The 144,179-nt window shown below is 36.1% G+C and overlaps 3 long non-coding RNA genes across 7 annotated transcripts; 1 reads left to right on the forward strand and 2 right to left on the reverse strand.

Moving 5' to 3' along the window:
- Window positions 1–2,337: 2,337 nt before the first annotated feature.
- Window positions 2,338–41,567, reverse strand: LOC129524038 (uncharacterized). Its single transcript, XR_008667681.1, has 4 exons — window positions 41,440–41,567; window positions 37,246–37,395; window positions 7,436–7,556; window positions 2,338–2,515 (listed from the first exon to the last, which is right to left on the reverse strand). It is a non-coding gene; the product is annotated as an uncharacterized lncRNA (long non-coding RNA).
- A 10,219-nt stretch (window positions 41,568–51,786) lies between these two features.
- LOC109027982 (uncharacterized) lies at window positions 51,787–57,671 on the forward strand. 4 transcript variants are annotated; one of them, XR_008667683.2, is made up of 5 exons: window positions 51,787–52,072; window positions 52,200–52,267; window positions 52,877–52,979; window positions 55,025–55,137; window positions 57,480–57,671. It is a non-coding gene; the product is annotated as an uncharacterized lncRNA (long non-coding RNA). The 4 variants fall into 4 exon arrangements; XR_010134872.1 differs by lacking the exon at window positions 55,025–55,137; XR_008667684.2 differs by lacking the exon at window positions 51,787–52,072 and having other exon boundaries at window positions 52,139–52,267; window positions 52,808–52,979.
- LOC129524039 (uncharacterized) lies at window positions 52,886–95,121 on the reverse strand. 2 transcript variants are annotated; one of them, XR_008667685.2, is made up of 4 exons: window positions 94,864–95,121; window positions 92,762–92,854; window positions 66,081–66,145; window positions 52,886–52,997 (listed from the first exon to the last, which is right to left on the reverse strand). It is a non-coding gene; the product is annotated as an uncharacterized lncRNA (long non-coding RNA). The 2 variants fall into 2 exon arrangements; XR_008667686.2 differs by lacking the exon at window positions 94,864–95,121 and having other exon boundaries at window positions 92,762–92,962.
- Window positions 95,122–144,179: the final 49,058 nt, after the last annotated feature.

Raw genomic sequence — 144,179 nt, forward strand, 5'->3', positions numbered from 1 at the left:
TCTGGAGGATTCACTGAGCTGGGAGGTCTAAGATGCTTAACTCATATATCTGATATCTGGCTTCTCTTTCAATAATCTTGGGCTTCTTCACGATATGGTGCTTTTAAAGCAAAAGCAGAATCTGCCAGGTCATTCACATAACATCATTTACTGTGCGTTTTGTTTGTCAAAACAAGTCACAGGGTTAACCCAGATTCAAAGAGATTACCCCCTTGGTCAAGAGGATTAGCAAAGTCACATTACACAGATGAGTATATAGTGGCACGGCAGACTTTGTGCTCATTAGACAATCAACCACAAATAAGTATTATTGTTATTTGTATTTTACAGATGAGAAACCTAACACATAGAGAGATATGGTAGCTTGCCCAAGGTCACAGCAAGTAAGTAGTGGTGCTGATATTTGAACCCAGGCTCTCTAGCTGTAAAACCAGCTAGAGATACCTTCAAAACAGCATTGGATGAGGTCATGAGACCTGACTCCTGGGACTCCCAAGGATAAGCCACTCTCCTACCCTACCTCTGTGTTTCATATTAACACAGTAAAGAGGTTAGAGTTGAAGACCCTTAGGTATTGTCCAACTTGAAGATGACATAGTCTTTCATTTTCATGAAGAAATTTTACACACACACACACACACACACACATGAGCTCACGTTTTTGTTTTCGGATTGAATCAATTCCTGTGTCTATGCAAGTTTAAATCAATAAACTTGTTCACATACGCTTGCTTCTGCAGAACGAGGTCCGTGACACCTAACCCAGAGTTTCAGTGTGAGGATACATAATTGGAAATGAAAGTAATCACTTGATTTAAGGCATTTTTACTTTTTATATTTATTTCTCATTTCCCACAATGGTGAAATTCATTATTAAGAATTATAATCCACATAGATTTTTGGTATTATACAAATAAACCGTAAGATACTACCACAATGTATATGCTGAGATAACATTTTTGGGTGTGTCTGTTGTTCATAGAACAAACACTAAACTTAAACGTTGTTGTCTTTACATGTGTTCCCTCAGTGGCTTCTCTTTCTCTCCTTCAGGTCACCCTATCCCTCATTTATCTCCTGAACAATACCATGGATCTCCTTCAGCCTGCCAGATCCCTCTGCAGAGCCCCTTTCCCACAGAACACATCAGCCTAACAGTGTTGATTTATAACCCCATTGTGCACCCTTCCTTAAGCAATGGTCCCGTGTCTCGAACTCTTTTTCTTTCTTTTTTTAAAAAACATTTTTAAAGTAATATATGGAAGTGTTTTTTTCATTTTACTTTACATACAGAATGTGCAGGTTTGTTACCTAGGTGTATGTGTGGATGGTGGTTTTCTGCACCTATTGACCTGTCCTCTAAGTTCCCTCCCCTCGCCCCCTACCCTGCAACAGGTCCCAGTGTATGTTGTTCCCCTCGCTGTGTCCATGTGTTCTCATTTCAAACCCTTTTCCAATATGAACTTGGCTCAGTTAACCATCATTTTGAGGATATATCTGATGAAGAAACTTATGTCATATTAATTTTCCCAATTTAGGAAAGCCAAAGATTAGGTAGTTGAGGGAGAAGATGATGTTAGTAAAAAGCAAACAAACAAAAACTTCAGAATCAAGAGTAGAATCTGAGTGTAGTGATATGTGGAATATTATTCAAGTATCTTTTACCCTATGATAAAAAGAGAAAATTAGACCAGATCAGTAGCTGGTTTTCAGAAACTGGGAATTTGTAGAACAAACAGAAGGAACAGATTTTGAGAAAGGAGAACGTGCAAGGCAGAAAAGTCCTTGCAACATCCGAGGTATTTACTTGGTCTACAAGGCCCCATGCAGGCTGGCCTGTATCTTGCCTCAGACTCCTTTCTACCGTTCTTATGGTGAATGCCAGCTATCTTGGCTTTCTGCTGTGCCTCCAACCCTCAGGTTCCACCTCAGAGCCTTTATACTTTTCCTGTCTCTACCTGTCGTGCTCTCCCCCAGATGACCTCATAACCAGCTCCCTCCTCTCTTCTGAGTACACAGTTGGTACCTTCTCAATGATGCCTCCCTGCTCTTCCTGTCTGGTACCGAAACCTGTAACCCTCTGTCCCCAGCACTGCTGATCTCCTAGTTCAATATAACCTTCGAGTTTCTTCCACAGCATTTATTACCTTCTCATATATTGTATAATTTGCTCTCTTCATTACATGTAGTATTTATTTCCCTACTCTGAAACTTAGGGTGTAACAGGGCATGAATTTTCATCTGTTGTAATAGGCTCCAAAAAAAAATGTTCTTCATTTTTCATCCTTCTCTGTATTAGTCTGCTAGTTTTGCCATAACAAAATACCACAGACTGGGTGGCTTAAACAACAAACATTTATTTTCTCACAGCTCTGGGGGCTAAAAGTCCAAGATCAAGGTGCCGGCAGGTTTATTTTCTCCCGAGGCTTCTCTCCTTGAATTGCAGATGGCCACCTTCCTGCTGTGTCCTCAGATGGTCTATTCCTGCAGAGCAGACTGAGACTGCAGCAATGATCTAGCAAAACATGACAGAGCTCGTGAGAGAGAGCCTGGCCTCAGCTATCTGCTATTCCTTTTTTCACAGGCACACGTAGGAAGGTGTTTTGAAATTTGCAAAAGCTTATCTTAAAGGGAATAATAGATTAGACTTGTGAAGGCTTTTGCTTAAGGCTACAAATCCCTAGCAATAAATCCTTACCAATGAACTATAATCTCCATTAAAAGAGGTCGTGGATATAAGCAAAACTCTACTGCCTACCATGACATCTGGCAAAAGCAGACTATTAGTAAATATTTGCTGAATGAATGATTAAATGAATCAAGGGTTACAAAGAAAGGTTACAAACACTGAGAGACTCTCAAAAATATGCTGGAAATATCAGAGAAAGGCAGATTCCTTTCTAAATCTCCAGTCTCTTTACTTGAAAGCAACCAATAATTTCTTTCATTTTTAAAGCACCCGTACAGATGCCCAACCAATATGCTGAACCATCAATTAAAATAAACTGTACAAAATGCCCACTCTGCAAAGTGTGCCTGCCTCTGGCACATGTTCCATTTCAACACTGGCATCACCAAAATAACTAATGTGGCTGTTCAGTTCTAGGGTCAGCAACTTGTTCTCTCAATTTCTAAATCCCAAGGCAAACAGCTTTGAGATGCTAGAATGAAGAAAGCTGAAAAGAAATTGCCAGTTCTTTTGTTGCCTTATTAAGTCTGGGGCATTCTATTTAATCACATCTTCCTCTAGGAGAAATCAACTATTTGAAGAAAAATACATTCCTGGTATCTGAATGCTGTCTTTCAATAAGTAGCAAAGATCAAAGAGGATGTATTTTCTAATCTTTGAATATTAACAATGTCCCTTGTACTGCAAAATGGAATTACTTAGGGCTGTTACTGCAAAATGGAATTACTTAGGGCTGTTACAGAGACCCCTGTAGTTTTGAGCATATAAATGAAATGTCTTAATACAGAATATGAAATTAATTGTAACATATTTAATATCCCTCAAATAAATTGGAAAGAACAAGATATTTGGCACTTGGATATTTATTTTAAACATTTTACCAAGTGCACAGGACCTTGTAATGTGTCTGTAATATTTAACAGAGATAAGATATCCTACCCAAGCTCAGCATTTTCTTCTCATGTTTGTAGTTTTTGTTATAAGAAAATTGGACAGTTTTATCACTAGGTGATATTTATTAACCAGTGTCTGGGAAAGGGGAAAAGACAGTTTACTGCTGGATCAGCATGTGGCCTGCCAAGAAAATAAAAGGACACTCATAGTCAGTGATTTTAATCTGTTGGTCAGTTCCCTGATCAGGATGTCAGCTTTCTTTTAGGAAAATGCAGAGAAAAGGTTCAGAGTACACAGTACTAAAGTGTATAACTTCTGTTTTATGATTTGCAAAGAGTTGGACACTCGTTGACTGGTGAATTTATTCTCTATGTTTGAAATATAGCACTTTGATTTATTACCCAATGAAGATCTTCTGATTTTTGTAATCACCTTATCATTCCAAGAGGATTCCAGTGCATAGCTCATTTTTCCCTTCTTTCTGATGTCCCTTATACTTGTGCCTTTTAATCATAGGACACTTTGCCCAAGAATGCATTTTCGGAAAATTGAGATACACGTTCTGTATGGGTGAAGGCAACTGTGTCATCTACATTTTCCACGATTCATCCGTGCCCTTTGTTCTTGGACATGATAGAAAATCTGTTTTCACTCTCAATTGGAAAGCCAGCATGGGTTAGACCAGATGGCTGTTGACCTTCAGGCAATAGAGAATGGGAGAGATTCCCAACTGTTCTCATTACTCTGGGCAATGACCTCCTTTGGAGCAACAGCTTCAAGAAGCCGAAACCTAGAAAACTTTCTCCTTGAACACTAGACTCTCTGCTAGTTGTTTGTTGAGAAGCTCTAGGTTGCCTAATTGTCCTAGTGTCAATGCCTTGTGCCATTGTTATATGCATTACCCTTTATACATTGAAAGCAAGCTGCTGGCATTATAAAAGTCTTGATAAGTAAGTGAAGACATTTAAGTTTAGATGTCTGAGAATGTGAGAATTTTTTTTCCAGTTTTTATTTTCCTGTGCATGGGTCATAGCAGACACTCAATATGTGTGTGGGGGGGCGGGGAAGGGTGTTGAGGCTGTGATTGGTTGATTGAATGCTTAAAAGATAAATGTTCTAACTGTATTATTTGTAAGATAGTTGCAGAAAATGTATTCATACAGAAACATAACACATTGCAAGTATTGTCTCACTTTCTTTTCCAATAGTGCTAGTGACTTTTGCTAGACCAAGAATTTAGAACTACATAACTAGTGAGTAGAGGAGATAGGACTTGATTAAGTCTCTCTGTCCAATTCTGATGCTCAAACGTTTAACTTACAATGTTCCTACTACTTCCTTTTTTGTTACCATGGGGAAATGACTAACTAGGATTAAATTTACATCCCCAAATCATGGAATAATGTCTCTGTAAAATTTTGTCAAAAGCCCAACCCTACTCATTCTTTCTTTATTTATATACTTTAAAGAAATAAATGGCTACATGTGACTTTTATCAGTGTACTGGCTACAAAGAATTGAAAGAGCTGATGAATGCTTGACAGAGACTGGAATAAGAATATTTTTCTCTTCTGTTTCTATCAGGTTGCCTTTTCGATCTGATCTGATCTGACATCTCCCCCCAGGACGTCTGAGTGTGCAGGGTTATCAGTCCTCTGTCTTGCTCCTATCATCTAGTCCAAGAAAAACTGGCATCTTGCTGGGCTGGGTCTATAGCTCTCTGGACTGCATATATTAAATGAACAAAACTGAAAGAATTAGGTCACTGGAGCAAGTGTATCCACTTATTGGGCCACAGATGAAGAGACATCTCAAATGTGCCCTTCATTATAGAATGTATCTGAATCCAGTGTTCTATCATATATTGGTTGAAATTGCAGACAGAACAGCCCTTTTCACCCACACAGTCACACAAATATAGCTTCTTGGCAAACTTACATTCACACACAAGGTGGCAGTAAGTAGAATTTTTTTATGTTGATCTTAAAACAATCCACTTCCTTACACCTTAGTGCCATAATTCTGTCACCTGGATCAGCAAAAGTAACGATTCTTCAGGAGGCAGAGCAGAATGAGATGAACCTTCCTGATGAAGAGAGAAAAAAAATCCCACAATCCCAGGTCTCAGTGGACAGAGGGACTGACGGAGTATCTTGTGGCTCGCTGGCACATTTGTGCTGGTCCACTGGAGGGTAAGCCCCAAGTTAGAACGAGTAAAAATATCCATTTAAGTCTTATCCTTATTGTTAGTTCCTCCATAGCAAAACTTTTGCAGGAAGCAAAGACCTTTCTTCCTTGTGCTGTGTCTTATTTCCCTGGCACCACTCATCCTTCTGAGTATATCAGTTAACAAGTACTTACCAGTTTAAAGAAGGATTTTTGTTTATATAGCTACACACTCAAAACACAACCACTATATGTCTTAAAGGCCTCAGGTTTTATCTTAAAAAAGTGAAATTGGGCACAATGTTATTTACTGGGTACTTTTGAAAAGACCAAATAATAGCTTTTCAATATATCCTGCATTAAGCAGCATCAAAATGATGCATGAAAATAGTATCTGACAATGACTCGGTAAGTGTGTGTGTGTGTATGTGTGTTTGTGTGTGTGTGTGTACATGGTTATAGCATGTTAATGTATCTGCCTATAGTTTAGACGTCATTCACAAAATTGTTCTGATCTGCTTAGGGATATTTTTACTAGAATTTATATTTATTATTTGACACAAACCTATTCATTTCATAGTCATCACTTTAAAACTAACGCAATTGTTATGAAACCATGTTGGATTTTGAAGGAAATTAACCAATCAATAATCAGATTTTTAAAAAACCCATTTTTGAAAAAGTGTATATCTTGTTGCATTGCTAAGAAAACACCTCACAATACTCTTTTTCCTTTACTGAATAAAAGAGTTGTTTACAATGATGGCTTGCAGGGAAGACAAATACCCTCTTCCCTCTTCTGGCTATAATCCCATCAAAATTTCATTTGGCTAAGGGAAATAATAATAGATTTCAAGAGCCAACTCTTCCCTATTGGTTTTGGCTGCTTAGGATTTTGAGAAGAATTTTGAGCCTCCGTCCAGACAAGGAGGAAAAGTGTTGTTATCAATTAGTGATGTTGTCTTTGAGAGCACAAGTAGGGAATTAAGTCACATATGCCATATAGTTGGCATCTTTGCTTTAAGGCTTTTCTTAAAGATAATCACTTCTATTGAGTTGAATCATATGAAAAACAGTTGTATATAGTGAGTGATATAAATTCTTTACATTTATTGAATATCATGTTTTAAAGATTTAAATTTTTATATGGCACAAAATATAAGAAATGGCAGAAATTTCATCAGTTTAATAAGTAACTTTTGTATTGCCTTTTCCAGGTTACAGAGCACACTTTATAGATGTAATCTCATATGTGCGCCAACAAGCCTATGAATAAAGTATCGTATTTTCCCTATTTATATATATTTGGTCTAAGACAGAAAAAAAAACAATATTTTATCCAAAAGTACACCAAGGATGAAAATGCATGCCTCACAAAAGTGGCAGAGTAAGGTTGTTGAAAACTCAAGGAATCTTAAGAGAGGTATATTCTCTAATCATAAAGGCTCTAAAACAAGTCCGAGAAGATGCCTTTTGGACAACCCAGTGAACAGTTGATACATAATTGTTCTACTATATGATCCAACCAAATCAAACAACTTATAGTTCCACAGTAAAATAAAACAACACAAAACTATAATCTTTGACAATCTGTCCCTTTGCTCTGAAATGTGCCCTCCCCACTTTTACTATCTGGCTAGCTGCTACATATCATTCAAGACAATTCAGGATTTTTGACAGCCTTACTTCTTCCTTCCCACAACTGGAATCCATTTCCATCTTCTATACATTGATCAACCAGGAATCTTCTACCACAACCTCACACCAGGAAGCTTTGATTTCTGCCCATCTTCTTCTCAGTGTTCCCCTGGGAGGAAAATATGGAGTTTTATATTTTATTAGATTACCAGAACATCAATGGGCCATATGGAATCACCATGCTTTAAAATACCCAAAGATATGCTTGATGCATTTTTCTTTATCTCTCTTGAAAATTCCCATTTTCTTATCTCCATGTGGTAAGTGGTACTTAGAAGGACCTTGCTGCTGGAGGCCAACGAGGGAAGCTTTCTCATCTACTCCATGGAGGTGGATGGGTTATTAGTTACAAAGATTTTGCTTTTCTCTTTCTTTTTTCCCCTCACTCTTTCTCTGCTTCCAGAGATTGGCTCTAAAATTCAGAATATGGAGTCAAGAGAATGTCTTTGCTTGGAGTCCCCACTTAAATCTTTAGGCACAAGAAACACTCTCTAATCCAAGTTCAATGGAAACTCTTTATTAAAATATTAGAGAGCTGAAAAAGTCACCATGACACTTATTCCACTAGTGTGGCTTGTGGTAGTAATTCATCTAGGAAAGATTATTGACATGGAAGGCGGTGGTCGTTCTGGATTCCCTGGCTATAATAGCATCCAATAACTACAAATCCCCAAGATCGTAATACTCCTTAGATAGATTTCTATAAATATATTTACCAATTAATCAGAATAAAGTAAAACTTGCAACTAAAAACTCACTAACTTACCATAACCTTTTTCTTCAATTTTTCTTAACTTTTCAAGATGTTATTCAATTTGATTCATTTGGTTATTTGATGTAGTAATCTCCTTCATGATACCCTATTAACACAATTTAAAGTCGTATCGAAGTTTTTGAGCCAATTCACCAAAATGTATAAATATATTTCCCCTGTAGTTTTGAGACAATGAGGGGATCGTCACATGTTTAGTGGGAAGGTCACTATACACAACTGTTAGTTCCTCTCATACGTTCTGTTTCACTGCTGTTATTATCCTGATGTGTAGTAAAACAGTGGTGCTGTGGAAAAGCCAAAGAGCTAAGATATCGATTCAGCCCCATCATTATTTTTTTTCCTTCTATTATATTTCTTCAGAATTCATCTTTCTTTGCAAAACATATAAACTAGACCAGATAGGATTCACCTCACCTTTACCCTGCTTGTTTGTAGATAATTTTTAAATGACTACAAAAGCAAAGAAAAATATTGTAAGCGAAATATCAAGATTGAGAACATTTAAGTGTCTGTGCTAATACGTGGCAAATATAGTTCATTATAGGTAAATGCAAAATAATGAGCTTTCCAGTAAAGAATATAACATTGGAAACATCTGCCTAATGGAAAGGTGCTGCAGCATTCTGATAGAAACACATTTGAGAAGTTGCTACAAAATTGTATCCATTTAGCCTTTAGACGATGCAGAATTGCAGAGAAAGAGGGAGTTAAATTACTAAAACAAAGTATTGTAAATCAAAGGTAGAATTATGCAAACAAAGTATGCATTTGTTCTTAGAAAATACAGAGTGCGGGTCACTTTGTTTTTAAGTCAAGGTATCAAAATTATTCGAAATGGGCCACTTGCTGGGTCCAAAATGCCTAGAAATTTCAAAGCAAGTTATATGAAATTGGAAGATACACTAATTTATAGAAATAGTAAAGTAATTCCATTGGAAATAAATGAAAAGTAAAGAGACTCAATGTTACAGTATTGGAAAAGGGGAAAAAAGTGTAAAACTTCACAAAGTCACATAAATTTAAATGTGTTTTAAAAATCCCTTGAAGCAAGATAATCAGTAAAATAAGAATACAGTTAAATACTTTCCAAGCCAGGATTACAGAATCCTGAATGGAACAAATCAGACTGTAGTAGGAAATTCAATGGATCCAAATTAACTATTAGTTTTTCAGCTTTTGAAATGACACTGATATATTTTCAGTTAATCCATAGATAAGGTGAGCTGCTTTGCTAACCCCAAGACTACCAGTTGTATGAATAAGGATTTATTGAGAAAATCCTTAGCCATAGTACAAATGTACTACCCCAAGTATAGGACTGAAATATTGCAAAATTTACTTAATTTGCATCTAAATAATTAAAATATGAGTTTTGTAAGACTTGTGTCTCAAAGGGAAAATGTTAGATATCCTAATATATGATCAGAAATATTGAACAAAATGGTTTTTTTGTTCACAAAAAAGTGAAAACTTCCCTAGCTAAAAAGTAGGTCATAAGAGTCCCATTGTTGTGTCAGGCCTATCTTTTCTATTTTCAGAAAAAGTATGAGTAAATTAACAAATTTATTTAAAGGAAAAAACACAAATCTTCATCAAAAATTAAACTTTCTTATTTCATGAATTATGTTTATAATTTCCTGAGATCTCATCTGAATTCTTGTTCTATCCATTAGTTTTCACATACAGATAAAAGTATTTCATATTTATCATAGCTACAGAACATTTCTAACTACTTAGCAGATGTTAAACTTCAGCTTTCCCAAAACGCTTTTTACAATTTCAATACATATTTTCTATGCCGTCATTGCTGATTTTTAGATAAATGTCCATTCTGTTTGCTGTCATTGATTACCACAATACAATAGTATGGACATTAACAAGCAGCCCCCAAACATATACCTACCCACATTGTTTGAAAAAAAAAAAGAGCCACAAAGTCTGGATATTTGAAGGAAAAGACAGGACTTCTATTCAATTTTATTTAAATTGATTTAGTGGTTATTTTTCCAGTGTCTATTTTGTACAAGGCAGTTTGATTTCTAAAACATGCCCCTAAAAGTCCACAAAATGGATAATCCCAACTCAGATCATCAAATGTGGGGCAGCTTTCACGTCCTTTGCTATGGGGGTTATCATGGCTTCCCCAGTCTAATCAACATTTCTTCAGAGGTGCATCGGGGGCTTTTTATCTGACTCACATGTCTGTGGGGTTAGTGCTGTTGGTGCTGAGAAAAGGCCAGCGACATGGGTAACCTACAAAAATTGATCTTGATATCGTAGTGTAGGCCTGAAAAAAGCTCCCAGTACTTGCATCCCACTTTTTCCATTTGCCGTTTAGAATCTGCGTGTCCAGAGTGTGGGCTGGAGATGAAGGCTGGGCGAATGAGAGGAGCATTTACAGAGCATCTCCCTCTGCTTTTCAGACTGAATCCTGAAACAGCTGCTCAATGCTCTTTTATGTTTATTATCTCTCTGAGCTCCTTAATCCTCCCAACATCTCTATGAGGCAGGCTGTACTATTATCCTCAACGTACAAATGGGTGAAGTTTGAGAAAATGAATCATCTGTCCCTGCAAAGCTGTGCTTATCTCCTCATGGGTTTCATCAGGGCCACCTGGTATGTGGTTCAGTTTCAGGGGTGGGCCAGCCAGCGCCCTGGGGAAGAAGAAGAAATAGGAAAACTTGATCTATGTCTTTTGCTGAAAGGAAATACTGGCAGACAACTTCACTACAGAGTTATCTTTTTCTCCTACAAAAATGTAACCTTGACTAACTCATAGCCCCTCTCTAACCTTGGACATAGAGGCAGTGTGAGAACTCTCGCTGATTTTTCTCCTGATATTTTTCCATGTCCTCTCTACAAATATGGTGTTCACTATCTAAATCTCCAAACAACTAGCTAGGGGTTGGTAAATTTAATCTGGTCAAGTATTTGTCTTTTCTAAGAAATTATCCCAATTTCTGTGTTTGGTGCTGCCTGTTTTTTTTTGTTTTTGTTTTTGTTTTTGTTTTTCCATTTGTTTGGCAAATGTTTACCCAGCACCTACTGTGCTTCCTATATTGTTTCTCACATCAAGGATCTAAAAAAAGAAAAGCTTCCTGCAGTTATGACATTGATTTTCTATGAAATGGAATAACTAGTAAATATGGTGCAATAAGGTAAACTACATGATCAAGATAAGTACAAGATATCATGAGAATGTGAAGAAATGAAACTAAAACAGAAGAAGATCAGAGAAATACTTTCAGGAATTTTGAAGGGTGAGAAGGAGAATTGGTAAAAGAAAAACGCTGTGGGTAAGTTCCTGGGATATTATTATGACTAGTGAACATTTATAGAATCCCGAGAGAAGATGAAAGTAGAGAGGAAGACAGAAACCCTGATATGAAATATGAATTTTATCCTGAGGGCAATGGAGAGCCATTGAAGGATTTAAAAAGGGAGATACATTTGATACAGATTATTCTGACAGCAACTGAAGAATGGGTTGGAAGAAGGAGACCTCATGTATTAAGGAGTAACTGACACAACTATGATAGACTTAGAAACGTAAAGTCACTACCATTGAACATGAAAATTATTTGTAAGCTAGAAAAAGTGATTCTTCTGCCCTTTCAATAACTATGCAAACCAGTGTTCATAAATGAGTTATCTATTTCAGTCATAACTGATCATACTTAATGTCATATGTTTTCTGCAGGTCAAATGTTGCTTCAAAGTTTGAATACACTCTGGCTTCTCAACCTCCTTGTATCTAACTCTTCATGGTATTTATATGTTTTCCAAGAAGTATATGTTGCCTTTGAAAAAACACCTGACTTGTAAGTAGAGGCAAAACCCAGCAACTCATATAAAGGGGGAAATCTGATAGGAATGTCATTATATACCTTGTACATATTCAGCCAGATATTGGACATTATTTGCATATTGTTGTACATATTTTTAAAAAATCTAAGCCAAGCATGATGGCTCACATCTGTAGTCCCAGCTACGTAGGAGACTGAAGCAGAAGGATCACTTGAGCCCAGTAGTTCAAGGCTGAAGTGAGCTATGATCCTGCCACTGCACTCCAGCCTGAGTGACAAAGCGAGACTCCTCTCAAAAAAGAAAATCTAGCGGTCATAGAATTCGGGCAAAATTTTATATGAAGGAAAATGTGTTCCAGACTGTAACGAAGTCCAGACACTGTGTAAAGTATTTTGTTCTCTAGGTTAAAATTTGTCATTTATAAATGGAAATACAGATTCTATACACGGCCTGATTTTTGAACTCAAGTTAATTAGGGCAATGTCTGACATAATATGTTATCTACATTTTGCAGAAGAAGAGCAATTAAGATTCAGAGAGAGTAATTTTCCAAGGGTAACACAGCAAGGAAATGATAAAACTGACTCTAAGTCCATATACTTGCTTCCACGTCAAACATATTATTTGTAAAGTGCTTTGTGTTCTACAAAATGCTTCCATATACATTTTCTTATTTGGTCCATTATGTAGGTGAGAAAGTTGAATACAGTAGCTATAAAAATATTACATCACTTGGATATAACTACAGGTACAAGGGCAAGAAGAACTGAGCACAGCAGTGAAATTCCATTTTCAGAATAGAGATTTTGCCTCCTTCACCCTATATTCTATTCCTCTGGAATATATTTATAGAAAATAAAGGTAAGAAATTACATGAAAGTATACTGAGAGAAAGGGAAAGACAGTGGTCTCAGGTATTGTGACTTTTCTGCCATTGTGTTTATTCTTGAGATGTGCAACTCTACATAAAAGCTTCCTTCTACGAACAGTCAATGAAGAGCCCTCTTGTATTAAACTACAGAAAAACAAAGGTAGAACCATTTAATACAGGCAAATGATTTTAAAAGTGGCTCTCAGTATTTGCATTTTGTATAAAAATTAGAGCTCCATACACCTATGTGAATTCACACACACACACACACACACACACACACCCCATGTGTACCTTCTGTTATTTCTTCTAAAAATCCAAAAAGATGTGAAGAATGAAGATTTCTATAAATTTTGTTAAATAATCATACCCCGTAATCATAAGCTATGCAATACTAAGAAATAAAAGTCTTAGGTTTTCTGGGTTTTTTTCCTCTGATGACTAAACAAATTTAGTCAATTATTTGATGACTTTGAATGACTTTATTTTCTAGCAAGCATTAACAGGAAAATGGATTTTAAGTTGAAATAACAATTGGAAAACAACAACAACAAAAATCCCTGTAACAATATTAAAGGTATCAACTAGTGCTTCCACAATAACTTCATCAGTTTATAAGATATCTACAATATTAAAATAAAATGGACATGCGTGAGTTCTAGTTCTGTTTCTGTCACTTCTTAATTTGTTACCTTAGGCTAGTCTTCTCGATATTACTTGTCTATTAAAAAGAAATGATAATTTCTTCCAAGTGTATCCCATGAGTTTTTTTTTTAACAAACAATATGATGTATCTAAAAAAGCCTTGAAATCTATGAAATGCCACCATATAATATGTTGTTATTATTGCTGTTGTTTACTTATTTAGATTGAACTATTTTTTGCTCAGTATGGTCTTCTCAAGGGTTAAACATTTGACAATGCAGAGTATTTTCATTACATTGATAAAGACCTCATGGGTATAAGTGCATTAATTCAAAAGCAGAGATAAGCAATTAAAAAAATTAGGACCAAAAACTTCTTGTTTCTGACAATTATATATGAAAATATGTTCATTTCCCATACTTTTTTTTTTTTTTTTTTTTTGAGAGAGTCTCACTCTGTCACCCAGGCTGTGGTGCAGTGGCGCGATCTCGGCTCACTGCAAGCTCCGCCTCCCGGGTTCATGCCATTCTCCTGCCTCAGCCTCCCGAGTAGCTGGGACTACAGGTGCCCACCACCATGCCCGGATAATTATTTTGTATTTTTAGTAGAGACGGGTTTTCACCATGTTACCCAGGATGGTCTCGATCTCCTGAGCTCATGATCCACACACCTCGACCTCCCAAAGTGCTGGGATTACAGGCATGAGCCACTGCGCCCAGCCATGTTCTTTGCTTTTATAGTTTCTTAGTCGTCTTGATTCTAACTACTTTCAACTCTACACAAGTTCAACAACATATGCTCATGGACAGATTTGAAATACTTTTGGACTGGCCTTTGAGGTCTCAATCTTCCAAAGCTGCCTGTTTTACCATAACCTCCCTTCTTCTAGTCCTCAGTTTCTCTCATCTCTACCAACCTATTCTTCAAGGCCAGCAGTTCCTTGACCTTTTCGTTGCTACTTGATCAGAGTCTTCTTGCTCCACTATTGAGCGATTAAACCATGGTCTATCTTTAGAATCACTCATCATTACTCTTACTTTTCTTACTCCCTTTTCTTTTCACTCTACTGATCCAGACCATTCCTAGAGTTGAATCCCAATAGGTTTGCAGGGCTAGGCCTCAGGCAAACGTCACTATACCCATACATCACTATACCTATACAGCTGCTGGACAACATTGTCACACAGATTGATGACACAAACAAATTACAGTTTTCAACCTAAGTGGTACACTGAATTAAGTAAGACTGTGTTCGGACTCTGAAGCTAATTGAACCTCATTTTATGTTCATCATGTATCACTCTATTATAACATGTGTCATATTATGATCCACACAGAGATAGCACTTTTACTTACTCCCTCTTTGCTAATGCCAAAAGCTTCATTTCAAAGGCAGCTACCTCCGTGTACCTCAAAGAGCTACCACACATCCCTGTCCTCATACTTCTCTTCCAAAACTTCCCACTGTCCTTGGTTTCTTCAGTCTCTGTCCCTTTGGCTTGGTACCACTCTCTCTGTCTATTGAACATCTTTTTCTGTCAACAAGACAGTTCCTTGACCCTACATCCAAAAGGCTGATATCCCTCCCCAGTTGAGACTTTCACAGAGATCAGAACACCAGGCCTCAGCCTGCCTGGGAGTGGTGATTGGACATATTTATTACAATTACCTGTTTATGTATCTGTATCTCCTACAAGACATTGAGACACTTGAGATCAACAATTGCAGTTGAAGTTTAAAACATAGGCGTTAAACTCCATAAAATAAGGTTGTATTATTCAGGGTTCCCTAGAAGAACAGAACTAATAGGAGATATATATATATATATATATATATATATATATATATATATACACACACACATATATATACATATATATACACATATATATACACACATATATATATCTATCTAATAGGAGATATATATATATCTAATAGGAGATATATATATATATCTAACAGGAGATATATATATATAATAGGAGATATATATATATCTAATAGGAGATATATATATATATCTAGTAGGAGATACATATATATATAGGAGTTTAATAAGCATTAATTTACATGATCACAGGGTCCCACAATAGGCTGTCTGCAAGTTTGAGGAGCAAGGAGAGCCATCCCAAGTCTCAAAACTGAAGAACTTGGAGTCCGATGTTGGAGGGCCGGAAGTATCCAGCACAGGAGAGAGATGTAGGCTGGGAGGCTAGGCCAATCTTGCCTTTTCAAGTTTTTCTGCCGGTTTTGTATTCACTTACAGCTGATTACATTGTGTCCACCAGATTAAGGGTGAGTTGGCCGTCCCCAGCCCACTGACTCAAATGTTAATCTCCCTTGGCAACACCCTCGAAGACACACCCAGGATCAATGCTTTGCATCCTTCAATCCAATCAAGTTGACACTCAGTATTAACTATCACAAATGTCTTCTGTGGACAACCTGCTTCAAATTCACCTTGGATTTTTTTAAATGCCCTTTCCTGGACCCTACCCAATTTCCATCATATTGCTGTCATGGGGCTGAGACAGAAACATGTGGACAAGTTCCCTAGGTGGTTCTTATGCACTGTTTGGGAAGCTCTGCTCTCAAGACACATGTATAACAGTGGTGAGAAAGTAAGTGCTTTAGGAGATCCAAGCAGGCTATAAAAATGTAGAAGTAAGGGTGGCTTCTGGGTTGATGAAAAAGCTCCTAGTATTTGGGTCTGGAAGATTGTTGGGTCCTCAATAAGATGGATTCAGAATTGCTAAACCTTTTAATTTCCTGATGCCAGAAACCTGAATTTCTGTGTGAAATCTGATTATTTCCATTCAATGGCATATTATTCACAATTTGCTTAAAAAACTCTTTGAAGTAAACATGTCTCCAGCCAGATTGTAATTCTGATTTTAGAGCAGTATAATCGAGTGTAACCAGAAAACAAAAGTATTTGAGGACCAAGCAAGGAAGGAGGGGACACTTAATTGAAAGAGTCCAAAAGGAAGGAGAAGTATGAGGAAGAGGTCAAGAGAAGAGAAGATTACAAATGAGGGATGGTCAGCAGTGGCAGGTGGCAGGAAGAGGTCAAGTAGGATGAAGACTGAAAATAGACAATTGGCAATTAGGAGGTCATTGGTGACTTTGGGGACAGCACTTTCAGAGTTATAGGGCAGAAGCCAGAGTGTAATGGGCTGACCATGAGTGGGATTAAAACAGAGAGAGAAACATCAAGTCTAGATTATTCTTTCCAAACATATTGCAGTGACATTAAGGAGGGAGATAATGTAGTGCATTGGGAGAGTGGAGCAGTACAAACAAAGCTGCTTTTGTAACTATTGAAATATAACATAGAAATCTGAGCAAATCCCCAGTGTATACCTCAGTGAATTCTCCCAAAGCAGACAACTCTTTAACAAAGGTTAAGACACAGAACATCAGAATGTCACCAGCATCACAGAATCCCTCCTCACACATCTCTGTCATGATTCTGTTCTTCATCACCATCAGAAATTGCTCTCCTGATCTTTAATGTCACAGATAATATTGCCTTTTGTAAACTTTGTGCAAGTGAAATCATAGAGTGTGTAATCTTTTGTGTCCATTTATGTAACTCACAATAATGTTCATAAGATTCATCCACATTATTGCATATATCTAGTGTTCATTTATTTCCATTGCTATATAATATGGATAAATTACAATGTATTTGGCATTTGGGATTGATTTCTCCTTTTCCCAATTGTGAGTAGTGCTGCTATATATACTTAGTATGGCTTTATGCACATATGCATGCCCTTCTCCTGATTATATGCCTACAAGTGGAATTGCTGGGTCATAAGTTAAGCATATGTTCAAATGCATAAATAATTTTCCATTTTTCAAGTAATTATACAATTTATATTTACATCCGCATTCTCATCATCAGCATATAGGAGATCCTATTGCTCCTTACTTTGTAGTATTTAGTATTATCTTTCTTAATATTAGTTATGTGGTGTTTTATAACGTTATTTCATTGTGAATTTTTGCATTTTCTTGATGATCTGTCAAGTCAGGCCACTTTGCATATGTTTGCTGGCCATTTGGTTATCTTCTCTTCATTAAAGTGCCTACTCATCTCAAGTCTTTGCCCAATTTTTTTCTATTGAGTGATCTGAATTGTTTATTATTGAATTAAAGAGGATTTCTTTATATATTCTTCAAATGTATTAAAAGGTACAAGGTTTCCTTTTTCGTTACATATACTACAAATATTTTCTCCCACTCTGAACATTTATTTTCACTCTTATTGGTGCCTTGTGATGAACAAAAGATCTTAATTTAACACAGTCAAATTTGTCAATCTTTTCTTTACAGTTAGTGCCATAAATCCTGTAGCTCTTATAGTGAGTCTTGACGTCTAGTAGAGTATCATTTTTTTACCCTGCTTTTCTTTTCTAAATGTGTCTTTACTATTCTTGGCCATTGCATTCCAATATAAACTTTAGAACTAAATTATCAACTTACACACTGACATACATGAGCATGCGTGAGCACACACACACACACACACACACACACAAATAAAACCAGCTGTCAATTTTATCAGAATTTTATAGAATTTATGGACCTATTTGAGAATTTACCTATTTTTAACATTAAGTCTTCTAGTCTATAAACATACATCTTCATCTATTTAGGTCTCTTTTACTTTCTCCGAATATATTTTATAGCTATCTATGCAGAGCTCTTTCAAAATTTTTGTTAAATTTATTCTAAAAATTTTTGGTGTACTTTGATGCTCCTGTAAATTGTATAAGTTTTTAAATGTTACTTTCTAGTTGTTAATTGAAACCTTGGTAACGTCACCTATTAATCTCAATAATCTATTTGTAAATTTTAATATTTTTTGCATAAACATTCAGGTCATTTAAAAATGATGAGAGTTTTCTTTCTTTGCTTCTAATCTTTACCCTATAGTGTTGTTCCTCACTTTTCAAACTCTCTGAAACTTACCCACAATGTTGAAAAGATGGATGGTAACTGTCATACTTCCCTTGGTCCTGACCTCGGGTGGAAAAACCTTAAATGTTTCCCCATTAGTTCTGCTTAGATTATGGATTTTTAACCTTTCCTCTTTCTAATTAATAAATTTAAGGTTTTAGCTACTTCTCACTGGTTTTTATATGAAATAATTCAAAATCTGTTTAAAATTTTCAATTTTCTCTTTTAACCAATTATCAATATAGAAGTGTTTAAATTTTCAAAACATAGGGATTTTCTAGTTATCTTATTTATTTTTAAATTTCACCATGATCAGAGATCATATTAAGTATAATTTAAACAGTTAGATATATGTAAAGATTTACTGTTTAGCGCAGGATATGGTTAATATTTGTAAAAGCTTTATGTACATTTAGAAAAAATATGGGTTCTTCAGTTTTTTAATGCAATATTCTATTTATGTCATTTAGGTCAACTTTGTTAATTATGTTATTTAAATCTATAGTCATATTAACATTTTTCAGATTATTCTATCTATTCGAGAGAGAAAGGTATTAAAACCTCTTTCTATAATTGCCAATATGCCTATTTCATCTGTAGTTCTGTTCATTTTTTGTACATATGAGTCCACATTATTAGTTGAATGCTATTTTAATATTATTGTATATTTCCAGTGAATCAAATTTTTTGTTATTAGAAAAGTTGACAAGACATTATGATTATTTTATGCCATTATATTTATTTTTATTGCTCGAATACTTCTTATTTTTGGCTTTTATTTCTTTCTGTATCTTAGATTATTTGCCTTGTGCCTGAAGAGTTCTCTTCTGATTGCGTCTTTGTGGCAATTTTGCCCAGGTTTTCTTCATCTGAAAAGGTTTTAATATCACCTTTATTTTTTAGGGACATATGCATTGCATATAGAATTTAATGCTGGCAATTATTATCTTCTAGCACATTAAAGACAGCATTTCTTTGTATTTTAGTTTCCTTTTTATATGTTGGCAAATGGACTGTTTCCTGATTGTGGCTCCTTTCAAACTAATGTGTCTTTTCATCTCTGCATGTTTTTATCACATTTGTCTTCACATTTTTTTCAATAGTTTTTCTATGTGTGCCTACTTGTGATTTTCCTTGCGTTGATCCAGCTTAGATCAGTAGGGTTCACAGTGCTTCTTGAATTTGTGTTTCATTTCTTTCCTCAGCTTTAGAAAATCCCCAGTTATTATTTCGAAAACATTCCTCTATTTTTAGACTTCAATTGCATGTATTTTTACTGTATATCCTGTCTTTTATGCTTTCTTGTCTTTTTTTTATCTTTCCATCCTTTTGTATGTCTCTGTTTCCTTGTGACTGTTTTCTTCTGCTCTGTCTTCTAGCTCTCCAGTCCCCTTTTCAACTATCTCTTCTGCTCTTATTCCCAACTACTGAATTAATTTTGATTAAGGAAATTTTCAGTTTGAGAGTTTTAATTTGTTTCTTACTCATCATTTTCAGTTCTATGTAAAATTCTCAAACTTTTTTCATTTCCATGATCATACTAGGCATAATTAGTTTAAAATCTTTGTCAGATAATCTCATTATCAGGATCTCCTGTGAATCATTTTCTATTATGTTCCTTTTTCTTATAATTTTTATCAAGTTGTTTTGTTTCTTCATTTGCCTGAACATTTTTGATTAGGTGCTGATCATCATCTATGAAAAACAGTAGAAACAATTTAAAACCTGAAATTATTTTCCTGTGCACCAGAGCAGACTTATCTTTATTTCTAGCAGGTGGCTAAGGACCTTCGCAATCTTAGATCATCTTAATATAAACCGAGTCTGAGATAACTTAAAGCTGACTTTAGGTCCCTGTAAAGGAAGGTTTATTTCTGCCTTAATCTTACTCTTGAATACTGACCTTTGGTTTTCAATGTAAAGGCTGAACAGTATATCAAGAAATCAAGTTAAAAAAAAAAAAGATCTTGGACAAGGATGTTGGTAGCAGTAGAACCAGTAGGTAGTGGTTATGTTGAAAATATATTTCACAGATTGAAACAAGAAAATTTGCTGGCGAATTCGATCTTGAAAGAAGTAAAAACAATTTTTCCTAAGTTTCTCACATGAGTAATTGAATACCATGTACTCAGATAAATAGGAATAACGGAAGAATGCACTTGGTGAATGAGTATCAAGAATGTTATTGTAAACCTGTTAAGTGTTGAGAGGTTTATGATACATCTGTTATTTACCATACAAATACACAGTAGCAATAACATGACTTTACCATCCTATCTACTAGAAAATATATCTACTTACAGTGCAATCATGGGTAAACCATCTTTATCTGAAACTTGTAAGAGTTCTTATTCTAACAATTACCACAACTGAGATTATGGCACCATTGACATGATCTATCTAATAAATATATTCCTGCCTGAGAGGACATCTCTCATGTCTTCTCAAAGTAACTTCTGTTGTATTAGTTGCTACTCCATGTATGATATAGAAGGGAGAGAAATACACTCTAAGACTGGGAATAAAGAGGGGAAGAATTGTGAGTCAGACTTTAGCTGACAGGTACTCAAAACATGCAATAGAGAGTAAAGAAGTGCCAAGCTGAAGATCCTAACTAAGCAGCATCTACCATGGACTCCTTAAGCCCTGGAAATGTATCTGACCTATAGGTACCATCTCAAGAAGCATCAAAGGATAATGAATGGTTGCAAATTTGAGTTGACAACACTGTGAAGTTATTTGTTTGTTTTTATTTTTGCAAACACAAATCCACAGGATCTTGTATAACATTTTCTCTAACAGTAACCTTCTAAAAGATTATATTTCATCTGAATGGAATTTTCCCTCTCTTTAGGGATCGAGAGGAATATTTTGTCTAAGTTACATCAGTAGTACAAGTGTATTACATCTTGAAATGTATTTCTTACTCACAATTAGCTCAGATGGCATAGGCATCAAAAGACTGAAAGTTTAATTTTCCAAAGCTGTTCCCAGCATTGCCATGAAACTATACTGCTGATCCTTCCACTGATTCAACATCTGAGAGTAGAAGTACCTCTTATCACTTTAGTTTATATACACAAATTTAAGAAACTAAAGGATATAAAAGACTCCAGAAAAATAATACTCTATCTCTTCATTACTATTATGCTCCCTGTTTCAAAAGTGCAGAATAGATAAGAGGGTAACTGAAACCTAGAGGAGAATATGGTAAAACAAAAGACTTAGAAAGTAGTTACAAGAGAGAAATTGAAATGTTCCTGACACATAGAAATGATAAATGCTCAAGGTGATGGATATTCCAGATATTCTGACTTGATCATTACGCATTCTATTCATATTACAAAATATGAGTTATACCCTATAAATATTTAAATATTATGTATCTATAATTATTCCTTGTTAGTGTTTTTAATATGGGATTCCGTAGGTACTTGTCTGTGTCATAGAACAACCATAACTATTTCTTCTTTTCCCAAAAAATAAACACTGTATTTTCCTTCCACTTTTCCAACTTCTGTAATTTAGGAAACAGGCCAAAAAAGGGTGATATGCGATGACAAATCTGTTCATAGCCAATTTCTCTCATTTAAATTTAAAAAATAAAAATCAATAGATGATGTCTCCCTGGAAAACAAATTCACTGAAACTGAAAGTAAATGAACAAGTATTTGTTCTTTTTACAACAGTCTATTATGTTAATTTTAGATGCATAACTAATATTTAAAGGGACAGCCACATTAGCGATCGGGTTTGGGAATTCTTTGCTAACATGACCAGCTCAATACTAAAATCCTAGAGGGCAAAAATTTTAATGAATTTGGTTTGCGTTGGGTTTTGTTTAAATCTATCACAATAAAACCTATTATTGAAAATGTTGGGTCACCATTTGATATCTCTTGCTAGTTGTGTATTTTACAATTGTCCCTTCATTTTGTCAACAATACAGAAAATCTACATGTTGAATAAAAAGAACAATTATTTTTCTTTTTAAACAAAGAAAATAGATCAGAATGATTCCTGTCCCAAAGATCATATTATAGGAAGCTTATACGTAGCTTTCCAATCTTTCTTCCATGAGATTCTATATGCTAGTGAGAACATATTAGAACAAGAAATAATTTGACATAAGGCAGTTTTGGCAATAGAGTGAAACAATGGCTTTTGCCAAGGACACCTGGAGTGAAATTGTAAAGAAGTTATATGAGATGAAATGAATTTTATCCATGCTGTAACATTCAATCTACATCTTTTCTGGTAAGAAAGAGAAAAAATATTGGAATAGTTTATCATATATTTAACATTAAAGGAGATAGTTAAACCAATAGACTAAGTAATAATTACACTTCTGTCATTTACTATAGATGCTATATAATTTAACTCTTACATTTTTAAATGATCAATTTTCCCCTGTAATATACTTTGAACAATCACTTCCTCATTCTATTGGTTAAAAGCTAGAAGAAAAATTTGCTGTAGTAACTTGGGTTCATTTTTCTTAAAAAGAATATATGCAAACTTGGGGTATCAAAAATCAATATTTTACATAGAAAGTATGAGAAGAGGGTAGCAGATTTCATGTCTATGTGCACACAAACACATACATGCAAGCACATGTATACATGCACACACACTCACACATCCTCCATTTGCTGTATTTACAGCATGGAGCCTTATCTTTTCACTGTTGGAAAATCCAGGGCAGCACAGAACTTATATCTCCCTTACAAAGTTACAAAACACACAATTGTTACTCTATAAAGTGAATTGCGTATCATGTTTTTGTGGTTATTCAGTTAACTAAAATGTACTTTCAGGTTTTTAAACATAATATCTAGAATATTTGAAATAACTAAAAAAGGAAAAATCCAATAGAATTGAAAAAGGATACATTATTGTTTCTGCCAATGTATTAGCCCAGCACTTTTCAATAAAAATATAACGTGAACCACGTATCTGGTGGTTACTAGAAAATTTGAAATTTTCTAGTAACCACATTAAAAAACAAATATGAAAAAGAAAAAAGTGAAACATATTAATAATACATTTTATTTAGCTCAAGATAGACAAAATATATTCATTTCAATGTATAGTCAATATAAAAATTATTGAGCCATCTTGTGTGTTCTTTCAGATTAGCCTTCAAAATCCAGCGTGTAAATTACCCTTACAGCACATCTTACTTTGAACTAGCTTTATTTCAAGTGCTCAGGAGCCACATGAGGTGTAGTCCTATGAAGACTAGTGTTGATTCCCAAATCAACACCTTTTCTTAATCTCTCTCCTAATTTCCTCACTCATATTCCCAACTGCTACCATTCATCTCCAACTATACAGAATATACCATGGCTGATGATAGTAATATTTTTGTCCTCCTTCTCCAAATTAATTGCTTCACCTCTTAGATTCCCTGATTTTGGTTACTAACCATTTTGGCATTACTAACCACACTCACATTGTTGTACAAATTAAAAATATGAAGAATGTTCTCCACTTTTCCTTCTCCCTCAGGCATCTTCAATTTAATGTAGGTCAAAGACATACTGAATTTGCACCCTCTTGTGTTTTCCCACTGTTTTACCTTGCTAAAACCTTAAACACAGATATCTAAATTCTTGAAGACTTCCCAATTCTTCTCGCTATCATTCATCCATCCCAAATTCTTCAGATCACGATCTACACTGAAGAGAAACTGGTCCCTTGAACAAATGTGCTATTAACTTTAAAAAATTAAAATTGAGGCTGGGTGCACTGGCTCACACTTGTAATCCCAACACTTTGGGAGGCCAAGGCAGGCAGATCACCTGAGGTCAGGAGTTCAAGACCACCCTGGCCAACATGGTGAAACCCCGTCTCTACTAAAAATACAAAAATTAGCCGGGTGTGGTTGCGCATGCCTGTGTAAACTCAGCTACTCAGGGGGCTGAGGCAGGAGAATTGCTTGAACCTGGGAGGCGGAGGTTGCAGTGAGCCTTGCACCATTGTACTACAGCCTGGGCGACAGCATGACACCGTCTCAAAAAAAAAAAAAAATTAAAATTGAATTATACTACTCTCTTAAATATGTCTTACAGATTCTTTTAGCTATATATTTTATTTTAAAAAGTTGCATTTTCTCTATGTATTAATTGTTAGAGATACAGCAGCAAACAGTACAATTTTCTTCCTGTTTTCAAGGAGCTCAAAGTATAGTGTCTACGGCATGCCCACTCAAAAAAAATTTTTTAAATATGCACCCAGACTATATTTCCAGTTGCCCTGTTCAAGTAGACACTTTACTAGGTTGAGCAACCAAGCCCCAAATCATCATCTTTAGTGCTAAGACTTTCAACACATATTTTCATCAAAATCACTAGACACGAAGTCACTGATTTCAAGGCACATCAAGTTTTTTTCTTAGGTAGGTAATGAATATTCTAGTTTATTACTGTACAAAGCTAAGATTTTGTACATAAATCGTTAAAGGGAAAAGAAATGGTTCTAATTTTAAACAAGAGTGTTAAATACTATTTTCTGATTACGTTTTATGTATCAACCACAATAATATTGGACTGTGGTCTCTTATACTTATTATACTCTTAAATTTATCTTTTACCTTATTTATTTGTTTCAATTTCCTCATTTCTGCCCAGTTCTAATCCACCTTTATTGTATTGTTTTCTCACTTGTTTTTACTCCCATAGAAATCTACAAAATAATAACTTCTGGGTCATGAGAAATAATATATCTTTTGGGGTACATATTCCACTCAATAAAAATCCATGTGAATCACACTACAAAGTTGGATAACTCTTAAGGCACTTTGTTACAGAGTAAAATGTACTATTACCTTATGTATGGGCTTATTCAAAGAACATAAATGAGAAGCATTTCAGAAAATCTGAATATATTGGAATAAGATGAATAAATTGCATATAATGGCATTTAAATTTATCTTTACCTCAAAAAACGTGATTGCCAGCCAGGTGCGGTAGCTTATGCCTGCAAACCCAGCACTTTGGGAAGCCAAGGAGGGCGGATCACGAGGTCAAGAGATCGAGACCATCCTGGCCAACTTGGTGAAACCCCATCTCTACTAAAAATACAAAAAAAAAAAAAAAAAAAAAAGGAAGTAGCTGGATGTGGTGGCACGTGCCTGTAATCCCAGCTACTCGGGAGGCTGAGGCAGGAGAATCGCTTGAACCCAGAAGGCAGAGATTGCAGTGAGCCAAGATTATGCCACTGCACTCCATCCTGGCAGCAGGGAGAGACTCTGTCTCAAAAAGAAAAAAGAAAAAAAAAAGGATTGTCTAGTTTTATATTAAAACTAGTTATAGCTAACAATTCGTTTTGCTTAACAGAATCCTGGTTGAAACAATACTGAGTGCTTTGTTCTTGCTGTTACTGTTATTTCTTTTTCTTTTTTTGTCATTGCCTACATAATCATTATTTAATCAAGCAAACAACCAAAATATTATGATAAAAGTCTCTTTCTTTTTCTGACCCTATTTATGTTATGTTTGGCCTTTTATTATGATTGATGCTAATCTGAAAAAGTAGCTGATAGCAGAAAGTTAGAAAGAAGAGATGAAACTCTCAAAGAGCCCTTCTGAGGGCCAAATATCATTCTGCCCAGTATTTTCTGAATTTTTTTTCCAATTTATCTCCATGAATACTCCTGGTGTACTAGTCAGGATACATTAATATCTGTAAGAAGCAATCCCAAAATCCCACTGGCTTTAATGTAATAAGTAATTATTTCTCACTCACGTTGTTATTTAACATATATCAAAAAAGTGAGAATAAAAGAACTAAAATTCCATTGAAGCATTCAGGAACACATGTTCTTTCTACCTAATAGTTCTGCCATCCCTTGGGGCTTCTTTTTCCTTCAATAGATCTTTTGGATGTTGCTGGAGCACAAAGAAATTAAGAGTGGGGAGAAAAGTGGAGGACGTTTTATGAGCCAGGCTTGGAAATGGTGAACTTCACTTCCGATACTTCATTGGCCAGAATGCAATTACAGGATCTTGGAAGTATAGCATTCTTGGATGCCAAGGAGGACAAAGAAAAGGTTTTTGCATACAAAGCTGTATTTCTGGCATGTGAGGAAGTCAATATTTTTATTTTCATTTTGTAAAAGAGAATAAGAGATATTAAGTACCTTGCCCAAAATCACACAGCTAATAGAGACAACGATAGAATTCAAACCTCAGTTGTCTGACCTTAAAGCCATTTCTCTTTCTACAGTTTGTTTCAGGCTGATTATTCCTTTCTTAGACCTTCCAAAATAATGGGGAGACAGTGGCTGCTCTATTCTCACTCCATTACTCTTTTTAGTAACTTATTTGATTGATGTCTTTGAAACAAGCACTCAAGCATGCTTGACACAGTCCTTCTAACCCGTTTGGAGCAGCCAGGCTTCAGAATATTCTTGTTCATCTCCCTGCTATATGAGAAGTGCCTGCCTAGTCAGGGACACCTCACAGCTCTGCCTGAGATTAGGGCTGGGAATGAAGAGGAAGTTTTAGGTCATGAATCCAAACCACTTCCCCCAATAAAAATTTTCAGTAATATAATTTATATCTTAATCTTTTCATCTTGATTTTCTCTCCCTAATGATTCCAAACTCCTGAGGGGGCAGACTAGAGTATTTTTAGCCTTATAGTCATCTACTCTTGTATTTATTTTTCTCTAGAGTAACAATTTATTAAAGTGCAAAATGAAAGTGAATGTATGTCTAAGGTGACTAACTCTTTCCCAGAAGGAAATGTAGTTATTGGTAAGTCCAGGATAACTAAAACAATAGAGGATTTTTATATATTACACCATACTTAATGGTTTTATTTTTAGTTGTGCTATTTGACCTCGAATATAGCCAGTAATAAAGCAGTACCTTGAAATGGGTGGCAGGTAACAGAAATAAAACCAAGAAGAACTTTGTCTTAGTTTGGAATGCATACAAGCATAAACTCAGCATGAACAGGTGATTAATTCAGATCCCTGACATGAGATGGGAAGAAACTGAAGCTTGGAGAGACCAGACTAGGCAAAAAGTTTGTGGCAAAAGAGGAATGAGGACAAGAACCCTCTGAGACTTGGTCCAGTTTTCATTATTTAATTGTTGAGAGCAAATCTATTCGTTAGTAGTACTTAAATCAGTTGTACCGAAAGAACATATCCAACATACGCTCAATGGCAGAAGGTTAATATTTCACTTCAGTAAGCCCATGAAGTGAATCTAAATGCAATTAATTAGGGCTGGACTTCATATTATATTTTTAATGAGATTATTATTTTTTAAATGAATATATCTGTTTTTACAGTGGAAAACAAATTTAAGTAACACTCTCTAGGCCATATTATAAGTGCAAAGCTGAGCTAGGAAATAAGTTAAAAGTCCCTGTCTATCCCTTATAAGTACAACATAATAAAATTCATTATAATAGCATTCTAGTTTTGTCATAAAACCATAACAAACCATACTTACATGAAAAATAAAGTAACTAATATTTTGCCTAATAAAACTATAGTAAATTGGTTCTAGTAATAACAACACCATAATAATCATACTGAAAAACAGCTACATGTTACAATACATATATTTACTACACTATTATAATAATTGTAGTTCCACCATAGATTTCTTTTATACAAAAGCTAAATTTACTCCAGTAATTGCATTTTCTTTTTCTTCTGCATAATTATAAATATAAAAGTGTAACTTTTGATATGATGTATGAAAGGTTCAAATTTATTTTTTTACCATTATTAAAATATTTAGAATTAAGTATCATTATTTAAAAAAAAAACAAAATTTTTCCCAGAACAAATATATCTACCTGTGTAAGAATAGAAATTTTTTTGTAGGATGTCAAAATAAAAAAAAAAGTTAATGATGAAATTTAAGCATAAAAAATAGTTTCATATAAAGGGGAACAACACACACTGGGGCCTATGAGAGGGTGGAGGGTGGGAGGAGGAAGAGAATCAGGAAAAATCACTAAGGGGTACTAAGCTTAATTCCTGGGTGATTAAATAATCTGCATAACATGCCCCCTTGACACACGTCTACCTGTGTAACAAACCTGCACATGTACTCCTGAACTTAAAATAAAAGTTAAAAAAAAGTCAGTTATATATAGAATACAGAATAACCTGAAATAACTGCACTTAACAGAAAATAAGTTATTTAATCTATTTTATATCATCTCCACAAGAAGACCAGCTTTTCCCCAAGTGTTAACATGGACCCATGAACCTGGACTCTGCCTGCTTCTCTAGCCCTCAGAGAACAGTGAGGGCTTCCCAGGAATTTGTAAGAAAAAAAGTTGACCTAAAGGAGCTCATCAACATGCTCTGGGGAATGTCATACACTGCTGAACAGCAATGAGCCTAGGAAGAAACCCAAACAGCTTCTTGGCCGTGGCTAATCTTAGCTCATTAAGTATAGACATCTATTATGAGAATTCAGTTCTGAAAAGTTTTAATTAAAGAAACTTCAGCTTCTACAGAAAGCAAAGTTCCTCTTCCTCTGTCCTTCAACTAGAGTGTTCACACTGTGCCACAGACTAGCCTGATGCTCACATCTGTTTCCACTTCCTGAACATAAACTCTACTGTCCAGCCTGTTGATGATTAGGAGGGGTTCACAGGACTGGGCCAAAAGAACATGGGTGGAGCTGGATTTTGCCACTTCCAGGATGATGTGCTTGTGATCCTCACTGTGCTGTTTCCTTTTTATAGTAAGTAAACATGTAGCTCTAAGAGATGAAAAGTGCCCAAGTCTCTAAGTCTCCTGCTCACAAGAGTGCTTCCCAACCCACATGGGCTGTTACTTGAGCATGCAATTAATCCTTACTGCATTACGCCACTGAGAATCTGGGGATGTTTGTTACAGCACTTAACCTTTTTTGACATAAGAAGCCAAATGCCAGTGACCTCTCTACATTCTGCTTTAACACTATTGGTAGAAGCAGTCACAGAAAACAATTTATTATATTATTTTTTCTCTCTTTCCTTCCTCCCTTCCTTTTTTAATCTCTCTCTCTCCCTCCATCTTTTCCCCTTTCCTTTCTTTCTTGCTTCTTCCCATTTCTTTTCTTCCTTGTGAATAGAGTTGGGTAGGTAGAGAGCTGCAATTCTCCCTCATCCCGTATCTCCATGTTTTTCCTTTCTTTCACTTCTCAGTACTATCTCATTACTTGTGTTTTGAATTATATTTAGAATAATACTGTAAACTCAAACATATAATGCTTTGATTGTAACCTACAAAGAACCTCTGTCAAATATCTATACAAATCTAGCACAGAGATTTAAGCAATAAAAGGTTTACGTATAAACTGTCTAAATAGCTTAAGGATGTATTGCAACTGAGAATTTCTCATTATTTAACACTACTTAAAGTAAGGGAGAAAAACACCAGTGATTTTAATTTCGAGCTCTATAATTCCTAAGGCAGAAAAAAAGAATTATGTTTCATTCTGTTTACAGGGTCTTTTTTTCCCTGTGATTTCCTGCCTACTGCTTGTTTTCAGAACTTGCATTGCATTGTCTTCTTCAATTCAGCTTCATGTGCACACCCCCAGCTCTGCAGTTCAAGATGATCTCTTTTCTTTTTGCAAGAGAATTCACATATCCAGCTGCCCATCCCCATATAGCTGCTGTGTTTTATATGAGTTGTTTCAGAATATTCCCACAATTGAAATGGGTTATCTCACTGTCTTCCCATTGCTTTTGTTTTCTTAAACAGAATTCATCTTACCATACCTCTTACAGCCTATTACTAAGTATTATCCAGAACATACAAATATCTATCAGGGACATTCTTTTCTTTCTTTAGTAAATTTCCTCTGAAGAAAAACCTTGACAGAAGAAAAAGCAGTAAAGCCTCAGGTGCAATATAGGTATATGTATCAAGCTAGGTTATTATTTTTCAAAATTATCTAGAAGAAGTACATTTTCTACAGAAACTGTTAAAAGCTAGCTTTGCTCTAAATGAAGTTTAAATTTTTTTATACATAGCTAACATAAAATATAACAATTAACATCTGGTTAATTGGTTTGTAAGTCAGAAGCATGGGAAGCCCAGCCCACTGCTTCATGTCTCTCCTCCCCAACCTGAAGCAAACACTGTAGGTTATCCTGTAGGTGGTCCCTGAGAGCGACGCTTTATAATCCTTACCACAGTATTGAATGCAGTTGTGATCAACTGATCAGAATTAAGCCTCAAATTAAACCCTACTTGCTATATCTTTATTACAGAATTACTGAATATGAGCTTTAAGATCAGAAAGGCCTATGTTCAAATCTCTGCCACTAACTTGTTGCTAAACAAGAGGACATTTGGGGCATTACTACTAACTGGTGGCAGCTTGACAACTGGCCTCTAGAAGTGAGCCTAGAACATGGTGTGAGGCTGACACCCATCTTTCTCTTTGTTTTGCTCAGCCCCCTTTGGGGCAAGAAGGTAGCCTCAGAGGGTAAAGTCAAGTCTAGCTCAGGCACATGCCATCTCGTGGATCCAGAGCCCTATTTTCCTTTATCAAACACACTTCAGATTTGCTGGCATTTTTTAAAACCCCTAATGCAAAAAGTCTTATTTTCATCCACCCTTAGATGGAGGAACTGCCAGCACATCTATTGAAGGGTGGCTATACTTATGTCCAGGGAATTTATATCTGTCCTTCTTATGATATCAATCAAAATGTGACCTACTTGGGGGACTTCTTTTGCTATAGCAAAATACTCATACATGTGCAAATGTGCATGCACACATGAAACTTCAGCTCCTGCTACCTATGTCAATTACCTAAAGCAAAGTCCTGCAAATGATCAAGTGTAATATACATGTTATTTCACTTGTCTTTATGAGGGTATCTATTGTTTATTGCTCTTCAAACTACTTCATACTTTATCACAGGGGCTTGTGGCACGATGTCTCAACCAAACAATTCTACTCCATTTAAGATAGATAGTTGAGATTCTAGGTAATTGGATTTAGAAATGGAGATCTCTGATCACTAGGAATAGGCTTATGAGGGAGTTTCCTTTAAATGATTTTTTTCCTAATTATGTAAATGCAAGGGCCAAATAACTACCTCTAGTATTAAGAGAACAATGGAATAAGAAGGTTCATAAATTTGGTTTTTTAGAATGCCATGAACAATTTACATAAGATACTCAGGAGCTTTCAGACATAAGGAAATCCATTAAGGAGGATATAGATGTTCCACTGAAGGCCCAATGTCAAGGAAGAGCAATAATGCTCCTAAAATAAAAACTACCTTAGAAACGAAATAATTTAGATTAACGTCCTGCTTTCTCTACAAGTCTAAATTAAGTGTTTTTTGAAGAGAGTTTTTGTATGTTTTTTGTTACCGTAAATGCCAGGTTCTGGAAGCTTCTACTCACCCAGCCACTCTGTACAATTGTGGGAGCTTAGAAAACGATGGCCAAGCTTGGGAGTGTGTATTAGTCTGGTCTCATGCTGCTAATAAAGACATACTTGAGACTGGGTAATTTATAAAGGAAAGAGGTTTAATGGACTCACAATTCCACATGGTGGGGGAGGCCTCGCAATCATGGTGGAAGATGAAGGAAGAGCAAAGGGACTTCCTACATGGCAGCAGGCAAGAGAGCATGTGCATGGGAACTCTCATTTATAAAACAATTAGATCTCTTGAGACTTATTCACTATCATAAGAACAGCATGGGAGGGACCCGTCTGCAGGATTCAATTACCTCTTGCCGGTCTCTCCCACAACACTTGGGAATTCAAGATGAGATTTGGGTGGAGACACAGCCAAACCATATCATTCTGCCCCTGGCCCCTCCCAAATCCCATGTCCTCACATTACAAAACCAATCATGCCTTCTCAACAGTCCCCCAAAGTTTTAACTCATTTCAGCATTAACTCAAAAGTTCACAGTCCAAAGTCTCATCTGAGACAAGGCAAGTCCCTTCCGCCTATGAGCCTGTAAAATCAAAAGCAAGTTCATTACTTCCTGTATACAATGGGGGTACAAGCATTGGGTAAATGTTCCTGTTTTAGATGGGAGAAATCAGCCAACGCAAAGAGTCTACAGGCCTCGTGCAAATCCAAAACACAGTAGGGCAGTCATTAAATCTTAAAGCTCTAAAATGATCTCCTTTGACTCCATGTCTCACATCCAGGTCATGCTGCAAAAGGTGGGCTCCCATGCAGCTCTGCCCCCGTGGCTTTGCAGGTACAGCCCCACTCTCACTGTTTTCATGGGCTGGCTTGAGTGTCTGTGGCTTTTCTAGGTACATAGTGCAAGCTGTCTGTGGATCTACAATTCTGGGGTCTAGAGGACGGTGGCCCTCTTCTCACAACTCCACTAGGCAGTGCCCCAGTAGGGACTCTGTAAAAGGGTTCTGACCCCACATGTCCCTTTCACACTGCCCTAGCAGAGGTTATCCATGAGAGAAATAATAATAAGACCTATATTATAGGCTAGATGTGAGGACTGAATGACTGTATCTATCTATCTATCTATCTATCTATCTATTTATCTATCTATCTATCTATTTATTTTTGGAGACAGGGTCTCACTCTGTCACCCAAGCTTAGTTGCAGTGGCTGTAGCATAGCTCACTGCAGCCTTAAACTCCTGGGCTCATAATCCTCCCACCTCAGCCTACCAAAGTGCTAGGATTACAGATGTGAGTAACCATGCCTGGCCACTAACTGTATTTGTTTAAGCTCTTAGATTGATGCCTGGCACATTATAATCATTATTATTATTATTATTGTTGTCATGGTTATTAACAGTAGCAGCGGTAGTGGCAGTAGCTTTGTGTTACTTGTCTTTATTAAAGAAGTGACACTAGACCTTACTTCCCAGATAAAAGGGATTGTAGACTGAGAGAAATCTGAAGAATGGAAAGGAGAAAACAATTGTTCAAATTGGGACAAGTAATTGAAAGTACAAATATGTTAATTTGGGACAACTAATTTAGAGAAAAAAATTTTTTCAAGCAGTTTATACATTTAGTCAATATGCAAAACAAATTTTTAAATAAATACATAAAGAACTTTGTAAAACAGAAGTCTATGTTTCATTATGTCTCTATTGGATACCCCTCCTCAGGGTAATAATGCCTTTGGGTTAAAATATGAGATGTCCACCAAATAACATACTCTCCACACCTCTGCAGTCACAGAGTAGGAGGATACAGAAAGTTAGCTTACAGCCACCAATTGTTAATTATTGAACAAGACAATAGTAATAATTACCATACTTCAAAGAAAGTAAATATAGTATAGTTTGCTATCTTGATTCTGTTAAGTGAGCATGGGCTCTGGTCTGACTGTAAGAACTATAGTCACAAAAATAAGTTGAAAAGCTGAGAGAAGTGATGGTTTTTCTATGGCTTTTGGCATTAACTTCCTCTTTGGACTCATTTTCTTCTATATAATGACTTTAATCAGAAGTTACAGTGAAAAAAGGGAAATGCAAAAATACTAGTTTTTGTGTCCTGCAAGGGGTAAACGGAAAAAATGAAGTTTTTTTAGAAAGGTAGACATGCACATAGATTTTAGAAATTTTTTTGTGTGTGTTTACACTAATAGTCTACAAGGGTGCTCATTTAGTTGTTTTCTGTAACTACTATCAAATTTGGCAGTTCTTTTCTCTCAAGTGCTCTATTCTTTTTGTTGTTGTTGTTGTTTGTTTGTTTTTTTCAGTGATTGAGAAAAGGGGTCCAAATACCAAAACAATTGCTGGTTCAAAAACTAATTCATTACCTGATTTTTTAAAAAAACAATTATTTTGAGACCACATTAAAAAAATTACACAAAGAGTATGTCCCAACTCATAAGAAAGCAAAAAATGACTAATGATCTTACCGCATTCAGAATACAAGGATTAGTCAATGAATCATTATTCTTTGGCTTGCTCAAACTCTTTAAAATTGGGCCCATTTTTCTTTCTCCATTTTTCCATTGGCACTGTCTGCTAACTTTAAATTTTCACTTTTTTTGTGTTGAGGGGGAGTGATTTTCATATAACCTTTCAATGACACAAAAGAGAAACTAGAGTTTTCAGTTTGGATAAGGTAGTGCTTCAAATTAGTAACTGTATCTCATATCAGCAGCTATGCTTAGAAACAAACTCCTGCCATGTCCAAGTGACCAATGGTAATAACAAAGGGGAAAGAGAAATAAAGGCACATGCAAAAAAAAAAAAAAAAAAAAAAAAAAGAGCCAGAGCCTCCCACAGTAGGGAAAAAGAGAGTACTGACAGTGTTAAAGAAAATGAAGTTACTATGCCACTGTTTTTTTAATGAGGAATAATATGTATTTATACAAACACAACTGCTAAAAGGATGAGGACACTGTACAGAGTTGTCTTATTGTAATGCATGTTTTAATGCATGAGTATCATAGGCTCTTCTATTAGGATATTTTAGGCCAGTCATCATATCCTGATCTTATTGGAACAAACTGTTTACACTGACTATTAGAATATATAGTATTTTCTTTCTACTTTTGTAAGCATTTTTTTTTCTAATTACAAAAGTCATATTTTCACATTGGAGAAAATTAAGACCTTACAGAAAAGGATGAAGCAAAAAGAAATCAATAATAATCTCACAGTCCAGAGATGACTTTGTTGGCATTTCCCCTTTTTTTCTTACACATGTATGTATATGTGCGTGCACACTTAATATAAAAACTTAGAAAACATTTTGATTGTTTTTAAAACTCAATTTTATTACAGAATGGGTAGGTAGTTATTGTAGGAAAACTAGAAAATGTGAGAAAAGCTTTTAAAAAGAAAAATTACTAATAATTCTACTATCCATATATTTGGGTATTTTGGTCCAGACTTTTTTTTTTTTTTTTTTTTTTTTTTTTTTTTTTTTGAGATGGAGTCTAGCTCTGTCACCAGGCTGGAGTGCAGTGGTGCAATCTCAGCTCACTGCAACCTCTGACTCCCTGGTTCAAGCGAATCTCCTGCCTCAGCCTCCCGAGTAGCTGGGATTACAGGCATGTGCCACCATGCCTGGCTAATTTTTGTATTTTTAGTAGAGACGGGATTTCACCATGTTGGCCAGGATGGCCTCAATTTCCTGACCTCGTGATCCACCTGCCTCAGTCTCCCAAAGTGCTGGGATTACAGGCGTGAGCCACTGTACCCAGCCTTAACCTACTCTTAATTTAACAATATGTAATGTATATTTGACCAAGTCATCAATTCTGTTCCTATAACATGCCTGTTAATGGCTAAATAACATTCTACTGAATAGCTATACAATCATTTAGCCAATATATTGTAGGATATTTGAGTTATGTAAATGATCATTTTCTAACACTTTTTTAATAATAGGTTGTTGTACATTGAGGGTTGTGTGTATGTGATTGGGAGCAGTATGTGATAGGCGTATCTAGTCTTCAATCAGAGAACCAAGAGATTCAACTGGTGCTTGGATCTAACTCAATGCCAACAATGCTACACCTGCCTGGCTGCCATTGACTGAGTTTTTAACAGTAGGACTTGCTAAACAACAACTAAAAAAATAGCAACTTTGGTGCAGAGCAGCCATCCTTGGCCCAGAAAGAAAGGTCTGTATTAGCCCCTTTCTCCTGTACAATAGCACTCACTAAGTTCACAACGAGAATAGGAGGGGCACTTGGCATTTCATAATCTAACATCATTTCATAAATGCCCATACGCAAGCTCACACTGATCACTGGAATTAATTACTACTCACAGCAACTGTCTGAAGTCACTTTCTCTTTCCAAGCTCTGTAAATGGAAAAAATAAATAGACACAAGACAAGTGGGCTTTCATAAAACAATAGAGGAAATCAAAAGCAAAATGCCCTTACTATTTCTTTTGCTTCCTCATTTAGAAAGGAATTAAAACTAAAATGAGAAACTTAAATGAGAAAGCATGTTAAGAATGTTTTTCTGAGAGGAAAACAGAGAGAGAGGCTTACTCTTATAGAGAGGTTTACTCTTTTCGAAAGCATCTGGGAGATCAGGACACAAAGCTAAACAATTTATTTAATCAAATCTATCAAAATATTAGTTAATTTTAACTGTATCATCAAACTGGTCATTAGTGTTCATTAGATAAAGACCCCAAGGAAGCGAATGTGCTTGTGTTCCCGTAAATGTGTAGTACACAATTTCTACCTCTTATTGCACTTCGTGATTAAGCCAATGAATAATTTTTAATCAAGTAAACAAAAAAATACTAGTTAAATTGAACAATATGATCAAATGGTCATCAGTATTGATTTAAGCCCCAGTGATGAGGATTACTGTGTGCAAATATAGGTATGTGCAGAATGTATATAGTATAATTGCTTTTTCCATTTTAAATTCACATATATCTTCCCATTTGAAAGAAAAATACTGCTCTATCTATAATGCTGCATAAGACTATCGCCTCTTCTTTCCAAATACCTGAAGAACAGACAAAGTCTGGGGTCTTCCCTGTAGGAATCCTACTGGACAATATTTCTAATACCGACCATTCAACCAAATCAAACTCCTTTTCTTCCGTCAGAATCATTTAAAAATTCAGTCAAAATAATTGAACTAGAATCTTCAAAGGACAACATTCTAAAGTCTTTGAAGGTTTTATAGGACAGAAACAATTTCATTTTAAAGGCAAAAGATTCAGTGAAAGAGAAAGTATAGAAGAATCCTCACAGCAACAGTACTCAACTAAAAATAAGCAGCAGAGATTCAGCCATGTGGAAGAGTTTCTACCTTACAAATCCTTAAGGGTTTGAATAAGAAAGCTTAGAATAATAGCTGTGTGTGGCGCAGTGGAGGAAGTAACACAGCGTATGGTTGGGTTAGGATGTGTCCAGTCAAGTTGTTGTTCCTTTCCTCTGTCAGAGAAACAGGATTCTTGAGCTGTAGAAGGAAAAAAAAAAAGCTGGTTATATTTCTGTGCAGTACTGACGATGCTTATAATTCTTTGTTCCTAATATATAGAGGCACAATGCTGCTAAGAGCCATGGGCTTTAGAACTAGCAGAGCCGGGTTTAAATCCAAGCATAGCAACTGTGTGGTCTTGCTTGGGCTTCCAGCTCTGAATTTCAGCTTCTTTCCTTGTGAAATAAAAATGGTAATGCCTGTCCACCTTTCAGGGCAGATATAAGTAGTAAATGATACACTAAGCATGGGGAAAAGCATAGCACAACATCAGGTATCTGCTAGATATTCAACATATGTTAGCTTTTTTCTTTCCTTTTTTAAAACACACTTTAAGACTTGGGCATTTCTTAATTTTCTGCATTATCAAGTTCAAAGCATTCCCTTTGTTTATCCATGTTTTTCCCTTACTTCACCCGTTTATCATCACTTGATACATATTTACTTGTTTGTTCTCTACTTTCTGCCATTAGAACACTAGCTACAAGAGGTCAGGAACTTTGTTCAATGCCGAATCTTCACCACTGAAAAATATGCCTATCACTTTGTGAGCGCTCAAGAGATATTTGTTGAAATAAAGAATAAATGGCTTATAAATTTGTTTCATTTAAAGCTGTTTCAAGCATTTCTTACTAAAATAGTCGACAACAACACACCCAACTATTTGTAAATAATACGTACAAGAATAGTTATCCTGATATATGCGTTTACAGCTCCATACAAAATTAATAGTGCCCTGAACATAATCAACATTTAATCAATATTTGTGAAACATTTAGTAATAAGCTTCTTATTCAACCAATATATATGCATGAGCATGTCTTGAGATGGCAGAAAAGCATCATTCCTCATTTTTGTCCAGAGAAATTAGTGCTCTTTGTGGAGATAAAATACTACAACCATATATTGCCTAATTACATATATTCATAATTTACCATAACAAGTACTGCAGGAGTCTTGTGAAATACAATAACCTGAAATTGAGTTGTCATGCATGCATGTACATACCTGCAAATATAATGTTATAAATGTATAGGTGTGTTATGTGCAAATATGTGTATGCGCTTGTTAAGTGGATCCTTGCCGTCTATTTGTTGAATAATTCATTAACATAGTCACATATGTGTATATAAAACAAGCTATAAAAATGTTTAGACATTGTGGAATAATATCATAAATGCTGGGGTAAATGCTATATGCCAAATGTCACTGGAATGAATTATGAGGGAAAAAGAACGCTGAAGTTTGATCAAAATATTAGATAAACCATGTGAAATAAGCTTAAAAGAAGAAATGCTGTCTATCATGTTTTTATTTACCATCCTATTAATGTAATTTTTTGCCATAGGTAAGAGAAAGAGAGACAGAGGCAGAGAAACAGGGAGGAATGAAAAACATTTCCCGAAAAAAATTCTTAATAGATTTGTGTTGTCATTCAAAATGAAAACCTATGAGCATGCTCCCCTTAGCTATGGGTCTTTGGAAAACGGGAAACAGGGAGTGAGAAGTTCTGCTTGTAGAGAGAACATGGCCAACCTCCCTCCCCCACAACCCCAGCACTTCAACTCCTGCCAGGCAGGAACTAGAATCTTTTGTAGAACACTATTATAGTATTAGAAAGTAACACAATCATGAAGGAGAGAAGAAAGGCTTGATGTACATCGCCTTGTGACTCTAAAAGGCCCCCTGTGCCGAATATCCGAATATCGCGGCAGCGCGGAGTCGAAGGAAAGGCCTGCCCAGCTCAACTGTCAGGCCTAAGAGCAGCTCTGAAGCTGGTGAGGAAAAGCATTCCTCCCCCAAAAGCTTTTATTTATTTTACTTTTTAAAGATGGTACAAGAGATAATGCAGCACATTTGTGTAATTTCATCCTGAAGCTTGACACTGTCGATCGCTAAGGGCTCTCAGATCTCACACGTGCATGTCTCAGTTCTCATCCCACCCGCTTCAGGGGAGACTCACGCTTCTCTTGTGAAATGTGCTTGAGAGGTTATCATGGGCATTGGCAGAGGAGGGTAGTATTGATAGATAATTCAGACCTATAAGTGTGCGTGTGCGCGCGCACATACACAAACACACACACACACTCCATACACAAGCTTAGAAGCTTCTCCTCCTCTTGCTCTATCTCTTATCTCATGTAACTCCAACCCCACATCACCTTATCCTGGCCCCCTAATCTTCCTCCCGCCCCCACCCGCCCCCCGGAGAACAGACTGACATCTTCCAACTTGATATGTTACCTCCTCAGTAAGGAAACAGGAAAAATCCAATAAAATAATATCTAACATCCTGTAACACTGACACTGCCTCCCCGACAATATCTCCTTCCCCCCATACACACATATACATGCAGACACCCAATTTTTTGCCCCACCTTACAATGAAATTCTGGCTGTTTCCTAGGCCTTTGCAGATGCTCAGGTCCAGTACATCTGAAATCTACGAGCTGACGGTAAAATAAATACTAGATGTGCAAAGGAGCCAGAAGGAACCATTGCCTTTTCCCAGACCAGAATCAGGGAGAACAAGCACGTGATTCCTTCCCCATAACAGGTCTGTGAAAATTATGCCTAAAATGGGGAGGTAGAAGAGGGGCAAGAAAAGGTTAAAGAAAAATGGACAACCATAAAAAGATTTATAATTTACTTTTAAAATAAATCAGCAAAGGGAGGCCCAATCTGCCATTTACTCCAAGGGCTCTGGGATTCCACACTGAATAATGTGCCATGGCCCATTTTGATCTGTACTGAAATTAACAATCAGTCCTCCACTTTATGAAATATTATCTTTGTTAGCCTTACCACTAACAAAAATACACTTCCAATTTTTCACATCCACACACTACATCTATTAAAGCAATCTGGGAAATTAGTTTGAGATAAACTGTACAGCAATTTTATTCATAGCTTCCCTGTATCTCACACTGTTAATCTGCATCACAGCTCACTAAATAGTGCCTAATGTTTATTGCATTTAACTGAATGTATACGATTCTGAGGGTACGCCAGGGACCGATTATCATAATTATACATGTTTCTATGGAAACCCACAAGTCTATCAGTTTTGATTCATTATATTGTTATACCTTCTAGCACTTTCTAATTATTAGGTGCCCATAAAAAGTCTCAGTCTTGCTGTTACTATAGAAATGAGCTATAGACAGGCCTCAATTGTTAACCCTTAAAGAACCAAAATATATAGACTCAGACAGTTGGTAAGCTCGTCATGAAACTGAAATAGCTAATAATTTTACCTATTACTTAAATTTATAATTGATTTGCTGTTATTAATTTCTGAAACTCTTTCACTTAGACAACTCATGAATGATTGCCTCAGATTTTATAAAATTGCCCCGACTTTGAGGTTCCCTATCCCTGATATACACCCTCAGGTATGATAAAAGATACACAAAAACTAATGCAACACTGAATTAGTGAGCACAAAGTGCAAAATGAAAAGTCTTTCAGGACCGATTCCTTATTTCATAGATAAAGACACATTTGCTGGTGTAAACATAGAATTATATGTTAACTGATAAAACAGATAAATCAGAATATAATAGTGAGAACTCAAATGCACTGAGAGTCTTTAAATCAAGCATCTAAAATTGCTTCAGAGCAATATGGCTATTTAAGTATAATTTAATATTGCTGCTTAAATTGCAATTTGTAATTTAATATTTTCATTTTACTTTTTCTTCTACATTCACTAACAGAATCCCGTGAAAATTGAAAGGGACCAAGCAGTTTCATTGTCTCTCTAACCCTCCTGCTATTATAGTTTTCAATTAGAAGTGCCTTTTAATTTAGATCAGGAAAGCTCTCCTAAAGTGACAGCTCGCCCTTCACACTGCATATCTATTTATTTCGGAAGTCAACACACTATTCAATAACCTGAGAACAGCCCTGATTGCTATGCTAATAGTATTCAGAAATATGTCGACACCGATCGAAACAAGTAAACTAAGGCTAATTCATAAAGTGAATAATAAAAGGCAGAGGAAAGCCTTTCATACTTACTACTTCAGCTGGAATCTTAAGCTTACAAATTTAATTTTTTCTCCTCCCTTAGGGAAATGAACGCTATGTGATAACCAAACTGAAATTAGATTTTACCTAATATTACAGCCTAGCCTATTTGACGCGGCTTGTTTTATTATATAAAGCTGCAGTGGGAAGCAGCAGAGACAATGACCGTATATGTTAATGCCTGTGTGAGCTGGGAGATGCTTGCTCCAGCCGCAGCTTTCTTTAGCTCAAAGCTAAATGCATTTTGCTTTTCGAGGTTGGGGGAGGAGAGGGAAAGCCACAGAATTTTAAATGTATGCCCACATTAAAAAACAACAGCACATGTTAGGTAACCATTTTTTTCATATTACAGCCCAAACCACCAACATCCATAGCAACTCCCCACCAATTAGGAATAAATCAAATTGTATAAGCAACAAAAGATACAGACATTTGCATGTTTAAGTTCAAACTCTTTAAAAAAAAAAAAACAGAGAACGGATCAAAGCCTTTTGTTCACAGCTCTTATGTAGCTGTTAGCATTAGAGAAAAGTAGATTTACTACTAAATAGGAAATTTAAAGTAGATTAAGAGTAAATTGAGTTAGATACTTTTAAAAACCCATTCATCAGTACATGCATATATTATTGCATATATGTGTACAGCCTGGAAATTAATTATATTTATTTCACATTAAAATTAGTCTCCTCCCCATATTCAGACATTGGTTATTCAAAATAATTCAACTACATCTACTTTTTTTACTTAACCATAAAAATTAAACTAAACTTCAACAATAAACATTGTATTTTTCACCTTGTTTATGCTTTCACTCCCATAATTATCAATTAGTTTTTCAACCCAATTCACCAACCTTTTTTAAAAATCTCTAAAGCCTATTCCTACATTTACAACTAGGCAGATATATACATAGGTTGATAAACTCTAACAAAATATATAAGTAAGCAGAAAATACACTAATATTTCTAGACGAGTAAAAGAACTGTATGAGGAGAATAATGCTACTAGGGCCAAAATTTCATACACTTGATAAATAAGCCCTAAAAGTGACAATAAAAGATTCTGAAAGCAAGTGGAACCTGGCGTGTGCTTTTAGAGAATACCTAAAGATCACTGTTACGTTAGTGAATCTTCGGGGGCTTATATGGGGGTCATATGTTAGGGTCACAAGGGTGATTAGGCAAAGAAAGCAGAGAAAGTAAAGCGTTCAAGCAGCAGGCATATTACCACCTGGGATTTCATTTATTTCCTAGAGATAGAGTCAAGGTAGGTCCCTGCATGGCAAAACTATGAATTAATTATATTCTGCCCCCACCCAGTGAGCATTAAGTGCTCAGATTCTCTTTTTGGGTGGTGGGGGAAAGATGACTTATCATTCACGGTTGGATGTTAAAATCCCAGAGGAGAGAACCAGTAAAAGCAGCTCCTAGTGACAAAAATCCAGTAGCTGTACCATGACTATCCATCAAACTGAAATGTTTTAGGATTCATATTTATTTGCACCACTTTGCCACTGAGGAAAATGTCTAGTCAACTAGCGAACGTCTAAATTCTTGCTTTTTGATTCTTATAGGAACGGTGAAAAGACATCAGTGAGTTGTGATTTCCTTCAGCAGCGAACGGATTCCTTTGAGAAGGCTGGTCAGTGGCACAGGCGGCTCACAGACCCACACGGCAGGCCTTGGGCATTGTACTAACCCCATGGGTCATTTCTGCAGACCAGTGCTGGCCAGGCCTGGCTTCCCCTCCTTGAGTGTCAAGGGTGAAGTGAGAAGATAACGTTGTCTCTGAGGTTTGTTATTCAGGGACCCTTGGGCAATGGGTCTTTTTCCAGTTTAATTACTGGAAATCGGGAAAAGATATAGATGGCTTTCTCCCCTGTTAGGAAATAGCCTAATGGTTACAGAGTAGAGTCAGATAAAAGAAAATGGATTCTGCACCAACTGAAGGAGAGCGTTCTGAGGAGAAAAGTACAAGAAGAGAAAGAAGAGAAGACTCAGCTTAGCAGCAGCCACAAACAACAACAACAAAAAATCTCAACCTACTTGATTCCTTCTAATCCCCTTCTTTGCTGATTTTCTTCCTTGTACATTTAACATAGGCAAATGTGTGCCTTTTAACTGTCAATTCCCATGTCTATATAAGCACTATGATTCGGGGCAGAACTGGGCTGCAAAAATTAAGACAATAAAAGAGCTTCTCCCATAGTAGATAAAATATGATTACCATACAAGAAGAGATCAAAGCATTTTAATGTGTTTATTTTTCACAGGCCCTATGTGTCATTTCATTAAAATACTGTAATGCTTATGCTTGAGTAACACAAAAATTCAGGCACCTTAGTTTTTCTATTTACACATATAAAGAAAGAATATAGTTTCTCTCTCTCTGTCTCTCTTACTGTATCAGTGTATCAGCAAAACACTCATTATTACTCGCTCTGAAAAATAGTCATTTAAAGAAGCTATTTGGCAATACTTATAATTTATATTAGTTTTTATGCTACTTGGATTTTAAAAACAAGAAATAGCCAGTATCCACAAATGTTTATTTACGTCTTGCTGATAGGAAGAATTCCTTGGATAGTCCACCTATAGCATATATGGCACACATGTGTTCCCTGCTGGCAAGGGGCTTATCTTCTCTTCCAAGGACAGTGCATGGGTACCCAACCGTTAAATAGACAAGGTGTATTGATCAATAGATTAAGGAGTTTGAATATTATTCCATTATTCCATTGTTAATAGAAAGTCATTAACAATATTTTTATTGGGAGATGTAGATTACACTTTGAGGAAAAGCAACTTGGAAGTCATGTGCCAGAGCCTAAAATGAGGAAAGCCTTTGGCTAAGAAATTAGTTAGAGACTATTACACTACTACAGGCAGGAGGTTTATACCACATTGTTCACAGTGACAGGAAAAAAGAAATGAGCATAATGAAAAAGAAATAAATTGAACACAGTTTGTGAGGAGAAATGAAGAGTCTAAATAAACAAGGAAAAGTCATAAATGGAATAATGAGGCATTGTGGAAATGTGTTTTGGGGGTAAGAGAACTAGCTTGACTTTCAACACATTGCTTGAGATGATAGTAAAATCCAGTAGGTAGTAAGACTGAAGATCCAAAAATTATCTTGAGAGAAGTCATTAATTTTTATTTTCATGGTCATACATGTAGTTATTGTTCTGTTTTTCAGTGAGCAAATAGGTGAATGGATATGAATGAATGAAAAGAACTGAACTGTAGATGTGCTAAGGTATTTGACACCACGAGAATGAATAAATTCTGCAAGAAAATGTGAAAAGAGAAAAATGTATAAATAAGAATTGAATCTTATGATTTTTGTCCATCTATGGGCAAGGGAAGGAGTAAAATAAGGAAAAAAGGAAATGGGAGGAGTCACAAAAATGAAAGTAGAACAAAGACCATAGGATGTCAAAGAAAGATAAAAATTGAATATAGCCTAAGATGGGTATTAAAGCTGAAAGAAGTTCTGGTGGCATTAAGAGAGAGAGAGAGAGAGAGAGAGTGTGTGTGTGTGTGTGTGTGTGTGTGTGTGTGTGTGTTTGTGTGTGTGTGTGTGTAAAATAAAAGAAAAATGATGCAAGTTTAAAAAAATAAGGGACAACACTGTCAAAAGACATATTAAATGTTCTACTGTGAGAAGCATTAGTTGATGCAGCAAAGCCCAGAAGAGAGGGATAAGGAGAGGAAGTCAGGAGTGTCCCAGAAGGACTTTAGACCTGGAAATGGGGAACCTCTTCTTCTGAAAAGGAAAGAAGAGAAAATAGATGATGATCCAGATATATTTTGAGGTTTGAAGAGGGTATATACCCAAATATATAAGTAGGGAAGAAGAAATGCACGCCAGATGGTTTCAAACTAAGGGAAAAAATGGGTGGATGAAGCAGACTTTAAAGAACTAACTAAATGAGGCCAAAAGGGGAAATTAGGATTGAAAAGTGAAGTGGCAGGGACCTAATATTGCTCATGTGAACAATAATCGCCAGAATTTTTACTCCTTAGTAAAGCTTTCATCTACAAGCCATAGAAGACTGTCAAATAGGAATAGTGAAGCAAACAGAACTGTCAGCCAAAAAAAAAAAAAAAACGAACATCTTAAAACTCAATTCAATTAAAAATATATTTCTTGAGTGTTGATTGCATGCCAGGCACTATATGAGCTATTAGCAAGGAAATTTTAATGGACTTCTAGAACCTGGAAGCATGCAAAAAATACAATTTTAAAACATTCGTGCTAATTTTTTAAAACTATAAAAATGAACACCCTCTAAAAAGGATGACTCAAGGTGGCATGCACCTGACCTCAGATGATCCCTCTATTTTTTCTTTATTAGCTTTTTGAAAGAATTCTACATTTCCAGCAAAGAAAAAAGGAGAAAAAGAAAATTTGAAAGTGGAGGATCAGATAAATTAAGATTCTACTACTAATAATGCTATTGTGTCACCAAAAGCCAGAGAGATATTGTGTAGGCCTATTACTGGCTTATTTCCCTCTTTCACTAACCCCAGTGACTGTAGGTTTTCTTATGACCTGCGACAAAGCTTCAACAGGGAACACACTGAAATGCTATTCTACAATAGTTAACATATAAAAATGCCCACTGCATTATGAACAGCTCCACATCATCTCATTTAATCTATTGTATCAGTAATACTCAAGACAGATATTACTATCATCTCCATTTTTTACATTTATTTTATTTTATCATTTTTTGATACAGAGTCCGGCTCTGTTGCCCAGGCTGCAGTACGGTGGCATGATCTTTGCTCACTGCAACCTCCACCTCCCAAGTTCAAGAGATTCTCATGCCTCAGCCTCCCAAATAGCTGGGATTACAGATGTGTGCCACTGTGCTTGGCTATTTTTATTTTTATTTTTATTTTTGTATTTTTAGTAGAGATGGGGTTTCTCCGTGTTGTCCATGCTGGTCTTGAACTCCTGGCATCAAGTGATCCACCTGCCTCAGCCTCCCAAAGTGCTGGGATTACAGTCATGAGCCACCATGCCCAGCCTCATCTCCATTTTACAGGTGAAAAACTGATGTAAGAAAGGCTGTATAACTGACTAAGATGACTAAACCAGTAAGTGCTCAAGCACAGATTCAAACATAGCTTCATCTTTTTCCAAAGCCTGGAATTTTTCTCCCTAAACTAGTGGCACCCAATCTTGGTTGCATATTAGAATAATGTAGAGAAGTTTCAAAACGTATCAATGTCTGGGTCTCATCACAGACCAATTAAGCCAGAATGTGTGTACATGTGGAGCTGGCATCTGTATGTTTAATAATCTTCCTAAGTGATCCTAATATGTAGTTATGACTGAGTTTCACTTTTTTTACACCAAGCTCCTATATTTCAGTCCTCTTTTCTTCCCTCTGTTTTTGTCTGACTTCCTCAAAGTCAGTCTGTTTCTTTTTTTTTTTAACCAATGTTTTCTCTGGACAAGAAGAGCAAAAACTATATCTTAGGGATCGTACATTTTTAAATTCCTGATTTCTCATCCATAATTATCCATTTTAGCTGAGAGTTTATGATTCTGTGATTGGTATTTATAAAATGTCTTTTATTTTAAATCTAAGTTGAGTTATATATATGTTTATTATAAACATAATATTCATTATTCTTAGAAAACACTGATAATATACCCACTATTTATTAAGCACTGTTCTAGGAGCTAAAGACATGGTGGGGGAAAGGTAACACAGGCTATTAAAAAGTCAGGATTTCAATTCACCCTTTTAAGCCTAGTTTCAGTCCTCTTTCTACTCCCCTACACTGATACAAAGTATATTTATAAACCTGTAGTAAATAAAAAATTACTACAGGAAGGTTTCTATCATCCTGGGGTTGCCTAGGCAAACATGAAGTACATACAGTAAGTATTCTGTGATTTCAAGGGCACAATAAGACACCATTTAATCCAAAACATTTTCCTACTTATCTGTCTATTCTAATTTTCTTCCAATATAAAGCCTGAAATTCCCACTGCTGTTTTAAAAGACATCAAATATAAAATGATGATGCTTCGGCAGAAATTACTATCACCAGTTACAGAATACCTATTAAGAGGAGCTTAAGTAAATTAGCTTTTTCCTACCAAGAAGTCTAAAGACAGGTGGCCATTGACATTGGTTCAGAGGCTCACATATGTCAGAGCCAGTATCTCTGTAATTCTCATGAGCAGTGACAAGATGGCTGCTGCAGCATCATCCCTTACATCTGCATCCAAGGCAAGATAAAAGAAAAATGAGTGTCCAGCTATGTTAAGAAAGAAAAACCTACCCTGAAACTCCAGTTTATTTCTGCTTGTATCAAATGTAAACTGTGCTACATGGTCATTCCTAGCTGCAAGAGAGACTTAGAAATGGTGTTTTTAGCTTTTGTTCCAACTTTAGAATTAGGCACAGGAGAATAAGTTCATAATGGTTATTTGGTTAGACAACTTATAGGCTCTAAGTCACACCATCTTTAGAACCCATGTTCAAAATGTACTGTACTTGTGAGGTGAATCCTAAGGGTTTATAGCCTTACCCTGTCTGTTTGGATTAGTTTATTAAACAAGCTGAATGTTTTTTTGGAAAGCACAGATCTTCCCAATGAAGGAAACCAGGAGTTTTTAGACAAAATGTCAAAGGTCAATTGTAGCTCTATGTACTGGAAGCACCAAAAAAGTATGAGGATTTCAGTTCTTATGATGGGGAGTAAGGGAGGTAGCTGCTCAAAAATAAAGGAGCTCCAAAGAAAAGGGCTGCCACTAGATTGTGGAAACATGAAGACACAGTTTGGATGGAAGTTTTCCCTCTCTCCATGGAAAACCACTTCTAATATGGTAAAAATCACTTTATCTTGTAATGGTTTTATTGAGATATAATTTAAATACCATACAATTCACATATTTAAAGTGTACATTTCAATGATTTTTTAGCATATTCATGGACATATGCAAACATTTCCACAGCCAATTTAGGAACATTGTCATCATCTCAAAAGGGAACCCTGTACCCTTGAGCTATCACCTTTATATCCCCACCAACCCCTCCTAAGCTGGGGGGATATAAAGTCCTAAGTAACCACCAATCTACTTTCTATCTCTATAAATTTGCCTATTCTGGATATTTCATATAAATGAAGTCATACAATATGTGGCCTTTTGGGTCTAACTTCTTTCATTTGGTACAATGTTTTCAAGGTTCATCCATGTGGTAACACACATCATTACTTCATTTCTTTATATGGTTGAATAATATTCCGTTATGTGAATACCCTACACTTTGTTTATTTGTTCATTAGTTGATGGACATTTGGGTTGTTTCTGCCTTTTGGCTATTGTGAATAATGCTGCCATAAACATTTGCATACAAGTTTTTGTGTGGACATATGTTTTTATTTCTCTTGAGAATATATCTAGGAATGGAATTTATAAGTCATATGGTAATCTTATGTTAACCATTTAAGAAATTGTCAGAGTGTTTTCTATAGTGGCTGTACCATTTTACACTTTCATAGCCATATATAAGAGTTCTGATTTCTCTGCATTCTTGACAACACTTGTTATCTGACTTTTTTATTCTACCCAACCTACTGGGTGTAAAATGATATCTCATTGTGGCTTTCATTTGCATTTCTCTGTTTACTAATGCTGTCAAGGGTCTTTTCATGTGTTTATTGGTCATTTTTACATATTCTTTGAATAAATGTCTATTCAGATCCTTTGTCTGTTATTATTTGGGTTATTTGTCTTTTTATTAGTAAGTTGTAAGTTTTCTTTGTATATTATAATTACAAGTCTCTTATTAGATATATGATTTTAAAATATTTTACCCATTCTGTGGGTTTTCTTTTCACTTTATTTCTAGCTTCCTTTGAAGTACAAACATTTTTCAATTTTATTGATGTCCACTTTATCTGTTGTTTTTATTTTGTTGTTCACACTTTCGGTGTCATATCCAAAAAAAAAATTGCCAAATCTAAATAAACCACTATAAATAAACCATTATATTTTATTCTGCGAGAGTTTTATGATTTAGCTCTTACATTTAGGTTTTATATTTATTTTGAATTAACTTTTGTATATGGTGTGAGGTAATGGTCTTTTATTTTCAGGTGTCTATCCATTTGTTGAGAACACTGTTTTTTGCCCATTGAATGGCCTTGCTACCCTTCTTGAAAATCAGTTGAGTGCAAATATGTCAGTTTATTTCTGAACTCACAATTCTATTTCATCACTCTATATGTCTATCATTGTGCCAGTTCCACGTTGTCTTGATTACTATTGCTTTGTAATTAAGTCTTGAAATCAGAAAGTATGAGTTCTCCAACTTTTTCAGACAATTTTTTTTTCAAGATTGTGTCACCATTTTGAGTTCCTTGCAATTTCATATGAGTTTTAGAATTGGTCTGACAATTTCTATAAGGAAGACAGCTGGGATTCCGATAACCATTGCCTTGTATCTGTAGGTCAATTTGGAGAGCATTGCTATCTTAAAAATACTAAGTCTTCTGATCCATAAACTGCTTCTAATATTGTAAAATACACTTTTACTGTCTCTTAGCTTTATTTAACCTATTTTCACTTTATCAGTCATGTGTGAAAGAGGAGTATAATAGGGAAATAGAGAATTTAAGTATAGTGGTATGGAGAACAGAACCCTAGTTAAAAAAACAGAACATGGTGCCTGTAAGTAAATTCAAGTAGAACAGTTCCCTGTAAGATCAATCTTTTTTGTTTTGGGAGAAATCCTTAAGGCCCCATTCCAGTGCCTCATTTGGGGTCATCTCTTTTTTCCACATGCTGCAGCCCCTGGGCTCCCTTCCTTTTTACTGCTGTGGCTGCCATGGCAACGGTTCACATAGGCTGGAAGAGAGAAGATGAGGCCTCTCTGGAGCCATCATTAGTGGTACTCTGGCCAGCAGGGGGTGCCAAGAAGGGCAGTCACTCCCACCTTCTATTTGTAACTATTCACCCCCCACACACACCCACACCCCCCATTTCCAGGTGAAAGCCCAGGACCTGAAACTGACTGAGAGGTGGCATGTGTGCTGTTGCAAGAAGGAGACCATGAGCTCTCTGGAGAGGTTTGTAGGAATTTGTGAGGATTTTGCTAGGAATTCATGTCAGAACACGATTTATAAGTGATTACCTTGTAGATAGCAAAACTTCTTATTTTCACTATACAATAATTAATTTTTACATTTTCTGCACTAAAAAGATCCACACATGTTAGCTTCTCCTCTCCTGCTGCACAGTGCATTGAACATCCTAGGGATGTAATAAATGTTTATAAAGATGAGTTTTAATGCCTTGTCTCTAGATGCTGAAGCAAGTCCTGTTTCCATTCAGGGTACATCAGTGGATCACTGCCCCCCCATTCCTTTCCCAGTACAATAGTATGAATTTCAAGAGGACATGAGGTGCATATTTCACCATTCTATTTCATGCATGCACCAGAATATTTTTCTTTATACACATGGGCAGACAAGCAGCTATTAATTAAAATGTGATACCAAATACACTATAGAAGAACTTTGGAGGACAAGGTAGTGGCCTCCTGTCATTCTCCTAGAATAACACTGGGTGGCTAGTCATGGATTTATAGTTCCGGATTTATGTTATATGGAATAATCTGCACATCTCTGGCTTGTGATCAAGAAACCTCCTAATCTTTGATGCCTATGACTGGCAGTTTTTACCTTTGCAAATTCTTTGGTATGCAACCAATGCTGCCTGATACACATGGTGACTAAATATTTATCAAACATTCAGACACTTACTCAGCGGATTAATTATTAAACAAGCTTTCACTGAACTATCTTTCTTTTTGCTACAGTGAATTCTCTGTTGCTCAGTTGACATATGTTCTGAGGAAGCAGGGAAATAGCCAACTCAGCAAATTTTATTAATTTCAAGGTTATGCATTTAAGTGTGTGAAGGCAAGATACACATGAAAGCCCATGTCACTAATTTGGCATGCTTAAAAGAGTGTTTCAAAATATAGGTGAACCTCATCATGGCTTTGACTTATTTACTATTTAACATATTTAATTTTTTAAAAGTAAATCATTAGTAATGCATTAACTGACAAGAAAAAATCTTCTAACAGATAAAATAATTATTTTTTCTATAAAACATTATTACATGATATTCTCCTGTACATTATTTTATTTTCCCTATTAAACCCAACACAGTTTTTGTATTTCCATTTTATAGATAAAGAAGATGAGGTTCTAAGTGGCCAAACAAGCACTGGAACCTGTATTCTGCTTTATGCAGCATAAAATAGCTACGTTATTAACAAAAAAGTTAAATAGAGTTGATACTTAGATAAATCAGATTTTATTTTAGCAATATTTTTTATTATTCTCTGTACTTAAACTAAAATTATACTACAGACAATTCCTCTCATTTCTGATAGACTCTGCCAAAAATAAGTTACTGTTTTCTTAAACCAGATAAGAAGAAATTGGAGGAAGGAGTGAGTACTTCAGATTCATCTAAAGCAGCTCTACTATGACATCACAATAGTCAGAAGCAGGATGGGCAGGTCTCCATTGATCAAGTGATCATATAGTAAACACCAGAATCAGTCATCCCAAAACTGGTAACTGTAGAGAGAATTGTAGAAATAAGACAGTAGGGGTGGGGGCAAAAAGGAAACCAATTTCTGTCACTATTGAACTGTGGGAGATTATTAAGCAATAAGAATCTGTTTTGTGTCTTTAACATAGAATTTGCACTCCTCTGAAGAATATCAGTTCTTTTACAGATTTTGACATCTGCCTTCAGTTAAATCTAGGTAACTTTATATCTCTCTGATAAGAAGAATAGATCTCAGGCTGCCACATATCATGCATCCAGCATTTTTATATTCAAATCCAATAATGGGGTCATCAGGTATTTTCCCTTACATAACCTCAACAAATCACTACAATTAACTTCTAAATGCCAACTCTCTTGCCTTTTCTTTAATATTCATAATCTACCTTTTTTGACAGTCTGCTTAGTCTTGTAAAATAAAACTAAACAATATTCTCCAAATCACGTAAACAAATAATATGGAAATAAGGCACTTTAACATGCTTCCAAATTATTTTTTGGGAAAAAAATATTTAAAATCACACTATTTTCTATACATGTGATAATTAATGTCTATTCTAAATAGGTCAAGATATTAGTATTATATTACTGACCAGTCATTAATTATTAATGTATTGTTTCAAACAAATAATAATAATACAAGTTACAACATTATCAGCAGATGTGTTCATGTTGTAAAACAGGAATGGTATATTTAATTAGTTGTAAGTAATACAAATGCTTGACATAAACTCTTGAGACTTCAGATGTGGAGATGTTTTGTGAGAAGCTTTGAAATCCACTGGCATACGCCATTCTTTCATTCAAGACAAATATGCGGGAGAATCAGCAGGAGTCCATTCTGGCTTCTAGAGAGTGCCCTGGAGCGGTCCACAGGAAGGTGCTGGAAAAGGCAGCCACAAATAGTCCAGGTACACGATTATTTCAGCCTGAAATGCAGCAGAATAATCAGACTAGTGTTAAAGTATTGCTACAGTGTACATGACCTGGAAACTGTTTTATGAAGGTTGCAGAGACATCCTAGACCTCCTTTGATAATTATAAAGGAAAGATCCTTTCTCTAGAAAATAAGGAGAAGATTCAAATACAAGGCATAATTTATTTAGTCTTAGAGATATAAATGACATTCCTAATAAGTACTTAGATGAATTGTTAAGTAACTGACATTTTACCCCAGAACATTTAAGTTCTTTATAGAAAAATAAAAGTTCAAATTCTATGGATTTTCCTAGTATTTCCAACTCTGTATTGGAAAATCAAATGCCATTTAAAAAATCAGCAGTTAACCCCCAATAGAATTGCCCTCCAAGTAAACTGAAAGAAGAGGGGACAAAAGGATTTGTTGTGTTAGCAATATACAAGGACTGACTTTCAGATCCATGCTAAAGGTCAGGTGTAATATTCAAAAACAAATGAAAAGGCAGCCATTCTATTGGACTCAGAAGATTCCAGCAAACGTTGGGCACCCATGGGCATTGGCTCCAAACATGTTTATTGTGATCACACCCCAGATGATGCTGCAAGCACTATTAAGGACCCTATTCACCACCATCCTTCTTGCATTATGTATGCAGTTATTGTTTTGCATTATGCACTATCTAGAATGATACAAAAACATTTTGCTAAAAAATACACCACTGGTTTTATGCTTAGCACCAGGATTACAAAATGTGATGTCATGAATTATTCATATCATTCGATTTAATGTAATCATTTTCTCCCCAGTGCTAAGCCTCTGTGAATGGTGTCCTATGCAGCCACTGTTTTGAAGAACTTAATACTAGGGGGAGAAACACCTGGCTTTAACTGACAGTGAATTAGGCTCATTGTCACTTTAGAAAAAAATTGCAATTTAATCTTTGATCTTCTGTACATCTTAATTCCAAGATATATTTATCAGCACTACAGAATAAACCAACCTTAGGAATTTATAGAATTATTGACCTCGACATTTAGACATAGACATATATAAAAGTACACACTTACATTTGAAATTTGAACTATAGAATGGAATTCATCTTTGTTACATTCAAAGCAATAGTGGGACATATTTCTAATGTGTTTGCTCTAATAGCAAATAGATTTTGATACACATTTATAATTTATTTAGATCAAATCTTTCAAAGTATTGACCTTAGGACAAAGCATGTTGAGAAAGATAAATATATCAATGCAACTTAGCCTACAGATTAAAGTAATTTATCTTCAAGGCAGCCCCAAAATATCAAAACCAAGAGAATAGAGAGCTTCCAAAAGTTTTTAACTCTACAGAGAAAGGACAAACATCAGTTCCAAATTAGTAGAAGCAACTTTTAAAAATCAGAATCTCCTTATGATAGCCTATGCTTGATTTTTAATCTATGTTTTAAAATGGTGAAGCTATACTAAAATGTTTTCATTACTCTTAAATTAGAAGCTATACTAAAATGTTTTCATTACTCTTAAATTAGAAAATTGTTCATTTGGGGGCTGAATATAAGACCTTATTAGTATGACAAGAACAAAGAGTCAGTGAACCTGATTCCTAAGCCAAGTCCCTTTCACTGTCTTGAGCCTTTAAAAAGATAATGATATCACCTTCCCAGTCACACTTAGGATGTTGTAGGAAGACGTAGATGACATACTGGGAGGTAAAACTTCAAAAACTCTGATGTGATCCCCAAATATGGGGAATTATCATTTAAAACCACAATTATCTATAGTCCATACATATCTATAATGGACAGAAGTATGAGAATGAATAAGCAAAGATACTTATGTACATCAATAATAAAGTAAGAAAGGTAAAAAAATTCATGTAATAAGAAAAAATAACAACCCAGAAATTTAAGAATTAAGTAGTAGCCAAATCTAATTGGAATAACTCACCTATATAAAAAACAAGAGGAAGAAACCTTTATACATAGGTCTGGAAAATATCACAACTGTGTTCCCAGAACAATGTTTATCTCCACAGCATCCAACCTAGTGTCATGCACACAGTTGGGACTCAGCCACTGTTGCCTGATTGATAATGAAGACAGTCACTGTGGTCAACCCAACAGTAATTGAACGTTCATTTTTAATAAGGTCAGTGTAAAATCTGTCTACTGCACCCCTGTGATAACAAATGCATAGAAAGCTTAAAACTCCATCTTTAACAAATAATAACAAATTGATGATGTCCACCAATTTCCAAAACAGCAATGAGGTATTTTAATGGGAGGGGGTATGGAGCAAGGAAGGCAGGGTGGTAGATGGAAAATACTCCTTAAGCTAATGGTTTGTCCAATTTACTTCTAAAATGCACCCTTTTCTACTTAATAGCCTTAGGTAAAGAAAGTTCCTCTTTCCCCTAAATAAAAATTATTAGGCATTTTGTCTATTAATCTTAGTAGCATGCTTCAACCAGAGTCTCATTAACATTGTGAACTGGGCCAGAAGACACTGTGTCGCGTTATGAGAGCTGATGTCCTTTCATTTCAAGAGCACCTTGACCTTCTCCAGCAGTGGCATCATGTTCTCCTATCAGGGTTCTTACTACTTCCCAATGCGGCTGCCTGGTCTCCCTAGAGCCCAAGAGCCATCAGCACAGGGTGGTCCCTGAGGTGACCTGCACAGGAAGCCCCTGGGTTGGGTTTTAATGTGCTCACTCACACACTCACTCACTCACAATTTTAAAAAATTATCATGTATTCAAATCCAAATAAAAAAAAGTTTGTGCTCAAAAAAAAATCTGGAGAACTGAGAACCAGAGCCAGTGCTTTAAGTCTCTTGGTGAAGCTACAGCCTAATTACTGCCTGCTGTGTGGCGCAGTTAAACACAATCAGTCAGAAAGCCTTAAAGATACAATATCCCTTTTCACAAACTGTCTGCTTGTCAATTCCAAGTCACCCCCCTGCTTTAAATCAACCAACCACAGAGCTGTTATGAACAGCAACTGATTTTCCATGCAGTGCTGCAAAACAAAATCACACCGTATCCTATTTTTAATGGCCACAGTTTTTCAACTGCATAACAAGAGTTAGCTGGCACTGCTGAGCTGAACGGTATCAAAAAAATGGGTTCAAGTAGAAAGAGCTTGGAACCCTTGAAGTGAACAAGTACAGACCCAATTACAAGTGCATTGTGGTGCTCAGTACCAATTACATCCAAATAACAGTGGAGCAAATTTCCCCTTAATAGTTATATTGTAGACATCAACTTCTTTTATTTTCATTCCTGCAGGATACAGCTTGATATTGAAAAGAAAAAAAAACTGAATCATAAATATTATTTTATTAACACACAGTCTATTTATGCAGAAAGGCTCTTCTTTGATGTCAATGTAGGAGCTTGGTAGCCTGGTCACCAGAGAGGGGTGTTCTGCTTCTTTAGAAAGAATCCGTGGTTTGTCAGAAATTTCACTTGGGAAAATCATATTTTCTTACTTGTGTATTGCTCGATAGAAGCGATCTTTTCTCAAACAATATGCTTTTTAATTATTTGAGACTTAGGGACATAAACAGGCAGTTTGATGTTTGTTTGTTTGTTTGTTTTTATAAAGAAATCTTAGCCCTATCTCCAAACTAATGAGTAAAATTAGTCAGTCAATGAAATGAGGAAGCTGCCACTTGGGACTCCAGGGGTTGACATTTGACAGGTTTCTTAAGAGCTAGAAGAAGAAAGAAAGAAACAGGTAAACAAATGAGACTGAATGGGAGTGGAGGTGATAGGAAAGAAGGCATGCACAGCAAAGTAATCCTCAAAACCTTGGAGCTACGACATGGGTAAAGAACAGGCTAGGAGGCCAGACTAAACAAAACAGAACCAAGAAAATGCAGCCAATGAATATGGATTGTGTTTTGCTGACTAACATAGAGTCAGAGAAACAAGGGCCTGGCAAAGTCAGCCTGTGTAATCCTGGACCACGCATTATCCCAGTGGCTGCCCTCACTCTGCTGGAATGATCTGCCTCCAATGGCCAGCTTTCATTTGTTCCTTGGGTATTGGCTTCATTTTTAATTTCTTCTAAACCCATATGAGAAAACTAGTAGTTACAAAATGCCACATCTTCCGGAGGCTGACCAATCAGGCTGGAGAAATGTTGCAAGGAAAACAAGTTATTTCCAGGGCATTGTCAACATGTTGCCAAGGATGAGAGCACAATCTGAGCAAATAGATCTTTATCTGTCCCTATCTTCCCCCATTTTCTCTTTATTTGGCACCATGAGGTGAAGCACATGGTCCAGTATTTTCCCCCAGCTTTGATCCTTTGCTTTTTCCTTTTTTCCAACTCAGTGTGAGCTTCATCTTGAAACATAAAACAAAATATGTTATTTAGGTAGAAGATAAAATTCAAGTTTTATTTCAAATGAAAAATAAATGGGAGATGCCACTGATTAAAAGTAAACATTAGAAACTACTAACTTATCTAACCCTCTCATTTTAGAGATGAGGAAACTGAAGCCTGAGAACAACATGAATTCTACAATACATTTACTGTCAGAAGGCAGCAGTGTCAACGGCCACGACGACACCTGGAACTGATTCCAAGACTTGTGGTCGCCGTGGGAATGCTATTTATTGTACATAGTGACTCACAAATCTGGGTTATGTGAACTATAAAAAGCCTGACTCAGAACTCCAGAGAGTAAGGAGCTAATACTTTTTGAAATATAGGCCATAGACTGTGATATAACGATGTTTGTAGAGTTATTTCTCAAGGCAGCATTATTCAAAGCAGCATTCGACATAGTCATACATCCATTAATGAATATGTGTCATGACATTAACCAAAATAGCTTCGGATAACAATTAGCATACGTACTTCTGGGCATATTTGGTGAGAGAGAAGGAAATAGAGGTAGGACTGAGGTTGGAGGTGTGGGAAGGGGGAGGGACTCTAGCAAAGAAAGAAGGGTGGGCGCTGTGGAGGGCCAGTGAGGGAGGGGAGCTGAGGCCAGGATCCCCCAGCAGCCCAGGTCTGAGTCGTGGGGAGAGGACTGGAGGATCTGGGAGAAGGACCATGAAGCTTTCTTCTGCCCCAGCTCAACTTCGAAGTCACCCCAAAATGTTAAGTTTCCCTTCAGGTCCTGCATTTGAATGATTTTAGTTCTTCCTCCCTTACTCCAAATTTCCCCAACATTTATCAATAGCTGACATTCCGTCAGATACTGAGAATTAAGATGACCTAAAACGCAAAGGCTTGGAAAAGACAATGGTCCCTTAGTGGAAATAAAAAATAGAACAAATCCATCAAATGGAAAAGACTGAGGTGTGATCATTTCCTGTTTTGACTAAGGAGAGAATCTGAAAACAGGATATCAGCTACTTCATCTAGTGGAGAAGAAGGAATAAGGTTTTAAAAAGAGGGACATGAAGACACAGAATGAAACCTTCAATAGCATCACCACTCACAGTGGGGCCGTGGAAGGAGCTAAGCACCAAGTGTATCATACTCTGCAGCCAGGAAAGGGAGTTTTACCCTTAAATGATTTATGAAGATTCTGTGGGGGTGCTTTGTAGATGTTATTGGGAGTTTTATTGTTTGCTACTTCTGTTGTTTTTAACATCGCTAGCTTCCTGTAAATAATTTTTCCCCCCAGGGGATTCTATCCCTGTAACTATATTGACTTAATTCTGGAGCACCAGTGCAATTAAAAGACAGTTCTAATTAATAGGCAATAGAATGGTTGTATGTAAAAGATTTCAGCAGTTTATGCTTGGTGCACTAAACAAATCTGAACAAAGTCACAAAAGGCATCAGAGCTCCATTAGAATTTATCAGCTGAGATGCTTGGAATATTTTTCACACTGGGTAGTCACATCACTCCCTGCAGTTGAGATTGGACTGAAAGAAAAAAAGGTCGACATATTTTTCTGTACCGGTGGCAGCAAAATGGCTTCTCATTTCAACTGAGAAGTACCAACCACCAGAGCAAAAGCACCTTTACAGCAGGAATTCTACTTCTGACCCACCAAGGAAAAACACGATATAATCACTGTCTCTAATTTTCCAGCCAGCAGCCAGACTAACTGGGTCTGACTGTAGGATTTGGGGTCAGACCGCCTGGGTTCCCACCCTGCCTCTGGCCACGAAGAATAAGTAGAATCCTGGACAGATAAACTGAATCTCTCCGCTTTCATGTCCTCATCTGCAAAATGGGATAGTAACAGTGCCTTCCTCCTAGGACTGTGGTAAAGATTGCATGAATAACTCACGTAATGCATTCAGAATGCTGTTTAGCAGCACAGACAGCACTCTATGAATTTTGTGCTACGATTATTATCCAGGTCCATCATTAGACACTGTGATGGGGTGTAAAGAAACTGTATGATTAAGCACATTCCATACTTCATATCATGATCCAATCTAATAATGCACAGTCGGGGATGGAGAGGAAGAGGTTCTGAACTCTGAACTTTCAAATAAATGAAGTTCTGCCATGAAACGCTGTACAAACCATGACAATTCCAAGTACTCTTCTATTAATGCCAATGATTTCCAAGCACTTGAACAAAAGAGGATCGTTGGTTATCCACATAGGCTAAAGGTGTAAATCTTTCACATTGTATTGTATTATCACTTATGTACTTCTTGAAAACCATTTTATTGAGGTATGATTGACATACAAAAAGCTGTTCATATTTAACCTATACAACTCAGGGATTTTGGAGATGAGTATATACCCGTGAAACTATCACTACTATCTATGCCATAAACCTATCATCTCCAAAACTTCCTTTATTATAATTATTTTTATGATAACAGTACTTAACATAAGATCTACCCTCTTAGCAAATTTTTCAGTATACTATCCAGTATTGTTAAGTACAGGCACTATGCTGTAGATCTCCAGGATTTATTCATCTTGTATAACTTTAAAAAATAACATCCTTGATAGTCTTACTCCTACGTGCAGTCTTTCTATAAACTTGCAATAAAAATATTATTAAGAAACTTAAACATTTATTTCCCTACCTATCCCAGGACATCTTAGAAAAGCAACACATTTATTGAGAGTTTTTGGTCTTTGCATGAGTCTAAGAGTAAGAAAGTATGAATTAAGGTGGTCAAGACATGCTGAGGGTCATTTTGCTAATCTTGTCGGCTTCCCAGGTTCTGAAATCCCTGCCTGTGTTTGGAGAATCCTCCCCTTATTTGGCACAGTGTGCCATTCTCGCAGTCAACAGCATTGGCATGAGTCCTAGTCATACCCAGATCTTGAATAGGAAAAATTGGATAGCTGCTCTGCAGCATCCAGGCAGCAGCAGCTACGACTCTAGGCAAAGCTACAAGTTCCAAGCTCCAAGTTTTGTGGTGTAGGAAGTAAAGCTATGGAACCCAGTGTCCAGTGGCGGTGGTCGCTCCACCAGAATCCCTCTTGAAACTCCATTTGGGGCTCCTTTCCTGATCAAGTAAGCTCTGAGCCTAGTTCTCTGGCCCTGGAAGAGAGGCTGTAACCTACCCAGTATCTTTTTAACAACTTTTTTTTCTCCATGTATCAGTCCCAGTGAGTTTCTGCTACTTACAGCTAAGGACTCATTGATACAGTGGCCAAATGGGATCTATTTCAAGCCAGACATTCATTCTCAAAGCCTCGGCAACATTCCCTGGTCATTTCCTGATCAGGGCACATCTGGAAATTGCATTAATCTCTGAGTGCCAGGTTTTGGACAAAATATTGTCAAGCTAGAACTTGATTCCAATGGGGCAAAGCTAGAATAACAGTACTGGAAACAGTACTGATAAGGGAGGTACTGAGAATATTTCTCTAGAGCATTGTTTCCAGGCTGAAATAAAAGAGTAACTGCAAACCTCACTTTCTTCTGATCATACAACATAATCTTCAAAAGATCATCTCCCTGGAGTGAATGTCCTCAGGGATTTCAGCATGGAGTAGCAAGTTAAGTTAGATTACATCTAAGAACCTTCTCATTCTGAAAGGCTATGTGTGCTTTGGAAGACCTAAGTTGCAAATCACCATCTACTCCCCAGTAGAAATTACATTTAATCATCAGTATTACTATCTGCTATAAAGAAGGAAGAATATTTGACAATACAGGTAAATTTTCATGTCCATTTACCTATTTTTCTTAGTTTTTCAAAGTTATGGGTGGACTATAATACATTGAACATCCAGTAGGAACTCAATCAATACTGTGCTGAATTGAACTGAATCGTGTCCACAGCTCCATTCAGGCAAGGCCATCTTTTCCAATTTCTCAGTTTATCACCCTCACTGGTTCCCTGACTCTCTGTTCACTCTCTTCCTGACCCTAAGTTCACTGGCACCGCTTTAATCACTCAGTCTTCTTGGTCTATCCCCTGCAGACAAGCTCGTTTCAGCTTCCTCCTGACCCTGGATCACCAGCTTTCTTTGCCAACTTTGTTTTCTTCCCTTTCAATTCATCTAGTCCAGTGACCCAGCAGTCTCCTACAGCTGCCCAAGTACCTTTCTTAGGGTAAAGGCTTAGGGACTATTTGTTGAATAAATTAATAATTTACTATCTTATAATGATTTTAACACCCATTAGCTTAAAGCAATTATCATCTTTTGGATATTTTCTATATTTTAATGAACGTAATTTTAAACTCTCCTTGATAAGGGAAAATTTATTAGTTTAAGAGCTTTCAAACATTACATTTGTACTGTTTAATTCTGAGTCAAAGAACGTGCTTAGAAGTCAGGCTTAAAAAGCTGTCTGGGGTAAACATTCTATAAACTTTCAAAATGATAGCGCATTTTTCAATGCCATTGCCTATAAATTTATCATATTCCTAAAATTATGTGATATAATGGTGATAACTAGTATTGCTGCAGACAAAGCTTCTTTTTATAATATAAAATAAATGTAGAGCTCTGCCCCCTTCCTTTAATCAAACCAAGGCCACTTTGACCTTTTAAAAAGATATTGATGTTAAAAGATCAAATATGGGGTTTTCCCAACTTCATTTGAAGACTGGAAGTACTAGTAAGGTGACGTGTAAGTCTTTCACTTTAAACATTCCATCACAACATTTGGGAAAATAATCGTAGTTTCATTTTACTCACAACTGCCCAACTGTTTGATAAGATACAAAGAGCTGGGTTCATCAAAGTGATGATAGCAGGTGGTCTTTCAAAATTTTAACCACTAAAAATGCATTTCTATTAATTTTTATCTTCCTCCAAATATTAATGAATAGTTCCAGTGATAATTAGCAATTTTCCCTAATTACAGAAAATTGGCACTTCACAAATAACAAACTCTGATATTATCTAGTATTGTGCCAGTTTTCCTATTAATTCGGAAATTCAGCAATTATCACCAGAACCATGTAGGTTAAAGTATGTCAGATTCTGGATAAACGACCTAAAATACCCAGCCATATGAGTTTTGATGTCAGGTAAATTTCAATATTGACATTTGAAGAAAAAAATATATTAGTGACCAACCCTTGCTATTGAAGCACTGTGGGAAAGCTTTCCAAGTTTATTTCAGCCTAGCCCCTGCAGATGACATCAGGTGCAAAACCTGGATCGTTTGTCTCATTGTCAATTTGAAGAAAACAATAAAAAAGTTTAGAAAATTTCTCAAATTCGAAAGCAGCATATATAAAAGTGCTATATGATATCTTAAGTGTACATTGATTTAATTTTCTTCTAAATCCAACAAAATTTAGGAAGACAAAAATCCTTCAGTATCTTTGTCAGTTGAGAAATAATAACACTTCATGTACTTATCAATTACTGACATGCAAACATTTTTGCTGAATGTAAACCCATCTATATATAAACTCTGTGTTCTTGAGGTGCAGCTCGACGTTAAGAAGTCAGGAGGTGGAGAAATGCACTATTTCTTTGTTAATTTTGGAGTAGTTTAATGCCGACCAATCAGAAGCCTATAATTAACTCTGGACAACACTAGGAATCTTAAGATCAATATTATTTTTTCATTTTAATTGTCATGTAACTCTCAGCACAATGTCACATAGTTTTATTTGGAATGAATCTTCACAAGTTCAACAGTTGAAGGCAAATTCATGATTAGGCCTCTCAGCTTTCAGAAGGCTTTGCTGAACTCAACAGTTCTGAGACCAAAATTTGGACTGATTTTGCGTGCCACCAGAGTAACTGGCTTTTAAAAATGTATACAATTCAGTACAATAAATCAATTTACCAGAAGTTGAATCAATTTGACAGATTTCTTAATTAAATTGACATGTAGTATGTGTGTCACCCCTCATCCCAAAAGGAAAGATGAGTTCAGGTGACAAGGGAGCTAAAATTTCTATTAAAATGATAAATAAAACTAGTTTCCAATAAGACCATTCAGAAACTAAGAACAGATTAAAAGTCAAACTATGACTACATTGAAAAATATCACAATTTATTGCCTATTTTCGTGGAGAAAAGACAAGAGAAGAAATGGACTTACATTCTAATAAAATAAATTTAAATCACACCAAAACCAAATCTTCCAATCCTTGAGAGTTAGGTAATAATGAAATGCATTAGACAGAGTGAGATAGTAGAAAATGTTTTTTTTTTTTCTCCTGGTATTATTTCCTATCCATCAGAATTTAGAAATGAGGGGGATTAGTTTTTGTATCATTCCCCTACGAAAAAAGAAACATTATAATGGTTCTCGATTTTCCTCTGAAACAAGTCCAATCCTATAGCATTGATGCCACCTAACCCATTCGAACGTCCCTCCCTATACCCCTCCACTCTTTCTCTGCCACAGACACTGCATCTATTCCTATCCACTGCAGCTTTAGCTTAGATGGCCCTTTCTTCTTTTCTCTATTTATGCAAATCTCATCATGTTTTAGTAACTCTACCTACTAACATTATATAGAATATATCATATAAACCAATGCTTCTTCCTCCAGTTAGACAGTGCAGTTGAACATATTTCCTCTATCTGACTCCTATCAGTATTTATATTTCCATTTAAAATCCCACCTCTCTCTTGAAACTTTTTCTAAAAACTTAAGCAACAATGACCTCTCCTCCCTGACAGTCTCATAATACCATGCATATTGTAGCATATACTCGACATACAAATTTCATGTTAGAATTTTATTATTTCACTAACTAGTACCATCTTCTAGTTATTTTGAGTACATGAGACTTGTCACCCTAATAGGAGTACAGTGTCATCGAGGGCAAGAACAAATCACACTTTTCTTTTGTGTCATGCAAAAACCCCAGTAAGTACTTGGCAGAAGAGTGTAATGATTTAGAGTAAAGCACAGAGATTTGATCAGATACTATTCTAATCATTTATCACTTACCAGATAGTTTACGTGGTATAAGTTGTTAAATCTCATCTGTAAAAGAGACAGAGTACTTTCTAACCTCATTTATTTGTTGAGGGAATTGAATAAAATAATTCCTGGAAATTTCTAAGTTTAATGTAGTATGGTAAATAGTAGAAAGCTATTATTATTTTGTCATAGCCTGTCTTACATTATAACTTACATTTATATTATAAATATTTGTATTCTAATTTGAGAACCGAGGACTCAACCTGAAGGCTATTTTATTTTTTAAATAAAATACTATAAGCCCTTTTATTCCATGTTTTTTAAAAAATACCACTTGAGTGGTTATTGCCTATAAGCCACCTCATTTCTTCATGTAACTGCTGTTTTTCCTTTTATCTAAGGGGTCTAATCACCCTGGTTTGTCTAGAGTAGTGGGAGATGTCAACATAATAAGCAAGTTTGGTCTAACTGTATATAACAACTAGAGAATACATACATATTTTCTCAAGAAAATCTGAAGCATTTACAATACTTGATTTTTAATAAGATTATAAAGCAACACTCAAAAAAATTTGCAGAGTTATTATCAGACTAATCAATATTCTGACCACAATTTTATTAAGTCAATAAATTTTAAAACACTGTATATTTGGAAATTAAAAGACAAACAGGCATTTCATTAAATAACTCAGGAGTCAAAGAAGAAATAATGGTGGAAACATGAATTATAATAAATTATAATTAAATTTTATTACTAAAAGGTAATAATATGAAAAGTTGTGCCAGACAGTAAAAACAGTATTTACAGGAAAATTTAGAGTTTTAAAATTCTTACTTTGGAAAAGAGGAAAAACTAAAAATTGCTAGGTATCCAATTTTAAAAGTTATAACAACAAAAATTCAGACAAATTAAAAAGAGGTACAAATAAAATTAAGGGTACTAATCTATGAATATTTTAAAAATCCTAGAAAAAATCAATCAAAACAAAAATTTTAAATGCTAATAAAGTAGAAAAAAATGTTAGCTAGATTGTTCAAGGGGAGAAAAGATTTTTATAAATGAATAAACTAGGCCGGGCACGGTGGCTCATGCTTGTAATCCCAGCACTTTGGGAGGTCAAGGAGGGAAGATCACGAGGTCAGGAGTTTGAGACCAGCCTGTTCAATATGGTGAAACCCTGTCTCTATTAAAAATAGAAAAATTAGCCGGGTGTGGTGGTGTGTGCCAGTAGTCCCAGCTACTTGGGAGGCTGAGGCAGAAGAATCACTTGAACTCGGGAGGTGGAGGTTGCAGTGAGCCGAGATTGCACCAGTGCACTCCAGCCTGAGCGACAGAGTAAGACTCCATCTCAAAAAAAAAAAAAAAAAAAAAAAAGAATAAACTATATTAGAATTGAATTGGTGCCAATAAGACAGGAATTGCAAAGACAATAATCCATAAGAAAAAATTGTGATATGCTTTTGCCAGCCAATTTGAACCTTTGATGAAATGGACAAAGACTTACACGTATATAATGTAAAAAAGACTTAGAAAGAATGAGAAAGCCTCAAAAGTCCTGTAACTATTAAAGAAGTTGAAATAGATGTTTAAAAGCCTCACACAATAAAAATACAGACAGTTGTATAAATTAATTCTACCACATTTTAAGGTAGATACTGTCTTTCATAATGTTATGTTGCTCTTTCAGAAAATAGAAAAAGGGGGAATGCTTCCCAATCCATAAATGATATTCGTGTAACCTAACTATCAAGTACACTGTATGAGAAATGCAATTTACCCCCAACCCTACTTACCATGTAGATAGTTTATATGAGTGAAATCTTTATCTCATAGTGGGTCATCACTGGACACAGTAGTACTTTAAAATCAAGAAAGAGAAGAATAACCATGTTATTTAAAATTATGGATATAACCAATAAAACTAACAACAGACACAAAAAAGTACCCTCTGGTGAGTAAGAAGAGAGTTGGTGCGCAGGAGAACTTCCTGAGCACATTTGAACTGTTTGACCTACAACCGAATGCTAAAATGCGTATTTTATCAAAAACAAAAGAGAATGTGTGGTTAAGAAATAAAGATTGCAATGGGAATATCATATTTTCAAGAAGAGAAACAAGTCAAGGATTGTCTGAAAGTTTAGATCTTGTGTTCTTCCTCCATTATGAAGCTTCCTGTTTCATGGTTGTCTGGGACAGGCCTGAGCATGGAGCTAGAACTCATATACAAGCATTACGTTAGTCAGGGTTCAGATTTTTAGATCTTTCATCCATTTTTGAAAATAGAGATCCAAGGCATTGCCATAAAATAAGTTGTCTCTCCACTTTGTTTTGCGTTTCTTGAATCACTCCAATTATTTGGATAAATGTACACTTTTCTTTCATTCGCTATTATAAATAGCCTAACAACATGGTAGAAACCCAGTAAATATAACTTTTTGTCTCTCTGTTTGTGCTCTCTAACCCACTTGTTGCTTTTCAGTGGAAGAATTGAGTAGGCAGATAGGATCAAACAGAATTTTGTAGACTATAATTGAGCACTGTCATTTCCTTAAAATGCAGTTTTTTTTATTACTACAGCCCATGACTGGTATTTGCATTCCAGAGTTTTCCTTAATATATAATAAATACTCCATTCTGTTTATATATTCTTAATGAACTAGTATGTTGGAATTATTTCATTGTATAAGATGCAATAAAGCATATTAAATCATTTTTGTGGATGCCAGGGTTAAGCAGCCCACAAATAGTTATAACCTACCAAGGATCAAAATTACTCAAATTAGTACAATTAGAGACAAGAACATATAGGAGCTCTGAGTTCTTGAATACCTTTGCTCTGTTGCTATTATTGTATGCAATGACAAAAAGAAATCCCTCTTGTGATTCTCACGTTAATAAAACATTACAGACAGCGCTCAATGTCTTTAATTATGTCTATTTCTGAAAATATTGTTATTATTGCTATTTTCCTAGCTATAGACAGCTTTTTCCCAGCTCTTACAGCTAGCACAGTTTCTATTTTGCAGGGAATGAGGTAAGTTCAGATGAGTTCTGGGGAAGAAATGACCCCCAAAAATATTTTGTAACATCAGAAAGGTAACTTCCTTGCCCATTAATCTTTAAGGTGCAAAGTCATGTTAATTTCCTTTAGTTGCTTGAAACAAATTAAAAATAAATGCACCCAAGTAGGCTCAGCCAATGAAGAAAAAAGCATCATATATTCAAGTATAGTACTGCAGTTCAAAATGAAGCAGTGAATTTTGGAGTCAATATCCTTTGGGTCAGATGAATGAGAACTGAAGATCAAGTGATACTCTCCTTTTTTGCTAAACTTTTGTTATTGCAGAATGTTGAGGTGGGATCTTAAATTATTTTCTGTATGTTGTGACTGCTGTATAGCATTCTAGAGCCTCTTATGTAAAGAAAATTCATGAAAATAAAATATGGAGTAAGAAGTGGAGACATTGAACCGCCCCATCTAAGATTATTTGGACCGGCAGCCAGAGAAGAGGCTATACAATGTCTACAGTTCATTACAGGTTTATGAGTCAAAGGATCAAGATGTAAGGACAAAATTCATATGCCTTCAATTACTGAGGTGTTAGCTAATATGCGAACAAGAAATCCAGACACTTGGCTGAATATTTCTCATTTTATCAGGGTTTCCGAAATCATTCAGATGTTGAAATTTTATTCCACTTTCCAAAAACGATAAGTGTGTGCACCTGCTTAAAAAGTTCACTTAAAAGAAATTTGATGAAAGATTTGATGGTTTGATCATATCATATTTCCTCCAGCCTGTGGACATTTGGCAATGCGCAGTAAAGTAGGGTCTTCACAGAGCACGAGTCAAGCATCTATACCATTTTTTCATCACCATCTAAAGTCTGAGCCTATTGAACAATAGATATTTATACTAAACTTGTGAGAAAAAAGTGAACTCAGTAGTCCATAACCTATAAGTTATTGTGGGGTAGGGAAATAATAACTCTGAGAAATAAAAAAGAAAAGGAAACATACTCCCCAGAAGCATTAGCTCTATTCTTGGTTTCCTTCTGTGTCATATGTCATAATTTATAACATGGGATATCTCTGCTTACACAGAGCTATTTCAATAAAGTTGTTGAAATTCAGATTGTGAACCTCACTACACTACCTTATGGAATTTTTATATTTATGCATTCCTCCACACAGGAGCTTTCTCTGTGGATGGGATGAATGCTGCCCATTTGCGAAGTCCCAAATGGGTCTCCTTGTGGCAAAGCCTATTATGCTATCACTACATTTCCATGTCTTTGAGTCCTGAAAACTTTCTGTATTCAGAAGTTCCCTATTATATTTGCACCCACAACTCCTCAAGTCTGTGTTTCTAAAATTGCAGTAGATGTACCACCTGGCACATGCAGAATTATGTCAAGGGAATGAGAAACTATATAGTAAATATGACATCTCCTCCTGGAAAATAAATTTTACTTGAAAATTTTGAGGCAGACAGTTAAGTAATTTGAATGATAATTTAAACATGTTTTATATTTAAAAATATATAGTTATATTGTGGAATTGAATGCTAAATGTGTATGAATTGTTAGACTAAAACCAAAAACTTCAAAGAATTTCAAGGACACAGGTTTTGCATTAGTGAATCAATAAGGATTTTGTGTATGTTCATTACAAATGGCAATGTGTGTCCAACGTGGTTTAAACACAAAAGGAACAAATTTGCTTATATAAATGAAAAGCCCGTGGGCGGGACTGGCTTTAGGGTATAGCTTGTCTGGACGTTTTTCTTAATCTCATTTTACAATCTTCTCTCCTCCATATTGACTTCATTATTATAAACAAAAGATAGGCGCCAGAGAGCTCTGCTTCAAAATTCAGAGAAAAAAGCAAGAGTCATTTTTCCTACAAGTCCCAGGGTAAAAAAAAATGCTTTAAGTCTCACTGGATCCAGTTGTGTCACTGAATTAGTCACTGTGGCTAGCCAAATAATATTCTGATTGGCCAACCTCATGCCCACAGTAGAACTTCAACAAAAGTTTATAAATTGAGAGTGGAAGAATGTTCCTCGACCCACAGATAAATTATTGCGCATTTTCCAGAATAAAGGTGAACAGTGCCAGGTGGCATGCTTCACACATGCATGTGCACACATGTACACACACACATGAACACTCATACATGCACACACATGCACACACAGAGCTGTCCACCTGAGACCACTTACTGCATCCCGTAAACACCCAGCCCTTCCCAGATTGAGTTCTGTTTATCAGCGGTACATAGATGGAAAAATCTAAGAAGCACGTTTTTAACTTTTCCAGTAAAACTTAAAACTTTTCCACTACCAACTTAAAAGCTGGTAGAACCTAGCCAGGCTCCCTGGCAATAGGATAGAAGTAGCTACATGAGAGGCTTCAGGAATGGGCACTGATAACAAGCATAGAAGAGATGTTGATCTATATTCCCTCCCAATTCTTGATTTTGTTTCATGCCTTTCCCACCTAATGAGTTCCTGATTGGAGGAAACCTAGCTGACTTAGTCAGAATAGGCAAAGCTGGAGAAATGTTCACAGGACAAGAGGCTTTTCGAACCCATCTTCAAGGTTGGCCAAGACAGTTGCAAACAGTATAATGAACCATAGCAATGACACTGCAGAGACCAATAAAATGCAAGATGGTCAATGCTGAGCTCAGAAAGCATCTGATCCTCTGGGTAAACCACACAACTGGGAAATTCCTTGACAATGGGATGAACTTTGTGTCTCTTAAAACTTCAAAAGCATTAAATGCTGTTCCACATGCTATAGCGCTGCACTGTATATTCCCAAGTTTGTTTTTCCCAAAGAGCAGAAATCCTGCTTGGCCTCAAGGGATTATATTGAGAATATATTTTTTGCAATTCATTTGCTAATTTATACTTGTTAAAATTGATTAAGAAATACTCTAGGCTATTGGCATCATTTGGTCAGCAGCTAATTGAGCACAATAGATGTTAGAGAAAAGGCTAACTGCTGGGTTCCTGGAAAGGGAAAGGAGCCCCTGAAAAATTCTGGCCACTAAAAATCTTTGCCACTTTCTCTGCCACTTTCTTTGCCCTGCACAATTAAAGGAAATTTTTTCACTTGATAATTCATTGAAGAGACATTGAGTCACTTTTGTTTCTTTCCATCTTCTGTAGGCTGAGTGGTATTTCCAGCAATATATTCATTTTATGACAAACATATTTTTTCTATGTATATGACTTGCCATGTATCTAATTATTGGTGTGAGCATCAATTTTAAAGGTTAGCTGAACTCTTAAATGTTATTTTTTCTTGTAGTTTAATTTTCTTATTTAAACCACTTTAGCTTTAGCTTGTGAAGAAAAAGTCCATAATACTTTAGATCATGATGGCATTCTAAAAACACTTGTACACCTCAACTTCATCCCAAATATTGTATAACCAAAATTATATATTTGTAAGTATAAATTTATAGCAGAGCTGGGTCTCTATTTAAAAGGCTGAGAATGTTAGAATAAGGGGAAAATGCAATGATGCTATATAAATACAAACACATGTGCACATGCACATACAAAGACACACACAAATTTTAATTATAAGCTATTTGCAAAAGGCACACCCAGAACATAACACCAAAAATTGGAAAATAAAGATGTATTAAATAAGGAAGGCAAGTCTAACATGGTATTTTCTGACAGATAAAATTTGAAGCGACAAGCATCAAACAGGATTAAGATGAATATTTCATATCGCCAAATTGTATCACTGATTATAAAGACATAACAGTCGTAAACCTTTATGTACCTTACAGCAGAGCTTAGAAATACATAAAAGTAAAGCAAAATTACATAAAAGAGTAATAGAAAAACCTACAATAATAGTTAAATATTTTATTACACCTCTTCCAAAACTCAACAAATCAAATAAGGATGTCAATAACTTGAATTATATAATTAATAATGTTATCCATTTTGATATAGGAGAATACAACAAGTATGCAATTACGTTGATGTTCTAAGTTAAAAATTTTAGTGTATGAAAACAAGGTATAAAGATAAACTCATAGAAAATAGTAAAAAACTATAATGGTAACTTTGAATTGAAAGTAGTATGAAATTGTGACTATTTTCTTTAAACATATGCATTTTCTAGTACTGTCCACTGATGAGGTCTAAAGCAACAGTAACTCAGTAGCAATGACAGCTCCTGTATGAAGACGGCACTCCGTAAATACCAAAGTTCTTTAGAGAAGTAGCTGGATACATGCCTGAAGCATAAAATCTAGATTTTCCTGAGACATCTTGTTCCAGAAAACAAGAACACTATCCCACACTAATGGAGTTGTGTCCAAATGACACAAGAACCAACATGGAGGAAGATAGGATACATATTACCAAAGAAGATGAAGTCTAATTACTGAAATCTATTGACTGGAAAACTCATGCATTTGAAAGAAAGCACTAATTTATAATTATACTTAATAAGATAAAGTTAAAATCGTACAAACACAAATATTGAACATCATTGGAAATAACTATCACAACAGAATAAATCTAGCAAATAAATGTGGAAGAAAAGATAAAATTTTTAAAACTATCATATTTCAACCCCTAAACACATAATTGACTTAGATAGTGGTCCTCAATAGATAAAACATGAAATAAAGCTTGATGGCAAACTTAGCAATGGAAGGATCAGTCTTTCACCACCTAAAACCATTGATCAATTTTAACATCTATAAAGTGGAACAACCACACATTACATACCTTCTGAAGTTATCCAATATAAAATATATGGATCTATCTATGAAATATTCTTGCCCCAAAAAAGTTAAACGTGAATCAAATCAAGCTTTTAAGAGCGAATTTCCAATTTATAGAAAATATAGAACATAAAAGAAGATGTTATATGGCATTATGTGGAAGCAATAAGCAAATCCAGAATATTGGACATTTTATATAACAGCTGAACTTGTTTCTTGAACAAGTTCAATGGCATATTAAAGCAGGGGGTAGGAGAAGATAGACTAGGTTAGAGTAAATAAACTTAGAATATACAACAACTCAATGCAATATGTGGACTTGGAGATCCTAATTAAAATATGTTAATTATAAAAAGGAATTTCTTGAGACAATTGAAGAATTTGACTTGTATCAGGTATTGGGTAAAACAAAAGATTATTGTTGATTTTGTAAAGTGAGATCATGTCATTGTGGTTGTATAAAAAAATCTTTAGAGATATCCCTGAAGTATGTGGGAGTTAAATGAAATGATATATATTATTTGCTTTTAAAAATTCAGCAAAAATAAAATAAAATAAAATAGAAAGAATTAAGGAAATTAAAAAGAAAGAAACAAAACAAGCTTGTTAAAATCTTTATCCAGACTCTTGACTCTAGGTGATGAGTATACATAGCTCATTTTACTAATCTTTTTTGCGTATGACTGAACATGTTCATAACAACATATTGAAAAGAGTGAAGCTTCTCAGATCTAGCAATCATCTTGTGAAAGGTGGCAGTAATAGTCATATGGCTGTATTAGGAAGTCTAGTGTCCAAGAAAATTGGTTGGGACTTGATGCATCTGCTTTTTCTCTATGTAGCCACTTTCCTTCTAATTAGTTAATTCATGATTGGCTAAATATTTTGGAAATGTAATACAATATATGTGGGGAAGGGATCATGTCTTTAATACAATTTATAGTTCATCTAAAATACTGCATAAGAGTAACAAAAGCATTCTACCTGCCATAACTGATTAAATCTGGATGAAATTAAGGTTTTAGATTCTTGACATCAAGAAAGAGAAAAAATAAAGTACCCAACTATGAAACTCAGTAATCTACTTTTTAATCAATAAATTAACTCAGAAAAGAAAATATAAATTTTTGCTGGCTTGATCCAAAAATAAATGAAGAGAGAATATAACAGGCAGCATTAAAAAAAAAATGGGACCTAGAGGACACAAAAGAAATGTTCGATTATAAGAAATACTATAAATATGTAGAAAATTTGAAAGGTTAAAAAAAGTCAGCAATTAAATATTACAAAATTGACATTAGAAGAAATAGAAAGCTAGATTTGCAAAAATGTAAAAAAAAGCTACTTTTTTTCAGTCTTTTCAAAAATAAGGTATTATTTTTCATAAATGTATATGTGTTAAAATATAATGCTGTTTTTCTTATTTTTAAATGTAACAATAAACTTTTTCATGTTTCTTAAATTTCTAATAGAGTATCAACAAATAAATATCTATCAATAAATATCTAACTCACATAAATAAAATCATGTTGAGTGTAAAGGGATCGTATGACCCGAAAGTTTGAGAACCACTGGTCTAAACATTCAAATTAAAAGGAAGAGATTGTCAGACTGGATAAAAAAGCAAAACTCAACTCTACCCTGCCTATATGAGATACTTTTAAATACAATGACCTAAATAAGTTGACAATAAAACTATTTTTAAAAGCTATACGTTAAGCATAAATTTTAAAAAAAGCTAGAATAGCTATGTCTGTATCATAAAAAATAGATTTTAGAACAAGGATTAGTGTCACATTTAAAGAGGACATTTTATAATGATAAAAGAGTTGTTTCATCAAGAAGACATTTACAATAATACTAAATGTGTTCATGATGGCAGCAGCAGTCCATCTGGAGTGGCCGTTTGCATGATGCTGGCTGTAGTGGGGGAGGAGCTGTTGGGGCTGTGTGCTCCAGGGAGATGGTGGGAGCTGGGAACAGGCAGAAGTCCCACCCACTTCCAAGTTGGAGGGGCGGGAGCCCCACTATTCTGGGCACAGCTGCACATGCCCACCCACAGCTCCGGACCTGGAATCTCTGCACTCTCCCAGGCCTGGGAAGTCCTTCTTCCCCCACAGGCTTGGAAATGCATGCTCCTACTGCCTGGCGCCTCCCACTCCTGGCACCTGCTCCAATTTCAGAGCGAAGCTGTGGCTGAGCCTGGGCACTGTCACTACCTGGCCTGCTGTGTGAGTGATTGGGGCAGTGCTGATATGCCAGCTCCCTGCTGCCTTAGTCCCCTGCATACCCACAAGCATGAGACAGAGGCTGAAGGGGGGCTAAGGGTGGCTCACCACGGACCTGCAGACACCCTTTGGCATCAGCAGCCTGGGTGCCATGGGCACCACAGATAGCAGCTTAATGGCAGCAGGAGGCAAATACGCTCTGGGTGGAAAGGGGCAGATCCCCAGTGAAACCCCACCTTCAGGCCAGGAACAGCCTGAGGCCAGTGGGATGCGCTGCCAGTTGCCCAGACCAGAGTGAGAACTTATGGTGCTTTTTCCAGCCCGCCCATGGCTGTCCATGGAACAATCAGCATGCACTTCCTCCCCTCTGAAACCAGTAACACCCCCAACTCAGCCAGACTCAGGCAGACAATGGGATAACCTTCCTGCAGAGAGGAGCTTCCCACTGTGGGTCTCCTCTGAGCTGTTCTGTTGCTCAATAAATCACCTCTTCACCTTGCTCACCCTTCACTTGTCTGTGTACCTCATTCTTCCTGGACGTGAGACAAGAACAAAAAAACCCACCTAATGGTGGGGCTGAAAGAGCTGTAACACAAACAGGTCTGAAACATGCCTCTTGCTTGCCACGTTGCAGGTGACAAGAAGGACAGAAGAACTGTAGCCTTTCAGGGAGCACAGATTTAGGAGCTCACTGAGCCAGAGCTGTGACACCCTCTTTGAGGCTCTGTGGTTTCTGGCTTCTCCAGGTTTCTGGGTGCCACTGCATTCCCAGTGCCAACCCTGGAAGCTGCTTGCAGTATGCCTTGTCCAGCCACAGCCTCGCAGGGAGCCAGTGCCTGTGCTAGCACCTGGAGCTGCCTTCTCCACAGCTGGCATGACTGGGTTTCTCAGTGGTCAGATCTCGTGCTCACTCACTCATACACCCCTCACCACTCCACACCTGGCTTGCCCTTGGCAGTTGTGGGATACAGGCCGGTAGCATGAGCCAAGTGCAGTCTGCCAGGCTGAGTGGGCAGAACAAGCCCAGTGTGCCCAAGCAAAACTTGGGCAAAGGTGCCACCGGCCACAGAGGTTTCCAGCTGGAAAAATGACACCCTAAGGATCCTGTGACATTTGTATCTAATAATAAAGCATCAAAATGTAAGACGCAAAAACTGGTAGAATTGAAAAATAAAATAGACAAATCCAAACTATCCTTGGAGATTTCTACAGAAAATGCCCAGCAATTGCTAGAATTGTGAAGATCAGAAAAAAGTCTAGACACTTGAAAACCTCATCAACCAATATTGTCTAATGATATTTATAGAGCACTCTACCCAACAATAGAAAACCCACACCTTTCAAATGCACATAAAACACCAAAATATTCTGGGCCATAAAATGAGATTCAATAAATGTAAGGGGGTTACACTCATACAAAGGATGTTCTCTAAATGTAACAGAATTAACCTAGAAATGAGTAACAGCAAAATATATGAAAATTTCTTAAATATTTGAAATTATACAACAGGCTCCAAATAACCTATGCATTACAGAAGAAATCACAAGAGAAATAAAAAAAATTGAACTAAGTTAAAATCATAATATCACATATGAAAACCTGGTAGATGTAACTGAATAGTTGCATTAGAAAAGAAAAGGCTTTGTATTAATGATTTGAGGTTGTACCTTAAAAGAGCTAGTGAAACAAGAATAAATTAAACCCTAAGTAAGCAGAGGGAGTGAAATAATAAAGACAAGAGCATAAATCCATGCAATAGAATAAATGCAACAAAGAAAAAGAGAAAAATCAGAAGATGGCTTATTGAAAAGATGAACAACATTGATACAACTCTAGTGAAACTGATCAAGAAAAAAATTGGCAATTTCAGGAATTAAGGAGTGCATAAGTTCTTTTTCACACTGCTGATAAAGACATACCAAAGATAGGGAAGAAAAAGGTTTAATTGGACTTACAGTTCCACATGTCCGGGGAGGCCTCAGAATCATGGCAGGAGGTGAAAGACACTTCTTACATGGTGGCAAGAGAAAATAAGGGAGATACAAAAGTGTAAACCCCTGATAAAACCATCAGATCTCGTGAGACTTATTCACAACTATGAGAATAGGAGGGGGGATCCCCCCCATGATTCAAATTGTCTCCTACTAGGTCCCTCCCACAGCATGTGGGAATTATGGGAGTACAATTCAAGTTGAGATTTGGGTGGGGACAGAGAGCCAAACCATATCATTCCACCACTGGCCCCTCCAAATCTCATGTACTCATATTTCAAAACCAATCATGCCTTCCCAGCAGTCCCCCAAAGTTTTAACTCCTTTCAGCATTAACCCAAAAGTCCATAGTCCAAAGTCTCATCTGAGACAAGGCAAGTCCCTTTTGCCTATGAGCCCGTAAAATCAAAAGAAACCTAGTTACTTGCTAGATACAGTGGGGGTACAGGTATTGAGTAAATACAGCCATTCCAAATGGGAGAAATGGGCCAAAACAAAGGGGTTACAGGCCCCATGCAAGTCCAAAATCCAGTGATGTAGTCAAATTTTAAAGCTCCAAAATGATCTCCTTTGACTCCAGGTCTCACATCCAGGACACACCAATGCAAGAGGTGGGTTCCTGTGGTCTTGGGCAGCTCTGTCCCTGTGGCTTTTCAGGACACAGCCCCCCTCCTGGTTGCTTTCATGGCCTGGCGTTGAGCGTCAGAGGCTTTTCCAGGCACACAGTGCAAGCTGCAGGTGGATCTTTCATTCTGAATGTTGGAGGACAGTGGCCCTCTTCTCACAGCTCCACTAGGCAGTGCCCCATTTGGGACTCTGTGTGGGGACTCCAACCTCACATTTCCCTTCTGCACTGCCCTAGCAGAGGTTCTCCGTGAGAGCCCTGCCACTGCAGAAAACTTCTGCCCGGGCATCCAGGCATTTCCATACATCTTCTAAAATCTAGGTGGAGGTTCCCAAACCCCAATTCCTGACTTCTGTGAATTGGCAGGTGCAACACCACATGGAAGCTGCCAAGGCTTGAGACTTGCACCCTCTGAAGCCATGGTCCAAGCTCTATGTTGCCCCTTTTCAACCACAGCTGGAGTGGCTGCGACACAGGGCACCAAGTCCCTAGGCTGCACGCAGCAAGGGACTCTGGGCCCAGCTCACAAAACCACTTTATTCTCCTAGGCCTCTGGGCCTGTGATGGGAGGAGCTGCTGTAAAGGTCTCTGTCATGCTCTGGAGACATTTTCGCCAGTGTTGTGAGGATTAACATTCGGCTCCTCATTACTTATGCAAATTTCTACAGCCAGCTTGAATTTCTCTTCAGTAAATGTGATTTTCTTTCTATTGCATTGTCTGGTTGCAAATTTTCCAAACTTTTATGCTCTGCTATCCTTATAAAACTGAATGCCTTTCATAGCACCCAAATCATCTCTTGAATGCTTTGCTGCTTAGAAATTTCTTCTGCCAGTTACCCTAAATCATCTCTCTCAAGTTCAAAATTCCACAAATCTCTAGGGCAGGGGCAAAATGCCGCCAGTCTCTTTGCTAAAACATAACAAGAGCCACCTTTATTCCAGTACACAACAAGTTTTTCATTTACATCTGAAACCACCCAGGCCTGTACTTTATTGTCCATATTACTATCAGAATTTTGGGCAAAGCTATTCAACAAATCTCTCTGGGAAGTTCCAAACCTTCCGACATTTTCCTGTCTTCTTCTGAGCCCTCCAAACTGTTCCAACACCTGCTTATTACCCAGTTCCAGAGTTGCTTCCACATTTTCGGGTATCTGTTCAGCAGTACCCCACTTCTGGTATCAATTTAATGTATTAGTTCATTTTCACAAGCTGATAAAGACATCCTAAGACTGGGAAGAAAAAGAGGTTTAACTGGACTTACAGTTCTACATGGCTGGGGAGGCCTTAAAATCATGACGGGATGTGAAAGCACTACTTACATGGCAGTGGCAAGAGAAATGAGGGAGATGCAAAAGTGGAAACCCCTGATAAAATCATCAAATCTCGTGAGACTTGTTCACTACCACGAGAATAGTGTGTAGGAAACTACCCCCATGATTCAAATTATCTCCCACCAGGTCCCTCCCACAACACATGGGATTTATAGGAGTACAATTCAAGATGAGATTTGGGCGGGGACACAGAGCCAAACCATATGAAGCAGGCAATAATATCACAGATTAATCATATATTAAACAGATAATAAGGAAATATTAAAAATAACTATATAGCAATAAATTTGGCCACTTGAAGTGGACAATTTTTTATAGAAATAAGTTGAAGCTGGCTTGAGCAGTAATACATAATTAGTATAGCCTTCTATCTTTTAAAGACATCGAATTTGCAGCTAAAATCCTTTTCTACAGTGAAAATGTCACACTCAGAAGACTTCAGTGCTGAAGTCTACTAAATATTCAGGGATGGAATAATATCAATTCTAAACCAATACCTCTAAAAAATAGAAAAGGAGCCATATTCTAACATGATACAAAACCAGACAAAAGACTTTTAAAAAAGAAACAACTATAGATTCTTACATTCACAACATATATGCAAATACCTTTAACAAAAATTTTTAAACTTCCATTCAGCTAAATAAATATATAAAGGAGACATATTATAAAATGATACTAAACCAGACAAAAGATTTTTTTGTAGGCAACAATTAGTCTAGTGGTGATTTAATTTTTTTTTATTTCTATACATTTTGGGGGAACAGGTGATATTTGCATACATAAGTTCTTTAGAGGTGATTTCTGACATTTTGGTGCACCCATCACCCTAGCAGTATACACTGTACCTAATTTGTAAACTTTTATCCTTCATCCCCTCCCACCCTTTCCCCCCGAGTCCTCAAAGTCCATTGTATCATTCCTATGTCTTTGCATCCTCATATATTAGATCCCACTTATGAGTGAGAACATAAAATGTTTGGTTTTCCATTCCTGAGTTACTTCACTTAGAATAAGGGTCTCCAATTCCATCCATGTCACTGCTAATGCCATTATTTTGATCCTTTTTATGGCTAAGTAGTATTCCATGGTGTGTATATATATATACATACAAGATATATATATATATCTCACAATTTCATTACCCACTCATTGATTGAAGGGCATTTCGGCTGGTTCCATATTTTTGCAATTGCTGCTATAAACATGCATGTGCAAGTATCTTTTTCGTATAACAACTCTTTTCTTCTGGGTATATACCCAGTAGTAGGATTCCTGGATCAAATGGTAGTTCTATTTTTATTTCCTTAAGGAATCTCCATACTGTTTTTCATGGCAGTTTTACTAGTTTACATTCCCACCAGCAGTGTAAAAGTTTTCCTTTTTCACCACATCCCCACCAACATCTATTTTTTTTTAATTTTTTGATTATGGCCATTCTTGCAAGAGCAAGGTTGTATCATACTGTGGTTTTGATTTGCATTTCCCTGATGATTAGTAATGTTGAGCATTTTTTCATATGTTTGTTGGCCATTTGTATATCTTCTTTTGAGAATTGTGTATTCATGTCCTTAGCCCACTTTTTGATGGAACTGTATCTTTTCTTCTTGCTAATTTGTTTGAGTTCCTTGTAGATTCTGGATGTTAGTCCTTTGTCAGATGTACAAAATGTGAAGATTTTCTCCCACTCTGTGGGTTATCTGTTTTCTCTGCTGATTGCTTCTTTTGTTGTGCAGAAGCTTTTTAGTTTAACTAAGTCTCATTTATTTTTATATTTGTCTTTGTTGCATTTGCTTTTGGGTTATTGGTCATGAAGTCTTTGCGTAAGTCAGTGTCTAGAAGTGTTTTTCTGATGTTATCTTCTAGTATGTTTATGGTTCAGGTCTCAGATTTAAGTCCTGGATTCATCTTGAGTTGATTTTTGTATAACGTGAGAGATGAGTATCCAGTTTCCTTCCTCTACATGTGACTTGCCAATTATCCCAGCACCATTTGTTGAATAGAGTGTAATTTTCCTACTTTATGTTTTTGTTTGCTTTGTGGAAGATTAGTTGGCTGTAAGTATTTGCCTTTATTTGTGGGTTCTCTATTCTGTTCCATTGGTCTATGTGCCTATTTTTATACCAGTACCATGCTGTCTTGGTGATTATGGTCTTATAGTATAGTTTGAAGTCAGGTAATGTGATGCCTCTAGATTTTTTATTTTTGCACGGTCTTGCTTTCACTATGTGGGCTCCTTTTTGGTTCCATATGAATCTTAGGATTTTTTTTTTTTTTAGTTCTGTGATGAATGGTGGTGGTATTTTGATGGGAATTGCATTAAATTTGTAGATTGCTTTTGGCAGTATGGTCATTTTCACAACATTTATTCTACCCATCAATGAGCATAGGATGTGTTTCAGTTTGTTTGTGTCATCTATGATTTCATTCAGCAGTAATAGATTGCAGTTTTCCTTGTAGAGGTCTTTCACCTCCTTGGTTAGGTATATTCTTAAATATTTTATTTTTTTCACCTATTATAAAAGAGTTTGAGTTCTTTATTTGATTATCAGCTTGGTTGCTGTTGATGTATAGCAGAGCTGCTAATTTATGCACATTGATTTTCTATCTTGAAACTTTGCTGCATTTATCAGTTCTAGGAACTTTTTGGAGGAGTCTTTAGGGTTTCTAGGTATACAATCATATCAGCAAACAGCTACAGTTAGACTTCTCTTTACTGGTTTGGATGTCCTTTATTTCTTTATCTTGTCTGATTGCTCTGGCTAGAACTTCCAGTACTATGCTGAATAGAACTGGTGAAAGTGGACATCCTTGTCTTGTTCTAGTTCTCAGGGGGAGTGCTTTCAATTTTTCCCCATTCAGTATTATGTTGGGTTTGTCATAGGTGGCTTTTACTACATTAAGGTAAGTAAGTCCCTTCTATGCTGATTTTACTGAGGGCAAAACCAGACAAAAGACTTTTAAATAAGAAACAACTATAGGCTCCTGTACTCATAACATATATGCAAATATTGTCAACAAAAAATTTAAAAATTCCACCTAGTTAAATAAATATATAAAGTATAAAATATCATGATCTTTTTTGGTTTATCCAATTAATGCAAAGTTGGTTTCACATCTAAAAATTAATGTAATTCACTATATGAATATATTAAAACAAAACAAAACAAATCATACAATCCTCTCAATTAGTGCATAAAAAGCATTTGACAAAATTTGATACCCGTTCATGGTAGAAATTCTCAGCAAACCAGGAATAGAAAGGAATTTCCTCAAGCTGACAAAGAATAGTTACAAAAATCCTACTGCCAACAACAAATTTAATGGTGAAAAATTTAAGGCTTTCCCACTAAGACTAAGATCAAGGCAAGAATATCTCTCACCACCACTGATTTTAAACCAGGTGAAAATATTTTCTAATTTCTCTTGTGGTTTCTTTTTTTTTTTTTTTTTTTTGAGACAGAGTCTCTCTCTCTGTCACCCAGGCTGGAGCGCAATGGCACAATCTTGGCTCACTGCATCCTCCGCCTCCTGGGTTCAAACGATACTTGTGCCTCACCCTCCCAATTAGCTGAGATTACAGGCTTCTGCCACCACACCCAGCTAATTTTTTTATTTTTAGTAGAGACGGGGTATCACCATGTTGGTCAGGCTGCTCTTGAACTCCTGACCTCAGGTGATCCACCTGTCTTGGCCTCCCAAAGTTCTGGGATTACAGGCATGAGCCACCGTGCCCAGTCTTGTGGTTTCTTCCTTAACCATTATACTGGAGGCCGTAAAAAGTATGACAAGGCAAGATAAATAAATAAAATAAATAAAAGACATAGAGATTGGACTGTTTTTATTTTCATACGACATAGTCCTCTATCTAGAAAAATCCTAAGTAACCCTCGAAAAAGCTAGTAGCATGAATTAATTGAAAAGGCGGATGGATAAAGGATCACTATTACAAAAATCATTTCTATTTGTATGGGCTGGTATCAGACAACTGGAAATCAAAATTAAAATACCATTCAAAACAGCATTTAAAGACATGAAATACTTGGGGCAAATTTAACAACAGATACTCAAGAGTTGTACTGAAAACTACATATTATTGCTTCAAAAAATTAAAGAGCTAGCTCAATGGGGAGAAATGGTATATGCATAGATTAGAAGACTCAATATTGTCAAAACCCACAAATTCATATTGAGATACAACAAAACCTTAACGAAAATCCCAGCAGACGTTTGGAATAAAATTTATAAATTAATTTTAAAATTTATAGAATTGCAAGAGAAGTAGAATATCAAAACAAAGTTGATGATTTATACTACCTGATTTCAGGATTTAGAATAAAGCTACTGTATTAAAGCAGTGTGGAGTTGGCAAAAGAATAAACATTGAATCAATGAAATAGAAACCAGAATTAGACACGCACAAAATCAATCGATTTTCTACAGTGTGCCAAGATAATTCAGGTAATCCAATGGGTATAAAATAATCATCTACATAAATTGTGCTAGAGCAGTTAGATTATACATGTGGAAAAAAACCTCAACTCTTACTCAACACCAAATCCATAAATTTCCTCAAAATAGATTATAAAACAAATTATAAGAGGCAAACTGTAAAATGTCTGAAAGCAAACATAGAGGCACTCTTTGTGACTTTGCGACACAAACTGTAAAAAATCAAAATGCTATTAAATACTGATGAATTAAATTTTATCAAAATTAAAAATGTTCCTCAAAATAAATGTAAAATAAATTAAAAGGCAGCCACAGAATGGGAGAAAATGTTTGAAAACCATATATCTCACGAAGAACTTATAATCAGAACATATAAAATATTTGAAAATATATAGTGAATATTTATGAAGGCAAATAACCAATTGTTTAAAATGGGCTTAATAGTTAACAAATATTTCAACAAAGAAGATATATGAATAGCAAATAGGGACATGTCAAAAATGTTGAACCTTATGAATTAGAGAATTGTAAGTTAATACCACAATGAGATACCACTGCATTCCTACTGCAATAGCTAAAAATTTAATATACTGACGATATCAAGTGTTGGAAGGGATGCAGAACAACGGGAACTCTCATACGTTGCCAGTAGGAATGAGAAATGCTGCAGCCATTTTAGAAACCTATTTGGTAATTATTATAAAATTAAACCTACACTTATCATTCAATCTAGAAATTCCACTGCTAAGCATTTAAAGAATAAAAATAAAAACATATGTCCACAAACACTTGCCAAATGTCCATCAACTAATGAAGGAATATATAATTGTCATACTGTATATCCATACAAGGGAATACTCTCTAGCTATAACAAAATGAATTATGGATACATGCAATTATATGAATGAACATCAAAAGCATTATTCTAAGTGAAAAAAACAGATAAAAAAGACTACATATATTACACTATCATTTATATGACATTCTATGACAGTTACACTGGCTCCTCAAGCACATTTTCCTGTCTTGAGATGAAATGCACTTTTCCTCTTTACCTGGAAAATTCAACTTATTATTCAAAGTACATCCCTCCTCCAAAATATATCAATCATTTGTTTCTCATGAAACTTGTTGGAAGCTTCAGTTATAGAAATTACATTGTTTTTGAGGGTTTTTTTCCCCTCTGCATTCACTAGTTAATATGAATTTTTCAAGGACAGGGACCCTGTCTTCTTTGTATCTCTCATGTTTGACAATGACTGATACATGATGGTAAAACCTCAATACATGTTGAACTGAATGTGTTTAGTTTTCTGTGTTTGAGATCCCCTCTGGCCAGCATTTCTACAATGAAAAACAATTGAACTACAATTAAGGCGTTTCTATTTTAATTTATTAGTATTGTCTAAGTAAATAGAATATTACAGAGAACCAGAGAATGTCTTATCTTAAGGATGCTTACTAGAGTTTTGATATAAACAAATTTTATTTTTCCTATACAGGATGTGAAAATTGATCATACAAATTGGGTCATTCTAATCATACCCAAGTAAAACAGAGTGGAAAAGCCAGGGATTGAAAGCAGTCAGGCAAATAATATTGCTCCAAGAATGTAATTCTGTGCCAGCCTGGCTGCTGAAACTGCCTGCTATAACTTGAAACTAGTTTTATTTCATGGCTTCTGAAACAACGTGCTACAATTCTAAGACTAGTTTTACCTACCATTCTCATTTACCAATCAGAGCTTTCTAGCTCCCCAAAACTTTGCTAGTGACAATGAACTTTCTTGAAAAACAGTACGTAACATTTCTCCTTTTTATAAAACCTCCAACCTTCTCTTTGTTCTTTGGATGTACCAATCAGTCTGCATGTATGCCCCAAATTACAATTATTGTATCCTAAATAAGACATTAAATTTAGAGATTTGTCTACATATTTTATTTGGCTTTGTCAAATAATATAGTTTTTAGTAAATTTTCCTCTTGGTCATTCGATAGAAAAAATCAACAGCCTTTTCTTATTTCCCTTCCTTCCTTCCTTCCTTCTTTCCTTCCTTCCTTCCTTCCTTGCCAGTATCTGCAGCTGAAGGAAAAATGAGATCATCTTTAAATAGGTATAGGAAAGATACAGAAATCTGTTTAATGAACACCAAGATTCTGAGAGCTACTATGTGATGAGGTTTGTGATAGTTATATTTACACAAACACGTTTACCATTGATATTTAAGCAAAATACACTGAAAGGAAATGCTTATAGAAACATGGCATTTCATTTCCATTTTCAAGCAAATTCCCAATTCCAGACACTTCTTCAGAAAAAACCAACATGAATTCCCATTCATTTGTTAGATTTGATTGCTTTTGAGAAAATGGCTAAAGGTTTTTGTTTTGTTTTAGTTTGTTAAGATGTAAACATGTGTCTACTTATACAGGTATAATTAAGAGAAGTATGCATAATTAAAATGACTTTTATAGCTAAATAAAAGATACTTTTATTTAAGTGCCTTAAGATAGAAGTACGATAGAATATAAAGCTAATGACAACTTATGAAATGACCAAGACCAAGAAAAAGAAAACAAAAAGAAATCAAAGAAATATTTTACACACACACACACACACAATCATCATCATCCTTTGAGAAGAAATTTATTTTAAAGGAAAACTTTTTAATATTGTGCACATTTAACGAAATTAAGTTTTCAGGATAAGAATAAGCAAGAAAATCTTAAAATATGGGCTCTCCACAAACTTTACTTTGCTAAAACTACTCTTCACACAACCCCTGTGTAGTATAGTCTTGGACCAGTCTCATGGGGAGAGTGGTGAGACCATTTTGAAAGGAAAAAGAGAGTAACACACCCCAATACTCACGGTCCAAACCAACCAACAATTTCTTTCACTGCTCCTACCTGCCCCAATTCCTCTCATGGGATGCCTCCTCTTGCCTCCCATGACCTCAGGAACCTCTCCAGGGAGTGCTCCAGAAGCCCCCAGCTCCAGCTTGTCAGTTCAGCATCGCTATCCTTTTGCCTGGCTTCTCATTGCTCTCAAGGACCCACAGCTTCACATCGTTCTTCTCCCCCTGTCCCCACTCACATCTAGAATACCACTGAATTTTCTCTCTATGCTCCATAATGGGCCAGCTTTACCCATTCTACACAACTCAGTTCAAATCCCTGGAACCCAGTGTGGGAAAGTCTTGAAGGGCAGGAAGACCCGATCTGCAACCTGTTTTATGTTACAAGAGCAAGTCTTTGCATTTATCTAGCAAGTAGGAAGGGCCCTTCACCTACCTGATTTGCCTCAGCTTCCTCAGGAAAGAATGCAAAGGTACTAAGAATCAGCACATTGGAGTTCTAGATGTAGGCTGAGGAAGGTAAAACAAATGTCAAACATAACTGCAAGGAAAAGATCCAAAAGAGGAATAAATACTGGCAGAGAAGGTCACAGATATCCATGTAACTCCTAGAACATTCTCTTTCTCCACCTGAACTTTCTGCAATATAAAATATTCCTAGGTGTGAAAAAATGTCAAGGTAGCCAGAAGGGCCCTTGAGATGTTTTGGTTTTTAAGAGGTGTTAACTCCAAAAGCTTGAAGAAGCTTCAATTCCTGATGATTCTGCATTTCCTGAGACCATTGGGTTAAAGGGAGGGGGAGACTTTTCTATGGCACTGAGCTCAAGAAGTATACTACATCCCAGAAAAGCAGCAGCTGGGACAAATGGTTAGAATTGACTCCAGTAAAAGTATAGTTAATGTTTGAATTCCTTTTTGTGCTGCCCCTGCTTATCAGGAGGCAGGATTTCAAGGCAAAAGTCGTATCTATAAATTAAGAAGATGAATTTTTCAGGAACATTTACTGTGCTGCATCTCTTGGGGCCTCACCTTGTGACATGGACAGTGCTCAGAGCAGTGAGGCCCTTTAATAGTCTCCATGCAAAACCCCTGTCAGGAAGTTTGCAGGAGGAAATTATCTCCACCACAAATTATGAAAATGCATAACCTGAGTCCTTCTATGGCCCAGGGGAGAGATAGAGTGACAAACTTACAATTCATCAAGTCCCCCCAAAATGTCATAAAGTGTGGGAATAAATAAGTTTATAGTACAAACAAAGTCACCTCAATACAATACAGAATATTAATTAGTGGCCATTAATCCGGTACCTCTTTGAACTCTTGGACAACCAGCCTCCCAAATGTACAGCTCTCTCTGCAAAATACAGCACTTACAGTTAGAATCCTCATAAATGAGCATGAGAGTGACCCAAAAACTTCTTCTAAAATTTAGATGAGATAATACAGTGCCTGGCACATAGGAAATGCTAAATAAATTGTTTTTTTCTGTTAATACCTGTTTCCCATCATCCTGACTTTTTCTTTTCACACATGCTGCCATAAAGGTCCCCAAACTCAAATTTACACGACCTCAATCCCCCAAATTCCTGATTCTATCACATACCATGTCAGAAAGACCCATCACTGGTTTATTAAAGATAATGACTTCTACACCACCCTTAACACTGTGGATATGGGAGATATGAATCAGCTACAGTTATATTTTAATAGAAATGGAGATGCAAAACACAGATGTAACAGATGTAATAGCAAGTCAAGGAATGTCTACCTCAGCAGCCATTAAATTACATATACCAAAAACTGTAATAGTATAGCATCTATCCATCTAGGAAACATTCCTTTACTTGCTGTTTGAAAGTAATGATTTCTAGAGTTGACTTGTGTACAATTACTTCTTCAGTGACTGCAGGTCTGCTTAAAGTCATTTAAGAGCTCAGAAATGTCCCATTGAAGTGACCATAAGGCAGAGATTGCAGTTAGAATATTGTAAAATTGCCTCTAGAATTCAAGTTAGCAACATTTAACAAATTTCTTATATTTAACAAATTTCCTAGCACCCTGTGCTAGGACAATAAAGACCAATAAGACAGGACAGAGCTTGCATCCAAGGAGCTGTGAAAGACAAACAAGCCAATAACTTCAATACAATGTTAAATCGAGTGTTAGGACAGAGACGGAACACTAGATCCAGCCATCACTGGAGTGAGGATCTGGAGATGTGACTGCTTGTAAGAAGCAGTGTATGAGAAGGGTCCTAGACAGTGAGTGACACTAACCAAGCAAGAATGTGGAGCAGAGTCAAGTGCCTGAGGTGGGATGGGAGGAAGAGAGGAGCAATCAGCAGGAGGCAGAAAGAGCTGGTCCCAGGGCATGGAGAACCTTGCTTTCTATATCCTATGAAAGAGCTTAGAGTGCATGCTATGGTGGGTAGAGAGCTGCTGGGAAGCTTAGGCAAAGGAATCACAGTTAAAGTTGTCACCTGGGTAGATGATTCTAGTAATCCATTTAAACAGATGTGCTCCTATAGTTAGGAAGTCATTAGAGCAGCACCAAAAGAGGGTAATAAAGGTCCAATTTAGGATAGAAGCTGTAGGTTTGGAGGAGAGAAGATACGCTGAAAATATACAGGAAGTAGAAAACACGGTACTGGGCTATTCATTGTATATAGAAGGTAAGGGAGAGAATGAATCCAGGGTGCTCTGCTGCAGTGAAGAGCAATGCCAACAAACATGACAGGAATACAGAGTCATTGTCTTAACTGATTTGCTGCCACAGAACATCAGGGAAATTACAGAATATTGATGAAAAGCATGAGATTTTGAGTCAAACTGGCTGAGCTCAAGTTCCACCTCCATAGCCTATTTAGAACATAAGTTAACTTGGGCATGTTCCTCAATCCTTGTATGCCAATTTGCTCATCTATAAAAAGGAGGCGATAATGGTAGTGCCCATTTCGTGTATTTGCTATGATGATTAAGTAAGTAAATATGTTTGATATACTTAGAATAGTTTCTGGGAAACAGCAAGCAATAAATAACAACATATATATTTTCAACAATGTAAATGAGAAGCACTCAAAGTGAGAAGATATAAGTGGTACAAAACCCAATCCCCAGGGAACACCGACATTCAAGGACACAGAGAGGAAGTGGGGCACGAGGCAGATCAAGGAGAGAAGGCAGACAAGCTGAGAGGTATCAGAAAGTCCAAAGGAGAAAGGAGGAGAGCGTTCCAGGGAGGAGGAGTGAGCAAGTGTCACGTGCAGTTGCAAGATTAAGCAAGATACAAATAGTAAAGGATTTTAAAGGTAGCAGGTAGGTATACAGTAAAATATAACTTCTCATACTCTTTTTTCAGATGAGGCACTGTTGTATTTTAAAATAAAAAATTATGACTACTACTGTCTAAATTATTATCAGTTCCATTTCTCCAAACCAGTAAAAGGCAAGAGAGCAAATGTGAGTTGGGACAATTGGCTAACTCTTTATGGAAAATAAAACAACTAAACTGAATCCTAATCACTCTTCATATCAAATTAAATCTCAGATGTATAAAAGATTGATATATAAATATGAGGCAAAAATATATAACAATAAGTGCAGGAACATTTTTGCAATCTAGGAGTAAAAAGGCACTTTCTCTAAACATGACAAAATGTTCAGACACTGTAAAGACAATGATTTCAACTTCTCTATACAAAAAAACTTCATAAAGAAACAAAAAATACGCTAGAACTGGAAATAAATTCGTGCTAAGACTTGCGATCATATGGCTAAGATCTCTAATATGGGAAAAAATTAACAAATTCATAAGAAAAATCCAAATGTCAGTAGAAAAAATGGACAAAGAACATGAGTGAACAATTCACAAAAATTAAAGACAAATAAATAATAAATCTGAAAATATTTCCAATGTAAATTGAATTAATAAAGCAATTCTATCCATTACCATCTAGATAGGCAAAGGTTAGCAAGAGAAAACTATCTTCTAAAGTCAAGGCTATTAGAAAAAATAGTCACTAACATTCACTAGTATTAGATGTATATATTATTTAAACATTTTAGGGATCACTTATCAATGACAATTAAATTTAATTGCAAATATCAGTTAACCCATCTCACAAAATACCTGACCACTATGCTTTAGAAATGCCAAGGTAATGGGAAATTAGTAAGCAGTGAAAACTAGCTGCAGACCAGAAAATCAAAGGAATTGTGACAACTAAATACAATTTAGTAACCTGGATTGGATTCTGGAACAACAGCAACAAAATGCATTAATAGAAGAAACATTCTACTGAAATCCAGAGCTTCATTAATAGTAATGTACCAATACTGGTTTCTTAGTTTGGCAACTATGCATAGTTTATTATATTATCTTGCTAATATAAGATGTTAATATTAGAAGAAACTGGGTGAAGGGTGTATTATCTTTGCAACTTTTCTGTATATCTAAAATAGTCTCCAAATTAAACCTTTGTTTAAAAAATAAATTAACCACTAATTCCCTTTCTGAAAAATGTATCTGATAGAAATATTTTAACAAGTATGAAAATATATATACAAAAATACATACTATACAGTAATTGTAATTTGAAGAAATTCAAATGTTGTAGAAAAGGTTATTAAATAATTAAGTGAGGCTGCAGCTATAAAATGGAACATTATGCATCCATTAGAAAAAATGTATACTAGAATTATAAATACTAGCAAGAAAGTTATCTATGGTGTTTTGTTAAAAGAAAAAAGCAAGTTAGTATACAGAGAGATTGGAAGATTGATAGATAGATAGATAGATACTTATTAATAGATTAGATAATGATATAGTTTGGGTCTGTGTCCTGCCCAATTCTGTAGTGGAATTGCAATCACCAGTGTTGAAGGTGGGGCCTAGTAGGAGGTGACTGGATCATGGGAGTGGAGTTCTCGCGAATGGGTTGGCTCCATCCCCTGTGTGCTAATAGTGAGTGAGTTATCATGAGATCTGGTCGTTTAAATGTCTGTAGCCCCTCCTCGCTCTGTCTCTTGCTCTTGCTCTTGCTCCTGCTCCTGTCATGTAAGATGCCTGCTCCCGCTCTGCCTTCTGCCATGAGCAAAAGCTCCCTGAGGCCTCCCCAGAAGCAGATGCTGCTGTGCTTCCTGCACAGCCTGTGGAACTCTGGGCAAATTAAACCTTTTTTTTAAATAAATTACTAGTCTCAGGTATTTCTTTATAACAGTGCAAGAACTGACTAATACAGATAGATAGATAAATAGATAGATAGATATAAACTTATTTATCACTAAAACATATGCACATATATGTATTACATATATGTATTATATGAAAAATCTGGAAACATACATAAAATTTTTTTTAAGAGGTAGGAAAATGGATGACTTTCATTTTCCAAGGTTTTCAGTATCTATTATTTGAATTTTTTCCATTGAACAGTATCCTTTAGTTATCAGATTGTACAACCGTACATGTTTCTTTTTAAAATTGGTTTTGTAATGAAAAAAATAATGAACAATTAAAAATCGAAGCATGTTTGAGAATCCCAGTTTGGGCATTGGCTAGCTATATATGTTTGTGCATGTGGCTTAATTTTTCTGGCCCCAATAACAGAGGGAAGTGGGATTTGATTACTTCTTAAGATGTTTCCCATATGTAAAATTCTATTAGTCTATGGTTTTGAAGATTAGGTGATTCTTCCACTCTAACTGCAGAAATTTATGTATTTGCTCTCCCAGTATCTTTGTGAGGGGGTTATAAATGTTATCTTTTAGCAGACAGAGCAGGAGGTATGGGATATAAACAGGAACTATTAACTCATCTACTCAAGGAAGTTCATGAAAGCAACTTGAGACTCTTATATTCAATTCATAATGTACATAGCAGGTTTGCTGGAAACACCTTAGGTTACTTGAAACATTGATCTTTAAAAAAAAAATTTAACCAAATGACTGGACAACGTCAGCCTGACAGACTCCATATACTCTCAGTGGTTAATGGACATTTCCAAGGCATCATGATTCAAACTTTCTTTAAACTCTTGTATGCACTTTAATGAGTTGTTCCTAGTCAACACTGAGCACACTCATTACCAAGGAGAATTCAAACACGTTCTTTCCATTCCTAACAATTATATATTTTTCTAAAATCTATTCAGTTATTGTAGGCAGTGTAGGTTTATCAATTACCTCTCCAAGCTGTCCATTATCTATTTTGAGAGTATAATTTGTTTCCCGCATAGAGTATGTGTTAGCAGCATGATGCGTTTTACATTTGTAATTAATTTTGAACTGACAAAGAAGGTAGGAAAAATTCTCCTATAAATAAAAGTAATGAATGCAAGTATTTAAACAAAAGGTCCTAGTAATTTCCAGCGACTTAAAAAGAAAGAAAAAAACTCAATCTGCTCTTTTAAACTAAAAATACCAAGATATCTTTTGTTCCTTCTTCATGACACATTGGAGATTTTGAAATTCTAATACTAAAAAGGATAATAAATGACAGGTAGGCATACTACATTGAATCTGTGAATAAGAAACTGTTTACTTCTCAATAAAATTAATAATACCAGTTTAACTATACGTGACTAATTGGCGAGTTTGCACAAAGTTTTATCAGAAAATCATTTTTGTAGACATAAATTCCTACCCATGATGAAACTAAATATTTTGCTACTCGTAGCACTTTAAAATGATAGAGAGCTTGAAATTAAATTACACTAAATGCCTTTATATTTATTCGGCATTAAACCTTATTTTCCTTACTGTCATTCTGCCAGCGTGATATCATCGGAGTTGAAGAGGGATGCTAATGCTATTTATATTACACTGCACTATCCTCTAATTGACCTTGTTTGTGCAATGGAATGGCTGCTTTTCTCAAGCTGCCAGCCCTTTATTGCAGCATTTTGACCATGCACTAGTGGCTCTTTGTGCTGCTGCTGAGTTCAAGAATCAATACTGGATTCCCCACAGCCAATAAAGGCAGCTGACAGCATGAATTAACTGAGTGTGGCCAGTTGCATGGAGGGCCATTGTCTTTAAGGAAAATCTGGACGTGATTACCAGCCTCCATCTCTGAGTGAAGGTTTTAATGCAAAGTGCGAGGTTGCTGTAATTTAATTTTGGCCTGCTGCTCTGACACACTCCCCTTTGCCACTGCTTCATGGTATCCAAGCTATTAATGGCTGCAAACCAAAACACATATGGAGACAAAGGCAAATACTCACAGTCATACAATAGCAGCGGTTTCACCTGACTTGACCATTCTTTCCTGATAGTATTCTTATAGCAGATTCTGTTTCTTCAAGGCAGTCTTCCTGCTATAGGAATAAGTCATACCAATGTTAAAAATTAAATGTGCTATGACCTATACATAACTGAAGCTTTCTATGTGGCAGAGTTGAAAAATCTGCACAAAGAATGCATTGCCTTTGATTAGACTGTCAAAATTATGGAAAAATGCATTTATACTTCCTTATCTCCCACACTTTGCAAGATGATTTCCACCCCCTCTACTCCACGGAACATATTTTCCCCTGAAACAAAATCCAATTGATTCTATTCAGTCTTTATCTTCTCAATAGCATTTGATACTGAACACTTTCTTCTTCACAAAACATTCACATTTCTTGGGTTCTCGTTCCTGTGATCCTGTCTCCTCAGTGTTGGTGTTCCTTGCATTTTATCCTAGGCCTTCTTTTTGTCTCACTTTAATTTGCCCTCCTCCATGTAAAACCTCATTCTTTTTCTTACCTGCAATTATTATTATTATTATTACTATTTTTTGAGATGGAGTCTCGCTCTGTTACCCAGGCTGGAGTGCAGTGGCATGATCTCTGTTCACTGCAAACTCTGCCTCCTGGGTTCACGCCATTCTCCTGTCTCAGCCTCCCTGGTAGCTGGGATTACAGGAGCCCGCTACCACGCCTGACTAATTTTTTTGTGTATTTTTAGTAGAGTTGGGGTTTCACTGTGTTAGCCACGATGGTCTCGATCTCCTGACCTCGTGATCTGCCCACCTCGGCCTCCCAAAGTGCTGGGATTACAGGTGTGAGCCACCGTGCCCGGCCCATACCTGCAATTATTTTTAATTGCCATATATTGACTCCCAAATCTTTATCTCCAGCTCAGATCCACTAATAAGTTTGGCTGTCCCATCACTGTTTTGAGCTCCACATACCTCAAACTGAATGCATCATCTCCTGTTGTGTTTTCCACTTCAGTAAATTGCCATCTGTTACATATGCAGGAACATGGACCTTACCTTTGAATCATCTCTTTTCTTTACTCTCCATACCCATCACTTATCAAGTCTTGTTAATCTACTCCTTAGTCTCTCTGTTTATCCATCCACTAATCTCCGTCATTTCTCCTGCCCTAACACTAGTCAGGAACTCCATGTCTTCTTGCCTTCAAGGCCTTCATAACCAGATCCCAGGCTTGGCCCTGCCTCCACCACTGAAATCTCCACCCTGAAACTAACCTTGTCTTTCTAAAAATAAAATCTATTCACTTTCCTTTTCTGCTTACAACATTTCAACTACTTCACACTATGACTTTACCTCTTCAGCTTTACATTTTACAGTGTTTTCTCTTTTCCTCCTTCCCGATGACATACATATTTGTTCTGCTGCCACTAACTGAGTGATTTTAATACAAGGACATGGACCACAGCAGAGACTTAGTTTGTAACTGGAACAAAGGAAAGCACCTATCAGACACTTGACTGCAATCATGATGCTCTGTGAGGTGCAGCTACCGTCTAAGCTTCCACAAGTATGTTAGACAAAAGAAAAATCCACAGAATAACAAAGTGGGATTTATGTAAGCCTTTAAAAGGGGAAATGACATGTCATTTCTTTCTTTATCAAAAGACCTATATTTCTGAGAGAATTTTGGTATTGAAAACATCAGTTCTGTTTATAACAAGCAATGTTCTTCGTTGAAATTAATTCAAGCAGAGTTATTCAAGGGACAGTGTATTATATACAAACCATTTAACTTGAGCTTTAAAACGATTTTTCGTGTCTGAGAATTATCAAGAAGATACCAGTTTGGATCAACACTTTCCATAAACTGGAACAAAACCTGTGGTTTTAAAGGCTCTTATCTTAAATGCAAGCAATCTGGGAGACTCTTAAAGGCACATTGTCTGATCTATTCCTATTCTCACATTTTGTTGCTACCATTAATTTTTTAGAAATATTTTATTATATTTTCATTGTTCCCAAAATGAACATCAGGGCCATAAAAACAAGAATTAAAATATATAATTATTACATTCCCACTTCTGGAAAGGCTGAAATGATGATAGTCATGCTACAGCTACCTCAGCTGATTCCTTGATGTGTAGACATAAGCCAAGACATAGGTGTGTTCAGCTTCAAATCATCATGTGGTGGTCCTCCTTGGATCCCTGAAGCAAAGATGTGTGTTGCTCTCCTATCTTTTCTCCCTACCAGTTCTCTCCTTTTTCATAGCTTTCCTGGCCAGAGAATCTTCAAGGATTTATAGCTTGGCAGCTCATCATCATTTGAGTGGTCTGCTGAGAGTAAAAGAGAAAGGTAAAAAGGAAGCACACACAATTCCCTGTCCTTCTGCCTGTATCGCAAAGTCATAGCTTGGAGGAAGATTCTGAGGCTACCCCCATAGAGCTGAGGTTGCTGCTCATTATGATGTATGATGAGACGTTGAGCAGGGGTGGGAGGGCCACTTGGCAATGCACAGATACATTCACTTTGCCATCAGTAGAAGAGGAAACCAGCCCAAGGAGCCCAAGGAGGAATCACCAAGTACATATGCAACAAGCCACATCCTAAGCCCACCCTCGCCTATGCTGTTTGGAGCCTGGGGGTATTGAAGTGTGGCAACTAGCTCCTGACAACAGCACTGAGAAAAGAACATGGATGTGAAGGAGACAAGGTCTTTCCCTCTCCATACTCAGAAAGACAGATTTGTGTGGCCATCCTCAAGACTTCAAAGTGATTAAACCAATTAAGTATCTTTGCCATTGATCTATCTTACCTAAAACAATTCTTCTGAGTAGCAAGATAATTTTTACCTAGTTTCCTTCATCAAAAGCGACATTCTCCAGATAAGATCTGCCTAAAAATATATTTCATATGGTCAGCATATGTTCTACCTTCCTGAAATAACCTTACATTTTTAATAATTGTGGTGGCCTGGTGTCCCAGCCTACTAAGAGAGCAATAGCACCTCACTTCCTTAACACTACAGGTTTGGATGGGTCATGGGAGAAGTGGTGAGCCATTCATCAAAGTCCTCACTATGGGCATGCCTTCAAGACTTGCTGTATACCCAAACCTGAAACTATGTCTCCCCGTTCCCTTTTTGGCAATATGCAAAAGTCCTGTTTCATTATTTGTTTATCTGTTCCCCACCCTTGTCCCCACCCTAAAAGTGATGTTTCTATTAGTACACCAATTTCACTGCTTTTTATCTTTCAGTCCAAGCCTCCGAGTCAATCATCTGGCCACAGCAAAAGACCAGGGAGCCTTATGGATGTTCTTGATATATGAGAAGCCTACATGGCATCAGCTGGGAAAACTGCAGTCAACATTGGAATAATCAAAAGTGACCACATGCAATAATAGTCTGTGTGACAGTGAAGAGGGGACACCAGGAAGCAGGTGTTCTATATGACAGAGGATCAATACTCCTGTTGAGGAGATAAGATAGATTCCAAATGGAAAATAAACTCATGGAGAATACGAACAGGAAGACAAGAGAAGGGGAGGGAAAGTGAGACAAGCCTGTAGGAAACAACACAACAAAGGGAGTGTGGGGGAGTGTGCAAGGCCCACAGCTGACTGGCTGATGAAAACTGACTGCATGAGAGTGTAGGACAGGACAGTCAATACGAATTTGCTTCCATGACAAGGAAAGGGGACAATGCGCACATTTAGAAGCTTGAGCTATACAAATTAGCTAGGATCTTCTACATTCTAATTTAACAGGCTTGCAGAAAAATTTCATCATTTGTAACATGTGTTGACAGCCTCAAAAACTTGATTTTGTTTAGCAAGGCCTAGTTTTTAGTAAGAAAACAAGGACAACCCACATTTCATTTCTTTTGAAAATATATTTCAATGAAAAGGGAGATGGATAGAGGTAAACCTAATTTGCATTATTTAGTTCAAAAGAAATGTTGCTTTGATGCCACTGTGTATATTTGCAGTGCTTCCTTTCTCCCTTGGGAGCTGGTGTGTATTAACATTCCATTCCTCTTTTTCATTATTGCTATCACATAAATTAAAATACACACACACACACACAGGATTATCTGATAAAGCCATAACAGCAACCTTCAATATGAGAACTTCCTCCAAAAATTCAATGCTACACATAAATAAAACTACACAGGCAAATGTTAAATAAAATTTCATTCCATTAAAAAAAGAGAAAACATTGGAATTTCCTTATTCTCTGTTTCTATTGTGGGTTGCGTGAATCTGTGTTTTCAAGGTGTCACACTATTCCGTAGTCAGGCCTGGGGATATTTCAGACCTCATGCAAATGATGAAACACTGTGTTATCTACAGCATCATCTTGATTCTGTCCTTTTATTCTTTGTAAGTGAACGTCTCAATGCTTTATTGTTCCTATGCCAGGGGAGTAGTGGAGCATTTCATTTTCCAATGGCTTGTGAAAACACAGGGGGAGGATTTTTCTCCCAACCCCTGAAAGCCTAGGTGGATATTAGAAGTCAAGGGCTGTGATCTTCCTAAAGACACAGCTTTATAAACCTCTAGCTATTCCTGCAATGCAGCAGATGTGTGGGCTGCTGCCAAGCTCCAGCTCACTCTGGAAAATGCTGACATGAGGGCTGCAACTCTGCAAGGAACGAAGGAATGTTTACACAGAGCCCTCAGGGTCGATCAGATGTTCTCCTTGGAGCGCCCTTCCAGCGTATATCTTCCTCCCTGCACCTCCACATTGCTTACATGCTCTCGCTTTCCTGATCTTGCTTTCTCTGCCTTGATTATGAACTCCATGAGGGCAGGTCTGTGTGTGCCTCTCACAGTGATCACAGAGCTGGGCACAAAGACGGAACTCTACAACTATTTGCTGGGTGAATAAATGGAATAAATAACCTTGAAGAAGCCTCTTAAAGGAAAATCACTTCCTGAATGTGCCAGGTAGCCCTGTGTCCCTAAAGGGGGACGTAAAATTGAGAACAGCCACTTTCCCATCTGCCTAGAATGGAAGAAAAGTCAGTGTGCTCATGTTCCCCTGATGCCGGGCTCCTTCATGGCTTCCTGCGAACCATTTGGAGCACTCAGCCTGTGTTTCTCAACACAGATCTCAGTTGCATGCTGCCCTGTGCTGGTCTTTGTTTCCTGACCAGAATTCCTTTGCTGCTAAGGATAAATCTTAGCAGTCGTGTGAGCAGCTTGTACATCTCTCATCCTAACCAGTGAGTGCAATGCTGCTTACCAAGCTGAAATCACAGTTGAGCTTTTTCCTCTTGACCCTGTTAATTTAATATTTGGTGTGTAATCAAAAGTACAGACGATACCTGGATTATTACAGCTCCCCTCACTCCAGGCCTGATATAAATGGCTTGGGGAGACTGTGTGCCCCTCCTACTATTCCCTTCCTCCTGCTTCCCCAGTGACCGCCTGCCCAGCTGAAAATGTGACAATGCTTGATTCATGGCTGAGTCGTTCTAACGAATAGGGCTTTTGCTGTGGTCTGCACATCTGCTGTATCCTAAGAAGAGCCCATGTTTTATCAAGTCTTTCCCTTAGGAAGATCACAAACCACTTTATGCACAATCATCTCTTCATTCAGCCCTGTCACTTGGGAAGTGAAGACCACAGGGAGCCTTAGATGAAGAGGCTGTAATAACTAACTAAAAATCTGGCTGGTACATTGAGGGTTACTCCGTCCTCCAACAGAACGTGCCATATGCTCCTCTGTAAGCACAAGCGACTGAATCCTTGAATTTATTCTTTATCTGAAAGATAGTTAAAATGAGTTGTCAAACACTTTTGGTTCAGTATCATAGTCAAGACTCCTTTTCTTTTTTTCAAATGCTGTTTGGGTAATTAGGACATTCTTAAGTATCTTTAATCTACTTATCTATTGAATAATTTTCAAATTTAACTGTCAGAGCCAATCAAGGAAGATATCTAATATAGAAATGCCTTCAATCATTAAACTATGCATTTAATCCCCAGAGCATTTTAGATAAACGTTTTTGTGTGGGGAAGGTGAACAATGATGACAGTTCTCCCTACGTGAACAAACATGTGAACATGTATGTATATACACTGATGTGCACACATGTGCATGCACACAAAAATACTTCTAACTTTCTGAAAATTGCTGCAAACTGTTATTTTATGTCAAAGGCTACAGTGTATGTAAACTGAGAATAACATTCTTTGTGGTTTAATAATGAATTAAATGAAAAGAATCAGTTTTCTTTTTGCCCAAACTCCAGCCTCTGTTTGTTCATCCAGTGTGGGTTTGCAGTGACCCCTGCTTCCCAAAGTCTTAATTATGTAATCTCATTCTCTGTGAACCACCTGTGAGGACCTCACCATGGGGACGCTAAGACTTTGTGGGAAGTGTCAAGCGTGTTTAAAAAGGAAAATTATTTTTCACTCCTTTGAGGCTATCAAAGATAGAAAAGGAGTGCTTTCCTGTGTTTTAATGTATGATCCTGGAGATAATTCACTTAGCCAAATAAGGAAGCTTTTCTGATTTGACTTCTGTGTGTGATTGTTGTTCACTTGAACCCAACCACCTGCCGTCATATACAAATTAGTAACATGGGATTTTTTATTCTGTTCCTTAATTCATCAAATCCCATCATGATTCCTGAAAAAATAAATATTCTAAGAAAAAATTTGGAAAATGTCTGCTTACCTCTCTTTTATTGAATAGAGAACAACAAAAGACTTGGCATGAACAAGGGACTTGCAAATGAAAATGTGGCTTTATAATAAGTTATTCACAATCTGGGTAACAAAATGCACCCCAGATGAAATTTATTGTTTAGAAAAGTGGATATTTTAATTGATGCTTTGAACTCAAATTACATAAGCATTTCCAGGCACTTTATCTAGACACCTGGAAAGGCTTTTGGAGTCCATAAAATTTATTTTCCTTCACTTCTAAACATCATTTATTTTTCTCATCTATACCTTTAAAGAGAAAAGGAAACAAATAAACAAAAATAAAAATTACTCAAGGAAGAACATAACAAATGAGTCCCTGAACAGGAATGACTATGGAAAGCAACCTTTCACAGTTACTTACTTTCTTTTCTTGTGTGAAAAACAAAAACAAGTTAAAGATATTTTCACTTGAATGCTACAAAATGACTTGTATTCTCAAAATTATCAAAATGATTTTGTGTTCTCAGAAGTATCAAACAATTCATAGAAAAATTAGAACTACTAACCTGCTGGTAATGATTATCTTAAAGAGTGAAAAAGAGACAACTGAGGAGAAAACTGTTCTGATTAAAAATGTCAGCGTCGAAGAACCAGGAGACCAAAATGGCCTGTATGTCTTACAGCCAGATTTTTTAAATAATAATTTAGCAACCTTGATCTCTAGAGTTTTGCCTTTTTATTCTAAATGCATTGTATGTATTTTCATTGAATCTTCCTTTTTCGTAAGGTTTAAGTTAAATTTTCTTATATAAAGCTACTGAACTGTACAAATGACATTTGTTTGATTAATGTCTCTCACAGGCAGGGACTCTGTGACCTCTGCATATTTCTGTCAGGTATCATTTAGGTTACAGTTAAATTTGGATTAGGATCAAGGAGAGACTCGATTTCACTGTGACGATGAGTCCCATTTGCAGATAATTAGTGTGAACTAATTTTTTTATAGGTATGGGATGCCATGATAAGAAGGGGAGAAAGAACCACAGAAGTGACTACACAGAGCAGATTTTATTTCTAAAATAAAATAAAGTAGATTTTCAATAATTCTCTGTCATACTCACCTATTTGACATTTATTTATTTCATTATTTACCATATTGTATGTTTTCAGTTACCCACATTAAACCAATTTAGATTATTGTTGGAGAAAACTGGGTTGATAATTTAGATTACCACAATTATTATTTCCCAAATATAATATATTCAATTAGTAGCTAATATAGACAGTTATAGTAAGATTATAGTTATAATCTCTACTTATTAGGAATGTATTTAGCTGCAAGTAACAAAGCATTCAACTACATTCAACTGTAATATTTTAACGAAATAGTTTTGTTCCACACAAAAATATAGAAGTCAAAAGATAGGCCTTTTTTGTGTGTGTCTTCAGCAGCTCCATGGTGCCAGGCCCAACATCTCTGTTCATCAACTTACAGTCACAAAACAGCTGCACAGCTCCAGGTACTACATCTGCATTTAAAACAGGAAAAGAGGTGGAAAGTGATAGCCAGACATACGTGGGTGTTTTAATCAGAAAGAGAAAAGCTTTTCTGGAAACAATGTTAGTAGACTCCTTAAATTCCATTGGCAGGACTGAGATGTGCAGCCACCCCTTATGCCATAAAGACTGAGAAGGCAAAGAAAACAATTATCACCACTGGCTTTGACAATTGTGATCCAAATCAGATCCAGGGTGGCAAAGTACATTATCATTTTGAACAAATGTGAGGCTCTGTTAGAAAAGAAGAAGGGAGAAAGGATGTTGAGCAAGCAATAAAATTGCCTGTCCTACATTCATAAATAGAAATCAATGATTCACTCACTTATTGCCAAAATCTGCAACCTGGCATGCAGGCTCCAATCTTCAAATTCAAAGTACTTGTCACACTGACAAGTCAAGCACATCATCTTGGCACGGAAAGAAGAGTGCTTCCTACCGATTTCCATGGGGTCCTTAATATTTATCGTAAGAACCGAGACTACATGACAGCAAAACTTAACCGATGTAAAGTTTTCTTATTGTTCTGCCATCATTTGTAAAGAGCAATAAGGTGTAAAACAACAAGGTGCAGATTATTTGCTTTGCCGTATAGTACCCAGGTCATTGTCAATGGCTGTTAATCGGGTTGACAGTACTTAATGGGAAATTCATAGACACTGCATAAGACAAATCTGGGCTTGCATCTAATTTATTCTCTTCCTTTCTACCTGATTGTTGGTAGGTTACTCATCCTCTTTCTTCCTGATTTTTCTTGCCTGTGCATGAGCATAATCATCCCTAACTTGTACCAAAGCCTTGAGGCTGGAATGGATAAGGTAGATGAGCATTCAGGATGCATCCTGGTGTACCCTTCTGTTTCTCTCCCTCAAAATGGAACTTACCATGTGAGCTAACCAAGAACTAAGGAGAACTCCTGTCTCTCATGGGATTTCAGTGCTGGTTTTTAATCTTTTCTGTAAGCATACAGATAAATCCCTTCATTTCCAATGTTACAAAAACACTTTTCTTTTACTGAGATAAAGAATTGATTGAGACCCTTCCAAGTTTAAATCCATAGTCCTCGAAAGTAGAAAACAGCCTTGACAATTCTTATAATTTAGAGTTTGGAAGTTTATAAAAACATATATCTCAGTCGCCAGAGATGAAGGAGGGGAAGTAAGTTACTGTAAAGGAGAAGGTGAGCAGGTTCTTAAATTGCAGTCATCTTTCCAGGCTGTGTAAGATCCTTCTGTTCTGACATTTTCAGCCCTCATTAAAGCCGCTAATCTCTCCCTTCTCTCATCTCTTTCTTTCTCTGAGCTTATTTTATATCCAATCTAACTTATCAGTTTTTAAATGCTTTTATATATGTTATTTGCTTTCTCCGCTTCAAAAATGGGTACTAATAACACCTTTTTCAGTGGAATTCTGTGGAGCAGAGAGGGGAATAAATGAGATCATGCTGGTAAAAGTGCCTAGCACAGTGCTGGACTCATTTTCAGTCCTTCATAAGTACGTGTGTGTGCGTGTGTGTGTGTGTGTGTGTGTGTGTGTTTGCTGACTACTTACTCATCAGAACTTTTCAGAGTAATTTTCATCATTCTTTGAATAGTTTTTGGGTTGCTATAAATTTCCAACTTTTTCCATTTTATTCATTATAGTCTTTCAGAAATCTTCCCGAGGGATATAAGGTACCAACAGATGCTCTGCCTACACTGAATAAACATTTCTAAACCATTACATTTATTTTTAAAATCTTTTTTTATCTATCTGTAAAATTTTGTCTACAACAAAGACTGCTAAAGTTAAATCAATGGGGAATAGACTTGATGTGACTTTTGTCTGGAAATACCTCCTAAAAACAGCAAAATCCACTTCTCTACAGGAAAGTTGTGATGAAAAGACTTGCAGGGCAGAACTGATTCTCATATTAAAAAACTAACACCCTGCATGCACCAGTAATTCCTTCCCAAACATTCATTTTATGATGGGTAGACACAGTCTTAATGGCAAGTTAAAACTGTGTTTGAGGGATTGTTTTTGAAAATTGGAGGCACATTAGGCATGAATCTCATTTATGTAGAACTAGAAAGAAGAGCTATGCTACTTACAAAGCATTAGAATAAAATGCGTAGCATAAATAAAATAAAAAGTCAGACTTAGGGTTTTATGGCTAAATTGATTACGCTGATTTGGGTACCTTTTCTTTCCTGTTCTGAAAAATATTTAAGTAATAAAGTTTTAATTGCTATGTGTACCAATTAAGAGTTCTAGGCAAAATCTTTCCAAGCAAATAATAAATGATTCAAAGCTATAAATAAAATGAAAATAGGCTAAAATAGCAATGATAGACTGTACATACAAATGAGCACACTGGGGGCTTCCCTGAAGAAGAAAAGAAAAACCTCCCTTTTTTTACCATCATCACTTTTTAATGCAGCGAGGGAAAAGGCAGCGTTAGCAAACAAAAATTGCTTTTCACTTTGCCAACAAGATAAATAGAATGAAATTTCAATGAAAATGACTGGAAAATGCATGATTGATGCTAAATTTGCAAAAATTCCAAAGATATGGGTACAGTTTGTCATAAAAATGATGTCGAAATCTTTTTGTTTTGTCAGAAAAATTATGCAAAGAAAAAAATTGCCAATTTTCCTCCTCCAGCTCTAGTCCTTGCCTATTCTAGAATCTGTTTGCTTTTTGAAGAAAAGAGACAGGAATATTTTTACTTTCAAATCTTTTATTTTACTAATCACTAAGAACATGTAGCAGATATGTTTCTGTGGGAGCTTTCATGAAGATAATGGGCCTGCAGCTGTCCCTCACCGCATCAGGGGTGCACCAAGGGAAAAACTGCACATGAAAGCCCTTTGCAAACTTCAAAATGGCCCCAGAATGTTCGTTATCCTTATTAGCTCAACGTTGAGTTAGATACATTCAAATACTGTTAGTGGGATGGAAAATTGGATTCTAAACTCTGAATCAAAGGGAAATTAGATATCCTCAGAAGTGAGGATGAAAGATAAGAAAAACAAACATGATTTGACTAAGATTTGTAGATTAGGTCTATACTCAGTCCTTATCTGTTATAACAACAGTAACTAACTATTTTTTTAATAAATCAAAAGACCATAGACTGTAGTATGCCTGAAACTTCTCTAAATGCCCAGCCCTTAAAAGGTAGAAAATCTAGCATAGGAAGTCTATAAATACATTTTCAATAAATGAATGACTGTCTACTAACGAAACAGGCATAAGACTGGATTCTTTACTTGCAGTATCTTATTTAATCCTTACCTTAAAATATAAAATAAGCTTGATGCTCAATTTTTTATTTAAAAAAACCTGAAACTTGAAAAGGTGCTGGATAATGTGCCAGGCACTGTTCTAATTATTTCACATAATTGTATCATTTAACTTTCACTGCAATTCCATGGGGTAAACTCTAATATTCTCATTAAATGACAAGAAAACTGACACAGAAAGAAGTAAAACTACTTGCCCAACAAAGAGGCTCACTAAACAAGATTTTAATCCCAGCAGTCTGCCCTTAGAGACCTTACCCCTAACATTAATACTATGCTGCTTGCCCTGTTGCACACACAGCAAGAATGTGGTAGAAACAGGATGCTGTGTTATATACAACCTTGCTTGACTCCAAAGCATGATTTCTTTCCATCCCATCTCCAGAAGAGCACTTCAAAAAATTCCTCAAAAAGAATGTTGGAGCAAAAGAAAGTTGCAGGATTGGGAAATCTCTGTAGAAAAAAAACTGAAGTTCATAAGCTCAGGGGTCAGTTTTATTAAAGGTGCCAGGGAGCCAAACAGGCAAACAGGGTTGACATGAAGGAAGTTTACCAGGCCCAGAAGAGGGTCTTCATTCCATTATTTAGGAGCAGATGACATTGAACTCATTAATGCAATTGGTCCTTAAGAGAAAATCAAGTATAAGGGCAAAACAAATGTTTTACAACTCAATTTCTATACCAATGTAAGCTAGATATATGAAGCTAGAAAGATGTCGCTGTTAGAGAAGGCAATGTGGTTTTATTCTGGTATAGGAACTATTAGCTATATTTGAAAATCATATATAGCATGTCTTGTTTGGCAGGAAAGAGCATGTGATGTTCAGTTTTGTTTAATTTAAAGGCCCTTCTGGAAATCAACTATAATCTTCAGTTGGGCCATAGTGTTGCCTTCTGTTAAAAAATTAAATAAATACAGCTTGCACTAGAGCAAAGGTCATTAAAAATTCAATCATTTTGTCTTCAAATTAGACATAAAGTTCTTCTTTAAAGAATCAAAAAATCATAACAATGAAAGGCACTTCAGAGACACAATTAACTCAACCCAGTGTCTTTACACCCTATTTCCTCTAAACTTCTTTGAACTAGTTCCACTGCAAACTCCTTCGGTCAACTAGTCCATTGCATATTCATTGTAACAATAATATTTGTGAATAATACTATGTGCCAGGTACAGCATTACTTGAAACGAAAATAAGAGGAGTACAAAACCACATGTATACTTTTTACATGATTCACATATCCTTAAAATTTTACCCAAATGCTTCATTTTCTGTGTGACAGATAGATAGATTAGATAGATATAGATAGATAGATAGATAGATAGATAGATAGATAGATAGATAGATAGATGATAGATAGATAGATGACAGTAGGTAAGTAGGTAGATAGGTAGGTAGGTAGGTAGGTAGGTAGGTAGGTAGGTAGGTAGGTAGGTAGGTAGGTAGCTGGATTTCCACCACCTTTCTTTGTCTGTTATGACATTGACAAACTTGAAGAAAATCATCTCTTTTTTTCCCCATTGAGACATTCTTCATTTTGGGTTTGCCTGATGTTTCCTCACGAATAACTTCAGTTTACACATTCCAGGCTGGAATGATACATAAGTGACGTTGTGTCCTTCTCAAGTGTTCATACCTGGAGGCCCATGAAGCCACATTCCCTTCATTGGTGATATAAGTTTGTATCACACAGTCAAGATTTGTACTATTTCACCACTATATAATTACTATTAGGTAAAAACTATGTTGAATAGAATTACAAAGAACTATGTAATTTATATGGCTATATTATAAAAACTATGTGCAAAGTCTATAATTATATATAACTATCATATTCTATATATACCAACCACATAGTTACTATTATATCAGTACTACTTTTTATCTTACAACTATAAGAAATCTGTGGGGACACACTTTAATGCCATGCAAATATCTTGCTCTGCATCAAAATTTCTCTCTGGATTGATGTTTCTTTTTGAATCTAATCCTTAGTATGAGGTTGCAAAATGTTGATTTTCTAATTGCAGTACTTTCTCCATATTTACCAGCAGGCACTTGGGATTCTACTGTAGGCAAGAGATCTCCCTTTTTTCCCACTTATTTATTTATCTCTATTTTTGGCAAGGATTCACAAATTTTTATTTTTTCAATAATTTATTACTCTAATTGTCTTGGCGCTCAGATTGTCTTAGATGTGGCCAGTGGGAACCCCTTCAAGCTGTTTCTGTGTCTGTGTCTGTGTAATATGTCTCATGTCTCACTCTTTTTTTTTTTTTTTTTAGCATTTTCTCACTTTCTGCAACAACAAGGTATTCCCAGCTCACCTTGTTTCTACACTGCTTCAGCCACGGAATCAGCATTTTGTTGAGGAGTCCTAATTCCTTTCTGTAGGGAATAGTATTAGAGAACAGGATCTAGTTGCAAGTATGATAAACTTTATTTTCAGTCGTTTATCATTCCTTAATGTAGAATTAAAAAAAAATAGAGCTGTCAGGAGTCTTCCATCAATTAGACCACGAACTCTTTCCCGTGTGTGTGGGATTTTAGTGAGACCTTGAAGAAGCTATAGGAGGGTAAAGGAAGAGGAAGTAATGGAGATGAGAAAATAATAAAGAGCTCTCTGAATCCCATTCCTGACTTTTTCAGGAAAAATCTCACCTCTAAACATCAAGAAGTCATTTTATAAGTCCTAAGCTAAATGTTTTATGAAGAAATTTCATCCCAGTTTGCTTTCGTTCTATAATTTTTATTATCATTTCTTAATGTTTACTCAGTGAAAACTAGTTCTATAAGATCCACTTTATAAAAATAAAAAAAAGCATTATGGTCACATAAGTTTTGGCAATGATGCTTACCAAAACCCCCTACATAAATTCACAGTACACATTAGCAAGTTTTAAAGGCACTGATAAATCCTGCATTAGAGACACAAGTGGTTAACTTTAATCCAATATTTCCACTCTTACTTGAATCTCCCTAATAACATCTGTCATCATCCTTCAGAGCATTATTTGGAAATGCTAATTTGGATATTTGAAGGTAGTAGTAAGTTGCCTTTAAGGCAATTCTTTTCCATCATTTAATCTTACACAACCCTCAGAGCATCTCTCTATTATAGCTTTTAGTAAATTGCTTTGTAACCAGTTGTCTGCTTATCAAACAGTTCTATTTGGCATAAACATCCTAAAAAACAGAAATTTGTTATTTGCCTTTTTTTTTTTTTTTAGACAGAGTCTCACTCCGTCACCCAGGCAGGAGTGCAGTGGTGCAATCTTGGCTCACTACAGCCTCAACCTCCCAGGCTCAGGTGATCCTCCCTCCTCAGCCTCTAAGTAGCTGGAACTACAGGTGTGCACCACTATGCCTGGCTACATTTTTTGTATTTTTTTGTTGAGGCAGGGTTTTGCCATGTTTCCCAGGCTTGTCTCAAACCCTGAGCTCAAACAATCCATCCTCCTTGGCCTCCCAAAGTGCTGGGATTACAGGAGTGAGCCACCACGCCCAGCCTTATTTGCCATTTCTGCTACAGTATTTGGTATTTAGCAGGCATTAAAAAAATGTGGTTAAATTAAAATACTACATTTCCTAAAAGATAACAAATTCTTTTGAAATTTTACCCTAGTTCAGGGGTTGCTCTTCCCTTACCTCTATCCTCCTGGAACAACCACAGTTACTCTCCTTCATCCTTAAAGAATAGATGCCCATTTTGGAAAGCAAAGCAAAATAAAAAATTTAGTATTGAGAGTTGATCTAGCCACTTGGAACAATGACATTTTAAGTGATAGGCATGGCCTCCACCTCCATGTGGCCCATGACTACATCGAACCCAATGTACAGAGCAATTTGTTCATCACTCCCTGTGTCCTTCCATGCCCTTCTAGATGCTGCAGTTTCAGTGGTAAATAAGACAGACAGGATTCCTTCTCTCATGGAGCTAACATTCTAGTGGGTGAAAACAAAAAGGAAATGAGTAAAGAAACAAACCAGAAAAACCTACAGAGCCCTAAGCACTTTGAAGACAATAAAACAACCTAATAAGCTAATGAGTAGAGTAAGTGGGGCTAAAGCTTCAAGGATGAGAAGAAGCCAACACTTTGAAAATCTGGGAGCTGAAAATCTCAAGAAAGGAGGCCGGTAAGTGCAAAGTCCCTGAGGCAGGAAGTGAGTGGAGAGCAGAGCACCATAAGTGACCAATGAATCACAGGCATCATATGATATTCCATCACTGTGCTGCAGGGAGAGGCTTTAGCAGCAACCTGTGAGAGAGGCGTGGGATGAGAGAGTAAATGATAAAGAAAGATCTAAGAGCTATGAACAGCCATAAATAAATTCGGCAAGGTTTTAAAGGCACGTGATGGGTGATAATGTACAGGACCTAAGCGAGCGATGCAGTGGGAAAACTGCCACTGCCTCAGCTGCTTGAGGCTCTAAATCTCCTTGTGCCTCTCCTTTCACTTTTCTCTTTGTGTCTGTGTCTCCTATGAATGCCCTTCCTTCTGGGTTTGCCTCCTCCAACCCACCAGCTGGCCGGGTCTCTCTCTTCTATTTTTGTTCTCTCTTCTCTCTTTGCCTTTGCTTATTTTTTCTGTGGGTCTCAGCTTCCCTGTTAACTTGGCTTTTTCACTCATGTTAATTTATTTGACAAATCTTCACTAAATCACTTCTATAGACAGTCACTCTTCTGAGTACCTGAAGAAAATGCTAAGATGAATTAGCTTTAGTGGGCCCTGCCTTCAAGGAACTTGTTGGTTTCTATGAGAGACAGATTAGCACTATTGCAATGCAGTCTGTGCTATATAGAGGCATATATTCACTGTTGGCTTCTTACCATCATAGCTCTTTCTCTCTTTGCCTTAAGCAATCGTAATATAGCAAGAGTCACTTGATAGTCCTGCTTTTAGCTCTCTGCCCTGAAATCTATTTTACATACTGTCTTAAAATCAATCTCCCTGAAACACTGCTGCTGTAATTTTCTAAGTCAAAGTATGCCTCCAAAAATAAAAAGTAAAGGCAATGTGGCCCCTGGATAAGATCCTGGAACAGAAAAAGAGTATATCAGTAAAAAGAAAGGGAAAGAAAAGAAAGGAAGAAAGAAAGAAAGAAAGAAAGAAAGAAAGAAAGAAAGAAAGAAAGAAAGAAAGAGAGAGAAAGAAAATGTGAAAATCAAAGTGGTCTGAAGATTAGTGAATGATATTGAACCAATGCTCACTTCCTAGCCTTCATTGATTGTCCTATGATTTCATAACATGTTAACATAAGGAGAAGCAAGGTCAGAAGTATGCAAGAACAGTCTGCATAATTTTTGCAACTTTTCCATATATCTAATATTTATTGAAAATATTAAATATTAGTTAACATTGGATTTTAAAATAAGAAAGAACACCTATCATTTTAAAATGTTCAGGGACAGAAGAAAACATATTGTTTCTAGGGGCATCATTCTTATAGCAGAAAACCTAAAAGAACCCAAAGGTCAAACAGAAAAATGTCAACCAAAAAAGTATTCATACAATAGAATTCAGTGCAGCAGTGAAAATGAGTGGCCTGCACCTTCACCCATCAACGAAGATGGATCTCATCGATGAGCTTAGAGCCAAAGAAGCAAACCAGGGAAATGCATATGGTGTGAGCTCCTTTATCTTAAGTCCAAGAACAGGCAAAACTACATAAAATACCATGTAGAGACATGTCCATGAGTGGTAGAAATATGAGGAAAAGCCCAGGGCAATGACCACAGAAGTCAGGCTGGGCTACCTCTGGTGAAGAAAAGTGGACACACAAAACAGAAGGAGCTCTAAGATTCAGGCCATCCTCTTGACCTGGTGGTGCACATATGTGTATCTGTTCATTATCATTCTTCCTTGTATATATATATTTTATTATCCTTCTGAATTCGTATTGTGCCTAATGGTATAAAGTAAATACATAAATCATGTATCGTTCAAATATAAATGCATGCTCCAATACTAGCAAGCTGTGTGACTCTGAGCAAGTTACTTTTCTTGCTTATTTCTCACTGATTGTCATGAAGATTAAATAAAATAATGTGTAAAAACACTTAGTAACACTTGGTCCATAGTGAACACTCAATAAATGCTAGTGTTAAATTTTTTTTCTTTTGATAATAATAATAATAATAAAGAAATAAGAAAGGGTCTTCTCAAGCCATAGTAAACCATTTTTTAAAAATTATTCTTACTATTATTGTTATTATGGTGTTGAAGTAATAATGGCTAACATTTATTGAGCCAACACTATGTTTCAGCAGCTGTGCTAATTCTAAAGGGGCCCAGGAATCTGGATATTTAATTATTTAGGTGATTCCACTAGAGGTGGTCAGTGGATCACATTTAGAGAAACAGGTCTCTAAAACAGCATTGTCCCCCAGATACAGGATACAAGTGTTTTTAAATGTAGGGTTTTTTATTATTCAAGTATGGTAAAGCCAACATATCAGAAGACAACTGCCATTGAAAAGACAACTTGTTATACTCACAGATCCCACAAGGAGAGGCCACACAGGGAAGAGTGAGGCACTCAGGAGGCAGAGGGAGCGATGGGAAAGTGTGAGCAAGAACCTTTACTGTGGTTTCTGCAGGAAAGAACAGTAAGGCAGAGTAAGAGGCTTTGGACTGGCTACTCTGAATAATTATAGCAGGTTCTGGGGCACAGGGACTGTCACCAGCTTCCTAGTACCTGCCCCTGAGATGATTAGGACAGAAGGATAGAGGCCCAGAGTGTAAGAGCCCAGTAAAGAGATGGCTGTGGCTATAGTAGATTGATTGCTATGCACATGAAAGGTGTCTTGGAAGTGAGTCCTTTACTATCTCTAGGAATTTGCTAGTCCCAGGAGGGGCAGGCCCCTCAAGGTCAGTGTGGCCCCAGGATGAAAAAGCATCAAACACAGAAACTGGAAAATATGGTTATTAAAGCCAGTCATTGATGTAATTTTTAATTTTCTAGGAGCCATTGTATTAAAAGTGAAAAATAATTTTAACGAACTGTTTTAAGACCATATATGCAAGATATTATCCTTTCAACTTGTAATTGATATTAAAATTATTGAGATATTTTCTGTTTAAAAAATACTTTTTAACACTACACCTTTGAAATCTACACCTTTGTATTTTACCCTTAAAGCACATGTCAATTTGGACTAGATGTGTGTGGCTAGTGCTACTGTTTTGGGACAGTGTAGAACTAGAGAGCCATGGAAAAATTCATTGGGGTTGATGGAGACTTAAGAGAAATCTGAGCATCTGTTTGGTGGTGGCAGCCATGTGGCTCATTAAAGTAATCTCTGTCCTCTCACCTTCTGACCTCTCCCCAGCATATCATCAGCACTGCTCTTGTCTTTTCGTAGCCCCCTCCCCCTTCCCCTCCCCTCATTAACATGTCCCCATTTCCCTGTCATCTCCTCAGTCCCTGTGTCTCCCTGTTGTCGTCTTTCCTGGGTTAGACAAAGGAAAGATGCTACTATGGCTTTTCTCCAGTTGCTATCATAGAAATCACTATTGCTTGGGAAGGGGCTGCAGACCGACCTTGGTTGAGAGAGGGGTGCTGCAGGAACTTCCTGGACTGGCTTAAGGTGCCAAAAAACAAAAGTAAAAATATGTAATCATGAGTCCTTGTATCTAGTGATGTAAGCACAGGCAATACCCACCCAACAATAGAGCTTCTTGGTGATGTGGATATAAAGAAGGAAAACAGATTTGTTTTTGTTATTGGTATTGCAATATATACATCAGATAAATAAAGGATCACAATGTCAATTTATATTATATTAAAGGGAAAAACAAAAAAAATAAGTAGCTCGCTAGTCTGAAGAAATAATAACTTCAAATAATGGGATCATGTCTGCTCTTTGTTTTAATGTAATACGTTTTGGCCTCCAATCATTTGCAAGTTTTACCAGCTCTCTTGGTGAGATTTAAGACAATTCAAGCAGTTTTAATGCCCAAATCAACAATGCCCAAGCCAGATGCCACATGACAAGCTAAGTTCCCCATATAGTGTTCCCTTGGTTCCAAGCTCGCTCGTCCTTGATCTCTATTTTTAAGGTGTAAATCTGGCACACAGAAAAGTGAGAAATATGTAGCTTTGTCCTGAGCCAGGAATCCTGTGAATATATCCCAGGCCAGAGAATCCACAGAGCTCAGCACAGACCCTGTGACCTGAGAGATGCTCCTGTCTTCACTGCGTTTCCTATAAATAGTTGTTGACTACTGAACTTCACAGAAAATGCTAGCAACAGCAACATTTTCCAGGACTAAGAATTTAGGCCTACCTCTTAAAGTCTTATAAAAGATTAATAAAAATCTGGCAACGTATGGTAATTGACAATGTAACTTGGGTAGCAGGTGGAAAAAAAAAATCTGGTTTCCATTCTTATTTTCAGTCAAGTTACCCCTCATGAATACCTCTTGTAAAATTCCCTGAAAGGACAGGATGAACTTGAACTTTAAATGATCTTGAGAATAATGCATTGCTTTTTCTTATAAAGTTTGGCTTAAACACACACATTGGCTGTGTTAAAATGGAAAGCAAAAAATATGGCTGAGTTCTCTTTCTCAATTACTCAAGTGACAGAGAACAGGATTCTTCAAAAGATTTCTCAGAAATGGTCCACCTTCATAATTTCAAGTGAAATTGCTAGCCTATCTTCAGAACACAAGTTTGTACTGGCAGAATATCTGCCTGATAAAAGGACACAACCCAGTACTAGGTAATCATTAGGGAGACATTATTATTATTTTGCTAATTAGTAAAAAATCATTGGATTTCCCGTGGCTTCTTCCTGCTGAGCAATCATTTGATCTTTCTTATGTTGACAAACATGCACGTCACCAATTCTGCCTCATTTATCATTTGACAGGGACAGTGTTTGCTTCTTCGTGTGTGAAGACAGGAAAATTTAGGGAGAGCAAACAGGCAACAGGAATCAAGCAATAACTCAAACTCATTTTCTTTCTTAAAAATAAATAAATAGAGAGCTAGGTAAATGAAAGAAATTGGTGCAATACCTTTTTTTTAAAACAAACTGACTTTTATGTGCTTTGGCCAATGCTAACATAGATGTCATATTGTTTAAGAAAAAAATAAATCAGAAAGTGAGGAATTTTTGTGTCTTTAATATTGAAACAGAAAGCATTTGATAACCTAACAAAAGACTAAAAAATCTGATTAAATAGTCAAAATGTTTGGATGTTCTTCTTTCTGTTTGAATTAATAATATTGAACATGCATTTGGCTAGAAAAAAGATAAAAAGGACCTTCTCCTTGCTTCTCCTTGGTTAAAATATAAGAAAAATGTTACATTCTGTGTAAAACAGACTTTCAAATTCAGTGTGACGATCATTTGAAATTCCAATCAGGCTGCTTAGATTCTGTTGCTAAAAAAAAAAAAAAAAAAAAAAATCAGTAACTAAAATAAGGTGTCTAATAACTACTTTGGGAAAGATACATGTGCTTCCATTGCTTCTGTAGAAGAATACATCAGACGGATTTGGCAAAGTTTTGTGGTTTGGGCAGCCCTGGCTAGTTAAGAGGAGCAAATGCTTGGTTGACTGGTTATGGAGAAATCATCATTATGATAAGATAAAAAAGTCAATTGAAGGGTTTCAAGTAAGAGGGCATTTGTATGTGAATAAAATGGCAAGTCGAAACAAGAGTGGGGAGAGTGGGGAGCCATGTATGTTCCAGCTTAGAATAAACTGGGGAGATTAGCCAAATATTTAAAGTGAAGAGCTGGATTGAGAGCCTAATGTTCCCAAATAGCCTATTGGTTCTATGTTCTCTGTAATCTAGGGTGGATTAAAACTTTACTTTCTTTATCTGCAAAATAAAATCGCCTTGCCATTTCACCCAGATATGGAGATTTAGCTTTAGATGGACCCAAAATTCTTAACAATGCCAGTGTAGTGGCTCCTCCATGAATACTGAAAACAATCTTAGATGAAAGATTGAATAGCTCCTGAGATGTGAGAAACACAAGTCAAGGGAGATTCCCTGTGTCTTTAAGTTCATTGTATTGGTTCAGTGATACCAATACAATAAATCTCCCTTTATGTAAATGCCTTCTAATTTTACTAATTTTACTAAAGTTTATTCATGAATTTCACTTGTGAGTATACTTTAGTATTGAGGAAACAGGACCAAACTGCATTTTAAAACAACTTCCCGCCTGCTCTAATATTAATATTTTACAGCTTATTTATGCTATGAGATTAAGTATGAAGCATTCAGCATTCAATAATTTCAACTTTCTTGAATGGCATCCCAACAAATATTAGATTTTTCATGAAACAAGAAGAAACAATAAAAGAAAAAAATAACAGTTCACAGATAATTTGCATGGCAGTTTTCTAAAGGTTGAATGCGCTACTGCCCTTTCACATAGGAATTCTAAAAGGTGAGATATTTTTCTAATCCATGTGATATTGATATCTGTGGAATCCAGGTGGCCTGGATGTCATGCTTTAAGTTAGAAAATAGTTATTAGCTTAAAAGAAAAAAAGTTAAATTATGGTGCTATGTAAACTTCATTTAAAGTGCTTTTTAAGCCATTTTAATAAATGAAAGCAAATTTACCATAATGAAAGATTAAGCACAAACAAAAAAAATCCTTTCTTTTATTTACATAATTATATCTCCAGAAGATGCTGAGTATACATCGTTTGGGTACCACTTAAGTGCCATCTCAAATGCTTTTAATTTTTGTTAAATGATCGGGATGAGCTTACCACAGTATTTGTACATGACTTTATTTCTACCCCAAAATTTTGCAAGAAAAACAAAGTGCCAGAGTCCTTATCCCCCTAGGTGCCTCTGTGGGACATGTTTTTTAGCTCATGTTTTTACAGATAAGATCAACTCCTTAAGAATAAGATGCTTTCTTCAGAATGTTTGACAGGTTTACAGAGAAAAATCCCTATTTTATTCACTATTTGCCAAAACCAAAAAATACTTGTTCTCATTTTAAATGGATGCATGATATTAGCAAACAGAACATTCAAGGCTTAACTCAAATGATTAAAAACTGTAGCTGTCTCATTAATATAGGATTTTAAGGTAATGGCACAACGGCTCATTGGTTCTTTGTGTGAATAATGTGATCAAATGAAAGGGGGAGGGGAGGAAGGCTAAAAGACTATGGAATCATGAGAGCTTATTTCCATTGCCCAAGAGGAAAATATATAGAATAGATTCCCCCCCCACCCCGCTTTCTGTTCTCCATGACAATGATTTTGAAATGTTGAAATATACCTTTCCAGGCTAGTGTTTGTCAATATCGATGGCTAAAATGTACCTGGAGGAAAAAGCAAACAAACAATATGCTTATTAACTTGGATTATTAACAATAGACCACGTAATTCTTTTCCACTTGAAATTATAATGGTTATCTTGATTTTGATTATAACTCGTGTATGAGTCTCCAGGTATGATGAGAAAAGGAACACACATACATACACACACACACACACACACACACACACACATTTCTGACCTACTGCCTTTATTTGTTATCTATCAACACATAATTTCATGTTTCCCCATTTGAATAGTATCTTTGCTCCAAACCTAGGAAATTATTTTACAAACAATACCAATTAGTTCCCATCACAATCATTCTCCTACTAGGAAATATCCCATTTTCCAGATCCAAAAGTGAAATCACAGGGAAAAATTATTTTCCAAACAAGAACTAAAAGTGATTTTTAAAATATAACTCCTTACTCATTTTTTCTCAAGTTTTTACATCATTTCTTATCGCTCTCAAAAATCTACACGCATGCAATAGAGCCTTTAAATCATGTTATATGACCATTGAGTTTGCTACGTAAGAAGAAAGAAACACACCACTTTTAAATTATTACTTTAAATAAACAAAATTATTTAAAGTAATAATTTCATGCTTTGTCAGCATGTCATGTACTATCAAAATTATGGACAAATACCCAGATTAATTTGTTCAACAGTAGGGTATCACTGCTTACAATATAAGGTTATGGAGGGTTTTTTTTCCTTTTTTTATTCCAAATCCTATAAAATAGAGCAAAAATAAACAAAAGAAATACATGAGATATATACACATAGTGTGTAATCTGTGTTTTTAAAGAGGCAGTTTATCACATAAACATAACAAGTGTTTTCTAGAAATATTAACTCAAAGAAAACCCAAGTCAGTTTTAAGTAGACAATGGAAAAATTAAAAGGCATCATGGCTGACTATATCTCTCACACTGCAGATGTATTTTTAGGGTTAAGTGGGCAGCTAGTGAGCCTCCTGCAATCTCAGCAATCTGGAAGGCAGTGTACTCCAGGCCTTGGGTGCTTCTCCCCACGCTTGGTCTCTGCCATTGCTTTGCCCTGCCTCCCTGTGTCCAATGTCAAAATCACATGCAGGCAACAAGAAGAAAGCCCTCTGCTTCAGCAGTCTTTGTGAGTGATGGTAACACACCAGGACAATGGCAAAAGTGCCGGGGAAAGGGTACTACCTCCCATCACTGGCAGTTATCAGAGAGGCACCCTGAATTCTGTGCTCAATCCCAGGCTCTTGGAGGGAGCTGCTCTGGAGAACAGGGAACAATTTCATCTTGAGATTTCTATACTATGCATTTTTAGCCTTCTTTTCATGAGGACTAGAAAAATACCATCTCATATTTATTTCTAGTGAATGTCACAAATGTGTTCTCAGACTAAAAAATATTCTTTTCAAGAAAGGATGCAAAAATCCCAAAGCTGACAGCTAATATTTCTGTTCCATTTTAATTAAATGCCTGAAACCCTAAAGGCATCCACAGTATTCATTCCAAGAGTTATTTATCTAGATAAACTGTGTATTAGTGTAGGTGAGAGATTATAATTTTATCACATTTTATAAATTATACGTGGCTACATCCCTGCATATCAGAATCTCCATTACCAGCAGACATGGTAGTTGTTAAAGAACAAAGGACAGCACTTTATTTTTTATAAAACTGTTTTTAGAAATATGCAGTGCCACACTTTATTTACAATACAGGTCAGGTACATAATTCTGCTGTGTAGAGGTATAGCTGGATAATGATGCTATATCTAACATACCTAAATAGGTTTACCATTGCAAAAAGAAGGCTTATGCTTAAATTTCGTGATAAGGAATTAGATCTATTTTCACACCCTGCATACATTTCTAAAGGCAGATAGTGCTGTGGCCTCCCCCATAAGCAATGCAGCAGGTGTCTGCGTATCTGCATAAGATGCTGCAGTATGGTGAAGTGCTTGAATCATTTCCAGAACGAGGGAGCATTCATGATTGGTCCAGTTGAACACTGCCGTTGCTTGATATTACATAAAAGGCTGGTGTTGAAGCATATGGATTGGATAATAATCAGAGTTGTTCTGACATGGTCTATTTAATAATTCAAAAAGGAAAATTTGAAAATGATTCTGCACAAATCTGCAGCACCCAGTCGACACTTTATTTATATCAATGCTCTTTGTGTAGTTTTTGAGCTGTGCAGATTGCCTGTTTGATGTAGCTATTTTTCTAAAACATCAATATTCCAAATCACCATCAGCAAGCAAGCATCACCTGTCACTATGGAAAAGTTAAAATGTTCAGCTTCTTTATACACTAATGTAGCGAAAACCAACCTATAGGGAAACCACCATTTATGAATATATCCAAAATGCAACCTAGGATAGAGATAAAAGCTGTGTGAATTTGCTTAGTTAACTTGAAAAAAGTGCTTATTAGTAACATTCAGATGTGTTCAGAATGTTTCTATTTAATAGATCCTTCATACTGACTCACTTGAAAAATACAGGGAAAAACAACAGCAACAACAAAACAACAACAACTGTAGTTGGATTAGCGATGCTAACCTCCGCTCAGGTGAGCACCAAGTAAGGCTGTTTCAATTACTTCGAAATAAGAGCCAGATGTTCATGGTTCCCTAAGATAAGTCCAAACCCTTAAATAGACTCCGAGTACAATGAGACTGGAGCAGGCAGGTGTCCTCGTTTCCAACTGGTAGCTCTCTCAACTATGCTTAGGACTTTTATTGGAGAGGGTGCTCGATGATCACCCTTTTGACTCCCATAATGCCACTGTTCTCTCACCATCTGTGGACCCCATTTCCCACACCTATGACATGGAAACACTGCTGCAATATAGCATAAACTTCCTGTCTGACTACTCTAACCAAAGAGATGATTCAGATGTCCCTGGGGAATTTTTAAAATATGCTTTATAAATACTAAATAGTATCAATAATTTATCAAAAGCAAAGCCTATCATTATTGAAGGGCAGAAAAAATATTATTATATTAAACTTGCATACTTATGTTTTTAGTCCTAAAAATTAATCACAACCTACAGCACATTCACACACAAGCAAGTTCACAACACATAAAAGCAAATAAGGTTTTGATACAGTAAACTAGTGGAGACCACATCCTGCAATAACCACATGTCATTTTATATGCTGAATTCACTTCCTAATGTTTTTTCTCATTAAAAAATTATCTGAAAGATTTTAAATCTTGGAGAAAAGCTGCAATCTTTAGTATGTCTTGTATTCCTTTGTACTTCATCCTATAAGAATTGATGCATGAAATGCTGATATATAGCTAGTCCCAGAATGAACTTGTTTCAATAGACACAGCCCTTACCTCTTGGCTGCAACATCAAAATGTAGTCATCAAACATCTGGCTATCAAAGGTAATGTTTTTCAAAATACAAAATAATTTTAAGATCATTTTCTCTTTTCTGTAAATGAATGTAAGCAAGATAGATGACAATCAGCATACAAGGGACTTCTAAACTCAAAATAAAACAAGTGAGTCGAAACAAAGACAGTAAAGCTAGGCTCACACACACTCTAACGGTCTACTTTTCCTGGCCTAAAAGTTCTTGATTCCATTACCCAAACTACTCATAACTCATAGCTAACGTTATCTGCTACAAGCAATATTTGAGATGAGTCAGTACGAGGTGGAATGCCATTTAACATTTTCCAAAGTTATCCTCATTGGAAACAATGAATAAATATATCTAGTTTACATACAGCATGAGTAAGTGTCAAAGCACCCAAAGAGCTCTCAGGGAAAAGAAGTTAAATCCTGACTTCTGAATAAAAACCAAAACCTTTTCTTACAAGTTCTTCCCACTGTGATAAAGCAGTTCCAGGAGGCTCCATTATTTCAATGCAAAGTTGGACTTCGATTTTCCGAAGAACACTCTGGGTAGATTTAATGAATAAGAAAGTTAGGGACACACAGCATTAAGATCAATTAAGGAGGCCTGGGACCTAAAATCATACGTTCTACCTTTCCTTTCTGATCAAAACGTTTAACTTCTGCAAAAGAGAATGTAATCAAGTGGCAACATGACAGTTCCTAAACCAGGAAAAGACCACGACACCCATATGTAGGAGACCTTTATTCTAGGATCTCGGTCCAAGTATCTGGATGCTGACAGGAGTGACTGATAACATTCTTCACCCTAATCCGTACTATTCCCTGGCCACATTGAGATCACCTTTAATTTGATCTGTTCATCTCCCAGATGAATAAAACAAAGGCATAAAGGCCTGCACTGTCTTTTTTCATATATGCAATCTAATTTCATCCCAACAAGTAGTTTATGAGTTAAGTGTCATTAATCCCATTTTATCGATGATGAGCCTGAACCTTAGAAAAGTTAAATAACCTACCCAGGGTCAGGTGTCTGCTAAAGTGGCGAAGCTGAGTTTTAAACCTTAGGCTTTAGAATTCAAATTTGTTGACTTGTACCCGAACTAAACCATAGATAATAAAGGAGCAATGCACATGTCATAAACCTGGCTAACCAGCACCCTCTGGTTACATACAGGATAGTCCTCTCAGTTATCTATAATTATTGATTTTAATAATGATTAATAAGGACAATCATACTGTCAATTGTGATTCATAGAATTGAGCCCATGACATAAAATATTAATCACAGGAATATGATGGAAGAGGTGGGGAGTTGGTCAAAGGCTTTTTAACCAACCTCCCCCAAGACAAAAGTCAAAAACATGGAGATTATTTAATGACAACCCAGTATTTTTCTGTCGGAGCCTATTTCAGGGGTGGGGCTATTTTTCCTTTTCCCTAGAATACTTGTACTATTTTTAGCCTGGCTTCTAAAGGGAGAAATTCAGATTTTTTTTTTCCTCCTATAAAGATTTATCTCATCTCTTACTACTTCCAGGCCAAGGAGAAGCTTATGCGCAGCCTGTGTGAAATACTTTTCAATCCTCTAGCAACAATGGCACACAGCCTCTCAAAGTAAACCTCAATGTATTCAATACATACATCCTGGAAATTTCAATAAAATATGCTTTTTTAAAAACTAAGCAATTTTATGTTTATTGGAATATATGACTAAAGAAAAATCATTGGTGAATGCTTTCACAACTTCAAGCACTATTTTACAAAAGTTAGTGGAAAGGACACAGTTTAGAGTGAGAAGGCCTGGATTCAGGGTCTGCTTTTGGCACTTACTACGTATTAGCCTTTAGCAAGCCATTGTCAATGGTCTCATCTTTACTATGAGAATGACACCTTTTTCACAGGATTGTTTTGAGGATTTATTAAGACAATTCACGTGAAAGTACATTGTAAACTAAAACTATACTATGCAATGTACATTATTATCAGTATTTCCTAACTTAACATTTTGTAAACTCAGACATTTTTGTAACTATTTCCCCACAGAAAGATCCAACACCTTCTAAAAATGAAATCAAGTACCCTCAAGATCACAAATAAAATAAAATGAAGTGGTGTTGTCTGACATCACTTTCCACCTCAATCTAAATTAGAACCCTGTTATACTTCCTGCAGTTTATCTCTACAGTACTTATTGAAGACTCTTTAAAAAAAAAATGTATGAACTACTGGCTTGAGCGTCCAAATTCCCAGCCTGTGAGAATCCAGAGTATTCCCCATACTTTCTACTAATCCCAGATCAAACAAACATCACAGCCTGCCAGTTCCCCTGTGCCATCTTGCTTTAATCTCCCACTGACCTGGGCACAAAAGTCAACTCTGTTCTAGTTTCTCCATAGAAGATTCACTCTACCAAGGTTTTCCTAATTTTGAAGGATCACAGAGCCCCTTTTTTTGATTCTGCCACCAAGTCCCTTCTCCCTCTTTCCATATGAGACAATTGGTGAAACCCTTTTTTAGTTTTCAATGAATGGATCCACACATACTCAGCACCTTCAGTAGCTCCATCCCCACACCTCCCCAAAGTTCTTTTCAGTATTTTTCCAAATAATTATGATTCCATTCGTAGAATAATTCATATTGTCAGTTATTAATATGACCTTTTCTCTTCTTGTTACATTGATATTTATTTGTGTAATTATTTGTTGACTGTCTCTCCATCCAGACTCCAGTTCCATGAAGGATCATGTCTGTTTTGCTCATCACCAAATTTCTAGCACCTATATCTAAATGTTCAGTAAACACATGTTGTTTGAAATTAATAAGTAAGAATGAATAGTATCTACAGGGGAAATAGGAAAGCAGAACATAATGCAGATAATTGTATATTTACACTGATTTTCAATGACATTTTCTTTAGGTGCCTAGGCTTTAAAAGTTGTTTTCTGCCCATTTTCCACCCTACTTGAAAAAGAAGAAGAAAGAAAAGGAGGAAGAAGAGGGAGAGGAGAAACAAACAAAATAACGGTCAATATTTTCATCAGATTAAATCTGTTAATGACGTATCTACTATTTTCTATTATTAAATAGCATTTCTAGTTAGTGTATTTCAGTAGAGAGCCAATGAATAGACATCTTGTTTGATATACATTAGTAACAAAAAGCAGTAAAAAAATAATAAAACAATTTTTAATGTGCTGGAAATTCTGAAAATATATCCAGATACTTTTATCATTTTGTGTTAAGCTTTAACAAATAGGAATGCTATTTATTGCACTGAATGTGGAATTCAATAAAATCCCTTCTGATCCCTGTTATGTTTTAAAGAACTTCGCAATTCCTGTTTGGAATTAAATCAAAATCCAGATCGGGTGGTATATGTCCTTTTTCTATATACAATAAAGAAACATACCAAATGGCACAATAGACTTTAATGTTAAGGGGAAACGCATCTGCCATTTGGTCTACTTTCATTCTGATGAAATGGTTTGGGGTCAGCGCACAGTTGCAGCTCCTAAATGCAAATCACTACATGATCCCAGCACATGGAATTACATCAGCGCTTTTGATGAGAGAACAGAATCAATACAGAGGTCAAAAGTGCACAATTGGGAGGAGAGCGGCAATCAGGCACAGGGATTCCCCAAGATTACAATTCCCCTGACGAGACGGCACAGTTGCAAGAGCTTTCTTAATGTAGAAGGGCTACCTACCCACCACGCAAAGGACTCGCCCGCGGAGGGTTTATCTCTACCCACACTCATCTCTGCGCTGATTTGATTGGATTATGTTGCAAAGTTTGCCAACAAAATGCTGACATGTAAGACAAAACTTTCCGAAAATCAATACCAAATAATTGCCCAGGCCATGCTAAAAGATAAACTTATCCTGCATATTATGTACCTTCAGTTCTAGAGTGGGTTAGCCACGGAGTCCGGAGAACTAAGCTGTTCTTACTGTGCATAATATACCTTTAAATATCAGGAGGCAGCACAAATCATTTCCTTCCCTGCTGCTCAATACCCAGTGATTCCATCTCTTCTATATTCATTTTTTTGTACCAGACTGATGCCTTTAAATGCTATGCTGCTGTCAGTTCTTGGCTACTCCTTACCTGGCAGCCAAAGGGGGTGCTTACGAATGACTCTCTTGTCCCCACAGTAAATGTCTCTTAGTGTTGGTGTAGTTAGATAAGTTTAAGAAATAGACCACAATATCTACCATACTGTATTTTCCATAAAATTTTGTCCTACAGAATGCACTCTTCAATTTATTTTTATACTGAATGGAACAGTGATGAGGAGAAACAGATACCAGAGGCCCTTTGTTATTGCAATGTTTCGGTAAAATGATTTCTGTATCAAGCAATAATAAAAAGCAAGATATCAAACCAATTATAAATATAACATGTATGTTTTCTTATATTTCATATTTCAGTGGCCAGACTTGTTCTATTACATTAATTCAAGTAAAAACTATAAAATCCCTCACACTCCTAAATTTAATTTTCCCATCCCCCATTAAGAAGGAAAAAAAATTATCTTTTGGATCATAGCTGTGTGTCTTCTGTATTATTGGTTCCAAAAAGTGATTTCAAGCTTAGACAACAAAGCAATGACCTAGGAAAAAGCGATTCGGTTGCCAAATGTATGAACTCGTAATTCTTACTCCACACACAGTCTTTGTTATTATTGTGTTAAGAAAAATAGATAGCTGAGAATATTTCAAGAAAAATAACAGACATGCCTGTTCAAAACTATTCTGATGCTAAATTCTTGCCGACCTTGTTAATCTCAAAGATATCATATTCCCATTTATAGAAAAATTTACCATATAATATAATTTGAAGATACAGGTATAGAATGGGGGCCGGGGGGAAGCCAGAAATAAAGAAAATATGTCAGAGTGTTTTAGCATGAAATTGGCTTGAACAAGAAAAAAGGTTGGGGGTTATAATAACTGATACTGAAATGCATATTCTCCTCCTTAAGAATATATTAATTTTACATAATTGTTTCTTTTGCACTTTATGACAGAAACAAAGACCCTGTTAACATTAGTCCAGCTTCATCTTTAATCATGTTAATTCGGTAACATGTTGTAATTGGAAGATGAAAGCCTACTGCTTTACTTACATAAATATAAGCAATAAATGAATGAGCAATTCTTGAATTGGACCAAATCAATACACACTGTATTGTCACGTTGACCTCACTAGTATTGAGGTCAATAAATGTGAGAATCCACAAAATAATATTCCATCAAAACCAGAGACAAATCTCCAAGACTCCAGGGATGTTTCCACCACTTTTTTATCTACTAGTCTGAGGCTAGCTGATGAATGACTGACAATGTGGGATAGATGGAATGCAGTATTTGGAATGGGGAAAGAAAGATCAGCCTTGGTGATACTTTTGGCTGATATCTAGCATATATTGTTGGATACAGCTGATTAGGGTTAGTTAAGATGCTCTTATTCACCAAGTAAGTGAACCACAAATGGAAACACTCACTGACTTTTCAGCTTAGCATATTGATGTGAAGACCAAGAATATAATTTATTAACAGCTAGAAAACTGGCACAGTTAAAGACACAGTATCTAAAGCAACTAATTGGAATTTTCCTTTTGCCACCAAATTGTGCTTTTCTGCCACGATATAGCAAACTTGTGAAGAATACGTGTGTTTCTTGTCCTTGTTAATAACTCATGATGCAATCAATTACTTAACATTATCTTGAACTGCGTTGAGAAATTGGACCAGCCTAAGGTTATAGAGAGACAAAAACTACAACAAATCTAGCAGCTTATTGAAAAAGAAAGGCAAGATTACTCTTATATAACCAAATCAGGATTACTTTTATATAGCAAATCATAAACTGCTATCAAAACTATGCTAACCACAATAACCAAATTAAAATAAAATAAAATAAACAAATACATACAGACTATCTACAAATTCAGACTATTCATTACAATAGAGTTTCAGGATCATTTACTCTTTGAAGGCAATTTATCATCTGATGGCAGATTAACAAAATGAGAATACTGTGTGGGTTGAAAAGATTCATGGGAAAACAACCCCCCCCAAAAAAGACAATGCATTAGAAAGGACTGTTTTGCTATCTTATCCCTGAGGCAACTTGAAAAGAGTTCACCTTTGAAAGATAAAAAATTATCCAAGTCAAGGGAAAAAAATGGTCTCCATTTCTAACTATATGGAAGCTAAGAATTAAAGTTTAGTTTCAAAACAAGATGGCATGTGGAAGAGTGTTCAAGGAAAAGTGTTTTACATGAAGAATTTTTTTAAATATACATTCTGAATATACACTTTTAAATATACAATGGATATGTAAAATATTTAAAAATTACAGTTAATTTTTAGATGGGATATGGAATTATGATTGCTTTTATTTTTTAGAGAATACATTACAATTATAGAGAAAAGCATGATGTCTGGAATTTGCTTTGAAAGAATCCAGACAGAGAGAAAAATGAGAAGCTGTGTTTATGAAACAAGATTAACCACGAGATAACTGTTAAGGCTGGTTGATGGAGCCTTGGGGGGAATTCATCATACTCTTCTCTCTACTTTTGTACATACTTGAAATTTTGTATAATATCATTTGTATATGTACATGCATGTATGTTTTAAATATGTATAAATCATAGATACATATGTATATATGTTAGTCTGTGATTTTTATACATCTGTGTATACATTTGTTTATATGTATATAACACATATTCATATTGGTAAGACGTTGAGGTAAGTTTCTCTCTACCCAACACTGGACTTCAACTTTTTCTGATGAAAGTCTTAACGTCTGTCATCCTTGCTGAGATGTTTTCATGAGTGATTCATTCTATACCCACCATATGTCAGACCCCATGTTAGGGGATCACTGATGAGGTCGCTGCCTTCATGGAGCTTACATTCTAGAGGAGGAGCCAGACATTTATCAAGCACACGAATGAATAAGCAAGATAAGTCCGGAATGTGATCAATGCTTTGAGGAAAATAAACAGAGAAATCAGATAGAGAAATTGCAGAAAGCACTCGAAGGAAGGTAGCCAGAGTTTCTCTTTATGAAGGTGACACTGGAGCCAAGCCCTGAAGAATGAAAACGAGACACCATGAAGATGTTGGGAAATATGTAAGGCAGCTGGATGAGCTTAAGCCAGGATCCCAAGATGGGAATAAACATATGTTCAAGGAACCAAAGAAAGTCAATTTTGTTAGAACATAGGACTGGACTGACCACAACTGGTGATAGATTACATATAAAGCATGAGGGAAATAGCATGAAGTTTCATCTTTATTTGACAAATATATCTTTATATTAGTGCTTCATAGGTAGATATAGATATATTAATATATTACTTAATACAAATATATCTTTCACATACTAAATATGAAATAGATATTATTTTATTTTTAAAATACATTTTTAATGCTCAACATCACCAATCATTAGAAAATGTGATTCAAAACCACAATGAGATACCACCTCACACCACTCAGAATGTCTATTTTTAAAAAGTCAAAAAATAATAGGAGTCAGCAAGGCTGCAGAGAAAAGGGAAGGCTTATAATACACTGTTGTTAGAAATGTAAATTAGTTCAGCCAGTGTGGAAAGCAGGTTGGAGATTTCTCAAAGGACTTAAAACAGAACACCATTCAACCCAAGAATCCCATTCCTAGTTACATAACCAAAGGAAAATAAATAATACTACCGGAAAGATACATGCACTTGTATGTTTATTGCAGTACTATTCATAATAGCAAAGACATGCAATCAACTTAGGTGCTTGTTCATGGTGGATTGGATGAAGAAATTACAGTACATATACACCATGGAATACTATGCAGTCATAAAAAAGAATAGTCCTGTTCTTTGCAGCAACACGGATACAGCTGGAGATCATTATTCTAAGCAAATTAACTAGAGAAAACCAAATACTGCATACTTCTACTCATAAGTGGGAGCTAAACCTTGGGTACACATGGACACAAAGATAAGAACAATAGACAATAGGGACTACTAGATTGGGGAGGAAGGGATGGGGGTAGGAGCTGAAAATCTACATATTAGGTACTATGCTCAGTACCTGGTGATGAGATCAGTGATACCCCGAACTTCAGAATCACGCAAAATACCAGCGTAACAAACCAGCACATGTAAAACTTGAACCTAAAAGTTAAATAAAATAAAACATATTTTTATTTTTACAAAGGCAATACAAGTTCATTGAAGAAAAGTTAGAAAGTAAGCAAAGAAAATTAACGTGAAACATCCCTCTTTGCAGATGACATGATTGTATATTTAGAAAACCCCATCGTCTCAGCCCAAAATCTCCTTAAGCTGATAAGCAAATTCAGCAAAGTCTCAGGATACAAAATCAATGTACAAAAATCACAAGCATTCCTATACACCAATAACAGACTGAGAGCCAAATCATGAGTGAACTCCCATTCACAATTGCTTCAAAGAGAATGAAACACTTAGGAATCCAATTTACAAGGGACGTGAAGGACCTCTTCAAGGAGAACTACAAACCACTGCTCAAGGAAATAAAAGAGGATACAAACAAATGGAAGAACATTCCACGCTCATGGGTAGGAAGAATCAATATCATTAAAATGGCCGTACTGCCCAAGGTAATTTATAGAATCAATGCCATCCCCATCAAGCTACCAATGACTTTCTTCACAGAATTGGAAAACACTACTTTAAAGTTCATATGCAACCAAAAAAGAGCCCGCATCGCCAAGTCAATCCTAAGCCAAAAGAACAAAGCTGGAGGCATCACACTACCTGACTTCAAACTATACTACAAGGCTATAGTAACCGAAACAGCATGGTACTGGTACCAAAACAGAGATATAGATCAATGGAACAGAACAGAGCCCTTGGAAATAACGCCGCATACCTACAACTATCTGATCTTTGACAAACCTGAGAAAAACAAGCAATGGGGAAAGGATTCCCTATTTAATAAATGGTGCTGGGAAAACTGGCTAGCCATATGTAGAAAGCTGAAACTGGATCCCTCCCTTACACCTTATACAAAAATTAATTCAAGATGGATTAAAGACTTAAATGTTAGACCTAAAACCATAAAAACCCTAGAAGAAAACCTAGGCATTACCATTCAGGACACAGGCATGGGCAAGGACTTCATGTCTAAAACACCAAAAGCAATGGCAACCAAAGCCAAAATTGACAAATGGGATCTAATTAAACTAAAGAGCTTCTGCACAGCAAAAGAAACTACCATCAGAGTGAACAGGCAACCTATAAAATGGGAGAAAATTTTTGCAACCTACTCATCTGACAAAGGGCTAATATCCAGAATCTACAATGAACTCAAACAAATTTGCAAGAAGAAAACAAACAACCCCATCAAAAAGGGGGCGAAGGACATGAACAGACACTTCTCAAAAGAAGACATTTATGCAGCCGAAAAACACATAAAAAAATGCTCACCATCACTGGCCATCAGAGAAATGCAAATCAAAACCACAATGAGATACCATCTCACACCAGTTAGAATGGCGATCATTAAAAAGTCAGGAAACAACAGGTGCTGGAGAGGATGTGGAGAAATAGGAACACTTTTACACTGTTGGTGGGACTGTAAACTAGTTCAACCATTGTGGAAGTCAGTGTGGCGATTCCTCAGGGATCTAGAACTAGAAATACCATTTGACCCAGCCATCCCATTCCTGGGTATATACCCAAAGGATGATAAATCATGCTGCTATAAAGACACATGCACACGTATGTTTATTGCGGCAGTATTCACAATAGCAAAGACTTGGAACCAATCCAAATGTCCAACAACGATAGACTGGATTAAGAAAATGTGGCACATATACACCATGGAATACTATGCAGCCATAAAAAATGATGAGTTCATGTCCTTTGTAGGGACATGGGTGAAATTGGAAATCATCATTCTCAGTAAACTATCACAAAGACAAAAAACCAAACACCGCATGTTCTCACTCATAGGTGGGAATCGAACGATGAGAACACATGGACACAGGAAGGGGAACATCACACTCTGGGGACTGTTGTGGGGTGGGGGGAGGGGGGAGGGATAGCATTAGGAGATATACCTAATGCTAAATGACGAGTTAATGGGTGCAGCACAGCAGCATGGCACATGTATACATATGTAACTAACCTGCACATTGTGCACATGTACCCTAAAACTTAAAGTATAATAATAATAAATAAAAAAGAAAAATATTGGTTAAATAAGAAAAAAAAAAGAAAATGTGGCACATACATATCATGGAATACTATGCAGCCATAAAAAAGGATGAGTTCATGTCCTTTGTAGGGACACGGATGAAGCTGGAAACCATCATTCTCAGCAAGCTATTGCAAGGACAAAAAACCAGACACTGCTTGTTCTCACTCATAGGTGGGAATTGAACAATGAGAACACTTGGACACAGGAAGGGGAACATCTCACACACTGGGGCCTGTCGTAGGGTGGGAGGAGGGGGGAGGGATAGCATTAGGAGATATACCTAATGTAAATGACGAGTTAATGGGTGCAGCACACCAACATGGCACATGTATACATATGTAACAAACCTGCATGTTGTGCACATGTACCCTAGAACTTAAAGTATAATAATAAAAAAAGAAACATCCCTAATCTCATTACCCAAAGAAAGTCATAATTACCATATTATTCTTTCAATACTTTTCTCCCATAGTTATGCTTAGCCTGCATATATATATATATATATATATATATATATATATGCATTCTAATTTGATTTATTTCACTTAACAATATGGTGTGAATAGCTTTCCATTTAAACTATTCATTACACATTCCATTGTTTGGATAATTTATTTAACGCATTCTCCAACATTTGGCATGTAGATTATTTACATTTTCACTATTATAAATAACACTGAGATGAACACTTACAGAAAACTCTGCATACCCTTAACCACTTCTTTGGTATACAATCCTTAAAGCAAAATGGCTGAGCCAAAACACATATGTATTGTTCAAGGCAAGTGCTTACTTTTGCTGGAGGAAATATGCTTTGCTAGAAAGGTAATTGTCTCCAGATTCCTCCAAATTCCTTCCTATTATATTTCATTCTAGATCTTTCAACTTCTACTGTCTGCTGGCTTGTCTTCATATAAAATTAATTTCCCCAAAATGCTATTTAAGTACAAATTCACAGAAACGGACCTTGATATTTCTTTTAATAAGATGTACTGAACTCATCCTTCACCTAAAGTAAAAAAGGGGGAGAGGCAGAAGGTATTTGTTTTTGTTTCTTTCACTTAGGGGCTATATTTAACCTAAGTGATAAACTCTAAGTTAACTTAGTCTGTAACAATTAGAATTGGAAGATAACTTAGAAACTTCTTCATCTTATCTTTCTCTGTTCGATGGAATTTGTCAATGTTCCAGTTAAAATATAGTACTCAGAAATGGACATGATGTTATTTCCCATTATCTGAATATTATATTTCTGAATACTAATACTGCAGGAAGTTGGAATTGTATTTCATCTTTCCTTCATAAGATGAAAAATAGATTTTCTTTGCTAGTTTTTGTTCATTTTTCTCCTAATAACTTCAAGATTATCTGGTCAAGATTTCTGTATCTGGGTCTACAGTACACACACCCTGAGCTCGTTGCCTGAACTATTTTTGAGACGTTTCTGAATTTTTCTACGTTTAAGCCATTGCTCCTCTTCTTTTTTCTTGCTGTTTCCGTTTCTGCAGCTACTCTCTTTCTTCTGTTAAATGGATGTATTCAGGGCCATGCTTTTCCGGAAAGGTGAAATAGATATGAAACTGTGCAAGAAAGTAGTGAGCTATCCACTCCCAAGTTTTGACCCAGGACAAGCCCAGAGGAGCTTGCCCTTGTCCACCTTAGATGAAGCAGCCTTAGTATCTACTTAAAAGCAGGGTACACAATGACTTTTAAAACAAAATGGAACATTTAACCAGGACTAAACCATCTTAATGTTTGTCACTGGGAACAAAGCTAATGGAACTCCTCAGGCATGGATGAAAGATTGTAAGTATTTATTTACATATCCAACACTCGCAATAGACTATGAGTTCCTCAAAATCAGGGGCTTTATTTTATTGATCCTTTTTTCCCCAGAACTCTTAAAAGTGTCTGGCACAAAGGATTACTAGAAATATTTGTTGAATGGGTGATTAATAAGTAAATGGATGACTAGATTTTGTGGTACAAATCCTTTTTGTATTTATAGAGTATGAGGATTGATTTTTAAATATGGGATTTCAGGTTAAATTAATATATGTAAAAACCATTTGTCTCTACTTCTATCACAGTGAGCACAAGATTCAGCAACATATATAAACCCTCCACAATTATTTTTCTTTTTAACTCTTTAAATGTACTAACCTATGCTTATTCTTTTGTGCTTATCTAAGTGTTCTCTATAAAAATATTAATCATTGTTATACAAAGTTAACATGTCCACAATTGCTGTTCTATTGCTTCAACAATTTATTTTGAAATTGAAAAACACTTTCTCAAATGTCATTTGCTATAAACCATTTGACCTGTTAAGCAGAAAGTAATTCTTTCTTAATTTCAAGTTGAAGTTTTTTAAATAAGTAAGGTTGAAAGAATTCTCTAATATTACTTTTTCTCAAAACTTCAGGTCATGTTCACAATGAGAATGAAAGCAAATAGTCCAGATTACTTTTGGAATTCTTGATACAGACTGTTTTTTTAAGACTTTATTTATTTGTGTAGACTTTTCCTCATTGTTTGATGGTTTCTTAAGTAAAATTGGTATCTTGTTCAAAGGAAGATCCTCCAGACTTCAGAGCAGTGGTTTTGGTTTGTTTTGCTTTGGTAGGTTCTTCATCTGCTTTCTGATCTTAAGTCCATATGAATAAACTTCATCTCTTATCAATTTATACTAACCTATTAATCTCCTCCACCCGTCTCAGTTTATGAAAAGTGCCCCCCAAAATGTCTTCACTTAGAATGGAGTGCAATATTACCCTCTTTTGGGAATCTTTGTTCTCAACCCAGAACTACCCTATTTTCCAACTGTGAAAGCTACTTTGGTTTGCGATTTCAAAGTCAATGCATTTCTCTGTCCCCCATTTTTAAATTATGAATGCCATCTCCCTTGTAATTCATGTCTCCAAAGTTTCTCAGCCCAAAGCTGAAGGATGCAAAAGGGCATACCATATCACTCCACTCTTTGTAGTTGAAGGTACAATTTTATTATTATGTTTATAAATGTGGCTAACCTTTGAAGTTTGGCCTTCTGTCTTTTCCATAGTTAGCTCCAGATGGTAGATTTAGAGTTCAGTCCCACCACCATCACCAAGAATGTTCATGGCTGTAAATATTGCCGTATGACCTTAGGGAAAACCTGTCCAGCCTCTCCCTTCCAGCTCACCAGGAAGGCTTCTTTGACTCCTGAAAGAAATGGCAGTAACCGGTTCTTTGTGCTGTAGGGGCAGCCATCTCTGAGGCTTGCTGATCTTGATAGCACTGCTGCTTTTCCATGATGACATCGCCTTTGGAGGAGCATCCCCTTCACCCGCTTCCACTCCACATGCTCCTCCAAAGGGGACGTCTTCATAGAATTTATATCGCTGGAACTTAAACCACTCCTTCAGCAGCTCCCGATACAGGCCTGAGGAATTGGCATATTCCATTCCCGTGGCCTTGGTTATTGGTTCAGGAAAGGTATAAGATCTACAACAAGGCCAACATAAATTATTTCAGGGACTTTTACTGGAACTGATGAGAAAAATATGTTTTCTTTTACTGAGGTTGCTAAATGGAAAATGATAACATCCTGGAACTTCTGGAAGATTTGCTATAATGAGTGGTCACTTGATCAAGAAGCCAAGGCAGAGGAAAGATGAACTGAAAGGGAGAAACAGAGATGAAGAGCTGGAGTAGGAGACACAGGAAGACAGAGAGGCAGAGAGAGACCAGAAGCTGACTTGCTTCACTGCCTGAATCCTGTTACACTTCTCTACTCACACTGCCAGTGTTATCTGTAAGCAGGTCCATATCGTACACTGTACTATGAGCTCCTCAAGGGTATCACTCATGCTCAATGAGGTTTTGGATTTTTTTTCACACATCTCTCAACAGGGTCCCCTCTATGAACCACAAAATACATACACAGTGATTTTATAGCTATTTTTAAAATTCGTCCAGGATGGTATATAGCTAATATCATTCTAGATATATAGGAATAAAATTAATTCATTACACACAATGGATGCCAAAGGACATTCAGCCTTGATTTGCTCACAGAACTTCCTCCTTTGAAAAAGTTTTAATTCTTTGCTATGGTTTCTAATGAGTTTTGTACTTTCACACATAAAATATTTTCATTTTCCCCATATTACCCAGATCTCATTTCTATACTCTAGACGCTGGTAGATATATCCAATTGGTTCATCAAATCCTATGTGTACAAACATGAACTCAACATACTTTTACCTGAAAGTGTTCCTCTCTGGATTTCCCAGCCCGGGCAATGTTATCAGAAAGTAGGCAGTCATTCTAAACTACTTCCTTATCCTAAACACCTTAATGGTACTTATTCTTTCAAACTTCCCTAATGTTTCTTAAATATATACTTCCAATTCAATGTCTATTGCCCTTGCCTAAGTTGAGCTCATTATTTCATGTATAAACTATTTCAAACATCTTCTAAATGTAAATGTTTTTCCTGCTTCCCACCTCTATTCCTCCACACCCATTCTTCATAGCACTACAAAGACCATCTCTCTAAAATACAACTCTTAACTTGCATTCTTTTCTCCTCCAACTCTGTCTGAGCCACAGTTAAAATTCAAACCAGGTTTGCCTGTTCCAAAACCTACCTACCTCTATGTACCATGCTACAACTCTTGAGTATATTTAGAGCAAAAAATTTCAAACTTTTTTTTTCAGCTGTGGAGTCTTGCTTTAAAAAAAAAAAGAAAAGAAAAATCATGGGCAAGTCAAAATGGAAAACGCAAATTAGAGTCAATATAGCTAAAGCCTGGGGAGAAAAGCCTAGAAACCATGACTGTCAGCCTCTTCATGACATCCCTACACCTGCACAAGCTGTTGTTTGCAAATCACTGACCCATGTTACAGATGAGAAAACTGAGGTCTGTGAAGATTCAGTGCCCTGCCCTGTCATCATTGCTCTCCTCTTGTGGTTCAGTTAGCTCGCCGCTCTATCAATCTGCCTCCCTGAAAGATCATACATAAACTATGATTTTGAAAAACTTGTATGAAGTGTTCATAAACAAGGGGAACTATTTTTTAATTGGAACTGCTGAAAATCTTTTAATAAAGCAGATAATTATTTGCTAATTTCATATATTCACCCCTTTGATTCATGTGTTTCAGAAGTTTCATTGGCACTTGCCAAATTTTTCTATAGCCTATATTTCACTATCACTTGATCTATCTAGAACCTGCTGCTACATCACACCTCTCTGTGACAGCCTGCCTATTTGTGATGAGCTTATTTGGCCTCTATTTTATTTCTTATGGGTAAGTATCATTGAGAAAGCAGAATTTGTTGGTAGCCCTTACCTCTGTCTCCTTTGAATAAGTGTGATTATTTTTACGACTTACCAGAGCTTTATCCAAACTCAACTAATTCTACTAAGCAGGCTGCATTTCATTGCATAAACCTAAAATGACCAAAAGTTTGAGTAAACTACAGTTCCCCATAAGATTTGAAATAAATTATCTGTGTGTATATAGATTTCCCTCTCCGTCTCCTCGCCATTTGAAATTCATTCTATATGCAGAGCTGTTCCATGTTGAAAATGATTTCTGTGCAGTAAATGGTGATGACGGTGCATGAGATACCTAATGCAAACGCTGGACAATTGTGTTTCATGTGGAGTAGAAATGAGTGGAGGAGAACCTACCAGAAACACAGGACCTGGAACAAAAAAAAGTAAGTGAGGACTGATAAGCCAGGAATATTAGCAACAGGCTGCTTAGGAGGCAGGAATAATGTCCAGGAACCTCAGACCTAAAGAGGGCATGAGTGAGGAAGAAGTTCAAGGTGTGAGGCTGGGTTAGGTTAATAATGTGAGAGAAATACCTTGGCAATGAAGATGTGACTGAGACCTGTCTTTGATATGTAGCACCCCATGGGTTGCCAGTGAAGGTTTTGGTCAACATGGATGGCTAGGCATGTTTCCTCACCTTCTTTACTCCTCCAGGGCCATGCCCCTGAAGCTCTGGCCTGGGTCAGATGGGACCATTCACTCAGACTTGGCTATGACTGCAAAGTCACAACATTCTTAGGTGAAATTACATTTCTAAATGATATTTTTTTCATTAAAATAATGTTTCATTCCAACCTTGGGTTCTGAAGAAATTTTCCAAAGTTCTTTTCTTTACCCCACCACACTCAAAAGCAATTTGGTATACCTTCTGTATTCATTTAAAATGTTATATATCCCAGTATCATTTTTCCCTAAAATTGCCTCTAGTGAAAGATATCTATCTTCTTTCTTATACTGTTAGTTGGAAGACAATTGTAACATATTTTTCCCCATTACCAATGTTAGCATAATACCCCTGAAGTTAAGCACATAGAAGGTGCTGGAATAAACAATTCAAGACCATCTGCAGTTCAGTGTCTTTGGTGTCAGTAACTCCCAAGCAGGAAGCTGCAAGCTGAGAGTCTGATTTTGTGGCAGCTTTTTCACAACCCTCAGAAATGGGTGGTCACTGAAGCTATTTCAAAACTCAATGGGTCGGTGAGGTTTAATTTAGTCTGTGTATTCAGGATAGCCCTTGATAATACACTGCTCCATATTTCTTATACAAAATGCTCTCATGCCCAGAATTAAACTAAAAACCCACTGAAGGAAAGAAATCCCTTCCCAGTGTTAGCAAGACACAGGAAATCAATATATATTCCTCGAATCAAGATTTAAATTAATTCATCTTGTTTTTTAAGATCTACCAAAATTAAATGAGAGAGAAATCCAAGCTATAATTTAATCCAAGAGGAAATCTTCAACTTTTTTTAACCAACAAAAAGAGCATTTCAGAGAGAGGCTTGTTACTAATTATATTTTGCTGACATATGCCAATTATATTCAGCAATATTGTTCCCCTAGCCTGTTGGGTCACGTAACAGCCTGAGAGAACAATGATGCTGAATTAACGATTGCAATGAAAGCTTTCAAGAATCTCTTACTCAATTAGATGCCGACAAATCTACCTGTAAGTCTTAAAAAGTTTATGAAATTTAAATAGTTTTATAAAGTATGTACTTCACACAGTTAACACAGCCCTGAGAGATGAAGTCCATGTTTTTACATTTATAATGTTCCTTTCTTTATTTCAGTCACTTAGTAATTGACTTTTAGTCATTTCATCACATAATGTATATACTCAGTCATCTCTGCAAGTTATTTTAAACTGATGTAGAAAATATAATTTAACAATTAAATGGCCTTCCAGTGGTGTCCAGTTATTTTATGATAGTAGGCAAATTGTTTAACCTTCAGATGTCTTGTGGTGATAGATGCTGAAGAAAAATTAACCACGAATATTGCAATTAAGCCAAAAGGTAAATGTTTTTAAGCAGTCATGACATTCATGATGGAAAAATAGGAGAATGTCTTCATAACCATTGGGCATACAGAAAAGTAGAGATACAGGGCTGGGATTCATGATAAAGGTATCACATAGAAAGCCTTACATACACAGAAAAGGGCTGCAAGAATTTCTCTGGATTTGATGTTGATCTTCCTCTTCCAATAATAAGTTCAAAGAGCACTCAAACCTTGAGAACACCGAGTGACAAAAATCTTAAAGAATATAAGATCACGATCTTAAATCCCTATGTTGTACTCCTTTGGTTGATTGAATAAATATTATATATGTATGTCTTTATATGCAAATATAAATGGTAAACTCCTTGAAAACAAGAATTGGATTTAGCATGCTTAAGTTACCAACAGCAAAACCTATTATCTTGATTTAAAGTGTGCTTTAGTAATTCCATGTGAAAAAAATTAAGGTAGATTTCTGTTCCTTGGTCTATGTGGTCTAACTTTACATACCATAAAAATCATGTTTGATCAAGCCAGATTCTTATCTTCCTTAAAATTTTACCTTTTAATTATTTTTATTTTAATGTTATCAAAATTAACCACCTTTCAAATAATATTTTATGTAACAAGATATATGTCTCAGACAAGAATTATTAGAGTCATATTTTATATAAAGTATTCAAAATAGTGTGGGATTCCTTTCTAATGCACTCTTGGGTGGCACCAGGAGGAAACGATAATTTAATATGAAGTTTGGGAAAGTCCAAGATAGTGAGATTGTTTTCCTTTAAAATAAGAATTTCTACATACTTCCCAGTTTGACAAGCTCTTGTAAGTTGTCCTTTATACTTCGTATTTTAAAAAACGTATCAAAACTCAAGACCAACTGAGATTTTCTTTCTATAACCATTTCCTAAAACAGAGATTCCGGTTACCAGTTCAGAAGTTAATTAGAACGTTTATGTGGGTTTTGGGTACCCTACACTTGGTCTCATTTACATGATCTGTATTTGACACTGGTAGATAGGAATAACTTATGGAACTTCATTTGATTTTGCATTGTGACCTTGACCTCTAAGGTTTTAGAAAAGCGCTTCTCGCTTGTGCAAGGCAGCCATTGTTCCAGCAGTTCTTTCTTTTGGCTTGAGAAGACATAAGGTCCTGAGATATGGTTCCTTCTCTGATCCAGTATCTTTGGCTTTTTCTCCTGAAATTAGCTTGTGCTGACTTCCATATTTGCAATATCATTCACTCTTTTTTGCTCTTTCCTCTCTCATTCCCTCCCTCTTCCTCTTACATGCACATACACACACGCGCACAAACACACACACAGAGAAAAATCTATATGTGTCAGACATTCAGCAAGGGAAAGACAAAGGCACTGAGTTAATTACCCATCATTTACTGCTGCTGAGAAGAGCAGATGGCAGCAGACGATATGTAAATGGCAAGGGGCAGTGAATTATTCGATTTTTTTAGATTAATCGTCGATGACAAAGGAAGTGATTACAGGCTGTGACATTTATACAAATGTATAAAGTACATCACACAAAAAAATAGAGCTTAATATTATTATGAGGATGTCAGGCATATGAACACTATTGTCACAATACAAAGCAATAAATTTTACAATTACCCAAAAATCTGCTATCTCTTTACCTTAAAACTTTAGTGAGCCCCAGAATCTGAAAAAAGGATGAACCTAGGTCTATATATCATGGAATAGTCTCCCCAAACCTAACCAAATCTATTAAGGTACAAAATACAGGAGATACACCATACAGTAGAATAGTGTTTATTGGAACATGAAACAAAACCATATTGTTTGCTTACAACAGATCTGGTGCCATATCAGTGAGTAGACTGTAAAACAGAAAAGGTGCTAATAAAATACAGGCCAGAAATAGAAGTTAAAATTAAAAGTGATGTTTGGCTGTGGCTCATTTAGACAGTGTGGAGGAAGAAAAAATTAAAAGGGAAAAGAGAAAGGATTGTGCTCCTACTACATCGAAATATTACTCTACCAGACACACACAGAAAATCTCCCAGCGACTTCAAGGTCAAAATGAAGAAATTTCTGACCAAGCTTCCCTTCTAAGTAATATACAGATATGTATAAACATGAGCCCAAGAGCACAGACATGTGACACACACACACTCACACACACACACCCATCACCCTTTTGCAGGAGGGAAGCACAGTAGCTTGTATTTTCAGTTGCTTTAATAATTAATTGGTACATGAGCAAATCAGATGCTTTCCCTGGCAGATCAGAGAAACTGCCCCATCATCAAAATGTTTTCAACCATCCCGTTATTAAATCTATATGGTGCTAATATTACTAAAAAGAGAGGGAGCCATTGAGCCACACATTTATTCCCTGAAAGCATTCCAGCCACTGCAGTTCTGAGGCGCCCTTCTAATGAGAGCTTAGCTCCAAATATCAGCCTAGAGAAAGGGGGAGAGTTTAGGGCACATTTATTTATACTCTTCAGAAATACTTTCAAAACAGGCAAGGGAAAACATCACCAAAATTACTGCTGAGTACTTCACCATTATGAATTCTTTGTTGACAATAGGGCCACTGGTGCCTGAGAGAGAGAGAGAAAGAGAGAGGGGAGAAATCACCGGAGTATGATGGGGTGGGAGCTGGAGTGGGGGGAGGGGCATTATTAGTCAGCAGCGGCAGCGGCAGCAGCAGCACTAGACAGAGCATTTAAGTATGGCAATCCATTTTGAATGAACGTGGGTTCAGGAATAAAGTGCAGGCAGAACCAATCTGCCCTGAAGAAAAGAAAAGCATAAAATATTGCACAAAGACAGGAGAATTTCCAGGGTGGCTTTAATAGCAACCCAAACTGGCAGGTGCACAAAGCAAACCATTATCTTTGTGTGCTGATTTTAGGAAATATTATTGGTTTTTTTCTTTTTTTTTTCATATAACCATAAAAGCAATACTCAAAGATGTAAATAATGCTGATTTGTGCCTTGGTGTAAATTTGATGGGGTGTAGTACTGATGACTATTTTTTTAAAAAAATTACCTATAGATACATGTTATTGACATTATATAATAGTGGGCTTTGATATAGATAATTGTTACTTTTAATCAAAATTGAGTCCCAAATGTGTCTACATTATCCTTACTCAGCATTTAACATGGCGTTAAATGTAATCATCTCTTAAATTAAAAAATTAAAATATTGATGAAGGTTAACCTCCACCTGGATAAAGTTATGAAAATATCTGGAGCCCACGACAAAAAAAGGGACAATCATTTTAGCAAAAGATACTGTCTATATGTGTTTCATATGCATTCTGTCCTCTGCACTTTCAGTTCCTGGCCAAAAGGCACAGTGCTATGTCTTTAAGTTCATTGTTGATGAGTTAAAAACAAATCAAATAAAATAATTCTCTGTACTTGCAAAGAGGAAAATATTCTGGAAGAATTTACAAGTAAGAATTCCAGAAATACATGTAAAATCTTACAATATGAAAACAGCAGCCCTATGAAGCCAAAGTTGTTTGCTGCTACTGCATCTTTATTAGGGAATCCATCAAAAGTCATAATTCATGCTCCAGATAGTTTAAACAAAATGAAACGAAAATTAGAAAAGATATTTTTCCTCAGTAAAACTATGTCAAAAAACAACCTTTATGTATGTTTAAAAATAACTGGTAGAACTGTAAATGTTTGGGTTTGAATCTTCTTTGGATCTTATTAGAGATCTCTCTTTCATAATTCATTTAAAAAGAAATCAAAAGACAAATGGAAATATATAAGAACTGCTAATCACACTCCATATGAACACTCAGGCTGCAATTGTGTTTAAAGTATCCTGTCTGTGTTAAATGTTTTCCAAATTTAAAAAAATCATTGAAAATGATTTTATAGAATATCAAACCAAATTTTATCTGCTTGATAACAGATCATAGCAGGTCTTGTTTATGTTATAAACATACTATTCAAAATGAACAAGAAATTTGTTAACATTGTCATATTGAAGAATCATATTTGTTCGATAAAAGCAAAATTTTAGGAGGTGAAAGCCATTATATCAAAAATAACTATATATTTATTGGAAAATATGGATTATAAATACCAAATGAACTAATATAGTATTAGATAAATACATACAAAAATAATGTACTTGAATATAAATGTATACACAAAGTACATTTACTAGTATTATGTATTATCAATATATACATTACACGTTTATATACTAATGGTTTATCCAGAATAATAAATTATAATCTTCATTTGTATTCAAGAATATCTATAAGCAAACATTCTGGTTGTAAACACAGGCATTTATTAAGATGCCAGTGTTTCTAAATGACACTTAGAGAGTATTTTAAAGGGATAATTTTGGAATTTTAGATAAGTATATTTTAGAAAATATGTCCAGACTTCAAAAACATTTATTTAAATAATAGAATATTAGTTGTGCCATTAAAGCATCTCTACACCAAATGAAATAAACATTTTCAAGTAGACATAATAAGATGGGTTAAAAATTTAAAAAGCTGTCTGTTTATCGAATGCTTTGAGCCCATGCATTTCAAAGAACACTGAAAAAGATCAGATATAATAAAGCATTTCTTAAAATCAGAAGACAAAGCTCTAGAGTCCAAAAGTAATTTATTGCTTTTGTTTATTATTTATTTTGCTTGAATGTATATATTGTAAACCTTTACAATCTGAAAATAGAATTAAAAAGCTAGGCCTAACATTTTGAAAAAGTCAGCTTCGTGGCAGGCATAGGCAACAAAATATATCGCACTTTAGCTTTTCTTATGCTTTTGTGCTCTACCTTTTAAGTAGTATCACTTCTTTTTGTAAAATATTTTAGTAACATTTTGCATTGTGCATGTATGCAAACATATATTTTGTGTATTAAATATTTACAATGCATTTTATGTACATAATACATCTGCTTATACCAACACTAAATTATTTGCCAACAGCAAAGATAAAATGTCTCCAAGAAGAGAATGAATGCAGTAGCTCCTTTTTTCCTTTTAAATGTAACTGAATGAGGTAATATTAATAGTACTTTAAAGCATGGATTATCTCTCATTTGCCTACTTTCTTATTTATAGATGGTAAAATATATTTTGTCTTTCGAAAAGAACATCAATTCAAAGAATTATGAAATTCTGTCTTGTGAGAGTAGATCTTACATTTCATCTTTGGATGATTCTTCCAGTTCAACTCAACTGACTCCATTTTTATCAGTTCTATTTTTAAGTATAATACAGAATTTACTATAGCAACCTAAACCCAAGCAGTTTTCTCTTACTTTCTTTCTTGATCTAAATCAAACCCATAGAGCCCTCTGTTGGAAGGATTTCAGATTGCATTGTATTGTTATTATGTGCCGCACAGAAAACGTTTGAATGCTAACTTTTCTTTATTTTAGAAGGCAAAGGACACCAGGTTACATGTGGCTTCCCAACACAGCAGAAAAAATTTCATGCCAAAATAATAAAATATATAAGCACATGATACCATGGATCCAGAAACTCCAATCCGCGCATTAGTTCAAAGAGTGATATTAAACTGGCAAATTTTATTGCACTGCATCCTTCAATCAGTAAAACACTGGATGCTGCTTTCACAGAATGGAATTCATACAGTCATCTTTTGCTTTAACCTGTAAGAGTGATCTAGAGACAAGAAATATACTCATTTGACAAGTAATCATTTAAATGGGTTCTAGGAGCTTTTAAAGTGTTAAAATATTTATATATTCATTTGCACCAACAATATTTTCTTGTATTTAAAAGCTAAGTCATCTAAAAAAGAAAGATTTCTGAACTTTTAAGAGTTATTTGCAAAAATTATGAAGCTGTTTTAACACATTTTTAATATCAAATTGAGAAGGAAGACTGTTGGCATACCAGGGAGCCACCTTTCTTGGACAGCTCCTTCTTCCCTTATGTTGCAAACATCCCTCTAGGTCTCCTGCAGTTTTCTTCAAAGTATCCAGACTCCTATTTGGTCTCACCAGTGGCAGGATTCTTAACACTTCCCACCATCCTTATGGCTGCCTACCCTAAGCTTCGGCCTCATCTCCTCAGAGAAACATCTTCACTGACCCCAACATAGCACTGCTTCCACAAACAAAAACATGATGTGTTTAACTTCATCTTTGATAAAAATCAGTGTTGTTCTACATGCTAATGGCCATTACTTGTATGCATAATATAGCTGAGTTCTTGGCTGGGTAAAGAAGCATCTTCGTTCACATTGAGTAAGTAGTGAAGAATACATTTTCTTCATGAATGTTCTCTCTCAGTTCATGTAGCAGATTGCCAGATTTGGAAAACTCTAAAAGATTACCCAACGATTTATAGACTTCTCCATCAGATGAAAATGCATATTTCAATCATATTTTTGGCAAGTTTTGATGGGTCATCCATCCAAAACACAGGAAAAGAAAAAAGTATGTGCATGCCAGCTTCTCTTCTCCCAAAGATTCTTAGCTTATATGATATAGATTTTAAAAGTCGAACTAATTCACCTCCAAAAAGGCTTTTTGCTAGCCCCAGGCAAAGGGCATCAGGTCTATTTTTAAAAAGATGCAATTATCCCATATTATGTAAGAAGATATCAGAAAGTAGGCCTTAGAAACCTTCTCTACATGAAAGGAAATGCTGATCTTCTTCTAAGCCAAACTAAAGCTTTTCTTTAGTACTTATCCCAGCATACCTAGTCTTCAATAAACCTAGCTGAAAGTTTATATAATGCATATTTTGAGGGACCGAAAGAGGAAACGTAAGCCGGGGAAACAAAACTTAGGCAGTGATGAAATAAGCAACAGCCCACAAGTCAAAATGAGAACAGAATTTGGGAATAAGTTCAAAAAACCAAAATCTTGCTACTTCTGCTTCTGTGCTTTCTTTTTGCCTTAGCTTTATGGAAATCTATACTGGAGTAAGTCTTGTGTTTATTTGCTACAGGCATTTATGTATATTATCTCATTCTGAAAAGGGAAGGAGAAAAGGTCACTGGATAACTGTCGAAGGAGGATTTGACTGGTGAATATGGGCAAAGCTAATCCAACGTGTTTGAGACAATGAACTAGGGGTAAAGAAGGTCAAAACAGTGAAAGACATTTTAACAGTAATTCCAAGATGAAACTATTGAATTTGGCACAACATTTGGAAAGAAAGTAATTTCCCTAAATTTGAATTCATTTTCATGATCCTTAAGTATTTTCTTCAGTAGCTGCAAGCTAAGGATTCTGGCTATACAGAGAATGGTACAATTCCAACCAAAGATCAATAGCTTCAACCCAAATGAACTCAAGTGGTTAGTACATAAACATATCTATCAGCTGATTCTGACCACTTAATCTCAAGTTCCTGGGCTCAGAGCACAAAGACTGCAAAAGGTGCATGACCTGGATGAGCAGATTTACCCCTGCTGTCCCCTTGGTGATGAGAGCAGCATAGCCCTGACCAGTATTCAGCATACGCAGGTTACTGGAGCAGTTCAACTTCCATCAGAATCTTGACAGACTTGGATGTCATTGGCGATCTAGGCCTTGCATTCTGAACTGGTGGACCTTCTAGATTAGTCCTCTAGAATGAGTCTCTGGATGTTCTGCATAGGGTGTTTTACTGATTGGGTTTCTT

This window comes from Gorilla gorilla, chromosome 7 (assembly GCF_029281585.2).
Source record: "Gorilla gorilla gorilla isolate KB3781 chromosome 7, NHGRI_mGorGor1-v2.1_pri, whole genome shotgun sequence".
Classification (NCBI taxonomy): Eukaryota; Metazoa; Chordata; class Mammalia; order Primates; family Hominidae; genus Gorilla; species Gorilla gorilla.